Source organism: Prunus mume, linkage group LG3 (assembly GCF_029339155.1).
Source record: "Prunus mume cultivar Tortuosa linkage group LG3, ASM2933915v1, whole genome shotgun sequence".
Lineage (NCBI taxonomy): Eukaryota > Viridiplantae > Streptophyta > Magnoliopsida > Rosales > Rosaceae > Prunus > Prunus mume.
This window is the reverse complement of record NC_142700.1, coordinates 10298585-10414656: the sequence shown is the minus strand read 5'-3', so window position 1 is coordinate 10414656 and position 116072 is coordinate 10298585. Positions and strand designations below refer to the sequence as shown.

General features: G+C 37.7%; 7 protein-coding genes and 6 pseudogenes across 12 annotated transcripts; 9 read left to right on the top strand and 4 right to left on the bottom strand.

Annotated features, from left to right (window-relative positions):
• Nucleotides 1-4946: 4946 nt before the first annotated feature.
• Nucleotides 4947-6380, bottom strand: LOC107880754 (akuammiline synthase 1 pseudogene; annotated as a pseudogene).
• Nucleotides 6381-6841: 461 nt separating this feature from the next.
• On the top strand, nucleotides 6842-8391 carry LOC103325690 (deoxypodophyllotoxin synthase-like). Its single transcript, XM_008227870.3, has 3 exons — nucleotides 6842-7307; nucleotides 7416-7740; nucleotides 7998-8391. The coding sequence occupies exons 1-3, from the start codon at nucleotides 6928-6930 to the stop codon at nucleotides 8238-8240; spliced, it is 948 nt and encodes a 315-aa protein (XP_008226092.2). The 5' UTR covers nucleotides 6842-6927; the 3' UTR covers nucleotides 8241-8391.
• A 3537-nt stretch (nucleotides 8392-11928) lies between these two features.
• On the bottom strand, nucleotides 11929-13720 carry LOC107880755 (akuammiline synthase 1 pseudogene; annotated as a pseudogene). The gene has a single exon (XR_016125252.1). The product of XR_016125252.1 is annotated as an akuammiline synthase 1 pseudogene (transcript).
• A 4135-nt stretch (nucleotides 13721-17855) lies between these two features.
• LOC107880742 (akuammiline synthase 1 pseudogene) lies at nucleotides 17856-19962 on the bottom strand (annotated as a pseudogene). Its single transcript, XR_016125251.1, has 2 exons — nucleotides 18455-19962; nucleotides 17856-18375 (listed from the first exon to the last, which is right to left on the bottom strand). The product of XR_016125251.1 is annotated as an akuammiline synthase 1 pseudogene (transcript).
• A 6902-nt stretch (nucleotides 19963-26864) lies between these two features.
• On the top strand, nucleotides 26865-28210 carry LOC107880665 (cocaine synthase-like; annotated as a pseudogene). The gene has a single exon (XR_016125298.1). The product of XR_016125298.1 is annotated as a cocaine synthase-like (transcript).
• Nucleotides 28211-31799: 3589 nt separating this feature from the next.
• On the bottom strand, nucleotides 31800-33653 carry LOC148918693 (uncharacterized). Its single transcript, XM_089047654.1, has 2 exons — nucleotides 32035-33653; nucleotides 31800-31880 (listed from the first exon to the last, which is right to left on the bottom strand). Exons 1-2 carry the CDS (start codon nucleotides 33289-33291, stop codon nucleotides 31863-31865), a joined length of 1275 nt encoding a protein of 424 aa, XP_088903780.1. The 5' UTR covers nucleotides 33292-33653; the 3' UTR covers nucleotides 31800-31862.
• Nucleotides 33654-35071: 1418 nt separating this feature from the next.
• LOC107880775 (cocaine synthase-like) lies at nucleotides 35072-36894 on the top strand. The gene has a single exon (XM_016793028.2). The coding sequence runs from the start codon at nucleotides 35312-35314 to the stop codon at nucleotides 36662-36664; it is 1353 nt and encodes a 450-aa protein (XP_016648514.2). The 5' UTR covers nucleotides 35072-35311; the 3' UTR covers nucleotides 36665-36894.
• Nucleotides 36895-43552: 6658 nt separating this feature from the next.
• Nucleotides 43553-49729, top strand: LOC103325689 (TCP-1/cpn60 chaperonin family protein). The gene is made up of 13 exons (XM_008227869.2): nucleotides 43553-43707; nucleotides 43911-43972; nucleotides 44533-44605; nucleotides 44927-44994; nucleotides 45206-45275; nucleotides 45635-45703; nucleotides 45844-45915; nucleotides 46576-46649; nucleotides 47334-47996; nucleotides 48086-48211; nucleotides 48434-48538; nucleotides 48675-48749; nucleotides 49209-49729. Exons 1-13 carry the CDS (start codon nucleotides 43683-43685, stop codon nucleotides 49395-49397), a joined length of 1671 nt encoding a protein of 556 aa, XP_008226091.2. The 5' UTR covers nucleotides 43553-43682; the 3' UTR covers nucleotides 49398-49729.
• A 241-nt stretch (nucleotides 49730-49970) lies between these two features.
• On the top strand, nucleotides 49971-50530 carry LOC103325688 (SEED MATURATION PROTEIN 1). Its single transcript, XM_008227868.3, has one exon. The coding sequence runs from the start codon at nucleotides 50101-50103 to the stop codon at nucleotides 50401-50403; it is 303 nt and encodes a 100-aa protein (XP_008226090.1). The 5' UTR covers nucleotides 49971-50100; the 3' UTR covers nucleotides 50404-50530.
• Nucleotides 50531-51293: 763 nt separating this feature from the next.
• LOC103325687 (cocaine synthase-like) lies at nucleotides 51294-52947 on the top strand. Its single transcript, XM_008227866.2, has one exon. It carries the CDS (start codon nucleotides 51324-51326, stop codon nucleotides 52689-52691), a length of 1368 nt encoding a protein of 455 aa, XP_008226088.2. The 5' UTR covers nucleotides 51294-51323; the 3' UTR covers nucleotides 52692-52947.
• Nucleotides 52948-68251: 15304 nt separating this feature from the next.
• On the top strand, nucleotides 68252-76415 carry LOC148918692 (salutaridinol 7-O-acetyltransferase-like). Its single transcript, XM_089048682.1, has 3 exons — nucleotides 68252-68469; nucleotides 74954-75556; nucleotides 75943-76415. Exons 1-3 carry the CDS (start codon nucleotides 68252-68254, stop codon nucleotides 75962-75964), a joined length of 843 nt encoding a protein of 280 aa, XP_088904808.1. The 3' UTR covers nucleotides 75965-76415.
• A 1609-nt stretch (nucleotides 76416-78024) lies between these two features.
• LOC107880746 (cocaine synthase pseudogene) lies at nucleotides 78025-79656 on the top strand (annotated as a pseudogene). The gene has a single exon (XR_016125249.1). The product of XR_016125249.1 is annotated as a cocaine synthase pseudogene (transcript).
• An 11119-nt stretch (nucleotides 79657-90775) lies between these two features.
• On the top strand, nucleotides 90776-93452 carry LOC103325686 (BAHD acyltransferase At5g47980 pseudogene; annotated as a pseudogene). The gene has a single exon (XR_016125248.1). The product of XR_016125248.1 is annotated as a BAHD acyltransferase At5g47980 pseudogene (transcript).
• The last annotated feature ends 22620 nt before the right edge of the window (nucleotides 93453-116072 follow it).

Here is a 116072-nt window from a genome sequence, read left to right as displayed (position 1 = left end):
ATCATGATGATTATCTGCTTCACTTTCTTTTGTCTGTGCTCGTGATGGTTCTGTTGCAAAACCATGTGCCGGGGTTGCAGGTTAGGCATGAGAATGAGTGGCTGGATGTGAAGTCTGTGCCTGGTGGTTTGATCATTAACGTTGGAGATTTTCTTCAAGTAAATTCAACTCTAAATCTAATATTTTGATTAGATTTTAATTGATAGTCTAACAACATAACATCCATAACATTTCAAACTCTAATACACCGATGCGGCATGTGGATCTAGTGTGGGGTTATAATTTGGTTGGATTCAATAGATATGCATTGTCATTTCGTACGTACGGTATAGGATACACACCATTATTTTATTTTATTTTATTTTTTTCCTGTTTTTCCTTTTTTGAAAATAATTTGATATGCAAGTTAGGTGGAGGATCGATAGCCGACATTACAGAATAATAACAAGCGGTCTCTTTCTTATTGAAAGTAACAATAATAAACGTTCAAACTTTTGTTTTGTTCTGTTATTTCAATAAAACATAAAGGTAGGTGAAGGTGAAGGGAGTATCTTGAGACCAAATCTTACCTTGTTGTTAAAATAATAAGTAAAATTAGACTCTGTGTGTTTGTGGTGAGACTGCAGATAATCTCAAATGGGGAGTATAAAAGTGTGCAGTCTTCAGTCTCAGATGTTGGGAGCAGTTGGAACTAGTAAGAAACCAGCTCTTCATCGGACATTCAAATTGAGAAAATGGATTATAATACCACTTAATGACGACCACCAAAGAGAAAACATTTCCTTTTCAATTAGGTAGGTTATTGACATTGGAAATTTAACAATGCCATCACACAAAGCTAGCTGCATTCACATCACACAAAGCTCGACCGAAAGGAAAATTCAAGCAGCATCTGGAAACCAGATAACAAGGCAAATATAAACCAAGAGACCAAAATTATCCCAAAATTCATATATCTTAATATAAACTGCACTTGTTTAACTCCGTATCCCAGGATCCGTATGCCCAGCTATTGATGAATTGGGAGATTGTGGAAGCATCCCCTACCTTATGCGGAAAGTGGAATCCGATTGCCAATCCACCGCATTTAAAAAAACTTGCCTGAACTAGTAGAAGATAGCCTACATAATGAGTTGGACTTGGAAGCAATTGCCACAGCAACCCAAGATCTGGTTTGACCAAAATCTTCGATATGGGACAGTTTACTTGGGCTTCAAGATATGTAGCGCCCTCGTCATTGCAAGAGATTGAAATATTATTTTGGAACGTTCCCGCTAAGGGATAGAACTGAGTGAGGGCTTCAGATAAGGATGCTTTTTCAGAAGCTTGGATCTCTCAGAAATTAAAGAATGAAGATCAATCTTATTATTGAGCACATCATCAGTAATATTGTTGCTGGGATAGAAGAAAAGTTGCGGGACATAAGCATCTGGAATAATCTGATCAACAACAGAAAGCTTGGTAGTTTGAAGGTGGTGAGGAGTTGGAGAGGATGATATAAGTTTTTCTTCCCCAGTGACTTCAACTTTCAACTCCGAAGCCATGATTTTTGCTCCACGCTTGTCTTGTGTATCATAACAACACAACAAATCTTCCATAAAATACACAGATTCACCTACAACAACAGCTCATGTGCAATTCAAGTCAGTTTATTAGTCAACATTCTTATAAATGCATATACTAATTATCAAAACTCAGGGAAACACGTGGGTTAAGAATCAAATCTTGGCCAAGAATCAAATAGAAAATATGAGATCAAAATCCAAGCCAGAACACGAAATACTTATGTCGTTGGGTTTGTTGGGTTTAGAATAAGGGAGTTTCACTAAAACACCCAAAATGGGGGCTAAAATTATAAAAAAACCTAACACCCAAAACACTTTATAAACACACCCAAAACCCATCATTACACACACTCAAAACCCATTTATAAACACACCCAAAAAATATACAATTGTTGATTTTGGGGTTGATTTTGGGTGTGTTTCTATGTTTAAATAGTGTTTGAGTTTTTTTATAAATACATATCTAGAATTGAGTTTATTTATAAATTTGTATTAGAATAAATCAATTAGATCGCAGAATGTGGACCAATTATATCCAATGCACAATGTGAAGGATAGATTGATACTGAAAACCCAAAATTGAGTCATGCAAGGTGGTGGTTGAGAAAGACCCAATTGTCTAGGTGGACCCAAATACAATGTAATATTTGGGCCGCAATGTAAGTCCATGACAGGACCCGTCCCGAATTTCCCGGAACTCGAGATTTAACCCTGCGGAGACCCCGGCATCACACCCACGCCGGTTTACTCCTTAAATCTACGTCCTCAATTACCATAGAGGATTAAGGGCACGAGACTTTCTGCCGAAAATTCGCAGAGTCTCCCCTGTAAATTGAACATTTCCCCAAAATTTCCACCTGCACAAAACACATTTTATAACCCATCCGGCAGCACGCACAATATAATCTCATGCAATTTATACAAATGGCCTCCGGCCTTCAAACGATTCTAGCAGAACTACCTACAAAGTTTTTACAATAATTTAATGCATCAAACATGCATATAGCAATTTCAAAATCTACTCACGCGCACCTTCACTCACTTAGTCCTCAGGACAAGCCTCAATTCAACCAAGTTTTGGGACCAACAACAAGGTCCGAACCAATCTCAATAAGACCACCTAAGTGGGGTCTAATCTGTGGCTGCACCTAGTAACTTCAGGCTGCCTCCGTACCCTTACTGAGGGATCAAGCCACACGTAGCTCTTTCATATCTATCCTGGCTCCTAATATCAAATAAACCATTAACACCACACAAATACATACATTCTAATATTTATCCATCACAACCCATCAAACACAAACACAATATCACCCCTCATACGACGGGACGCCGGCCTCGTATGGGGCCTGTCAACACGCCGGCTAATCCAAAGACGCGTGCGACCTCACTGGGCCAGCTACATTCTCACCAGCCCGGCCTAGCTACATTCTCACCAGCCATCACACAATCACATCTCCTCATACGTCGGGACGCACCCGCCACGTATGGGGTCCAACACGGCTAATCCAAAGACGTGCGACCACACCGGGCACGCTACATTCTCACCACCCTCAACATGATCACAATATGGGGTATTTGGGGTAGTGCGTATAGCACTGTAAGCTAATATTCAATCGCTTTATTTACTTTTAAACAACCACACAATTAAATATCTAAAATATAAATTCTACTTCTATACGAGCCTCAACCCTGGCAAAGCATCTGATAATTCTGCAATTTAAATTATATAATAATATCCTAAAATCACGCATAAACCATTTAACTCGACGACGCTCAAGACCTGTCACTAAGGTCATTCTAACCCTCCTGGGATGATAGAACTACACAACGAAAGTCTAGAGGTCAACCCGGGGTCACACTACCCAACTTGGTCAAACAGGCCCGCGGGGCCCACGACCTCCAAATCATGATCCGACAGTTCCTATAGGTTCTACAAGGTCTAGGACACACGTCCTGCAAGTTTGGTCCAGATCGGACGGTCGGATCGCTCACGATCGCACGATCGGACGGTCGCTAAAACCCTAACCCTAGGGTTGGCATTTTCGGAGTATCCGGGACTCCATTTTACGATCCGTCGAATCCTACACGATCCTGGTAATACCTAGATCAACATATTATAATTTCAGGACCATCCAACGGTCCAAACCTAGCGAACCCAAAAAATACGCGATATGCGATATCCGTTCGGAACTCTAACGGTATCCAAAATGAGATCCGAGCACACCTACGCGCTCGTGACATCGAGAGGATCACCATGGGACAAAAATGCCCCTCAGCTACAGTGCCCACGCGCCGCCACACCCGGCGCGTGGGTGTCTAAAGCGATATCGCATCGCCGGAAAACCTCCAAATCGTGAGCCAAGACTCCTACCCTAGGTAATACACCTAATTTGGAGTCACTTTTGTTCTTGGACATACCCCAAAAACTGACCGGACGTGGCCGGAATCGCGATCGCAAAATCGGCCGAATCTCAATTCGCAGATCGAGCTACTTAGCCTCAAAATTTATGAAATCCTACCCAACCATCAGCTAGAGCTCGGAAAATAGGTGAGAATCCATACCTCACTTGCCGGAATTGGTGGCCGGACGACGGAGAACGGCGGCGGTTTCATCAAACCGGAGTTTTCTCCTCGTTTCCGCGAAATCACGGCGGTGGCGAGACCCTGGGGTAGGAAGAGGACGGCGCCCGGTCATTTTGGTACCACCGTCAACTTTGGTGGCGGACGAGCGAACGGCCGGCCAAAATGTGGCCGGCTGCGGTGGCGTCGCGAACCAGAGAGAGAGAGAGGGAGAGACGCGCGGGAGAGAGAGAGAGACAGACGGGGGCAATTCCGTCCTTTTAACCAAAAATCCAATTTTCAAATATTTACGATTATGCCACTGAGCTTCTTTTGATCATATCTCTCTCGTTACAACTCCGATTCGAGCCCACTACGTGTCTACGGACTCATCTCACCGTGCTCTACGCAACGGTACAACCGAAATTCCCAAATTCCTTCCGGGTAAGAAAATGACTAAAATACCCCTATCTCACGGGTAATTTCTCAATTCCACTTAAATTAATTAAACATGGGATAAATTTGGGGTCGGGGTGTTACAGTCCATGTGCATTTTGTAATAGAGAGGAATTGGAGGCCCAACTTCCAGGTCCTCATGATAAGGTTTTGATTTTCTATATTTTGGGCCGTATTTATTTGCATACATTTAAAAGTTTAAATTATTAGTGAAGCTGCATAATGAAATCCAATTCAATAATGAGAGGCAAAATGTAATAAATGAAAGCATAAGTTTTTCATTTTATATTTGGTTCAAACTTCAGTGTACAAGCATCAAAACAATGAGAGATCATCCGAAGTTAAGTAAACACGAGAGGAGGTTTCTAATTATTTTTTTTGGGGTACTAAATAACACTCGGATTCAAAGATGCATATTCAAGCACCTCCTTGTTGTTTTCAAATTTGGTCATGTCTTCTTCCTTCAGAGTCAAGGACGCTTCTAAGCCATCACCATCTTTTGTATCCATCAATACAATTAAATTCTTGGAATCTACATTAGGGGTGACAACCCATGATGGCTTTCCCCATCCGAAATTGGATGTGTAGAAGGGAAACCTGCACCAACTGGAGCAACTGTAGCTGTCTATATCATCCCTTATGATGAGGTTCACAACCTCCTTGAAAAGTTGACATAAACCCTCCCCACTAACTCCGTTTCTATAGTTGTCTTTAAAGTCCTCAATTCCCTTCCTTAATATAGTAACCAAGCTTTGAAGATCATGATCATCTACTTCAACAATTTCTTCTTCCCTCTGTCCTGCAACCAACCCGAAAACATTCCCCAGTAAGTCTTTACCTGCCAAGACGCTAGCAAGTACTTTCCTCATGTTCACCGTTTGACACCATGCGGAGGGCATTACCGACTCCAAGTTTGATCTTGATGCTTCAGCTGCACACTTCCAAATGAGTGCAGAGACAACTTCAACACGCGTAGGATTTGGCACAGTGGTAGTGGCAGCTTTGGACTTGAGAGCAGCAATCTTTGAGGCATCAAACACAAATCTCCTTGTTATGCACTTTTCTTTGATACCGGAGTTTGCGCTGCCACTACTAGGCGTTTGCGGTGCGTTTAGAAAATCTAGTGGTGGGAAAAGAGAAGCTGCAACACCAAATTCTGCAGGAGGCACCACATGGTCAGTAGTACTGGCTGAGCCAACTGCTATTGCAGCCCAGCTGTTGATGAATTTGCTCAGAGTAGAAGCATCTGCGACCTTATGTGAAATGTTGACTCCAATTGCTAATCCACCACACTCAAAGAAGTTGGCCTGGACTTGTAGAAGATAGCTTGTATGACCAGATGGAAGCAGTTTCCATAGCATCCCAAGATCTGGTCTGTCCAAAATCATTGAGATGGGGCAGTTGACTTGGGCCTCAAGAAATGCAGCCCCATGGTCATTGCAACTGATTGAAATATTATCTTGGAATTCCCCTGCAAAAGGATAGAAGTGAGTGAGGGCTTTGCGTAAGGATTTCTTTAGAAGCTTGGATCTTTCAACAACCAAAGAACGGTGATGATCAATATCGTTGACCTCATCACTGCTAGTGCTGGGATAGAAGAGAAGTAGTGGGATATAAATTGGAGGAATAAGCTGATCGAAAACAGAGAGGTTGACAGTTTTAAGATGGTGAGGAGTTGCAGAGGATGGTTTAATTGTTTCCTTGTGAGTTACTTCAACCTTTAGCTCTGAAGCCATAATCTTTCTCCACACTTAAAAGTTTCAAAGCAAAAATCACCCCCATATAAAGGCGCACACATTCACCACACAACAACAGCTCCTGTTGAATTAAAAAAAAAAAAAAAACTTTGTTCAGTTCTTTTATATCTGTATGTATTCAATCATTTCACATTATAATATCCTTCAATCATTCAAACCCCTTCCAGATCAAGCCGGCCGGGCCTCAATTTTTGGTGGCCAGGGCAATAACTCAAAATGGGGCCCTTTTTAGCAACAAAAAAAAAACAGAGGAAGGAAAAAACAAATTTGGCACATGTATTCGTTATGGCATAAAAATCAGTTTGGACTATTATGGCTGTAATAGACTAAATACTTCAATGCATCATGATTCATGTCTACCATCTTCATTTTAAAATCTCTACATAGTCCAAAACAAAATGGTCAGCTTCACTGGTATATTCATATAAAAATAAAGCACGCCTTATTTAAAATCTCTACCGATCAATTTGTTTCTGTCTTCCCTACGTACATCCATCACCTGATCGTTTGTCTTGTTGGCACAATTGCCTACTCGACAAGTAATATTAATCTCTCAACTGGTAAGTGAAAAACCAAAACGTAAAAACATGGGTTCTGATGGGCAGCCAAAGCTCCCTGTCTTAGATTTCTCTAAGGAAGCTGAAGCTCTGAAGCCTGGCACCAACTCATGGCTATCGGCATGCAAAGATGTTCGACGAGCACTTGAAGAGTTTGGCTGTTTTTTCGTATCGTATGACAAACTCCCTCCGGAGTTTCAAAATGGTTTTTTGGGTGCTCTACAAGAATTATTTGATCTCCCTACTCAGACCAAAATGACAAACAAATCTGAAAATCCCTCAAGTGGGTATTTTGGACAAATTCCCAGCCTTCCTCTCCATGAAGGCTTGGGCATTGAGAATGCAACAAATTTGGAGGAGACTCAAAAGTTCACAAAGCTCATGTGGCCTGGTGGAAATGATAATTTCTGGTAATATCTTCTAACTCCCTTGTAATTTTGAGTGACCATATGAAGTCCGTATACATTGCTAATTGTTTGCAAACTCTTTTTCTTTTTCGTTTTTTGGTGGTAATTAAGTGAAAGTACACATTCATTTGCAAAAGTGGCAGAGGAGTTGAACCAAATGGTGACTAGAATGATATTTGAGAGCTATGGTATGGAGAAGTATTATGACTCCTATGTTGGGTCCGTCTCCTATCTTCTTCGACTCTTGAAAAATAGAACACCCCAAGAAAATGAGCCTAGCCTTGGCTTCGTGGCTCATACTGACAAGAGCTTCACAACCCTACTTTATCAGAATAACCAAGCCCATGGTCTGGAGGTTGAAACTAAAAGCCACGAATGGATTAGGGCTGAGTTTCCACCTTCATCCTTTCTAGTCATGGCCGGTGATGCACTAATGGTAGGTCATCGACAATTAAATTTTTTATTTTGGATATACATGTATATGTATAATGATAGAATCTAGGAAAGTAAGTGATCCATGTGCTTAATCAAGATCACATCAACCATCTATACTTTTTCGGTATGTTATATTGTCAGATCGTAAATCTGAACATTCAACAATATTTGTGTTCAACTGTGTGGTTTTTTTTAATGTATAAAATATCGCATATTACAGACCATCTTATGGTTTTTAATGTTGGCTTGTTTGTTTAGGCATGGAGCAATGATAGAATATTATCTCCCAACCATCGAGTTATTATGAGTGGGAATGAAGCAAGATACTCACTGGCGCAATTTGCATTTAGTGACGGCGAGATACATGTGCCGGAAGAGCTTGCTGATGAACAACACCCCTTACGCTACAAGTCATTTGATCATCCTGGACTCCTAGTTTTCTTTCGCACTAATGAGAGCTATATTTCAAACAGTGCTATAAAAGCCTATTGTGGTGTTTGAAATAAACCTTGTAACTAATAAGAATGTTTCGCTACGCTTGAGTGTGCTGTGTGGTAATTTCAAGGCTTGGTTGTGGGTTTTTTAATTGTTCAATCTGTTTCTGCTGTGTTACCTTCATTTTACTGATCATGTGAAAATAAAAACTATGAATAGATTGTACAAGCTTCTCAAGCTTCTCATGTTGTATGTTAATTGTCCATTTACAGATCTAAAGTACTGAAAGTCTTACTGTCTTATCAAATCATGTTGCATGTTATGTGGTACCGTTCAATCCATTTTACACATTCAAATAGCGGCCGGCAAAACATTGGGTTTGGGCCGATCCGGCCAAACAAAACCAAACTAAATTGAGCAGTTTAGTTTTATTTTTATATTAAAACAATATAATTTCAGACTGAATCGAACCAAATCGCCATTATTTTGGTTTTGTTTGGTTTGGCATATTTGGAAATTGCCCAATCTTATCACTATTTCCTATATCATATATGATCTCACACATTGATATGATATCCATCATTTAATAACAAAAACTAAAATCTCTAACCCATTTGAAGTTGACGATATCTCTGTCTCAACATTTCTCAACGGTTAGAAGGTTTCTCAAATATTGGTTAATCTATGGTATGAATCCCTATTTATATATTGTTTAGGAAGGGAAATGGGTTTTATTTGTATTGTTATGGCTTGGTTTTTTAAACTTTATCTCTTTTTATTATTCTGAATTTGCAATCTTAGTTGGGATGTTTAGGCCAAAGTTTCTTCAATCTTGAGTGATCGTTAGTGAAGGTGCACTAGATTGTCTTAATTTTGATGTTAGACCACTCCGTTATTGTAATGACCCTTTGTGACTGGTGACTTTTTTAGCTGAATTATGAATGCAATTTTTATAAATAAATCAAAGAAGGGAAATGGAAAAATCATTTTTGTCACTGAATAGATTGGTTTGAGGCCAACCAGTGCAAACGGTGATAGTGCTTTGGTTCATTATGTGGTTTGAGACCTTAAACAAACCAAATCGTTGTGTGCCCGCACCTAAAAAACTACTAGTTTGATTGATAGTTTTATAATCAGTGGTCCTTAGAAGGGTGTAACATCTCAATCTATACAATAACCAAACGTCACCCTTTAAAATTATATCATTATTTTCTATTTCTTATATATAGATCATGGTTGTCTTCACATTCATTCATCATCCATCACATCATCTATCATTATTGAGATTTGTTGCATGTTAAGGTTGGTATTTATCCCATACAACCTCATACTGTTTATTGAAACAAGATCATACTCTTTTATTTTACTGATCATGTGAAAATAAAAACTATAAATGGATTGTACAAGCTTCTTAAGCTTCTCATGTTGTATATTAGTTGTCCATTTACAGATATAAAGTACTGATGACATGTTTACTAATCCGTAATTGGATTATGATGAATTGAATTGAAGATTAATTGAATTGAGGAAAATTAGATTCCGGATTCTTATTGAAGTTGTTTACTAAACCATATGGATTAAGGAGAATTGAATTCTGGATTCCTATTAAAGTTGTTTACTAAATCATATGGAATTTGGGTAATAGTGGTACTAATTTCTAAAATGACCCCTTTTGTTGGTTAAAATTTTAAAATTGTATAAGGATATAATAAGTAAAAAAGATGAATTCCTAATATATTAGTTCCTTAAGAATTAGAATACCGCCTCCCACCTAAGAATTGAATTCCCCCAAAATCAGGAATTTAATTCTAATTTTGTGTGGGCCCCACTTACTTTTTAATTTCTTGATATATGAAGTAAACACAGAAATTCTCCATATATGGAATTCAATTCATGATAAGAATTCTAATTCCTGATTACTAAACATACTATAAAAGTCTTATTGTATTATCAAATCATGTTATGTGGTAACATTCAATCAATTTTATACATTCAAATAGTGGCTGGCAAAACATTGGACCGAACCGGCCAAACAAAACCAAGCTAATTTGAGCAGTTTTGTTTTATTTTTATATTAAAACAATATAATTTCAGACTGAATCGAACCAAATAGCAATTAGTTTGGCTTTGTTTGGTTTCACGAATTTGAAAACTGCTCAGCCTTGTTGGCGAGTCTTTACTTAGTTAAGATTTTGGTTACTTACCAATTATTATTTAGTTCTATTGTAATAGAGATTTATTTCTATTTTATTTAGGGTTAACACATCTTTGTACTTGTATAAATATCTTCATATTAGAGAAGAATAATAATATGAGCATATATGAGCATAATATATGTCCTACTTTGTTTGACTAATCTTATCATCATTTCCTATATAAAACCAATCCAAATGGTTATATCATTATGTGGTTTGAGATTTGAAACAAACCAAATCGTTGTGTGCCCACACCTAAAAACTACGAGTTTTGATTGATAGTTTTATAATCAGTGGTCCTTAGAGAGAGTGTAACATCTCAATCTATCTTACAATAACCAAACGTCATCCTTTAAAATTATATCATTTTAATACTGGATGGTGACGCTAATTTGTCTCCTCTAATGGTCTGTTTTCTGCAGGTTGACCCCAAATGCAATATATTAACGGCACCCGTACAGTTTGTGACTATTTTATTTCCGTTAATTTTTAATGTATTAATACAAATAGCAGCCCAGAAATAATTGATCATGTACTAATTAAAAACTTAAAAGTCCCAATCAAGTATCAAAGGGTTTGCAGCTCAGTTTGCTAACAGTTTTTACTATGCATTCGAGATCCTATGTTTCGAATCACTCTATGTTCTTTGATTTAGGACAAACCACTCAAACTATAAGGGGTTTGCAGCTCAACATTGATTAAAGGGTATTTATTATGCATTCTATAGGTCCTGTGTCTGAAGCACTAAATTCTCGATGAAACCACCCATACTACATGCCCTTACATGAACAGATTGGGTTAGTATATACCGTCTAGTAGTATTAGCACAAACAGCACGAAGTGACACTATCCGAATGGAAAACAATGCGATTGCCATGGCACCAACAACATAAATTTTATGATAGTATGGTTTGTGGTTAGATAGCACCAAGTCTCATTGTGACATCAGTGCATCAATGCAACCTCTATAATATAGGTTGACCAAGGTGGTGGTTGAGAAAGACCCAATTCTCTAGGTTGACTCAAATACAATCTCATATTTGGGCCACAATGTAAGTCCATGTGCATTTTGTAATAGAGAGGAAGAATGGAAGTCCACCCCCCATGGAGGCCCGACGTCCGGTTCCATATGGACAATATACCTGAACTGGTTACAAAACCCAGATCTAGTTCATTATATGGGACTCAAAACACTTATGTTTTTACACTTAGCCTAGACATATATGTTTGTAAATAGAGAAACACTTCAGTTTTAATTGACCCTAAGAAATCCTAATTGTAGGGAAAGAATAGGTACATATGTACATTATAATTTAAATGATTAGTTGTGATGCATAATGAAATCCAATCCAATTCAATCATATAATTGGAAAACATATCAATTCGTCATCCGGATAGTGAACAAAACTAGATTGTATAAGGGGAAAATGACATTGATCAATGGTCTCAGGTTCAAACCTCCATGACATCTTGGTACATAGTATGTGTGAAAAACTCCCTCCCTTTTGTAGTTTAAACTATCACTTGTATTTTAAAAATATATATAAAGGAAAATGTAATAACTGAAAGCACAAGTTTTTCATTTTATTTGTGTTCAAACTTCAGTGTACAAGCATGAAAACAATGAGAGATCATCTCAAAGGTCTAGCACTACTCATCTAAGTAAACACAAGAGGAGGAGTGTGGTGGTTGGGTTGGGTATACTAAATTACACTTGGATTCAAAGATGCATATTCAAGCAACTCCTTATTGTTTTCAAATTTGGTCATGTCTTCTTCCTTCAAAGTTAAGGACGCTTCTAAGCCATCACCATCTTTCGTATCCATCAATATAATTATATTCTTGGAATCTACACTAGAGGTGAAAACCCATGATGGCTTTCCCCATCCAAAATTGGATCCGTAGAAGGGAAACCTGCACCAACTGGTGCAACTATAGCTGTCTATATCATTCCTTTTGATGAGGTTCACAATCTCCGTGAAAAGTTGGCATAAACTCTCCCCACTAACTCCATTTCTATAGTTTTCTTTAAATTCCTCAATTCCCTTCCTCAATATAGTAACCAAGCTCCGAAGATCATGATCATCTGCTTCACTAATGTCTGCTGTCTTTGCTGCAACCAACCCAACAACATTCCCTAGTAAGTCTTTACCTGCCAAGGGGCTCACAAGTACTTTTCTCATGTTCACCGTTTGACACCACGCGGAGGGCCTTACCAACCCAAAGTTTGATCTTGATGCTTCCGCTGCACACTTCCAAATGAGTGCCGAAACGACTTCAACGCGCGTAGGATTTGGCACGGTGGTAGTGGCAGCTTTGGACTTGAGAGCAGCAATCTTTGAGGCGTCAAACAAAAATCTCCTTGTTATACACTTTTCTTTGATACCAGAGTTTGCGCTGCCACTAGGCGTTGGCGGTCTGTTTAGGAAATCTACTGGTGGGAAAAGAGAAGCTGCAACACCATATTCTGCAGGAGGCACCACATAATCACTAGTACTGGCTGAGCCAAATGCTATTGCAGCCCAACTGTTAATGAATTTGCTCATAGTAGAAGCATCCGCGACCTTATGTGAAATGTTGACTCCGATTGCTAATCCACCACACTCAAAGAAGTTGGCCTGGACTTGTAGAAGATAGCTTGTATGACCAGATGGAAGCAGTTTCCATAGCATTCCAAGATCTGGTTTGTCCAGAATATTTGATATGGGACAGTTGACTTGGGCATCAAAAAATGCAGCCCCATGGTCACTGCAACTGATTGAAACATTATATTGGAATTCCCCTGCTAAAGGATAGAAGTGAGTGAGGGCTTCGCGTAACGATTTCTTTAGAAGCTTGGATCTTTCAGCAACCAAAGAATGGTGATGATCAATATTTTTGACCCCGCCACTGTTATTGCTGGGATAGAAGAGAAGTAAAGGGATATAAATTTGAGGAACAAGCTGATCAAACACGGAGAGGTTGATAGTTTGAAGGTGGTGAGGAGTTGCAGAGGATTGTTTAATTGTTTCCTTGTGAGTTACTTCAACCTTTACCTCTGGAGCCATGATCGTTGTCCGCAGTTAAAGCTTCATAATAAAATCACCCCTTATAAAGGCACAGATTCACCATTCAACAAAAGCTCCTGTTGAACAAAAGTCAAACTTTGTTCAGTTCATTTATATCTGTTCATGTATTCAACTGGGCTTATCTCTTTGATTTATGCTAATTAGCAAGACTTGGAAAAACATGATCATGTGCTGTCTTGTTGGAGCCAATTGCACTAACCCATCACACTTTCCTTTTCAATTGGAATGAGTCAATGACCAAGACTACTTTAGTTTTAAAGTTCTTCAAGTCCTTGAGTTGAATTCATGTTTATCATTTTTAATTATCATATCCTTCCATCATTCAAACCCCAATTAGAAAAGTAATGCCATTCAAAATTGAGATTTGACCTCTGTGCCGCCATGCCGGCTTCTAGAGACCCCTTCCAGATCATCATGCAGCAGAATAGCACACACCCAATATTAAAATGTTCTTGAAAATATTAAAACAGAGAGGTTGGAGAGGATGGTCTAATTTTTTCCTCCTGAATGATTTCAACCTTTACCTCTGAAGCCATGCTCTTAATGCAACATATTGAAACATTATATTGGAATTCTCCTGCAAAAGGGTAGAAGTGAGTTAGGGCTTCAGATAATGATATTTTAGAAGCTTTGACCTCATTGCTATTATTTGTTGGGTTAGAGCACTTCCACCCCATTGTGCCATGGCAAAGGGCAAGGACAAGTAAGGGCAAACACCATTCATGTGAATAGTAATTGCCCTAGTAATTTTTTGATGCATTCTCATCCATTGTCATAATAACTCAAGAACAACCACTATTTACATGATATATGAGGAGAGGAATTTGTATGGATTTTGGTGTGAGAAGTGAAAAACATGGCTAGGTATTTATAGAAAACAAAAAATCTGAATTTTTGATTTTTTTTTTTTAATAAAAAGTTCGGTATTTAAATTGGCCATTAACGTCACTTGCCCAGGCAAGTCTTGCCTTTGGGCTTGCCCAGTTTCGTGAGCCAAGTTCTTGCCATGGCAAATTTTCCTTTGTGTGGGTTGTTTTTGGAGCCTAGGCCTCTTTTTGTCATGACAAAAAGGAAGGGGTGGAAGTGCTCTTAGAAGAAAAGTAGGGTTGGAATATTCTCTTGCCAAATGATATAATACTGTGGAGTTAGATTCTCCAGCCTTTAGGCCATCCCCAATGGAGGCTTTAAAATGGGCTGCACCACCTTTGGGCTCTAATAAATAAGAACTCTTTGAAAAAACGCATCCCCAATGGTATAAATTTGGAGCTCTAAATGGTAGAGCTTAACCGGAGCTGAAGCTAAATCTATGTACCTGTTTGCAGCCTTTGAAACTCAATGGGGACCACATTTGGAAAAAGCTGCCAGCCCAACAATTTTTTGGCTCACTTGCCTTGCGACTCAACAGCGTCATACTCGCCCATTTTGATAGTTGCTGATAGGAGTGGCATTTTAAACCGAAAAACCGAAAAACCGCAAAACCAACCGACAATTTATCAGAATGAAACGCAATCGTGTAAATGAACCGCATTTGCGGTTGCAGTTCTGTGTATTTGATTTTCAAAACTTGCAGTTACCGCAAACCGCAAAGTATAGCCGCACGGATGATGAAGTTGAATTTTACAAGGAAATGGAACATATGACAACTTGTAAGTAATTAGTTTATTTATACTAATGTTATTTATACTTCTTCTTATAATAAAATGTACTAAACTATGTTGTTTTATTTGTAAATAACATTGGTGCTCAAACAACACAACGGGGTTCTTCAAATCCACTCACCACCAACATTTGAGTTTGTAACATTGGTGCATTGCATTTTCCTTTTAGTTTGTAACTTTAATTAACTTTGAATTGAATTTTTCTTTTTTGTTGTAACTTTAATTCATTTTGCTTTGCATTTTCCTTTTGGTTTATAACTTTAAAGGATTTGGAATGGATATGGCGGTGAAGTGTTTGGAGTGGTGTTTAGAAATTTAAAATATTGGAGGGAATCCAATTGATAAGGTAAGCGGCAGAGAGGAGGGCTGCTACCCTAAGTAACCAAGGCATATTGGCATCAAAGAGAGAGGCACGAACTACTTCCAATAGATGTCTGTTCTTTCTTTCAACCATTGTATTTTGTTGGGGAATGTATAGGCATGAACGTTGATGTATGATATCATGATCTTGTAAGAACTTGTTAAGATCATGGTTAAGAAATTCTCCACCATTGTTAGAGTGAAGAACCAAGAGTCTGGCATGGAAGTGAGTCTCCACCATTTGATGGAACTGTTGAAACTTGGAACTTACTTCTCCTTTAGTTTTGAGAAGGGAAACCCAGGTCATGAAGGTGCAATCATCTATAAACGTGATAAACCATCTAGCTCCCCCCTGAGTGGTAATTTTAGTAGGGCCACAAACATCAGAACAAATAAGAGAAAATAGAACCAAACTCTTATTTGAACTTAAGGGAAAAGGAACACGATTAGGCATCGGAACCGAAGAACCGATCAACTGAACCAAACCAAATCAGAAAAAATTGAAAAAAAATCGTGTTGACAAAAAAGTCAAACCCAATTCAAAAAACCGAACCGAACCAGTTTATTCCAATGCTATTTTTTTAATCTCATAACTAATATTTACCCAAGTTTAATTTCAAACCATCTCTATTTTCTAGACTTAATATTTCTTTTAGTTGAAATTTGTATAAAAATATAATTTGAAAAAATAATAATAATAATTCGATTCAAAACCGAACTAGACCGATCAACCCGAACCAGATGGTTTTATAAATTTTTTTGTTAAAACTGGACTGAATCGAACCGGATAAATAGTACTAAATTTGGTTCCAATTTGAGGCAAAATTTGGTCCAAACAGAACCATGCCCACCCCTAAACACGATAGCTCTTGGCCAATTCACAAATGTCACACTTAAAACTTGAAATATCTAAACTAGTAAATAAGGATGGAAATAACTTCTGTAAATATCCAAACAAAGCATGTCCAACACGCCTATGCCATAACTAGATGTTGTTAGTTCGTTTCTCAACACTAGCACCCTCAATCTTGAAAGATTAACCGACTTTGGCTTTACTATCAGACACCAAGTCCAGGTATTAGAGTTTACCCCTCCTAGTACCATAACCAATCGTCTTACTATTGAGAATGTCTTGAAAAACACAATGAGTAGGCCAAAAGGTTACAGTGCACTTCAAAGCCGTAGTAATTTGAGCAACATGCAAGAGATTATGGTGGAAGGACGGAACAATCAACAAATAATCCAAATTGAGAGAATTAGATAGAGATAGAGTGAACCCTCGCCAATCATGAAGGAGGGGGGGTACTATTAGCATTAGACACCACTGATTGAGGAGATGATGTATGAGAGGCAATTTATCCAGGATCAAATGTCATATGGTCAGTTGCTCCGGTGTCAATGATCCATGTGTTTTTCTTTGAGGAAGTATTTAAAACATAACCTTTGGTATATATTGTGGTTGTAACTTCCCACATCGACCAACGAAGAGATGTGCCTTATCTGTATATGCTCACCTCCATCTAGCACAAGGCCTTTTGGAAGCTCACTGACTTCAGAGTCATAGGAACTCTAAAGTTAAGTGAGTTGGGGTTAGAACAATTCTAAGATGAGTGACCCACTGAGAAGTTACTTGTGAGTTCCTAGAAACAAAACTGTGAAGGCAGAGAAGGGGGCTCAAAGCGGACAATATCGTGCTATGGTGGAGCCAATCTCGGGATGTGATAATTTGGTATTAGAGACACTCTGCTGTAGGGTGCAAGTGTGCCGACGATGACGTCAGGCCCCATAAGGGAGGTGGATTGTAACATCCCACATCTACCAACGGAGAGGCGGTGATGTGCCTTATATGTATATGCACACCTCCATCTAGCAAGAGGTCTTTTAGGAGCTCATTGGCTTGAGTCATGGGAACCCACAGGGAAGTTGCTCGTGAGTTCCCGAAATAAAGCTGTGAGGGCAGAGAAGGGGACCTAGCAGATAATATCGTGATACGACGGTGCCGATCCGGGATGTGGCGGTGTCTATAGAGCGAGGCTGAAGCTGATGTAGCTAAAGCAACATAACTTACAGGATCTGATTCAAAAGGTGTGTTGAGTGATTTGCTCATATTCTTGCGGTGAGCTTTTGAAGTGGTCCCACCAATCAAGGTATCCAGTCAGCTCGTAACAGCCAGCACTAGTAATTGAATAATCGTGCATCAATCGACGTGCATTCTTGTATATCAAAAGATCTAATGTGAATCCAATGGATATTATGAAATCGATAGTTATAGAATTATAAATTGGTAATTGAATAATGGCATAAACTGTCTACTTGACTTGTATATCCTATTGATGATTTCAAACATCAAGACTCAAGTGTGCAGGGCTTTGCAAAAAGAAAAAGATGAGAGAAGGAAAAGAAAAAAAAAAACAAGAACTATTATTAAATTAATACATTATATTGGCCCATATGAGAAACTTCTTAAATAATTTACCCATTAACCGTTGTCATGAAACCAGGCCTTAGCCCATTAAGTTGCTATTTGTTTTTAAGTACAATACAAAATGATACCAAATGTGTTTGACCAAAAAACTTAAAGACCAAACGAGCGTTTCACCTAAGCTTAGTGGGCTTTACCCACGTGACAATGACATCATTCTTCCTTCTTCTTTTTTATGGATCAGAACACGACGTCGTTCAGTGTGTTTTGAGAAGACCAAAAAAAGTCAGAAATCCTCATCTTCTTCCTCTCGCTAACACAGCGTCCCTGCAACGAGGTAGCCGCCGTCTGCAAATCAAGCAAGTAAGGCCTACCGTTTTAAAGAAAAAGAAGCAGCAATTGCAGGGGTCAAATTTCTTCTCCCCAAGCCATGGTTTCTGGTTTGCAGGGGTCAGTTATTTACTTTACCCCAATGTGGATCCGCCGCTTGGGTACAATCTAAAAAAAAACAATTCCATTATTCCAAGTTTCCAACAGTACAACTGTTGTTATTGAGCTAAAAAATAAACTAGCCGACCATTTTATTGATAACACAAATTGAAGGCCATGGCAGCGAACAGCACTAATGACTGCCTCCCTTATCAGTACTCAGTAGGTGACCCTAGGATTGAGAGAAGCGTATGCAAGCAGCTCCTCGTTGCTTTCAAATAAGGCCATGTTTTCTTGGCTCAGATTGACCCATGCTTCTATTCCATTGCCATCTCTTTTGTCCATCAAAACAGTTAGATTGTTAGCTTCAACAGGAACGTAGCTCACATGATGGCTTTCCCCATCCGAAATCGGCTTCATAAAATGGAAATCGACACCAACTTGAGCAGACATACATGTCTATGTCAGCATTTTTCACCACGTCCATGTACTCTATCATTTTTTCCCTTGCTTTGTTAGAATCGAATGCTACTTTTGAAGCACAACGCTCTTTTATTTCTTCAAGCGCTCCCTTGATTTTTGCAATCAAGTCTTTCAAATCTATCACACTAGTACTCTCCCCGGGGTGAGAGTAGTCTGCTACTGAAAAATCCACTAGATTCCCAACCAAGTTTTCTGGCAAGGGCGGCACTGCATATTTGCGCAGGTTCATGGGGTGACAGAAGACTGATGACCTTATTAGGCTAGTCCCCAGCATGTTTGATGATGATCTGGATGATGCTTCAATTTGGCATTTCCAAATGAGTGCTGAAACTGCTTCTACTCTTGTTGGTTTGGGCACAACTGAGCTGGCTACTTTAGACTGGAGAGCAGCAATCTTTGAGGCATCAAACACAAACCTCCTTGTCATGCATTTTTCTTTGGCGGCATCCTCTGGTTGGAATGGCGGTGGCTCTGAGTTGGACAAATTTAGTGGTGAAATCAGAGACGCTGCCCCAAATTTGGGAAACATTACCTTTTTTGACTCAACATGAGCAGTTGCAGTCCAACAGTTGATGAATGTGCTCAGTGTTGCGGTATCAGCAAACTTATGCGAAATGCTAAGCCCAATTGCCATTCCACCACACTCAAACAAGTTGATTTGAACACGAAGCAATGTGCCTGTGACCGATTCACTGGACTCATGTTCAATAGCAAGGAATCGTCGTAACATCTCGGGATCTGGGTGTTCCAAAATCTCCGATAGAGAGCACTTGACTCGGACTTTCTCAAATTCGGCTCCATCATCGTTGCACTCAATCACGGCGTCACTTTTGATTCTTCCTGCTAAAGGGTAGAAGTGAGTGAGAGTTTTACTTAAGGATTGCAGCAGATGCTGACATCTTTCATTGTTAGTAGTAGCATCAGCATTTGGATAGACGAGAAGGAGTGAGAGGTAGATTTGAAAAGCGTTCTGATCAAAAGGAGAGAGCTCATAATTTCTAAGGTGATGAGGAGTTGGGGAGGAGGGTTTAACTGTTTGCCTCTCAATAATTTCAACCTTGATTTGTGAGGCCATTTGTGATGCAAGTAGAAATGTGAGTTTGATCGATGGGGTTGGAGACCTGCACTCAATTGAATATATAACTAATACTATTTGTGGGCATGGGAAAGGGCGGAACCATGAGATTTTTAACGGGTTTGCTAGCTAAAATTATTAGTTAAAAATTTATGATCATTTTTTTTATGTACTTATAATTTCTATAATCTTTTTATAAATAAAAATATACATTAACTCATATAAATCACGCTAATTAAAGACGGAGTCACCACACAACTTCTTCTGTGAGTGATTAGTTTAGTTAGGGGGGATTTTATGAAGACGAGATTAGTAGTTTTGATTGGTGGCTCTAGCTCAGAGATTCTTCGGCCCAAAAAAAAAAGCTGACAGATTCTTTTGTCTAGGATTTAAAGGCTCTCATAGTAGAAGAGTTGCTAGATGGGATTGTTTATTGGTTTATTATTGTTTTTAGAACACATGTTCCAGTCATTATATGATTGATGTAAGATTTCAGATCTGAAAGAATACCACGCATTGATATTCTTTCATTATTGTATCAATACGGAGCAGATTAGTTTAAGAAACTTCAAAGTCTCTCCTAATGAATGGCCAAAATGAATACTTACTCCCCGAGTTAAAAATATACAAATTTATAAATAAACCCAATTCTAGACATGTATTTATAAAAAAACTCAAGCACTATTTAAACATAGAAACTCACCCAAAATCAACCACAAAGTCAACTTTTTGGGTGTGTTTATAAATGGGTTTTGAGTGTGTGTAATGATGGATTTTGGGTGTGTTTATAAAGTGTTTTGGGTGTTGGGTTTTTTTATAATTTCAACCTCCATTTTGGGTGTTTTAGTGAAACTCCCTTAAAAATAATGGTCAAGATCGAATCTTGCCTCTACAAGTTAGTGTACATTCGGCTTGCTTCACGTTTTATTCTTTTATTTGCAAGCTCTGTTTTCTCTTTAGGTGACAAATGTGTATATTATAAAATTTGATGCTTGGTCAGGACAAACTTGTTTTCTTTGAGAAAATTAATTTTTTGTCAATAACTTTCAATTGTTTAACGATATTCACAATGGTCGAAATAAGGCCCATACCATTTGTGCCAAGCCAAGATGGAAACCAAATATTGTGTTTGATAAATAAATGACATTGATATAACCATTATTTCATACCAAAAAATTTTCTCTCTTAGATTTTTGAATGAAGTTAGTTCATTTTCACTTAGTTTTGTGTTTTATTAGGTTTGAAGAGTAAAGATGAAAAAAATATGCAAAAGGAGCAGTTTTGGAATTGAAAGATGCTTCGCTAGAATGTCATGTGCATATCAGCCAATGTGATGGAATATACTGTACTTTCTCATAGAGAACCAGATGTTAAGCCTTATACCGTTGAAAATATAAAGATGTTAGCTTTATTTAGAATTTTGCATTTCGTGATTTAGACGTGTGTGGAGAGAGTTGTGGTCATTTTCTTACATTCGGAAAGAAAGTGTGTTTTGGGTTTTGCAAAGTGATTCTTTTAAAGTTCAATCCTTGGAGTCCAATTTGTGTCAATTGCATTTGAGAAGTGTCTAAAAGTAGGGTTCGTCATTGGGCCGAGCCGAGGTTTCATAGAACTTGGCTCGATCCATTTATTAAGTGGGCGAGCCACCCAGTCATAGACATGCTGGGATTTTTTATATATTTCTTTCTAAGTTATGTACATTTTTTTTTGTTGTATATTTTTATCACAAATTTTTAGACAACAATAAAAAATAATAATTTATTACTTGTGGGGAAGACAATTGCTTTTTTGTTGTCATGTTGACGCAACATGACAATTGATTGACTAAACCTTAGCCTAAAATATGTAACTTTGGAATCCACCAGGAAGATATGAGGAAACCTCAAGGTTTATTTGATAAACTGGAATAACAAAACATAACCCTAACCACGAGTAAAGTATGCTTAAATACTCCTAGAAACTCTAGGAATAACAAAGGAATTAAAATAGGAAAATAACAAAGTTTCCAAAAACTGTTAAAACTTTAAAACTGGATTTCGGGCTAGTAAATGATCTCAGATGTCCAAAAATGTAACACCCCGACCCCAAATTTATCCCATGTTTAATTAATTTAAGTGGAATTGAGAAATTACCCGTGGGATAAGGGTATTTTGGTCATTTTCTTACCCAGAAGGAATTTGGAAATTCCGGTTGTACCGTTGCGTAGACACGGTGAGATGAGTTAAATGAACACGTGAGTAGGTTGAATCGGAGTTATAACGAGAGATATGATCAGAAGAAGCTCGGTGGCACAATCGTAAATATTTGGAAAGTGGATTTTGGTTAAAGGGCCAGGTGCCCCGTCTCTCTCTCTCTCCCCGCGTCTCTCTCTCTCCCAGCAGACTCCTCTCTCTCTCTTGAAACTCCGGCCACCGTCCATGGCGGATGGGGCGGGTAGTCTAAAAGGGCCGCTCGCCAGCGTTGAGACTGGCCTTCCGCGTCGGCCGCCACTCCGGTAGGCGGAAAATGCGAGTTTTGGCGGTTTTGCGAAACCGCGGCTCGATCTCCCTCCTCCGGCCACCGTTTCGGGTGATTGAGGTATGGATTCCTACCTATTTTTCATAATCTAGCTGATGGTTGGGTAGGATTGTATCAATTTTGAGTGTAGATCATCCGATTTTCGATTTAGGTTTCGGCCGGTTTTGCGATCGCGATTCCGGCCACTTCCGGTCAGTTTTTGGGGTATGTCCAAGAACAAAAGTGACTCCAAATTAGGTGTATTACCTAGGGTAGGAGTCTTGGCTCACGATTTGGAAGTTTTCCGCGATGCGATATCGCTTTAGACACCACCTTGTGCCGGCGCGTGTGGCGCAGGCGTGAGCACGTAGCTGAGGAATTTTGTCCCATTGTGATCCCTCGATGTCACGAGCGCGTAGGTGTGCTCGGATCTCATTTTGGATACCGTTAGAGTTCCGAACGGATATCGCATATCGCGTATTTTCCGGGTTCACTAGGTTTGGACCGTCGGATGGTCCTGAAATTATAATATGTTGATCTGGGTATTTCCAGGATCATGCAGGATTTGACGTATCATAAAATGGAGTCCCGGATACTCCGGAAATGCCAACCCTAGGGTTAGAGTTTTAGCGACCGTCCGATCGTGCGATCGTGAGCGATCCGACCGTCCGATCTGGACCAAACTTGCAGGACGTGTGTCCTAGACATTGTAGAACCTATAGGAACTGTCAGATCGGAATTTGGAGGTTGTGGGCCCCGCAGGCCCGTTTGACCTTAGGTTGACCGTGAGACTTCCGAGATAGTCTTACCTTTCTTTGAGGGTTAGAATGACCTTAGTGACAGGTCTTGAGCGTTGTTGAGTTAAATGGATATTGTGGGTTTAGGATATAAATTGGTGAATATAAATGGGGGAGTTTATGGAATGCTTTATTTGTTGAGGTTTATATAAGTTTAGAAATTATATTTTATATATTTAATTGTGTGGATGTATAAAAGTAAATAAAGCGATTGAATGTTAGCTTACAGTGCTATACACACTACCCCACGTACCCCATATTGTGATTGTGTGAGGGCTGGTGAGAATGTAGCGAGCCCGTGGTGAGTCGCAGGCGTCTTTAGATTAGCAGGCGTGTTGGCGAGACCATCGTGGCGGGTGCGTCCGGCGTATGAGGAGATATGGTTGTGTGAGGTGGTGAGAATGTAGCCATGCCCAATGTGAGGTCGCACGCAGCGTCTTTGGATTAGCGGCGTGTTGGCGGACCCTATCGTGGCGGGTGCGTCCCGGCGTATGAGGAGATGTGATTGTGTGAGGGCTGGTGAGAATGTAGCCGAGGCCCGGGGTGAGTCGCCGCGCGTCTTTGGATTAGCCGGCGTGTTGAGCCCATACGAGGCGGGTCGTCCGTCGTATGAGGGGGATATTGTGACTGTGTTTGGTGGGTTGTGATGGATAAATTTTAGAATGTATGAAATTGTATGGTGGTAATGGTTTATTTGATATTAGGAGCCAGAATGGATAGATACGAAAGAGCTACGTGTGGCTTGATCCCTTAGTAGAATCACGAGGCGACTGAAGTTACTAGGTGCAGCCACAGATTAGACCCACTTAGGTGGTCTTATTGAGATTGGTTTGGACCCCGTTGTTGGTCCCGAAACTTGGTTGAATTGAGGCTTGTCCTGGGAACCAAGTGAGTGAAGGTGCGCGTGAGTAGATTTTGAAATTGTTATATGCATGTTTGATGCATTAAGTTATTTTAAAAACTCTCTAGGCAGTTTTACTAGAATCATTTGAAGGCCGGAGGCCATTTGTGTAAATTGCATGAGATTATATTGTGCATGCTGCCGGTTGGGTTATAAATGTGTTTTATGCAGGTGGAAATTTTGGGGAAATGTTCAATTAATAGGGGAGACTCTGCGAAATTTGGCAGAAAGTCTCGTGCCCTTGATCCTCTATGATAAATGAGGACGTAGATTTAAGGAGTGAACCCGGCATGGGTGTGATGCCGGGGTCTCCGAGGTTAAATCTCGGGTTCTGGAAATTGGGACGGGTCTGTCAAAAAAGCCCATACATTATACTAAGGCAATGTGTTTTATTCGTGGCGCCGTTCTCTCTGAATTGACGGGTCATTGGCCCAATTACAATTTACCCTTGCGTGCTTCACTCTAGCTCATCTTCAATTGCTTCTGCCATCTATTCTACATCAGATGTCACCGTTGAAGATCTGCAAAGAATACCATGTATTTCAATAATAAAAAAAATGAGAAAAGAATACGACGTATTGGTATTCTTTCATCATTGTATTAATACGGGGCAGATTGGTTTAAGATGAGGATGACTAGTATATAGTTGAACTTCAAACTCTCTCCTAATGAATGGCCAAGATGAATGCTTACTCCCCGATTAAAAATAACGGTCAAGATCAAATCTTGCCTCTACAAGTTAGTAAACATTGCCCTTGCTGCACGTTCTGTTCTTTTATTTGCAAGCTCTGGTGTATCTTTAGGTGCCACAATGGCTTATCATGAGGGTGACAAATGTGTATATTATAAAATTTGATGCTTGGTCATGAGAACTTTTGTTTTCTTTGATGAAATTACATTTTTGTCAACAACTTTCAATTGTTAATCATTCACAATGGTCGAAATAAGGCCCATACCATTTGTGCCAAGCCAACAAGGAAACTAAATACCGGGTTTGTTTAGAAATGTCACATGAAATTATACATCAGTTTCAATTTGTCACTTTAAAGAAAAATTTAAAAAATGCCACCTTAATTTTTCAAAATTCATGATTTTTCATCTGACTTTAACACCATTCAATTTTCCATCTTCTACGAAATGATATATTATTGCATGGTAGTCTGCTGGTGGTACCAAATGATATAATACCGTGGAGTCAGATGTGATCCACAAAGAGGAAGATTCTCTAGCCTCTGAAGATAATGTTGTGGCAGAAGATTAGAGAGTTGGGGAAACTTGGTCCTTGTTGATCTAATTGTAAAAGACAGCTGTGAAGTTGAGCCTTTAATTTATCAAAATTGACTTTTCATAGCCACACCATACAATAACTTATGTTACCACCAGCAGACTACCATGCAATAATATATGTTGCCATCAGTTATGCACATTATATTATTTTGGACGAACATGGTCATTCTACTCTTCCCAGTTTGCTTGTGTCCACCATTGGACAAATCAAACTTTAAGTAGGACTTTCTTTGAATCTGTTTTTCCATGTTTTTTCCCTTATAAAGCCGGCTTGGCTCTCATTCTACCCTTTAGCAGGACGGATTCTCAATCAGTTTTGATTCTCAATCAAACTGATCTTCAGTTACACAATCAGTTTTGATTCTCAATCAAACTGATCTTCAGTTAAACAATTAGTTTTGATTGAGAAGAGGAAATCTCTCTAACAAAAGGTAACGCCATGATCAAATGTAATGACGATGGAGCTGAATTTGTCAAAGCACAAGTCAATTATTCTTTATCAGAGATTTTGCAACAACCAGATGCTGAGATGTTAAAACGATTACTTCCAATTGAAATTGAGTCCAAAGAAACAGGCACAGGCAGATTGCTTCTTGTACAAGTCAACTTGTTTGAGAGTGCTGAAATGGCAATTGGGTTGTGCATATCACATAAGGTTGCTGATGCATCCGCAATACGCACATTCATCCATTGTTGGGCCACTAGATTTCTCTAACTCATCACAGCCACCAGCCAAGGAAGTCATCGAAGAAAAGTGCACGAATACGTGTTTGATGCCTCAAAGATTGGTGCTCTCCAATCTTAAGTAGCCAGTCCAATTGTACCCAATCCAACACGAGTAGAAGCAGTTTCAACACTCATTTGGAAATGTGCAATGGCAAGCATCAACAGAGTCTTTTACAATCATCTCTGTTCCGTCAAGCTGTGAACTTGCCCAAAAGGGTTTTGCCACCCTTGCCAGAAAACTTGGCTGGAAATGTTGTAGGATTTTCCATATCAAAAGCTGAAGAAAGCGCGATAGATCTAAAGGACTTGGTTGCTAAATTGAGGAAAGGGACTGAGGACATGAATGAACATTATGGCAAAATAGTACTATTTGATTCTAACAAGGCATAGCAAGAGATGGAAGAGTACAGAGACATGATAAATTATTGCAGAGACAGTTATGCCTGCACAAGTTGGTGCAGGTTTTCGTTCTATGAAGTCGATTTTGGATGGGGAAACCCATCATGGGTGAGCGTTGGCTAGTATTAAACTTAAGAATATGATTCTGCATTCTCAGAGATCTGACCCTTTTCTCTTATTTCTTATTTCCTTTAAAATCGTCAAAATATCTCATCTGCTTCTAAGAATTTTAATCCAATGGATATTATGGAATCGATAGTTATAGAATTATAAACTGGTAATTGAATAATGGCATAAACTCTCTAGTTGAGTTGTATATCCTATTGATGATTTCAAACCTCAAGACTCAAGTGAGCAGGGATTTTCTTAGAAGCTCTTCCCAATGTATCCTTAAGGTTGAAATCATTGAGAGGCAAACAGTTAAACCATCCTGTAGCTCACATCCCACTCCTTCTCTTCTATCCCAATATTACAACTGTTACTATTAGTAAGGTCACTACTAGCCATCATGAGTCATGACCAAGCCATGGCCATGAATGAAAGATGTCAGCATCTCATTCAGACATATCCAAAGCTCTCACTCACCCTACCCTTTAGCAGGGAGATTTACTGAAGGCAATGCCACGATTGAATGCAATGATGACGGAGCTGAATTCGTCAAAGCCAGAGTAACTGTTCCTTATCAGAGGTTTTGCAACCCCAGATATCCAGATGTTAAACCAATTCCTTCCAACTGAAACTGAATCCAAGTTAGCAGCTGCTGCAGGCTCAGGCCCATTGTTGCTTGTGCAAGTCAACGTGTTTGAGTGTGGTGGAATGGCAATTGGGTTCCGAATTTCACATAAGATTGCTGATGGCTCCACAGTATGCACATTCATCAAATGTTTGGCCACAACAGCCCTTCAGTCCCGCAACAGCGATCAGGTACTAGCGCTTGCAGAATTTGGTGCTGCATCTCTTTTCCACCACTAGATTTCTCTAACTCATCACAGCTGGCACCAAGCAAGAAATTCGTCAAAACACAAAAGTGCATAACAAGGAGGTATGTGTTTGATGCGTCAAAAATTTCTACTCTACAATCTAATGTAGCCAGTTCAGTTGTTCCCAAACCTACATGTGTGGAAGCGGTTTCAGCACTCATTTGGAAATGTGCAATGGAAGCATCGGGATCAAACTTGGGTATGTCTCTAAGGCCATCTGTGCTCCGTCACGCTGTAAACTTGCGTAAAAGGGTCACTCCGCTCTTGCCAGAAAACTTGGCTGGGAATGCTGTGGGTTACTTTACATCAAGGGCTGAAGAGAGTTTGATAGATCTAAAAGACTTGGCTGCTAAAATCAGGAAAGGGAGTGAACAAGTGAAAGAAAAATATGCTGCAAAAGTAGGATTTGATGCTAAGGAGACATGTCAAGAGTTAAAAGACTACTACAGAGACCTGATAGATAATGAAGACATAGACAACCATAACTGCACAAGCTGGTGTAGGTTTACTTTCTATGAAACTGATTTTGGATGGGGAAAGCTGGCATGGGTGAGCTTCGCTAGTTTTCCGATTAAGAATGTAATTATTTTGATGGACAAAAGATATAGCAATGGAATTGAAACATGGTTGACTATGAGCAAAGAATGCATGGCCTTGTTTGAGAGCAACTCGGAGCTGCTTGCATATGCTTCTGCAAATCCAAGTGTCACCTGGTGACATAGAGCCTCCTCTGCTGTTGTCTATGTGTATTTGAATAAAATGGTAGGGTTTTAGGTTTTGCCTTCTGATGAGAGCTTAATTGTTGTCTTGGTGCATAGGATGATCTTGTCTTTGTAATGTGGTTTAAAAATGTGATCCTTTATGATCGTTTTAGATGCTTTGGATCTTTCACATCCAAAGAATATTAGTGATCAACTGACCTCACTATAACCAGAACAGAAGCCAAAAAATTTAGAGAATATATTTGCACTATATCAATTGAGATTAATCGGTGGTTTGCAACATCACTACAAAACCCATGTGCCATTAGATGAGTTTTACTTTTAGGATTTGAGGAGTGGATAGATTAAATCACACTCATCCAACACTATCGTGATGCTCATGATCATGGAAAATAATGTTACGTAAATAATGTACAAAGGTTTCCACTTCGTCCTCCACAGTATGGCAATGTTAGGTAAATAATCACAGTTTGACTTGAAAATACCTGCAGGATGACTCAAAATGCCTAGAGGAGGGTGAATAGGCCAATTTAAGATTCTAATCAAATAAATAAAAATAAACTTCGGTAGCAGGATTGATATGGCTTATCAATCCTGTAACGTGCTGGGCATAAAATAAAAGAACACGCAGAGAATTATTTTACGTGGTAAAACCCCACCTCTGGGGAAAATCCACGGGACTCCTCAGTCCAATACAAATCCACTATAGAACGATGATTACAAGAAGTACTCACACTTATCCTAGACACATTCTAGATAATGTTTACCGACTTCTTCAGTAACTCAACTTCACACGGGATGATCTTCGACACTCCTTATGTTGAAGCATATCGCCACGATTGCTTCAAGCTCACCGGAGGAAAACCGCCACCACGGTCTTGGTGCCCTCAACCGTATGAGTCACCGACATGCATATGAATGCAATATGAATGATTAAAGTGTTTGATAAATCACCAAGTAAACATTGAACACTTGATGATTTATCTCAAATATACGCACAGCAGCTTTTCTTAGAATTCTATATGCTCAAAACAAATATCTCAAAAGCTCTAAAAATAAAAGAATGGCACATGATCTTTTATACAAGACTTGTTCTCTCTCATAGGATGGGAGAGAAACCCAATAGGCCACGAATATTAAACTTCCTATTGCACCACAACCTATCATCAATAAGAGATTTGATTCACCTTGGACTCAAAGTAATGACGCCTCTCTTTAAACCAAATTAACTAAGAGGTAAGCAACGTGCAGAGTCACAATAGGAAAAGATAATATTTTAACTTCAATTAAAATAGAGTTGAACTAGGAAAGTAATCTCAAGAGATAAAATCTAATCTTATTAGAAATAAGATTAACATAAAAATACTTGAGTGAAAATAACTCCAACTAGGAATCCTATAATGAATGCGTGATTATGTCATGATTTACCTGATGTCAAGATTCTCATATGGTCAGGGCATGCCTCGGAAGTGTGGGGTTGAAAGAGTAGTGATAAAGCGTTCAATAACAATTCCTCACAAACTAATTTTCACCCTATACTAAAGTCTAGGAAATGCCAATATGAATTTCGTACTAACAATCTCCCCCTTTGGCATTTCCTAGACAAAATACCTATTACAACTCAAAAGAAATTACATGGGATTTAACAAATGAATTCTTATTCTAAGCTTGAAGCCCTGAATCCCTGCACATTATGAAACAACAAAACCAGTGAAGCATGTGGGAGAAGAAATGTAATTCAAAGCAGAATTACAACACAACTCCCCCTTAATTCCATAACACAATCTCTCCCCCTTAATTCCATAACACAATCTCTCCCCCTTTTTGTCAGGAAATCCAAAGGGCAAAGAATGAACATAATGGAGCAAATATAAGAGGGAAAGGAAAAAAAAAAAAAAAAATCAGATTGCATTCCCAACATATAAAGACATAGAGAATAACCAATAAAGCATGTAAGAGGCTTTATCTTGAAAACAAACAGAAAATTCTCTCTTTTTTTTTTTTTTTTTTTTTTTTTTTGTTTGTTTTGGGATAAGCGACAGGAAAATAGAGAACTAAAAAGAATAATGAGAAGTTGTTAAGAACCAAAACATACAAAAACAAAAGCAATACACTCAAGACAGAAAGCTCAAAACAATCAAGACATAAAACATACTGTAGATGCAGACCCAAAGTTCTCTTGAAAATATAATTATTTTCCATTCATAAACATGCCAAGTTTGTGAGTAAAGAATGAAAGAAGCAACAAACCCTTTGTTGTCTTGAACGCATGTGAAGCAAAGCATGTCAGGGACAAACACACGACAGCACACTAGACTCACAAACTCACAGAGAACAGTAGAGGCATACCACAGTCATGGTGAAAGATAAAAAGGCATCAAATGAGTCTACCATCAAGGAGCAAATGTGTTAAATGAACTCTTTTTCAATTAAGCACAAAAAATATGTCCACACAAAACGAATCCCACCAAAGATTGCACAAACACTAAGTGCATAGTAAGTATAAGAAGATCAATTTATATATATATTTTTTAATACGAATTTTGTGGCTCACTTTATCTAGCTTTCGACATGATCCATGTAACGGATGGTCAATCAGTGTGCTTACGTCGGATGATCGAGGCAATCGTGATGAAGCACCGGGAAATACTGATCCGAATCATGAAGGCTCCAAAGATAAGCAAGGATAGCAAACCATCACAACCAGTTGACTCGAACCTCGACGTTGGTTAGACAAGAGGCCCTATCGAGCAATGAGTGGTTGACACCCTTTTTTTTTTTTTTTTTAAATTTTTAAATTTAATTTTATAAACAGATCAAGAACTTACGCACAGTAGTGTTAAGGCAATCCAAAGAGAGACAAGTGCATGATAAGAGATATTCAAAGGACTTCAAGGAAAATAGTGTGGTGTGCAAAATAAAAATAAATAGATGGATAGATCATTTAATGAAGTTTATAATGCACCAAGACAATGGAAACCTTTGTGTGAAGCTGAGAGTGTAAGTTCTTAATATAGTGCAATGTTAGAGCCCAATCTAAGATCAACAAATACGTTCAGACAGTTACAGGATTGATACACCTTAACAATCCTTGCACGAGCTGGACAGATTTATAAACACAGAAATTAATTGAAATATCATAAAACATGAAAGAGGCTTTGGCATGCAATAGACTCCAAATTAATCTAGAGCACATATACCTAAAGACTTTCTAAGAGTGTCAAATCGAAGATTATCCAAGGGTTTTGCAGCAATACATTTAAGATCCAAACTTTCTAAAGCAACGGGTTCATGCACAACATTAGTGGAGGAAGACATACAATTATGATTTTCCTTTTTCCTCCAAACTAACTTTGTCTTAGTTGACGGCAAACAATGAAAAGAAGATAGTTTGGATAAGCGGTTTACCTCTTTCATAAGATTTGAAATCTTATGTTGGATACTTACTTTTCCACCCATGCCATGAGAATTTGAACGAACAAATTCGTTTCGAAGCTTATTGCATCTCGGTCTTATGTGCCCACGAGTTCCACAAAAGTGACAAATTGGAATAAATTTCTTGACTTCATGAGAGGCAGAAGGTTCAATAGGTGAAGTGGATTTGACAAACTTTGTTTTAAACACAGGAAGACTTATTACTTGGTTCAAATCCCAAGCCTCGTTTGTCACCATCTCTTCGTCCCATGCTAATCATCTTGTCAATTTTTTCTGCACCAATGGTTAAAGAAACAATCCTTTCTTTTGAATTTTTAAGTTCAAGTTCAAGGGCTTTGTTGTCAGAAGTTAGAGAAGCAATTAATTTATTCTGATCAGTCAATTTTTTCTGCAAAAACATCAATTTTTCGTTCATACCTGCACTTACCTTTTCGGAATCTGCATCAGGGGATTGAAACTCGTTTGCAATCCTGCAATTTTCCAGCTTCAGCACAGCAACTTCTTTGACGAGCTCACTATTTTGTTTACTGAGCTTCTGAGATGCAGCCAACAAATCATCATATTTGTTCATGATAAACTCAATATTTATACCTTTACAATCATCATCCTCACGTGATTCATCCAAGCTAACTGTGGTTATAAGTGCAACCGTCTTTTCATCATTCTCGCATTCCGATTCACTATCACTCCAAGTAGTATGCATTGCCTTATTCTTGCCATCCTTTTGTTTCTTTAAGGTGTTGGCACATTCCGAAGATATGTGTCCATAGCCTTCACATTCGAAACATTTGACCTTTTCTCTTGGATTCTTTCGTTCATTTAACCTGCGAAATTTAGATCCACCATCAGTATAGTTAACAAACCTATTTTTAGAATTTATACCTTTTGAATCTCGACTCCTTGGATCCTGATTCTTGAGAAAGTTCATGAATCGCCTTTTGAGAATCGTTAATTCCTCATCACTGCAATCTTCATTTGAATGCCCATCATCTTCTTCATTCACAACCTTGAACGCAACATTTTTGCTCTTTTTAAGAGGTAGATGTTTCATCTCATAGGTTTGTATGGACCCTATGAGTTCTTGAACTTTCAAGGTGTTCAAGTCACGGATTTCTTCAATAGCCGTGATCTTTGGTTGAAATCGTTGAGGCAAGGATCTCAAAATCTTTTTCACAACTCTATCTTCTGGAATTTTTTCACCTAAACCTGAACAAGCATTCACAATTACACAAAGTTTAGCATAAAATTCAGAAAAAGTTTCATTCTCATCCATCATAAGTGTCTCAAACTGTAAAGTGTGCATTTGAAGCTTGGCTCCCTTGACAGTATCTGTTCCTTCATGAGTAACCTGCAAAATATCCCAAGCTTCCTTAGAAGTATCACAAGCACATATATATTCAAATTGATCGGAAGAGACAGCAGTAAATAAAGCATTTAACCCCTTTTGATTATTAGTGCTGTGTGTGACTTCTGCAGTGGTCCACTCCTCTCTAGTTTTGAGGACTGTGGTTTCTTCATCTCCTTTTCCGATCGTCTTTGTGGGTTTAGGAAATCCATGAACCACTGTGCTCCATACACGTTCATCTAAGGACCAAAGAAACGACTTCATTTTGGCCTTCCAAGCGCCATAGTTGTTGCCATCGAAATATGGTGGATGTGCAATTGAGCCCGAGGCACGATCCATCCTAAGGTATGTTAGATCTTGCTGAGTATGTCCAGCAACCTGCTCTGATGCCAATTGAAAATACCTGCAGGATGACTCAAAATGCCTAGAGGAGGGTGAATAGGCCAATTTAAGATTCTAATCAAATAAATAAAAATAAACTTCGGTAGCAGGATTGATATGGCTTATCAATCCTGTAACGTGCTGGGCATAAAATAAAAGAACACGCAGAGAATTATTTTACGTGGTAAAACCCCACCTCTGGGGAAAATCCACGGGACTCCTCAGTCCAACACAAATCCACTATAGAACGATGATTACAAGAAGTACTCACACACTTATCCTAGACACATTCTAGATAATGTTTACCGACTTCTTCGTAACTCAACACATCACGGGATGATCTTCGACACTCCTTATGTTGAACGCACATCGCCACGATTGCTTCAAGCTCACCGGAGGAAAACCGCCACCACGGTCTTGGTGCCCTCAACCGTATGAGTCACCGACATGCATATGAATGCAATATGAATGATTAAAGTGTTTGATAAATCACCAAGTAAACATTGAACACTTGATGATTTATCTCAAATATACGCACAGCAGCTTTTCTTAGAATTCTATATGCTCAAAACAAATATCTCAAAAGCTCTAAAAATAAAAGAATGGCACATGATCTTTTATACAAGACTTGTTCTCTCTCATAGGATGGGAGAGAAACCCAATAGGCCACGAATATTAAACTTCCTATTGCACCACAACCTATCATCAATAAGAGATTTGATTCACCTTGGACTCAAAGTAATGACGCCTCTCTTTAAACCAAATTAACTAAGAGGTAAGCAACGTGCAGAGTCACAATAGGAAAAGATAATATTTTAACTTCAATTAAAATAGAGTTGAACTAGGAAAGTAATCTCAAGAGATAAAATCTAATCTTATTAGAAATAAGATTAACATAAAAATACTTGAGTGAAAATAACTCCAACTAGGAATCCTATAATGAATGCGTGATTATGTCATGATTTACCTGATGTCAAGATTCTCATATGGTCAGGGCATGCCTCGGAAGTGTGGGGTTGAAAGAGTAGTGATAAAGCGTTCAATAACAATTCCTCACAAACTAATTTTCACCCTATACTAAAGTCTAGGAAATGCCAATATGAATTTCGTACTAACATGACTAATTCGTACTATAACGGAAAATACTTGCATCATGCCCATGTAAGCAGGAACTAGTACTCCGTCAATCACAGTTTGAAATGTGTACAATTTTGTTCGTGTGTGTGTGTTTTTAATAAATTATTTTACATGTGTCAAACGGTGATTAATTTACATGAATGAGGCAAGCAATGTCCTAGGGACTGCTACCTATATAGCACAGCCGCCTAATTGCTCCTGTAATGAACTCAACTGTCCAGTTGACTTAATTGTATCCCAGTACAATTGGATAATCAACTACAAAACTCCACAAAAGTGGGTAGTTCTTCAATGTAGAATGCTGGCCTTTTCCTATAGAGAATGCTGGCCTTTTCAAACGCAGTTCTTCAATGTTTAAGGCAGGCCATGCCGCGGTCTAATATTCATGACATTATTTTCCACACTTAACAGTATCTACTATCAAGATAGCCATAACAACCAAGCAACTGCTAGGGACTGCTACCTATATAGCACAGCCGCCTAATTGCTCCAGAAATTAACTCAACTGTCCAATTGACTTAATTGTATCCCAGTACAATTGGATAATCAACTACAAAATTCCACAAAAGTAGGTAGTTCTTCAATGTTTAAGGCAGGCCATGCCGCGGTCTAATATTCATGTCATTATTTTCCACAGTTAACAGAATCTACTATCAAGATATGGCCACAAAGCATCAAGGTTGAAATCTTTGAGAGGCAGCCAGTAGTGGGGCTTTTGCCTACAATGTAGCTCTAGTTATATTCAATTCAATGTAGAACCCGATCCATTATAAGGTAGACCAGCCCCATTGTTCCAATTCACAGTTTGCGCTTGCATCACTTGAAATCAAGGTTGAGCAAAATGGCCACAGAAATCAAGGTTGAAATCATCCAGAGGCAAACAGTTAAACCATCCTCCCCAACTCCTCATCACCTTAGAAATTATAAGCTCTCTATTTTGGATCAGATGGCCCTTCAGACCTACATCCCAATCCTTCTCTTCTATCCCAATGCTGCTGATGCTACTAGCAACAATGTCATGGCCACCAATGAAAGATGTCAGCATCTAATGCAATCCTTAGCTAAAACTCTCACTCACTTCTATCCTTCGGCAGGAAGAATCAAAGGTGACGCCGTGATTGAATGTAACGATGATGGAGCTGAGTTTGTGGAAGCCCGAGTCAAGTGTTCCTTATCAGAGATTTTCGAACACCCAGATGCTGAGATGTTAAGACGATTCCTACCAGTTGAACCCGAGTCTAGAGAAGCGGGCACCGGCACGTTGCTTCTTGTTCAAGTCAACTTGTTTGAGTGTGGTGGAATGGCAATTGGGTTTAGCATTTCTCATAAGTTTGGTGATGCCACAACATTAAGCACATTCATCAATTGTTGGACTGCAGCTGCCCATGATCAGTCAAATATGTTAAAGCTTCCCAAATTTGGTGCTGCATCTCTGTTTTCTCCACTAAATTTCTCTAACTCAGAGCCACTGCCATCCGTGGAAGTCGATAAGGAAAAGTTCATAACAAGGAGGTTTGTGTTTGATGCCTCAAAGATTGCTGCTCTCCAATCTAAGGTAACCAGCTCAGTTGTGCCCAAACCAACAAGAGTAGAAGCAGCTTCAGCACTCATTTGGAAATGCAAAATTGAAGCATCATCCCGATCATCATCAAACACGTTGGGGACTAGCCTAATAAGGCCATCAGTCTTCTCTCACACTGTGAACATGCGTAAAATGGCAGTGCCACCCTTGCCAGAAAACTTAGTTGGGAATCTAGTAGATTTTTCGACAACCAACTATTCTCACTCTGGAGAGAATTCCACACTGATAGATTTGAAAGGCTTGGTGGCAAAAATCAGGGGAGGACTTGAAGAAACAAAAGAACGTCATGCTGCAGTAGTAGTATTTGATTCTAACGAAGCATGGCAAAACATGAAATGGTACATAAACCTGATGAAAAATGATGACATAGACAAGTTTATCTGCTCAAGTTGGTGTAGGTTTCCATTTTATGAAGCCGATTTTGGATGGGGAAAGCCATCATGGGTGAGCTACGTTGCTGTTGCAATTAACAATGTAACTATTTTGATGGACAAAAGAGATGGCAATGGAATAGAAGCATGGGTGACTCTGAGCCAAGAGAACATGGCCTTATTTGAAAGCAACAAGGAGCTGCTTGAATATGCTTCTCTGAACCCTAGGGTCACCAACTGATAAGAGAGCTGGCCAATAGTACGTACCGTCCTCCTCTGACATGGTTGTGATATCAATAAAATGGTAGGCTAGCTTTTGATAGCTTGCTTGTTTTCTAGCTCAATAAAACAGTAGAATTGTTGGAAACTTGGAGTCAAGTGAATGTTCGATCTAAGAGTTGAACAAGTTTGAATGCTTGATTATGTATTAGCATTAATGGAATCAATTGTGAGATCTATGGTTGTACTCTACACTCGTAGCCAGTTCAGTTGTTCCCTACACGTGTGGAAGCGATTTTTATCAATTCAAAAGTCATTAAACCCTTTTTTAAGAAAATAAAATAAAATAATCGAGGGTTTACCCAACCCAACTCTAACCCCATTCATCTCTCACACCTAAACTAGTCATAGTTTCATGTCCTTTTGGTACGATTTGTGGTATGGGTTTCAGAGAAAACCAGAGTGTTGTTTCTTGAATCAAAAAATAATAAGGAATGAATTATACCAAAAGGATATGAAACTGTGAATCGTTTTCAGCAGTAGAACATTCAGCGGGAATATTTTCAGCCGTGGTGGTGTGGGATGGTGGTGCTCTTAAAAGGATATGGTGGTGTTATACGATGGTGGTGGTGTAAGATTAGTGGGATGTGACATTTGACACATCATTTTATATTCAAATTTGGTGGACAAATACTCAAAAGTAATTAGCGTTTAAACATTGGAAAACTCGAACTTCTTTCCTTTTAATTTTCCTTGTACAACCCTTAGGCCATATATCCATGCCTCATCTATCCATCCAATTCCCAAAGAAAGAAGGAAAAAATTTCTTCCCATCGAGTTACAAGACTTTGGTTTCTATTGTAAGAGTTTACTACATGCAAAATATTTCTAAACCAATTGAGGACTTAAACCACATCTTAACTCAGAAAGACAATTGAACAAAAAAATTATTAGAGATAAGACTTACTTGAATTAGCCATAATCAAATATACAATTGAATAAAAGAATGATTAGATAAGACTTACTTGAATTAGCCATAATCAAATATACAAGACGATCTTCTCCTCTTAGTATTCCAGAACGTCAAGGCTTACAATAGGACCAGCATACATAATATGAACGTATGGATATGAGTGCAGAGATCAAGCCTTTTATATAAGTTTCTTTACAACTGACTCTCCTATTAAGAGACAACTGCTAGCCAAAACGTGGAGATAATGGATGATATCCACCTCCTACAATAGTCCATTTAGTCATTATTTGAATAAAAGTCTCATAATATCTTAATTTAAATATAACTCTATTTATTATTTATATGACACCTCATAATTATGAAAAGACAAACTCACAAAATATATGGAAAAACTTACATCTATGTCGCTATGGTGTTTGACAAATGACACTCTTCCTATTTTGAAAATGAAAGATGGGTAATATTTGAATTAAAAGAAAGAAAAAAACACTGCCACCTAATATTTATTATTAATATAGTAAATTTGGCTTCTCCCTTCAAACTCATATTGCCTTACCTGCAACCCATTCCTTTATTTTTCTACATACTAGAGCATGTGCCAATTAGTTTTATTTTATTTTTAGAATTAAGAAAAGATAATATGGGTAGTTATGTTCCATAAAAGTAGGATTTATTATCTGATTTTATTTTAATTTTTAATTTTTTTTAATATGAAAAATTGTAAATTTACTATATTATCCTCATTTAATTAATAATTTCAATTCTTAATGTTTGAATTAACCAAGGACATTTTCTAGTATTTTGAATGTTTCACCATTTTCTGCCTTTTGCTTTATATATTTTTCTACAAATAAAACCCAATTTTTTTAAGTAAAACCCGATGACTAGAATTCAATTCAGCAAGTAACCTAATCAAGCTTGAATTTTAATTTATTGTAATTTTTAGATTCCAAAATTAGCCCTATTTACAATTCAACGTATTTTATGGGGCTTTTAAATTGTGCCCTTTATTGTGATTTTTTTCCTCCAGCATATTGTATGCGAGTCAACCACCATTTATTATACGTTTTGATCATGTGTTTTCCTCTAGCAAATTGTATGGGATAGTCATCATATTATTTCCCTATTATAATTTACCTTTTTTTTTAGTGGATAATAATTTACCTATTGTATCCCTAACATATTTAATGTACCTATTTTATTTTATTGATAATAGGTATATTATCCATAACATATTAATGTACCTATTTAATCTTATGAACAGAAAGTAATGGATAATACTCCGAGCTAGGGGTATTAGGTAAAATCCCAGCTAGGGATAAAATCCTAGTGAATGAATAAGAAAATCTACAATTATGCCCTATTTTTTAGTTAAAATTTAGTTGAAAACACACAAAATTATTTTAGTAGCTCTCTATAAAATTTGAACTCCAATCATATTTCCTAGTTTAGGGAGTCATAAACATTAATTAAAAGTTACATAAAACAAAGCATCATTAAATTATAGGGAGCCACTAGGAGTCATTTCTCTCTCCTCATATTTAGAAGCTTCTAGAGGTCTCCCTATTTTAGGAGGTGGACAAGGAGCATGGTTGGAGTTGTATTTTTCCAATTCCTCCATAAAATTTGACTAAGGATGTGGTTTTAGGAGCTCATTATGGATGCTCTAAGTACGGTATGAATAGGTACATAATGGATAATAATCACATCTGGGTATATTAGCCATAACATAACATATAGAGAAGTGTTGCATGGGATATATATATATATATATATATATAATTGAAGGATATTATGTAAAAAAATGGAGATTCATTATTATACCCAATATAAGGGCTCAAATTATAAATAAATAAATAAAACCCTACATGAAATGAACTTTAGAAACACACCCAAAGCTCATTTACAACATAACAAGATACTTTGAACTTCCTATAAATTACAAAACTGTCATCGATTTCTTAAAACAAACCCAATCCCAAAACCTCATAAATAAAAAACCCAAAACACTCAATATGCATCAAAGTAATTTAATAATCAAAATTAAATTCAATAGGACCAGTTGTCATTTTTTGGATTTCTTTATAGATTTTAGGGACATTTTGGAAAAAGCAAAAGGAGAGAGAAAAATTTTAAAAGAAGCAAAAATGGACAAAAATGCCATTATTTATTTTTAGATTTCCTAAGGAATCCAATACATTTGCATGTCTTTGATTTGAAAGTTGAGTGGTTTTTTTGTCTTTTTTGAAAAAGCTTTGGCTTTTTCCAAAAGTGAAAATTTTTTTATGTCTAAAACCTAAAAAACCTTAGATTTTAAATGGTGTAGGGTTTATCTATATCACTATTGCTAAGAATGGGTATATAACTAAATATCTAGGGTCATACTAAAATAGGTCCTTGCAACTCAAAAATCATATACGATAACTCAACAATAATATAACATTTAAGTAAAACCCAATTTTAAAATTGGATGACAATGTGTCCATGTAAGTTGATTTATTTACAAATCATGCCACTAGATCTGTGGGTAGGAGGTTCTAAGGGAGTGTTTAAATCTTTACTGAAAACCCAAATTTAAAATTGAAAATAGGTTTCCATGTGAGATAGATTTGTCCTAGTATTATTAACTAAATTACAAATCGTGCCACTGCAAAACATTTAGAGTTTTTCTACTATTTAAGTAAATTTAGGTTTTAGCCACAAAAAAACTTTCACTTTTGGAAAAAGCCAAAACTTTTCCAAAAAATACAGAAAAACCCCTTAACTTTCAAACCAAATACATGCAAATGTAAGGAATTCCTTAGGAAATCCAAAAATAAATAAGGGCATTTTTGTCCATTTTGGTTTCTTTTCAAAATATTTCTCTCTCCTTTGGCCTTTTCCAAAATGTCCCTCCACACTTTTCTTTGTTCACCCCAATACTTAAACCATTAAGCTCTTAAGTTTTGTTATTGTGTAAAAATACAAAAAATGTCATCCAACTTAATACTTAACCCTAGTACATCTACACACACACCCCACACACTCCACCACTCTTCATATTAAGATTTAGAAAAACACAAACTACTCTACACCCTATTCCCAGATTACTCTTCTCTTTCAATCCAAAAAACCTAATACACTCTCATCTTCTCTTCACAAACCCTAATCTCAGTTTTGAATTAATATTCATAATATAATAAAGCTGCAATATGGTTCACATGTACAAAAAAGAAAAAAAAAATTTGAGTAAAGGACAATGAGCAGGATTAACAACCTAAATAAAGAAGACATAAATATGCCAATGAAGTGTCCATTAGCAGAATCTAACCTTTTAAAACATTTATGTCATTGCAGTGTCCATTACCATTAAGCAATTACGGCCAAGTGAGGACAACAAACTTGAAAAGAAAAAAAAAGCATTCCATACTAAAATTACGACGTTTCATGTTGGGAAAAACAAAGTAATATCTAACCTGCAATTGAGTATACAGATATGGGAGCCCTCCTATGTAGAAATAACAAAATTACAAAATTCTTCAAGTTTTGTTGTTGTTGTATATTTAGGGGTAGTTTGGGCAGATAGTGGGGTTTTTTAAGAAATTGTGAAAATTTGAATTAGAAGTCTGGGTTTAAATAGAAAAACTCAAACATTTATCCAAGCTATAGGAGGTTAGGAGGGAGTATTTGAACTAATTTTATTGTAGTCTATTTATTATAGGAGTGCAAACATAGATGTGCATTGAGAGGTGGGTATTAGTTATTTGCAGAAAATTAGGGAATGTAAAAAAAGTCAGGCGCTAAATAAAGATCTAGTGGCATAATTTGCAAATAAATCAACTTACATGTACGCATTTTCATCACATTTTAAAATTGGGTTTACTTAAATGTTGTATTATTTTTGGCTTATCGTATATGATTTTTGAGTTACAAGGACCTATTTTAGTATGACCCTATTTAATACAAGTTCGGATCCTCTCTCGATATCTTAGGTACACCTGATCAAGGCAATTGCTTTTAACATTTGAACTATATGATCTTTGTTAAAAAAAAAAAAAAAACATGCTTAACTTAACCCTTAAAGCTCAACGACCTAATCATGTGTAATATATCAGTACTAAGTGCCTGTTTGACATTGCTTATTTGGGGCTATGAATGATTATTTTGAAATTTTTAAAAGCCCAACCTATTTGGTAAAAGATAATAAAATCACTTATTTTTAATAATTGATGTCAGAGAAAGCAATTAGGGAAAGTAGGTGATGAGCTGCTTTCATTATTTGATTATGAAGGAATCAGTTTTGAAGAGGCATTGGGTTTAATGAAACTTTCAAAATTCCAAAAATAACCCCGTGTTTTTTTTACCAACAGCACTTCTAACAAAAAGTTTATCAAACGCCAAGTGCTTTCTTTCATAGCTGATTTCTCTCACAGCAAATCTGATAGTGATTATTTTTACAGCACATCAACGCCAAACTAACCCTAAAATATGTAGAATGAGAGAGGAAAATACTTGAGTGTTCAATGCTGAAATGTTTTGTTTGTAACTTGGCGCAGATCCATTTTCACTCATGCGATCCATGGTACAAATGGTTGTTTGTGACAAGCATGGAGGTCTGTTTAATCAATCAATTCACACACATGCCTTGTACGCATTAAAAATCACATTTATTATTAGATACAATAAAAATATAGTTAAATCATAATCATATAATATATAAAATATAAAATAAATTATAATTTCTCTTGGTGATTATTATATACCGTAGAAGAAGCAATATGTCATCACAAATAAATAAATAAATAAATAAAATTTAAAATATAGAAGAAATGACTCACTAGTGTAGTAGTTTGGAGTATTTATTCCCTTAGATAAGGTTCTGGGTTTGAGTCATAGTATTCGTGTAGTGTGTGTAAATTTAATATGCTATCGTCCCTCTCAATAGGAAAGGTCCTCCAAAAAAATAAAACACATTGAAGAAATAAGCAAAATAAAAAGGGCATCCTTTTCACATTGAAAATAATTAGCTGTAAAGTAAAGCTGCTCCATGTTTGGTAAACAATATTTTTAAAGTGCTGTTAGTACAAAAAGTAGTGTCAAAACCGTTTGGTAAATTTTAATATAAAATTATTGTAACTGTGAATAATGACTAAAATAGACATGATGTTAAAAGTGTTATGTACTAATCATGTGGTTGTAGTGGTAGTGATGGAGTGGAGGTAGTGGTGGTGATGAAGGTGGAGTTAGTGGTTATGGTAGTGGTGGTGGTGGTGGTGGTGGGGATGGCGATTGTGGAAGTTGTGGTGGTGATAATAGTGGCAACATGGTGGTGGTTGTGGTGTTGGTTATGGAGGTGGTAGTGGATGTGGAGGTGGTGGAAGTGGTGGTGGTGGTGGAGGTGGAGGTGGAAGAGGTGGTGGTGGTGGTGGAGGAGGAGGTGGAGGTGGAGGAGGTGGTGGTGAAGGTGGTGGAGGAGGTGGTGGTTGTGGTGGTGGGGGCGAATGATGAGGAGGAGAAGGATATGGTGGTGGTGGTGGTAGAAGTAGTGAATGTGGTGGTGCAAGTGGTGGAGTTGGATGTGGAAATGGAGGTGATGTCATTTTTTAAAATGAATAATGGTATTTTGGGAATTAAAAAAATCATTAAAAGTTCATCTGCTTCTTTTGAAAGACTTTGAAAAATGCTCAGTCTGCTTTTAAAAATTGTCAAGGCCTTCTTTTAAAATAATCGAGATATTTTATTTATACAAAACATCTTAAAGCTTAAGCTTTAAAGTGAAGCAGATTTTTAAAAGAATTCCAAACGGACTGCGTTTGCTTATAATTCATAGATGCTCTCCTCCAAAATTCGAAGATCCACAATTTTTCTTCGTGGGCCAGCCTGACCCAGCCCAAAATTGAAGAGACTAGAGCCCATTTGAACTTGTTCGGAGCAGACAAGGGTCGCCCGACCCGTGCACAGCACTATCAGGGTTTCAATAAACCTTTTACCCCCTTTCGGCGTTTCCCTCACACAAAAACCTCTCTCGAGTGTTCTGAACTCCTCTTCCTCACACACTCAACAGTTTCAAACAGATCTCAGCATCACCATGCAAGCCCCAGTACTCGTCCTGAGTAAGCTTCCTTTCTTCTTCTTTCTTCCCTTTTCAAGTGGCAGTTACTTTAAAGTTTAGGTTTTGAATCTGTCTTTTATCTGGGTATGCGAAAAAGCTTAGGTTTTTGTGTTGTTTGCTGCTTTTGAGGATGAGATTTAAGTTACATTGAAAGCCGATTTGCTTCGTTTCACTGATCTTGCTTGTTTCAACTGATTTGAGCAGAAGATTCATTGAAGCGTGAGTCTGGGACTAAGGTGCACCATGGTAATATCCAGGCATCAAAGGTATGATCAAGGGCACTCCATTTTATGAGTCCAAACATTTGATTTTGTGTGAAAATGTAAATCCATAGTTTTCTTCGTTCGAGGGAAAATAATATTTTTGGTGATGAAGTCTTGGAGAGAAATTTATTGGAGAATCTAATAAATTTGTAAATGGGTTTTGTTTTTTTAATGTTAATGGAGTAGATAAATTTGAAAAACTCTTTAAATTGGAGTTATTTTACATGTGCCGTAGTGTCTGAGCCTTGTTTTGGTCTATGTAGCTTAGTACCGGGTGAAAGACTTACTGAAAAAGAGGCTGTTTTAATTGCATGTTTTATACCTAAAACTGAATTGATATGAAATTCATCTGAAATGTGTGTTTTAATATTTGTTTTCAATGTAATTTAATTGCTGGACGGGTTAACATGAGTGTTAGCCTTCTCACTATGAAAATGTTGAGCATTTAAGCGTCTCAGTTGTGGATGCTCTTTATGAGAAAATATTTTTGTGTTTCACTTGTGTTTACTTTTTCAGATTATTAGTATTTTGGGTCATGGCCATAAGCATTTTGATAATGACAGGCTGTTGCTGACATAATCCGTACAACCTTGGGTCCTCGATCCATGCTCAAGATGCTACTTGATGCTGCTGGAGGTAATCCTTTTGTCTGCAGTAGACAAATTTTATTGCTTTCCTCTGTGGTTTGGAAGAAATAAAATATACTGTTTTGTTTTCCCTCAGTTTTTAGGACCCAAATAAACCCTTGTTGTAGGTGGCAGTATGTTAGTTGCTGCAATTGCGTTACCTTGTATCCCATAAGTTATTTTACTGTTTTATAGGCTGGTTCTATTTTCATTTAAGTAAAATTAATGTTACTGGTTGCCTCATGTATCTATTTCATGGGTCTATGGCTTTTGTCTTGGTCTTGATGAGTTTGCAATACGCTAACAAAGTTGTTTCCCTCATTGATAACAGGAATTGTGGTGACAAATGATGGAAATGCCATTCTGCGTGAGTTAGATATTGCACACCCAGCAGCAAAGGCATGCCATTTGTCTCAAAATGCTCCTTTCTGGATCTAATTTTTTTTTTCTCAGTGCAAAAATTACTCTCTCCTTAATTTCTGCTTTCTTTCTCCCCTGTGTTTTACCATATTATTTTCTCCATGATCCCTTACTTTTGTATGTGGCCCCCCTCCTCATTTTAATTTTCTTGTTATTCTTACCTTTGCTCTTTTAAAATTTGCGATGATAGTCAATGATTGAACTAAGTCGCACACAAGATGAAGAAGTAGGTGATGGAACTACGTCTGTCATTGTCCTTGGTATGGTTTGAGCTTTATTTATTTATAAACAACTCACTGTTCATTTATGGGCTATAGTAACATGTTTATTACTTTTTGGTGTATATTCTTGTTCAATATCGTTTCTATTGAGATTTTTATTTTAGACTTGGTAAATAGTTGTTAGATATGTCTGGCGAAGAAAAAAATATTGCTTGTAAGTAAGTTGATGATATACAGAAATAGGTTTAGCTTGCAAAATAATTAATATGTATCACTGGATTTAGTATGATGGAAGAAGGTGATTATGCATCTTTCTATCTACTGGATATGTCAATGCATTATTATATGTATATAAAGTTGGTTCTGTGTCTTACCTTTGGAATGAAATTTTGGTGTAGCTGGTGAGATGCTCCATGTTGCAGAAGCATTTATTGACAAGCATTATCATCCTACTGTCATTTGCCGAGGTAAGTTGAAAGAAATTATGATAACATATTCCCTTCAATTTTCTTTCAGTTATAGTTTTGGATTTGATTTTGATGTGTGATTTATTCTTTTCTGTATTGTTTTTGTCTACTTTTCTTAATTTTCTGTTTTTTGGTTGTAGCATACAACAAAGCTCTGGAGGATGCTATTGCGGTTCTTGACAAAATAGCAATGAGCATTGATGTGAAGGATCGTAAGTTCCTTTAGTTTCTTGTCCACTCATAATCAAATTCTCTATCTGCATTGTATTTGTATTTGGTGCCCAGACTATAGGTCTCAAGCTCTCAGTTAATTTACTTATGTGAGAATGTAATGTCATGGATCAGTATATATAAATAAAATCAAGGGTACTATTCCTTGTGCTCAATTAGATCCATTTTCGGTTTGATGTTGCAGCCTTAGATTTTACTTAGTAGAAAATGGGGAATAGGCATAGCTTAACTTTAAAATTTAAAGCACCAGAAGGGAAAAAGCCAAGTTGGACACACATAGTTCTATGCCCATTTGCAATTGTAGCTGCAATTAAAGCACCAGAAGGGAAAAATCCAAGCGAACATTACAGAAATGTTAGCTTCATTCATATGTATTGAATTTGGAATGTGCATAGTTCTATGCCCATTTGCAATTGTAGCTTCATGCAGAATAATACTCTACCCATTTGCAATTGTAGCTTCATGCGGAATAATACTTTCAGTGCCGGTTGTTATTGATGATAACATCCATTGTTAATCATTGCAAACCTGTCAGTGATTTGAATATCCTACTCGTAATAATAATCTGCCTTAGGTAATGATTTTTTAAAATGTCCAGTTTGCTGTACTGGAATATAACTTACGTACGCTTTATGTGGCAGGTGCAACAATGTTAGGGCTGGTCAAAAGTTGTATCGGTACAAAGTTCACTAGTCAATTTGGGGATTTAATTGCTGTAAGTGCTTGTCTAAATAAAGTTTTGCATGTAGGTCTTTCTTCTTGTTTAAAGGTTTATGAGTATTATGATTCTTCATCTAGGTAGACTGTAAAGTGGTCTATGAAGGACATACTGACAAACTTTTTAAAGGAAAATGCTCATATTGCCCCAAAACATGAAACACTTGAACCAAAAATGAGCTTTAACCATGGATTTTCTAATTTGAATTCTTGCCCTTCAGCATTTCTATTTGTTTTTATTTTTTATTATACAAATAAGATAAACCATACTTTGTCTTTTATGTTTCCAAGATTTCTTAAGACATTCAAGTTAATGACACTCATGCATGCAAGTTTATTCTGTATGAGAATGACTTTGCATCCTCTTCTAGGTGGAAAGCTCCGGCTTTGATTTCATGTTTTCCAACATTTTTGTCTTTTATAGTATGTCTTGCACTTGCTTGAGCCGCCTTGGCACTGAGAATCAACTTGAAAAATTCAATTAAACTGGTCTTCAGAGTAAAAGTAAACCGGCTAACTCATCAATTAAATAAAAACTTCAAACTTGGATTCATGTCCCTGTATGTAGTGACAATTACTGTGAACCTAAAAATCAGGAAGTGTGAACACTTTGTCTCTCTTAGATCTGACCGTATATTGATATGCTATTGGTATGCTAAGTATGTGTTGGATTTTCTTTTAGGATTTAGCACTTGACGCTACCACAATAGTAGGGGTGGACCTTGGCCAGGGTCTGCGGGAAGTGGATATTAAAAAGTACATAAAGGTTGAGAAGGTTCCTGGTGGCCAGTTGGAAGATTCAGTGGTTCTCAAAGGAGTAATGATTAACAAAGATGTTATTGCACCTGGAAAAATGAGAAGAAAGATTGTCAACCCACGCATCATTCTTCTTGATTGTCCTCTTGAATATAAGAAAGGCGAGAACCAAACAAATGCTGAGTTGCTTAAAGAAGAAGATTGGGGAGTCCTGCTAAAATTGGAAGAAGAATACATTGAGAGCCTATGCGTGCAAATATTGAAGTTTAAACCAGATCTGGTTATCACAGAAAAGGGGCTTAGTGACTTGGCATGCCATTATTTTAGCAAGGCCGGCGTCAGTGCAATCAGGAGGTTGCGGAAAACAGATAATAACCGAATTGCCAAGGCTTGTGGGGCTGTAATTGTTAACAGACCAGATGAATTGCAAGAGTCTGATGTTGGTACAGGCGCTGGGATATTTGAGGTTAAGAAAATTGGTGACGAGTTTTTTGCATTCATTGTTGATTGCAAAGAGCCCAAAGCATGTACTGTACTCTTGAGAGGTCCTAGTAAGGATCTCTTAAATGAAGTGGAAAGGAATTTGCAGGTATAATGGTTTTACTTCTTTGTCCCCATTACGTAGAATAAATATAGTATGCTGAAATTTGTTATTTACTCCCTTATATCTGGTCATAGGATGCCATGTCTGTAGCAAGAAACATCCTCAAGAATCCGAAACTTGTTCCTGGTGGTGGTGCTACAGAGTTAACTGTATCTGCTACATTGAAGCAAAAGAGTTCATCTGTAGAAGGTATAGAAAAGGTAAAAGCTCCTTTCCTCATCCTAAAGTTTGGTATTTCTTGTGTAAAACTGGTCCAAGAATAACTCCTTGTGGAAGTAGAAATCTAAATTCTATTAATAAACTGGCTGTCACTTCACTTCACATGCTCTTTGACATACTTAAGATTAAGAATTAGTTGTGGCTTCACTTTACATGCTTTTTAATGGAGTTTTATGGCTACATGTGTTTTGATGGTAAAACAGTGGCCCTATGAAGCTGCTGCTATAGCTTTTGAGGCTATACCACGTACTTTGGCTCAGAATTGCGGGGTGAACGTGATTAGAACAATGACGGCACTGCAGGGAAAGGTTTGAATCTGTTTTGTATGGGTTTGTTCTGTTTTACCATGACTTGTCATTTCTATATACGTTCTGATGCATCATTATTTTTTTGGTCAGAATATGATGCATCATTTATATCCTAACCACAATTTTTTTTCCATAGCATGCAAATGGTGAAAATGCATGGATTGGCATTGATGGTAACACTGGTGCGATAACTGATGTGAAAGAGAAAAAGGTAGGTGGATATCTTTTTGACTTACTATTGTTGCCCTCTTTTATTTCCTTCACTATCTCAATATTCAAATTTGTTGGGTGATTGATATTTTGTGAAAGCTCTCAAATAGGACTTTTACTGTAGTATTGTTCTCAAATGTATCCATTATATGGAAATCATCTTGATATGGTGTCGATATTATTGATATATGTCCCATTATTTCAATAGAATATAGCCCACATAGTCTTGATATGGCATAAGCGTCAATATTCTGGTTGATATCTTCGATTTGCTTCAGTAGTAGTTCTAGTTTAGAGCTTCTCCCAGTATATTTAGACAGCACTCATGTGAGGGGAAGTGCTGTTGTCGTGGTTATTACTAAAGTGAACGCCATTGCTCATAATTGAGCATCCATGGAGTCTTGAATCTGAAATTTCTTATGTCGGTAAGGCTGTTAATTTCTAGCAATTATGATGTCAGATATGGGATGCCTACAACGTGAAGGCCCAGACTTTTAAAACTGCCATAGAAGCTGCTTGCCTACTTCTCAGAATCGATGACATTGTGAGTGGGATCAAGAAGAAGCAGCCTCCTGGTGCCAAAGCTCCTTCGAAGCCTCAAGTTGAGACAGAAGGTGATGCAGATAATGAGCAAATAATTCCCGAGTGATTATCTAGAGCACACGGTTTCCTCAGTTTGAATGAAGTTTTGGTTTAAAGAAAGAAAAAAAGGAGCATTATAAGTTTGATGAGGATATTTTGTAGGTTTATAATTTCTCCTTAACTTGGTAGTGTGTGTTTTGTCTCTCTTCTTTCTTTCTCAATCCGCGAGGGGTGGGAAAGAAGATTAGTCTTCTTATTGGAGAATGCTAATGTTAGTTTGCCATGTCATCTGTGTATCGAACACAATTTATTTGTTGAACTTCTGGGATTGGCACAATGGCCCTTATTTCAACCATTCTGAATGATAGTTAACAGTCGAAACTTGGTTATTGACAAAAATGTAATTTTCTCGAAGTAAGAAAACAAAAAGTTTTTCATGACCAAGCATCAATTTTAATAAGCCATTGTCGCACCTAAAGCACACAACATACCGCACTGTACACCAACTTGTGGAGGATAGAATTGATATTGACCATCAACTTTATCAACTTAGGTAGAGTAAGAATTGATCTTGGCCGTTCATCAAGAGAGGAGAGCATCACGGACGGTGGGCAGAACAACTTCATGCATACAGCAAACATAAGGCACGTGTCAAGTTTAACTATACACTTGTCACTCCCATTTTAAGCCAATCTGCCACGTATTGATTCAAACCAGAGTTTATAAATGAAACGAAAGCAGATCAAAAACCCTGGACAGCGGGCTAGCTGATGCAAGTGAAAATGGCAAACAGCAAAGATGACATAATGTATGGGACTTCACAAGCGAGGCTGAACGAGGATGAAGCTGTGAGGGTTGCATACAAGCATGGGACGCCTCTTGAAGGAGGCAAAATTGCTGATTCTGAGCCTGTGGATTTATTTTCTAGTGCTCATATTATTCCAAAGGCTCAAGCTCAGGCTCATCATGATGTTCATGATGAAGATTCTAATCAGAACCAGTCCCAGATAAAACAAGATGATCTTACTAGAAGAGAAGGTGGTCCAGAATCTGCTGCTAGTAGTACTAAATAGAAGGCTTTCCACTTTCTTTGTGCATTTTTCTTTTCTCTTTTATATATTCCGAAATTCCTTCTGCTGCTGCAGATTTTCTCTTTGTTATGTGCTCGTTGTTGTATGCTTTGAGTCGTAAGTTTTCTCCTTTCTTCTTTCCTTTCCTTGTGTGTATTTGAGAGAGAGAGAGAGAGAAAGAAAGAGGCGACAATTGGAAAGAAATATTGGACAAGAACTCAAAATGATTCTACTTCTATAGACACAAAAGAAAGAGGGAAAAAGAAAAAAAATAAAAATAGAAAAAGTCTTAGCGGTTGAGTCATGTGACCTCTTGACTTGAAATACAATGAGAAAATGACAAGAAAATATTACTTAACACCTATTATTTATAGTTTATAGTAAAAGGGGGAAAATGGAGATATGTTCAGGCAAGTTCATGCCAGAAAATTTACTTGGTAGTTCTATAATGTAACCTTTCTTATCAAGTTCATGACAGTCTTGAGATACAGATATTTAGCTGTGAGGAACATATGTGTTATAGAAACAATGGAACATGTGTTATAAGGAACATGTGTTGTAGAAATCTATCAGGTTATGTCCTGAGAGAATCTGTCCGCAAGCATTTAAATCCTACCGAACACATTAATAAACCAATAAACAATCCCATCTAGCAACTTTGTAATATGAGAGCCTTTAAATCCTAGACAAAAGAATCTGTCAGCTTTTTTTGGGTGGTCGGAAGAATCTCTGAGCTATAGCCACCATTCAAAACTACAAGTCTCGTCTTCGTAAAATCCCACCTAAACTAAACTAATCATTCACAGAAGAAGTTGTTTTCCATATGCAGTAGGCCACAGACTTGGAGTTGGTGTGTGTATATATATATATATATATATTAATTAAAAGTGGTGACTCTGCGTCTTTAAATAGAGGTCTTTGCAATGAAACTCTCAAGTGTGAAACAAAAGATGGCTTCAGAAATCAAAGTTGAAGTCATTTGCAAAGAAACAATTAAGCCATCTTCTCCAACTCCTCACCACCTTAGAACTTCCAGTCTCTCTGTTTTTGATCAGTTACAACCTGATATGTATATCTCGTTACTTCTCTTCTACCCCAACAATATTAGTGATGATGTGGTCAACAACATTGACCACAATTCCTTGTTTGCTGAAAGATCTAAGCTTCTCAAAACATCATTATCTGAAGCTCTCACCCAATTCTACCCCTTTGCGGGGGAGTTCGAATATAATGTTTCAATCAGCTGCAATGATCATGGGGCTGGATTTATTGAATCCCAAGTCAACTGTCCCATACGGAAGGTTTTGGAAAAACCCGATTTCGGGATCCTGGAACAGTTGATTCCAATTGCAATAAAATCCAAAAGCGTTGAAGCAGGGCATCTTCTACTAGTCCAGGTCAACTCGTTTGAATGCGGTGGATTGACAATTGGGGTCAACATTTCACATAAGGTCGCCGATGCCTCTACACTCAGCACATTCATCAAAAGCTGGGCTACAATTGCCCTTGGCTCAGCCAGTACTGCTAGTGATCAAGTTCTGCTCCCTGTTGAATTTGGTGTTGCAGCTACTCTATTCCCACCACAAGATGTCTTCAATTCACCCCAACCGACCATGGAGTTGATTAGAGACAGCTGTATAACCAAGAGGTTTGTGTTTGATGCCTCAAAAATTGCTGCTCTCAAGTCCAAAGCTGCCAGTGCCGCAGTGCCAAATCCTACGCGTGTTGAAGTAGTGTCTGCACTCATTTGGAAATGCGCGTTGCAAGCATCGAGAGCAAACTTGGGTTTTACAAAGCCATCTGCGTGGGTTCAAGTGGTGAACATGAGGAAAAGATCAGGGCTTGCCACGGCAGAAAACATATTGGGGAACTTTGTTTCGTTTTTTACAGCAATGACAATGGAAAGCGATGCTGTGGAACTTAAAAGCTTGGTTCATAAGTTGAGGAAGGGCATTGACGAATATAAAGAAAAGTATGCTAATGGAGTTAGTGGTGAGGATGCATTTCAAATCATCGAAGGGCTTAAGAATCTCATAATGAAGGATAGCATTGAGACCTATGGTTGCACCAGTTGGTGCAGGTTTTCGTTCAACCAAGCCGATTTTGGTTGGGGAAAGCCATCATGGATGAATTTCTGTCGCAATGAATCCAATAATACAACTTTATTGACGGACATGAGTGATGGCGTTGGCATAGAAGCGTTGTTGAGTTTGGAAGAAGAACACATGGCCATGTTTGAACGCAATGAGGACCTGCTTGAGTATGCTTCTCTGAATCCGAGTGTCGTTTAATTAGTACCTCTTATGCTTCTTAGAGGGACATGCTGTTGTGGATCTTGATGATGTCTCATATAATCGTTTAGATGTTTTTACCATATTTGTGCTTCATTGCATTTTCCCCTTATCGGTTTTGTTGTTTATCATATGTTGTTTTCAATTCAATAATCCTTATGTGGTTTTCCGCATTAGTTGGCCACCTTATGTGGCAGCTCACGTGGTCATGCCGAGTCAGTAAAGAATATTGCAATGTGAATTCTATTTTTATTTATTTATCTTTTTTCAATAATCCTCAAAACCCAAAAAAAAAAAAGAAAAACTAAAAAACTAAAAAATAAGCTTAGGGTCCTGGTTTGTAGCCTGGTGTTGGTTCTATTCTCTTCCTAACGTCTCCACCCTCCCTTCCTCCATCAAATCTACCCATCCCCCCTCCTAGGGACGGACCCAGGATTTTTAAATGAAGTGGGCTAGATTTACCTTATTGAACTGTTAGATTTTAGGCTTTTGAAATTGATCATATGTATATAAAATTTAAGAACATATCATTTTTATTTTATTTTTTGAAAAGGCCTATTTTACACCAACAATGCCAGCTAAGGTCTACCATGATGAACAAAAATGAATTAATAGAAAAGAAAATTCATAAGAAAATTCAAAAATGAGAATTTATCATCACAAAGATAGAGTCAGATAGACACACGACAACTAGAGGTAACACTACAATTATCCAATTAGTTCAAATTAATATTTCTGCTATAAATGGGATTAACATTAACACTAACTATAAGAAATAAATATAAAAAAACTCACCTGGGCTATAGCCCAAGTTGTACAAGTCATAGGACCGTCCCTGCCCCCTCCTCCATGTCATTGTTGAGACCTGGAGTTTCCTTAAGAAAATTGAAATTGGGTTGAACAATTCAGATGTTTACTTGTCTACTCTTCTCCAAAAGCAAATAAGTTGAAGATTGAGACCAGCTCTTAGTTTTGTTTCTTGAATTTACAATTCTTTGTAAAATTTGATTACCGTAATTAGTTGGATCCATCATTTGTCAACTCAATATGATTATTCTTTAATTAACTATATCGTCTTCAACTTAGTGCCCGTTTGGCATACCTTATTTGGGGTGGTAAAATTGATTTTTTAAAAATATTGGGAAACCCAGCTCGTTTGATAAATTATGATAAAATTATTTATTATTAAAAATTGCTGTAAGAGAAAGTTATAAGAGAAAGCAACTATTGAGGTACTTTCATTTTCTGATTATACGAGAATCGGTTTCGAAGAGGCGCTGGGATTAATGATTATGCGGGAATCAGTACCAACAACACTTTTAGCAAAACTTTACCAAACGCCAAACTTCTTTCTCTTACAGCTGATTTCTCTCACAGCAAACTTGATAGCGATTATGTTCACAACACAACAATTCCAAACTAGGCCATAGTCTGTTAGCTAGTTTATATATGCTTAGCTTTTTGACGAGTTCCTTGCATGTGTACAATGTCGCTTTTCCCTTCTACTCCATGTTCTAGTTATGGTGCTCTCTTGTTTTCTTTTCGTCTCCAACAATGGAGGATGGGGATGGATAGATTTGATGGAGGAAGAGAGGGCTGGAGACGTTAGGAAGAGTAGAGAACCAACGTGAGGCTACAGACCAGCGACGTTGTACTTTATATTTGTCTTTTTTTTTAAGTTTGAAGGATTATTGAAAAAGAGAAATAAATAAAAATAGACTTCACATGGGAATATTCATTAAATGAAATGGTATGACCATATCAATTGGGTCTGTCATCAATTGACCTTCAAATCATTCATAATTTTCTCATTGATAAATATTCTGACTGATTGCTTTAATTACTTTCTTAATTTTTAGGGAAAAAATAGGCGGCAACAAATTTTTAGAGGGTCTTTTTTTTTTTTTTATAATCAAATTTTTTTAGCAGGTCGAATACATAAAAAAAAAGTAAATAAATTTATAAGTAATTAAAAGAATTAAGAGTTAATGTCCAGGAAATATTCTCAACAAAGAAGGATATAATAAAAAAAACAAAATAAAAAACAAAAAGAAAGCCTATTGGTACCCATTTGAGCTTGTGACAAGAGATTAGTAGTAGAATATAATCTAGTTCTCAATTAAAGAACAAGTTTATTTTGTGGTACCCATAATAAAACAAATTTTAGTGGGTACTATATTTTATTCAATGAGAAGTGACTACTATATAATTACATTGTGTAATCAAATCCTCAATTGGATATTCCAATAAGTTAGGTGGTTGTTGTTGTTGTTGTTTTTATTTTATTATTATTATTATTATAGAAATTCTAAGATTGCATTTATAATTCAGCTAAAAAAGTCACTAGCCAAAGACCAATACAAACTAGCCACAAAAGGGCCATTACAATAACAAAGCGGTCTGTCATCAAAATTAAGAGAGTTTGGTTTGCCTCCACTAACGATCACACACTACTACAAAAAAGGAAAAAAAACGACGGGAATTCACCGTCGTGTATTCAGTTTTCAAATGGTCGTGGAATCCACCGACATATTTTCCGTAACAAAACCACGACGGTAAATACCCGTCGTTGCTAAAACAAAAACCGTCATCAACAAATAAAAACCGGCGTCTTTGTACTGCAAAAAGACATAAAAAAACAGTCGAGGATGAGAATAGACGACCAACTCTAACAAAAAAACGTCGTTAAAAAGGAAACATATGACATATATTAACAGAACATGGCCGCAAGATAAACATACAAAGGCGAGAACTAAAACTCAACGCCGTTAAATGAACCTTTAACGACAAATAGAAATATGACGTCTTTAAATACATAATAGGCGATGTTATTGACACCTACTACGTCATAACATTTCCAACAACCGTCGTAAAATAAATTTTCCACTTCGATTTTTCTATGAATGATGACGTGGAAATAGATGTCAGGGTCATTACTTACGACGCATGTATCTACAGAGACGACGTTGAAATAAATAAACAACGTCGGTTCCAAATAAATGAGAGCCGTATTACAAAATTTATACGTCATATTTTGAAATATAATCGTTGTGTAATGACTCTGAAACGGCATCGTTTCTCATTCCACCGCCGTGTAAAATAATTTTAACGACAGGATCTGAAAATAAATGACGTGCAAAAAATGATGGGGTCATTAATTACGACACATTAATTTATAAAGACGACGTTGTCGTTCATATACAACGTCGTTACCATGAAAAAGATCGCCGTGTTTCATAATTTATACGTCTTCATTAAAAAAATTAACGTCGTCTAATTCGTATATCTTAACGTCGACAAATTTACCAATGGACTTCAAATACTGTCGTGAATTCATCCTTTTCCACTTCGTTTATGAAAGAACATGTGACGTGGTAAATTCATGACGACGTCGTCTTTTGTAACGTTCAGGTTAAAGATCTCGTCTTTTAGACATCGGTATTATGGAATTGGAGTCGTGTTATTTTGAATTACATGGCGGTTCTTTATGCTTGTCCGACGTGTTATCCTGGATAACTGTTTCACAATAGCGTCGTGGTTCTTCATTGTTACGTTGCTTTAAGACGTCGGTAAATATATTGCGGTCGTTGAATGCTCCAAAATGTCGTTTTTTATAAGAACAGACGTTTGTTTTTCACATTTTTATCAAGATCGTCGTGTTTGTAATCTGGAACCAGTAATTTTTGTACTAATTGTTTTGTGGCCAAAACCTGTATAATGAAAGTGAAGAAATCACATTACAATATATTACAAAATTAATGTCATACACTGCCAATTACATAAAGCATCATTCAATCCATATATCTTCACACCCATCTCGAATATTTTGACTCCCTAACTCATCCACCACTTCATCAAATGTGTCAACATTTGGCATCCCTCTAGTAAATGGCTCACACTCAATTCTCACATCACCTAAGACATCATCACCAATAACATCATTATATTCTCTATTAGGCATTGATAACACTACCGACCAACCACGATGCATCGGGTCGTCAACAAAAAATACTTGTTTGACTTGAGAAGCCAAAATAAATTGGTCATTCCTATGTCCAATTTTACTCAAATATACAAGGGTAAATCCAAGTTCGTCCACTACAAGACGAAAAGTACTATCTATCCAATCACATTTAAAGACTGGGATTGTAAACTTTTGATAGTCAAGGTCCCAAATTTCTTGAATGACACCATAGAAACCCATATTTGAGAGAATTGGGTTTTTATCTTTGGCACTAGCAACTTGCATAGTATGTGCAAGTAAATAAACTCCACTATTTTGAGTTGTCCGCACATCATCTTGTGCCTTGATGCTGAATTTAATACCTTTAATAAGATAGCTCCTATATAATGGCACTCTCATGTTTGGACCAGCTGCTAGCCACCTTAAATTTTCTGATACGCCATGATTGTCTTCCTCATTAAGTTCACTTTGAACCTGCAAATTAATCATAACTTAATTCAATCTAACATAGAAAGAAGAAAATTAAAAGTCCAATATGTTATTCAATAACATATACCTTGAAGCGTAGGCATTGAATAAAAGTGCTATTGTGCTTATCCTGTAGCCACTTTGTTCTCTTTCTAAATTTTGGATAAGCGGTCTTGATGTGGATCATATGTTACCTACATGACACAAAAAATTCAAGCATTACGGTCCCAAACATATAAGATAAACATAAGAAATAATTTAAAATGGAAACTTAAAGAATAAAACTCATTCGTACTCGATATAAGGTAGGACTTCCTCCGTATTCTCCAAGACATATAGATGTGCTTGGTTCAATAGGTCCCGATCAACTACGCTCACTGTGCAACCTGATAATGGCTTTGAAACTCCCATCTTTTGGTTTGAAGGCACTCCAACTGTACTAACATCAGATAAATGCTCGGTACAAAACTCTACAGCTTCTTCAGTTATATACCGCTCAGCAATGCAACCTTCGGGACGAGTACGATTCTGAACATACCCCTTTAACACTTTCATATATCTTTCAAACGGATACATCCATCTAAAATATACTGGCCCACATAGACGAACTTCTCTGACAAGATGTACTACTAGATGAACCATGATATCAAAGAATGAAGAGGGAAAGTACTTCTCAAGCAAACACAAAGTAACTACTACATCTTCTTCCAACTTATCTAGCTTGGAAACATCAACAGTCTTTGCACATATAGCATTGAAGAAGAAGCACAAACGAGTTATTGCATACCTTACAGGCTTCTCCAAAACAGAACGAATTGCCACATGGAGTAATTGTTGTATTAATGTATGACAATCATGTGATTTAAGGCCAAGAAGTCTTGAATCTTGTAAAGATACAAGATTTTTTATATTTGAAGAATAACCTTCAGGGACCTTCATACCATAGAAAGAATTGCAAACCTCTCTCTTCTCTGCTCTTGACAAATTCCAAGGCCCGGGAGGCAAACGAGTACGTCTTTCTCCATACTCGGGTTGCAAATCAGCTTTGACCCCCATGTTCAATAAATCTAATTGAGCAGCAATCTCATCTTTATTTTTTCCAGGGATCTCCAGCAATGTACCAATGATACTATCGCAAACATTCTTCCCAATGTGCATAACATCTAAGACATGTCTCACAGGAAGGTATTTCCAATACTCGAGATCAAAGACTATTGATTTCTTCTTCCAACAAACTCTGTCACCATCTTCAACCATATGCAACACTTCTTCTCCGGTTAATGGCTCGGGAGGTGTGCCATATTCAGGTTTCCCATTAAAAACTGCACGGTGCCTCCTATATGGATAATTGATTGGTAACTATTTTCTATGCCCAATGTAACAAATTTTGTGGCCATTTTTCAACCTGTGACTAGGTGTATCATCGCCACATATTGGACAAGCTTTATATCCTTTAACAACACAACCAGATAAGTTTCCATAGGTGGGGAAATCATTAATTGTCCACATTAATGCAGCTCTGAGTGTAAAGTATTCTCCATTATATGCATCATACACTCCTCCAATCACATCCCACAAAGATTTTAAATCATCAATCAAAGGCTCCAAGTAGACGTCTATATCATTTCCGGGCTGTTTAGGACCGGAAATCAATAAGGTCAACATCATGAACTTTCGTTTCATGCACAACCATGAAGGGAGATTATATGTAACTAAGATAAATGGCCAACAACTATATCTGCTACTTAGAGAACTGTGGGGATTGAATCCATCAGATGAAAGAGCCAATCTCAAGTTTCTCGGCTCATTACCAAACTCGGGCCATTTATCATCAAGAAGTTTCCAAGACGGGGAATCCGCCGGATGAGACATCTGACTGTCAATTGATTTTCTAGCAGCTTGCCAAGTCAAACTCTTAGCTGTCTTATGTGATCGAAACATCCTTTTAAACCTTGGAATTGGAGGAAAATACCACACCACCTTCGCTGGCACACCCTCTTTCAAGATTGAATTTTTGCCTTCCTTCCACCTTGAAATACCACAAGTAGGACAATTAGTTGAATCCTCATACTCCTTCCTATACAAGATGCAATCATTGGGGCATTCGTGCATTTTCTCATAACTCAGCCCCAATGCACACAAAGTTTTTTTGTCTCATACATAGAGGCCGGTATTGTATTTCCTTCTGGAAGCAAATCGCCTTGAAGTATCAATAATTCTGTAAAACAGACATCACTCATCCCATGTTTTGCCTTCAAATTATACAACTTCACTAATGCCGATAACTTCGTGTACTTTCTACAACCAGGGTACAATGGTTGATCTCCATCCCTAATCACATTGGCAAACTTATAAGGATCAAATCCAAAATCACCAAAATCATTATCATCCATCTCTATTTCTTCGGACACAAAACTGTACCTACTATGGTCATCATCTTCTTCAACATTTCTACTAGCATTAGTAGTTGCTTCCCAAGGTTCTCTGTAAAATGTCCAATTTTTATAGCTTTGGTCAACTCCATTAAAATATAAGTGATCCCTTATAATTCCAACCCCAAACAATTTCAAATTAACACATTTAACACATGGACAACAGATATATGTTGTAGTTAGAAGATTTTCTACAGAAAAGTTCAAAAATGCTTCTACCCCTAACTCATATGCCTTCGATCTTCTATCCGAGTGCATCCATGACTTATCCATCTCCGACACTATACCCTATTATATATAATAAAGTGAAAAGACAAGCAATGACCATCACTATAGCAGATTATATAAAGTTCTAATAGCAAGTAATATACAACACAGACGATGGTTTTTAAACAAAAACAGACGTATTTGACATATATAGACGACGGATTTTCAACAAATGTCGTCTAATTATAACCACGACGGTAGTTAAAGAACACCGTCGTGTATAAGTAATACAAACGACAGTTTATGAAAAAACCGTCGTCGTATGCCTAAAAACGCATCGATATCCCAGTTTATTTTCAAGATCCCAAAACCCTATTAAGAACACAACATATACATGAAACCAAGCATGAAAACAACATATACTAAGCATGAAAACAATAAATCCATTCCCAATTCAACATAACAGAGAGTGATTAAAAGATCCGACAAAATTAAATCCATTTCCTATTCAACATAACAAAGAGTGATCAAGAAAACATTAAACAGAAAATCCATGAATCCATACCTCCAACAACATTATTAACAGATCGCAAAACATATATCTAAAACCCTTTTAACAAAACAACGTAATATCATTCAATGAATTTACAAGGGGAAGAGAGGGTTTGTACTTACAGGTTGGCAGAGCTCACAGATTAGAGATGAAGTGAGAGAGCCTGGAGAGCCCAACTTTGAATTAGAGATGAAGTAAGAGAGTGAAATGTTATGTTGCCCGAAATTTGAAAATTTTAGGGTTCAAGGTTAGAAGTATAAAACTAAGAGCCAAATCTGAAAATTTTAGGTCCCGCGAATATTTTTAGAAAGCGCGCTCTTTAAAACATCGACCGAAAAAACAACCGTCGTTAAAAGTTCACATTAAACATGACGCTTATTACATTAAAGCCGTCGTGGTAAAACTATGTACGACGCAAAATCAAACAGAAGTAGTCAAAACTATGAAAAACCATGGCGAAAGTTCTACCAAAACCGACGTAAATATTGTATTCCACGACTCAAACACTGAACATAACGCCGTTTATTTTGAAGAAACCACGTCGTCTATTGAACCAATAGGAGTTGACGTTGCATTTTTTGGATTTATTTTAAATTTATTTTGAATATTTTGAATTAAAAATAATAAAATATTCTTATATCAACAACAAACCACGTCGGGGTTAATTAATTAACGACGTTGTAAATAACAATAAATGACTTGTAAAAAGGATGTCGTTTAAAAGAGAAACCATGGCGGATGTTTCACAATCCGACGTAAACTCTATATTCCACGACTCAATCACCGTCGTTAAAAGTAATACCCTAAACTTTAAACCCTAAATTATATGTTTTTAAAATATAATTTTATAAAATTGTTTATGGTTTTACAGCCTAATATATAATAAACATAAACCCTAAACCCCAAAAATTATACTTTAACCCTAAACCCTAATAAATAACAACCCTAAACCCCAAACCCTAAACCATCAAACTATAAGTGATGTTATGACTCATCAAAACAATTTTATTTTGGGTGGTCATTTTAAACTTTTATTACCCAAACTGCATTTTTTTGAGGTTTAGGGGGAAGAAAATATATCAATGACTTCATAGGAGTTGACGTTGCATTTTTTTGATTTATTTTAAATTTATTTTGAATATTTTGAATTAAAAATAATAAAAAATATTCTTATATCAACAACAAACCACGTCGGGGTTAAGTAATTAACGACGTTGTAAATAACAATAAACGACTCACTTGTAAAAAGGACGTCGTTTAAAAGAGAAACCATGGCGGATGTTTCACCATCCGACGTAAACTCTATATTCCACGACTCAATCACCGTCGTTAAAAGTAATACCCTAAACTTTAAACCCTAAATTATATATTTTTAAAATATAATTTTATAAAATTGCTTATGGTTTTACAGCCTAATATATAACAAACATAAACCCTAAATCCCAAAAATTATACTTTAACCCTAAACCCTAATAAATAACAACCCTAAACCATCAAACTATAAGTGATGTTATGACTCATCAAAACAATTTTATTTTGGGTGGTTATTTTAAACTTTTATTACCCAAACTGCAATTTTTTTGAGTTTTAGGGGGAAGAAAATATATCAATGACTTCATAGGAGTTGACGTTGCATTTTTTTGATTTATTTTAAATTTATTTTGAATATTTTGAATTAAAAATAATAAAATATTCTTATATCAACAACAAACCACGTCGGGGTTAAGTAATTAACGGCGTTGTAAATAACAATAAACAACTCACTTGTAAAAAGGACGTCGTTTAAAAGAGAAACCATGGCGGATGTTTCACCATCCGACGTAAACTCTATATTCCACGACTCAATCACTGTCGTTAAAAAGTAATAACCTAAACCCTAAACTCTAAATTATATAATAAACGACTTACTTGTTCAAAGGACGTCGTTTAAAAGCGAAACCATGGCGAAATTTTCACTAAAACGACGTCCCATGGACGTACAAACGGTATATCACGACTTAAACAAAAAAGGTGTCACCGTGTAATTTAATTACCACGTCATATCTGTCGTCTAAAAATATCCTTTTACATCGGTTTTTGACATAATTATGTCGTTGGAAAGTTATTACACGTTGGTTACGCAATTTGTTTTTTCTTTTAAATTATGAAAACCTCAACAAATTTTCAGGGAAAAAAAGGATGTATATTATAGACAAAATTTGTACATATAAAAATATCATTTGTTCCAAAAATCCTCTACTCCATATGAAGGCAAACAAGATCTGCCCATTCATTTCGGACTTCATCAATGGCTGCTTGGGGGTATGGCGCTTGCTCTTTTCCCTTGGCAAACTGCAGCCCATAAACAATGATTATTAAGCTTTACAAAATAAAAAGAAATTCAGTCACAGACGGCGCTATTTTTCATAACCGACGTAATATATCGATTCAACGACGGTAATTTTAAAGGACCGTCGTTGATAATACAAAAAACCACATAAAATGTTTCTGAAAATTTTCTTCCTACCTTTTTCTCAAACTCGAAGGAAGGATCCATGATGATGTCCCTCATGAAGCGCATCACATAATACCCGCATTCGACACTGCTTGGTTGCTTTGGTGTGCCTGGCGAGTTTTCCAAATTGGTGCTTTACGGCCTAGTCTGCCTATGTGGGAATTATAAATTTTTAAAGCACTGTTCATGATGTTTTTGCCCTCCTCATCAACCACACGTACGATTTCTAGGCAGAGGATCCAGAAAATAGACGGTTTCCCTCTTTGCTCTTACAATCAGCAAGACCCAATGACGGCTGCACAAAATTAACATAAAAAACGACGGTTAATATAAAAAGTCAGCACAAGAAAACAAACGACGGTTATTTATAAAAACCGACGTATTATACTGAGTTTCACACGACGAAATAACGTAGCAATCGACGTCATTATAAATTTCTCACGACGGTAATTAACTACCGACGTGGTTAATTGTTTCAAACGACTTAATAAATAAAGAACCAACGTGGTTAGATGTTTCAAATGATACAAAATTAGTTAAACAGTTTTATACGCAGTCAGTCAGTGAAAATCATACAAACAAAATCCTTTTAAGGAGACTAACCCTGGATTGTAAGGCATCATGAAAATCTGTTCACCATCATCTTCAAGACGATGGCTACAATTCGTGATCGTGAGTTAGTGACCCAGCGTTGGCGAATTTGAGCAGGTCGATAAAGCCAACCATGCTGCACATATTTGCTTCTCTCAAACGATCATATAAGCACCTAAATATATAAAACAAAGATATATAAAAAAAGTCAGCACAAAAAACACACGATGGTTATTTATAAACAAACGACGTATTATACAATTTCACACGACGAACTGAAATAGAAACAGACGTTATAACTAATTTATAACGACGGTAAAAAAAAGAACGACGTGGTTAGTGGTTTCAAACGACGCAATAAATAAACCACCGACGTTTTATGATATAATGTTTTTTTTTTCTCAAACACAAATTTGAGTGTGAGTTAAATATTTGATAAGGACAAACCTCATATATACTGCAACCGCAGTAGCCTCAATTTCTTCCATGCCTGCAAACTGTGTAATATCTTCATGCAAGACGAAGGTACTGCGATCTGCACCAAACACCTCCTCAATGTTGAAGGTCATGATCTTCTCCTGAGGCTTTAGTGTCGTTTCCACATAACGACAAAGGGATTGTAAGGAAGATGGCACCTCCACATTTGAATAATCAACTACTTCATTACCCTGTTTAAAGAAATAAAGCAAAATAAAATGAAATGGTAATTCAATAAAAACGATTGTTTAAATAAAACAACGTCGTCTGATAATAATTTAAACGACAGTAATAAAAAACCGTCGTGTTGAATAATTTATTACGTCATAGGAAACGAATTCCGACGTCTAATTTGAAAACAAACGACGGTTTAAAGAAAAATATCGACGTCTGAAATTTGAAAAACAAATAAAAAAGGCAAAGTTATGAGAATATACCTCTTCGTCATGCTTTTCTTCATCTTGTTTTTCTTCTTTCTTCTCTTCATCATTTTTGTCTTCCTTTTTGTCTTCATCTTTTTTCTTTTTTTTCTTCCTTCTTCTCTTCATCTTTTTTTTCTCCCTTCTTCTCTTCATCTTTTTTTTCTTCTTTCTTCTCTTCATCTTGATTTTCTAAAGCCCCAGATTTCTGTTTGAAGTAATAAAGAAATATATATATATATATAAGACAGATTGTACAGAAAGTAAAAAAATTAAATCAAAACGTCGTGGTAAGGCATAACATAAGATGGTATGTAAGAATTATGGACGTCTTAAAATTATTAAACGATGGTAAATAATAAACGTCGTGGGATTTGTCTATTACATCGGTAAGGACTAAAACCGTCGTCTAAAAACCACAAAGTACGACGTCTAATGGCGTGTAAAACAAGTAAACTAAATACGACGTGGTATTGAAATACAAACGACGGTTTATTTATAAAATCGTCGTGGTATGATTTTAAAACGACGGTTTTCTTCATAATAACGACGTCTAATAGTTTTTAAAAAAACAGAGAATTCAAAGTTCAGATATGTTACCGTTTCTTCCTGCTGTTCCCCATTTTTGGCAGTATCATCCTCTAAATGTAGGGATCTCACATCAGCCCCAGAGCAGCTTGCTTTGTCATACATTGGATTTTTGGGACTTTGCTCTAGACCTTGGTTTTGATAGGGGCTAGTTTTCGGTTTAAGCATGCTTGGATCAAAATTGGGGATGAGTTGGGAAAGGTGACTCAGTAAATGTTCCCTCTTAGCCTCTACCAATTGCTTGGTTCTAGCCTCCATCCTTGAAGTCTCTTCCCTTGATCTAGCTTCCATCTTCTTAGTCTCTTCTTGAAGGACAATTCTTACACTTTCCTTCAATTGATCGGCAAACTTTACCCTCTGTTGTCTAGGTAAATTGAAGTATTGCCTAGGGGAAATCCCAGCACCTAACCCTCTTACTCCCCCTGGATGCTCGGGACCCAAAGCCAAAGTCAACACATCATTACTGCCAGATACACTAAGATTGCCTTCAGCCACTTGTTTTTGCAATTCATCCTAAAACAAAGACATATAAAAAAGTCAGCACAAAAAAACATACGACGGTTATTTATAAACAAACGACGTATTATATAATTTCAAACGACGCAATAACATAGAAATCGACGTTATAATATATTTATAACGACGTTACTTAAATAACGACGTGGTTAGTTGTTTCAAACGACGCAATAAATAAACCACCAACGTCTTATGCTATAATTACAGAAAACATAGCAGTGATTCCAATTTAGACCTTTAACGACATTTTTTAAAATATTTCGACATAGTAATATCATTCACACGACGCAAAAATTAACCACCGACGTCTTATGCTATACTTACAGAAAACAAAGTTGTGATTCCAGATTTAGATCTTTCACGACGTTTTTTAAAACATTTCGACGTAGTAATATCATTCACACGACGGAAAAATATAACATACGACGTAATAAGAATTATACACAGTTTAATAAAAATTTAAAACAGAGTGTGTAGGCTTACAATTAATTTTGCTTTCTCTGCCACCTTTGGATCCGGGATGTTACCATGTTTGTCCTGTCTAGCTTTCTTCCATAAGGTAGATCGATCAATTTCTACCCCAGCATGGTTTCCTCCAATTGATCCTCCAAACCAGCATATCCTTTTCGAGACAATCGATGATTGTACTCAAGTTTCTCCCTAATCTGTGAATGTTGAGAATGCACAGACTCAAATTCTTTGGATAACCTTGAAGCTACAAAGGCATCCCATTATGCTTTCTCTATGAATTTATATATTTCAGGGGGTTGGCTTAATTTCTTCCTCTCCTTGATGTATGGAATGATATAATGCATCGTTAGTGTAGACTTGAAATCCTTCCATTTCTTAGCAGCAGAAGATAACACCGAGGTCTTGCCCCCTTGACCTACTACAAAAGCCATGTCAACGGCTTCCCAAATCTGCTCCTTTATATCCTTGGGGATTTCAGCCCATTTCTTGTCTGCAAGTGGGACTCTGGAGCGTGCCAACACACCAATGTAGGACTGCATCTCAGTATGTGCAGGGCCACATCCTTTCCCCCTTTTATTGTACTCAACAACTGGCTTGAGTTTTTGCAATTTCCTCTTCACAACACAAGGCATTGTGCTCATACCTCGACCTGACTTTGAATCCTCAAAAATTGTTGTCGTGCTGGTTGGTTCTGTCTCAGCAGATGAAACAAACTTCATCTTCTTCAAGGGCTTGTCTTGAGGAGTTACCATTCCAAGCTCCTTACCTCCATTTTTTTTGGAGCCAGAGTCCTTACTTTGGTCTTGAGAAACCATGGTTATATAAAAGCAAACCTGCAAGTGAAAATATTTCAGGAAAAAATTAAGAACACAAACAACGGTTATTTATAAAACACGACGTATGATAAGATTTTACACGACGCAATAACATAACATCAGACGTAATAAATGTTTAAAACGAGAGTACTTAAACAACGACGAAACAATATTAAAGAAAACGTAATAAGAACTTATTACGGCGATATTTACACGACGTCGTGATATTTAAATTCACACGACGTGAATATTAATATAACGTCGTGGTATGGACATTCACACGATGTAAATAATAAGATACCGTCGTCTGTATAAGAATCCAAAAACCTTTTTCTTTCTCTGTGAATGTTTGATTGCAGGTTTAATTTCTCTTAAACATGGTTTTTGTTTTTCCTAATTTGATAAAATACAAAGAAAAAGAAAGAAAGGTTTGGCATCTTATATAGACGACGGTATCTTAGTACAAAGTCGTGGTATTAACATTCACACGGCGTCAATAATAAGATACCGTCGTCTATATAAGATACCAAACCCTACTTTCTTTGTCTTTGTATTTTATCAAATTAGGAAAAACGAAAACCATGGTTCAGAGAAATCAAACATGCAATTAAACAAGCAAATAAAAAATCGACTATCATTTTAAAAACAACTTAGATCAATTTTAAGACGACGCTAGGACGACTGACGAACCGTCGTGGTCTACATATTTAACCACGTAAATAAGAAGCTACCGTCGTCTTATTTAGTTGAAGTAGTTGTGTTCAAAGTTGGAAACTTTCCCTCTTTGTCTGTGTATTTTATCAAACTTGGAAAGAATAAAAATGATTTTGGCCAGAAAAAAGGTAAAAAGATTTTCAAAACAAAAACCGTATGAGCATGCAAAATAGCAACAAAAATAGTGAGAAATGAAAGCTTACCTTTTGCGTTCAATGAAAGTTTCTCTCGGAGTTTGGTGTTTAAGTTCAGAGACAACGACGAAGACGAGAGGAAGACAATGAGATACTCGACGATTGCTCGACAAGGAAAAAAGACGAAAAGTTTTCTCTGGGAGATTGAAATTTTTCCTCGGGTTTGGAAACAGTGCATGTGTAAGTCAGGTAGACGAAAAGTTGTATATATATACAAACCGTTTCATAATAATAAGACGGCGGTTTACATAGAACGACGACGTATAAATAAATAAACTACGACGATGATTTGAACTTAGGATGTCGTAAATAAATACGACAGTAATGTTGTAGGTACCGTCGTAGTAAACTCCTAAATAAAAGTCGATAAATCAATATCTCGCGTCATGGTAGAAGTATTTAACACGACGTTTTTTTGTAATTTACCGATGTTGATTTTTATAATATACGTCATTTTTTTTAATATACCGACGTGGAATTTATAAATAAACGGCGGTTTGTGTGTCAGGACCGCCGTGGGTTTTAAAAATTTATTATATAAATTTGTCGCTTTCTTTCAGTTTCAGTTTTCATTTAGGTTTCCAAGTTCTTCCTCTCTCACAGACACTCTCTCTCACATCTCAAACACAATAATTCGGATGTCTTTCTCAAAGAGAAATGGAGCTTACTCTCCAACAAATCTATGTCCACAAGAGGAAGCTTGTCAAGCCTGATAGGAGACTTAGTGCTTCTGAATACTCCTTGCTTTCCACCAAAAGAGATGTAAGCCTGGCCTCCACTGTCGAAGGAAAGTTCGCTTCTCGAAACTCAAGATTAGATGTGCTCCTCTGCTCGATTTTCTTGGCTAAGAAGATCCGTCAGATTTGTGATAGCCTGTTCCTTTATTCGTAGAGCTTCTGAAGAAGAAGATGGGTTTTCAAGAATGCAATAAAGAATAGAAATGGCTTCAGATGGCCTCTAAAGCCTAAGCAATCGAATCAGATGGCTTCAGCTGTCAATGCTTTGAACTATCCAAGTCCTGCAGAAAGAGAACGGTTAAAGAAATTGAAACAACGACGGTTTTCTGTTCTACCGTCGTCTTTTTTAAATTAAGACGACGCAATATTTTTTTCTCGACGTGAATTCGTTTTTAAAACGTCGTTATGTGTAATATAACCGACGTGGATTTTTTTATAATTATAAATAGAATTTTTTTCCCTTGTTCTTTCAGTTTATTTTTCAAAAACAGTGCCTTATAAATAGAGTTTTTTTTCCCGAGAAAATTAATGTTCTAGAATTTGTAAAGTTTCTTTTTTGGGTGACTGATTTAAATCAAATACGAATATAAAAACAACGACTGTTTTTTGTTATACCGTCGTCTTTTTTTAACTAAGACGACGCAATATTTTTTTCGCGACGTGGGTTCGTTTTTAAAACGTCGTTATGTGTAATATAACCGACGTGGATTTTATTTTTATAATTATAAATAGAATTTTTTTTCCCTTGTTCTTTCAGTTTATTTTTCAAAAACAGTGCGTTATAAATAGAGTTTTTTTTCCCGAGGAAATTAATGTACTAGAAGTTGTAAAGTTTTTTTTTTGGGTGATTGATTTGAATTAAATACGAATATAAAAACAAAGACTGTTTTTTGTTATACCGTCGTCTTTTTTTGTCGTCTTAAGTAAGACTAAGATGACGTAATGTATTTGTTCCCCGACGTGGATTTTTTTTGTTAAACGTCGGTAGGTGTAATATAACCGACGTGGATTTGGTTTTTTAATTATAAATACACGGGTTCTTTCAGTTTTAGTATTCAATTAGGGTTTCAACTTCTTCTTGCCCCTTTCTCTGTCTCACCTCATCTCTTAGGAGGCAATTGTATCTGATTCACAAACATACACACATCACCAATTTTCAAAAAATTGTCTCTCTGATTGCAAATATGTGGCTGCCGTGGTGAAGTTTTAAGAGGCAATTGTTTGGATGTTGATGTGTGTGTGCGTTTGTGTAGATACACAAACGCACACACATCATCAACTTCCAAAAAATTGTCTCTCTGATTGCAAATCTGTGGCTGCCGTCGTCAAATTTCGAAGCAATTTTTTGGATGTTAAGGTGTATGTGCGTTTGTGTATCTCAAAGACACAAATACACATACATCATTAACCTCTAAAATATTGTCTTTCTGGTAAGATTATGATGAGGAACAGAGTTCCATCTTGTAAGATTTCCTAACCCTTGTGATCTCAGAAAAATCAGATGATGTCGGCGGTTTTCTATATAAACCGTCGTGGTTATTTCAATTCTTGTCATTAAGTAGATCTACCGACGTAGGATAACAAAATCCAAGAAATAAATTGTTAAAAAAAATTCTTATTCAGACGACGGTTTAAATATAATGTATGACGTATAAAGCGAATAAATACGACGTTAAATTGTATAATACGTCGTTAAATGAAAACCCCAACGTGGTGAGATTTAAAGATATCGTCGTAGAAATACGAGAAAGACGTCGTTATATTTATCTTTGCCGTAGTTGTACATTAATTTAATACGGCGGTATTTTGTATGTTACCGCCGTGGATTTATTTGTAATTATACGGCGCCTTATACGAAAACTTGGTCGTGTTAATTTCTGGGTAAAAACGGCGGCTTTTTTGAAATCGTCGTTTTTACTTTCTACATCGGTCGGTTCATAACTTCCGCCGTTATTTGTTGGCTATGATTTTACTACTTCGAAATCCTATTTCAATAAGACGTCGGTTTTTTAATTAGGTACGTCGTGGTTTAGGAACAGCCAATTGGATCTCCATTTTTTAGTTGTCTAAGGTGTTATTACACGGCGGTTTTATAAAACCGTCGTCTTTTAAAAAACAACGACGGTTTTCACTTAGACCGTCGTTTTTTTCTGGTCGTCTTTTTCACTTTTTGTAGTAGTGACACAGGATCGAAAAAACTCTGATATAGGCATCCCAATTTAGATTGCAAACTTTGGTATAGGCTTAAGTAAACTCTACATCCTTGTAGATCTAAGTCAATGTCTTGTTTTTTTTACTTCAATTTATTTTTTTATTACTCCATTTACTTAAGTTTACAATGTAAATAAGGAAGCACTCCCAATTTGGATTCAATTAAAAATACTAGAAAAATCAAATTCCCAACAAATCAAAATATGAAAATCCAGTTTTAGTATAAGATACGGTTTATACCAATATTGAAACCTCAATAAGTCAATGTATATTTTATACTAAAATCTTATAAAACCGTGTTTAATTATTTAAGATGTAAGAAATATAAATCACCAAAAATAACATTGAATTTTTTTTTATATTTCTATATACTTAGTCAAATTTTGAGAGAACAATTTTTCATATATAACAAAAAGATTTAAAAGACTTTGAAGTTATATCAAGTTCAATCTCACTTAGAAGATTTAAAATACAAAAATATTTATTGATAATTTTTCTCACTTATTAAGTTTTATTATCACAAATTTCAATCTCACTATATTCTCATTCTTTGGTGTTGGTGCTCTCATTTATTGGTGGTGTGCTAGTGCTCTCATTCCTTGGTGGTGTTCTCATTCCCTCACAAGTAATAAGTTAATTTTTTTTCACTACTGTCTAAAAATTCGTGACAAAAAGATATAAAAAAACTCAACAAAAAAAGATATAAAAAACTTAGAAAAAAAATATAAAAAAATCTCAGCCTGGCTAGGCCCTTGGGTGACTCGAACTATCCCATTTGAAACCTTGGCCCGCCCTGGCTTGCCCCCAATGACAAACCCTACTTTTACACACTTCCCAAATGCAATTGTCACAAATTGGACTCCAAGGATTGAACTTTAAAAGAATCACTTTGCAAAACCCGCAAAACACACTTTCTGTCCAAACTGTCTGTAATAAAACGACCACAACTCTCTCCACACACGTCCGAATCACGAACTGCAAAATTTTACATAAAGCTAACATATTTATATTTCCAACAGTATAAGGTTTAGCATCTGGTTCACTCTGAGAAAGTACAGTATATTCCGTCATGTTGGTTGATCTGCACATGACATTCTTGTGAAACATCTTCAATCCTCAAACTGTTTCTTTTGCATATTGTTTCATCTTTACTCTTCAAACCTAATAAAAACAGAAAACTAAATGAAAATGAACTAACTTTACTCAAGAACATAGCAAGAATCTAAGAAAAAGATAGTAAAAATGTATGAAATAATGGTTATATCAATATCATCTATGAATCGAACACAATTTTTTGTTTCCTTATTTGGTTGGCACAAATGGGATGGGGGCTTATTTCGACCATTGTGAATATCATTAAAAATTGAAAGTTATTGACAAAAATGTAATTTTCTCAAAGAAAACAAATTTGTCATGACCAAGCACCAAATTTTATAATATACACATTTGTCACCTAAAGATACACTAGAGCTTGCAAATAAAAGAACATTCAGGATGCCCTTGCATTTGATGTTTCAAGTCGGGGTCAGGCTTCACGTCCCCCCGCGGTAACACCATTCTATCTTCATTTCAATCCTAAGCCTTCGAGGCTCTGTTACACCAATCTGTCTATAATGATTGTAACATGTGTTACAGAAACGATGGAACATGTGTTATAGAAACAATGGAACATGTACTGAGCGAATCCGTCCGCAAGCATTTCAAGCCCACCTAACACATTCATAAACCAGTAAATAACAATTCAATATCTAGCAACTCTTGTACTATACTATGAGGTATGAGCCACCAGTCAAAACTACAAGTCTCGTCTTCATAAAATCCCACCCAACTAAACTAATCACTCACAGAATAGGCCAAATTGTAGCAATGGTCTGGACTAAGACCCTTACTTTTCATTCCTCGCATTGTTTTGTTGTTACCGTGGTACTTTAATTAGATCTCATGTTGTATCATTGGTCTTTCCGTCAATTTAGTTAAATTTTCTGTCAAAATTAAGGGCAAATTGGGAAATTCATAATCTCTCTCTCTCTCTCTCTCTCTCTCTCTCTCTCTCTCTCCTCTGCGCTCTCCCACTTTCCCGATGATTTCTTCTTCCCCCAACCCCAGCACCCACAAACCCAGAACCCTGTACCCTAGCTCCGAACCCCAGCACCCATGAACCCAGAACCCCAGCCCCATCCTCCACCCCAGATCTGATCAGAGAAGCAGAGGCATCTTTTCTTTTGCTTCTGGATTTGTGAAGAGAAATTGGTTCAATCTTTGAAGGAGGCTGAAATCATGGTTCATAATGACATTCTTCCCAAATTAATAGTCTGCCATTGAACAAATTGCAAAAGCCTTATCATTGAACAAATAAAAGTCCCAAGAATGGAAAACCATCAAAAGAAATTTCTCTCTCCTGCAACCCCCCACTTTCTTGTTTACTTTGGATTTGCCAGCTTCTTGGTCAGGTGTATTGATATGCTAAGAGAAGTTGGTCACTTAATATAGCTATGTGTTTATGTATTGGCAGCACTGTAGCTATGGGTTTGTGTTGAGGTAGTTAATCATTTCTCTCTCTTTCTCTCTCTCGCTTCTAGGTTGGGGTTTTAATTCAGGGTTGAGTTCATTTCAAAGAAATTTGGGTAAGAAATCTGGGTGAGAAATCGCTGGGGAAGAAATTGGGGCTGAGAGAGAGAGAGAGAGAGAGATTTAATTTAATTTTATAATTTTTTGTGTGAAAAGACATTTTTGCCCATGCCAAGTATGACTTGTCATTGCCATGTCATTATTTTTAATGGAAAAGTTGACAGAAATGACGAAAAAGACACTTTCTGAAACTGGATGCTTAATTAAAGTACCATAATAACAACAAAATAATACAAGGGACAAAAAGTAAAGTTGGGGCTTAGTCCATGGACCGTTGCTACAATTTGGCCCATAGAATATATATATATTAATTAAATCCCTACTAATCTATGTTGTTTTCCAAATGCAGTAGGCCACAGACTTGGAGTTGGTATATAAATAGAGGTCTTTGCAATGAAACTCTCAAGTGTGAAACAAAAGATGGCTTCAGAAATCAAAGTTGAAGTCATTCGCAAAGAAACAATTAAGCCATCTTCTCCGACTCCTCACCACCTTAGAACTTCCAGTCTCTCTGTTTTTGATCAGTTACTGTTAGTACGAAAATTGTATTGTCATTTCCTAGACTTTAGCATAGGTTGGGAGTTAGTGTGTGAATATCGTTTACTAGACGTTTTGGCGCAACACATTCAATCCCAAGTTTCTGAAGCATGACTTGACCGGTATGAAAAACTGATTTCAGGTAAATCATGACATAATCATGCATTCATTATAAGATTTCTAATTGGAGTTATTTTCACTCAAAGTATTTTTATCTCAATCTTATTTTTAATAGGATTAGATTTTATCTCTTGAGATTACTTTCCTAGTTGGACTCTATTTTGATTTAAGTTTTATCTTTTCCCGTTATGACTTGCACGTTGCTCATCTCCTACTTGATTGGTCAAATTAGTTTGTTTTAGGAGATATTGTTTCTCGCACAAAGATTGGTTGTTTGGCATTATCATTTAGAGTCCACACTAGATCAAATATGATATTCATGATTGATACTATTTGTAGTCTCATGTTTGGCGTCCTTATAGGTAGTTGATATTGAATCAAAGTTATCATTCTTAATTGCATGGTAGTGTGTCTTGGTTTTGACGTGATTGACTTGAGTCCATATTGGATCAAGCTTGACAATCACATTGGAATAGAATTGTTGGACTATTGGGTTTCTCTCTTACTAGAGAGAACCTGCTTTGAATAAATTGGGGGTCTTTATTTTCACACACACAGCTTTTGAGATATTTGTTTTGAGCATATAGAATTCTAAGAAAAGCTGCTGTACGTATATTTAAGATAAATCATCAAGTGTTCAATGTTTACTTGGTGATTTATCAAACACTTTAATCATTCATATTGCATTCATATGCATGTCGGTGACTCATACGGTTGAGGGCACCAAGACCGTGGTGGCGGTTTTCCTCCGGTGAGCTTGAAGCAATCGTGGCCAGTATTGCGTTCAACATAAGGAGTATCGAAGATCATCCCGTGACAGAAGTTGAGTTACGAAGAAGTCGGTAAACATTATCTAGAATGTGTCTAGGATAAGTGTGTGAGTACTTCTTGTAATCATCGTTCTATAGTGGATTTGTATTGGACTGAGGAGTCCCGTGGATTTTCCCCAGAGGTGGGGTTTTACCACGTAAAATAATTCTCTGCGTGTTCTTTTATTTTATGCCCAGCACGTTACAGGATTGATAAGCCATATCAATCCTGCTACCGAAGTTTATTTTTATTTATTTGATTAGAATCTTAAATTGGCCTATTCACCCTCCTCGAGGCATTTTGAGTCATCCTGCAGGTATTTTCAGTTACAACCTGAAACGTATATCCCATTACTTCTCTTCTACCCCAACAATATTAGTGATGATGTGGTCAACAACATTGATCACAATTCCTTTTTTGCTGAAAGATCTAAGCTTCTCAAAACATCATTATCTGAAGCTCTCAACCAATTCTACCCCTTTGCGGGGGAGTTCGAATATAATGTTTCAATCAGCTGCAATGACCATGGGGCTAGATTTATTGAATCCCGAGTCAACTGTCCCATACTGAAGGTTTTGGACAAACCCGATTTCGGAATCCTGGAACAGTTGATTCCAATTGCAATAAAATCCGAACACGTTGAAGCAGGGCATCTTCTACTAGTCCAGGTCAACTTGTTTGAATGCGGTGGATTGACAATTGGGGTCAGCATTTCACATAAGGTCGCCGATGCCTCTATGCTCAGCACATTCATCAAAAGCTGGGCTATAATTGCCCTTGGCTCAGCCAATACTGCTAGTGATCAAGTTCTGCTTCCTGCTGAATTTGGTGTTGCAGCTACTCTATTCCCACCACAAGATGTCTTCAATTCACCCCAACCGACCATGGAGTTGATTAAAGACAACTGTATAACCAAGAGGTTTGTGATTGATATTTTGTGAAAGCTCTCAAATAGGACTTCTACTGTAGTATTGTTCTCAAATGTATCCATTATATGGAAATCATCTTGATATGGTGTCGATATTATTGATATATGTCCCATTATTTCAATAGAATATAGCCCACATAGTCTTGATATGGCATAAGCGTCAATATTCTGGTTGATATTTTCGATTTGCTTCAGTAGTAGTTCTAGTTTAGAGCTTCTCCCAATATATTTAGACAGCACTCATGTGAGGGGAAGTGCTGTTGTCGTGGTTATTACTAAAGTGAACGCCATTGCTCATAATTGAGCATCCATGGAGTCTTGAATCTGAAATTTCTTATGTCGGTAAGGCTGTTAATTTCTAGCAATTATGATGTCAGATATGGGATGCCTACAACGTGAAGGCCCAGACTTTTAAAACTGCCATAGAAGCTGCTTGCCTACTTCTCAGAATCGATGACATTGTGAGTGGGATCAAGAAGAAGCAGCCTCCTGGTGCCAAAGCTCCTTCGAAGCCTCAAGTTGAGACAGAAGGTGATGCAGATAATGAGCAAATAATTCCCGAGTGATTATCTAGAGCACACGGTTTCCTCAGTTTGAATGAAGTTTTGGTTTAAAGAAAGAAAAAAAGGAGCATTATAAGTTTGATGAGGATATTTTGTAGGTTTATAATGTCACCTTAACTTGGTAGTGTGTGTTTTGTCTCTCTTCTTTCTTTCTCAATCCGCGAGGGGTGGGAAAGAAGATAAGTCTTCTTATTGGAGAATGCTAATGTTAGTTTGCCATGTCATCGGTGTATCGAACACAATTTATTTGTTGAACTTCTGGGATTGGCACATGGCCCTTATTTCAACTATTCTAAATGATAGTTAACAGTCGAAACTTGGTTATTGACAAAAATGTAATTTTCTCGAAGTAAGAAAACAAAAAGTTTTTCATGACCAAGCATCAATTTTAATAAGCCATTGTCGCACCTAAAGCACACAACATACCGCACCGTACACAAACTTGTGGAGGATAGAATTGATATTGACCATCAACTTTATCAACTTAGGGAGAGTAAGAATTGATCTTGGCCGTTCATCAAGAGAGGAGAGCTTCACTGACGGTGGGCAGAACAACTTCATGCATACAGCAAACATAAGGCACGTGTCAAGTTTAACTATACACTTGTCACTCCCATTTTAAGCCAATCTGCCACGTATTGATTCAAACCAGAGTTTATAAATGAAACGAAAGCAGATCAAAAACCCTGGACACAGGGCTAGCTGATGCAAGTGAAAATGGCAAACAGCAAAGATGACATAATGTATGGGACTTCATAAGCGAGGCTGAACGAGGATGAAGCTGTGAGGGTTGCATACAAGCATGGGACGCCTCTTGAAGGAGGCAAAATTGCTGATTCTGAGCCTGTGGGTTTATTTTCTAGTGCTCATATTATTCCAGAGGCTCAAGCTCAGGCTCATCATGATGTTCATGATGAAGATTCTAATCAGAACCAGTCCCAGATAAAACAAGATGATCTTACTAGAAGAGAAGGTGGTCCAGAATCTGCTGCTAGTAGTACTAAATAGAAGGCTTTCCACTTTCTCTGTGCATTTTTCTTTTCTCTTTTATATATTCCGAAATTCCTTCTGCTGCTGCAGATTTTCTCTTTGTTATGTGCTCGTTGTTGTATGCTTTGAGTCGTAAGTTTTCTCCTTTCTTCTTTCCTTTCCTTGTGTGTATTTGAGAGAGAGAGAGAGAGAAAGAAAGAGGCGACAATTGGGAAGAAATATTGGACAAGAACTCAAAATGATTCTACTTCTATAGACACAAAAGAAAGAGGGAAAAAGAAAAAAAAATAAATAGAAAAAGTCTTAGCGGTTGAGTCATGCGACCTCTTGACTTGAAATACAATGAGAAAATGACAAGAAAATATTACTTAACACCTATTATTTATAGTTAATAGTAAAAGGGGGAAAATGGAGATATGTTCAGGCAAGTTCATGCCAGAAAATTTACTTGGTAGTTCTATAATGTAACCTTTCTTATCAAGTTCATGACAGTCTTGAGATACAGATATTTAGCTGTGAGGAACATATGTGTTATAGAAACAATGGAACATGTGTTATAAGGAACGTGTGTTGTAGAAATCTATCAGGTTATGTCCTGAGAGAATCTGTCCGCAAGCATTTAAATCCTACCGAACACATTAATAAACCAATAAACAATCCCATCTAGCAACTTTGTACTATGAGAGCCTTTAAATCCTAGACAAAAGAATCTGTCAGCTTTTTTTGGGTGGTCGGAAGAATCTCTGAGCTATAGCCACCAATCAAAACTACAAGTCTCGTCTTCGTAAAATCCCACCTAACTAAACTAATCATTCACAGAAGAAGTTGTTTTCCATATGCAGTAGGCCACAGACTTGGAGTTGGTGTGTGTCTATATATATATATATATATATATATATATATATTAATTAAAAGTGGTGACTCTGCGTCTTTAAATAGAGGTCTTTGCAATGAAACTCTCAAGTGTGAAACAAAAGATGGCTTCAGAAATCAAAGTTGAAGTCATTCGCAAAGAAACAATTAAGCCATCTTCTCCAACTCCTCACCACCTTAGAACTTCCAGTCTCTCTGTTTTTGATCAGTTACAACCTGAAGCGTATATCCCATTACTTCTCTTCTACCCCAACAATATTAGTGATGATGTGGTCAACAACATTGATCACAATTCCTTGTTTGCTGAAAGATCTAAGCTTCTCAAAACATCATTATCTGAAGCTCTCACCCAATTCTACCCCTTTGCGGGGGAGTACGAATATAATGTTTCAATCAGCTGCAATGACCATGGGGCTAGATTTATTGAATCCCGAGTCAACTGTCCCATACGGAAGGTTTTGGACAAACCCGATTTCGGGATCCTGGAACAGTTGATTCCAATTGCAATAAAATCCGAACACGTTGAAGCAGGGCATCTTCTACTAGTCCAGGTCAACTTGTTTGAATGCGGTGGATTGACAATTGGGGTCAGCATTTCACATAAGGTCGCCGATGCCTCTATGCTCAGCACATTCATCAAAAGCTGGGCTACAATTGCCCTTGGCTCAGCCAATACTGCTAGTGATCAAGTTCTGCTTCCTGCTGAATTTGGTGTTGCAGCTACTCTATTCCCACCACAAGATGTCTTCAATTCACCCCAACCGACCATGGAGTTGATTAAAGACAACTGTATAACCAAGAGGTTTGTGTTTGATGCCTCAAAAATTGCTGCTCTCAAGTCCAAAGCTGCCAGTGCCGCAGTGCCAAATCCTACGCGTGTTGAAGTAGTGTCTGCGCTCATTTGGAAATGCGCGTTGCAAGCATCAAGATCAAACTTGGGTTTTACAAAGCCATCCACGTGGAATCAAGCGGTGAACATGAGGAAAATATCAGGGCTTGCCATGGCAGAAAACATATTGGGGAACTTTGTTTCATTCTTTACAGCAATGTCTACGGAAAGTGAAGTGGAACTTGAAAGCTTGGTTCATAAGTTGAGGAAGGGCATTGAGGAATATAAACAAAAGTATGCTAATGGATTTAGTGGAGAGGATGCATTTCAAGCCATTGAAGGGCTTAAGAATCTTATAATGAACGATAACACTGAGACCTATCATTGCACTAGTTGGTGCAGGTTTTCTTTCTACGAAACCGATTTTGGTTGGGGAAAGCCATCATGGGTGACTTTCTCTAGGAGTGAATTCAAGAATACAACTTTGTTGATGGACACGAGTGATGGCGTTGGCATAGAAGCGTTGTTGAGTTTGGAAGAAGAACAGATGGCCATAATTGAACGCAGTGAGGACCTGCTTGCGTATGCTTCTCTGAATCCGAGTGTCGTTTAATTAATTAGTACCCCTCTTATGCTTCTTAGAGGGATATGCTGTTGTGGATCTTCGATGATATCTCTCATAATTGTTAGATGTTTGTACCGTATTTGTGCTTCATTGCATTTTCCTTTATTGGTTTTGTTGTTTATCATACGTTGTTTTCAATTCAATAATCCTTATGTTGTTTGTACCGAGTCAGTTAAAGAATATTGCAATGTGAATTTTATTTTTATTTTTTTATCTTTTTTCAATAATCCTTAAAACCCAAAAAAAAAAAAAAAAAAAGACCTACAAAACTAAAAAATAAGCTTAGGGTCCTGGTTTGTAGCCTGGCGTTGGTTATATTCTCTTCCTAACGTCTCCACCCTCCCTTCCTCCATCAAATCTACCCATCCCCCATCCTCCATGTCGTTGTTGAGACCTGGAGTTTCCTTAAGAAAATTGAAATTGGGTTGAACAATTAAGATGTTTACTTGTCTACTCTTCTCTTTTCTCCAAAAGCAAAGAAGTTGAAGATTGAGACCAGCTCTTAGTTTTGTTTCTTGAATTTACAATTCTTTGTAAAATTTGATTAGTAATTAGTTGGATCCATCATTTGTCAACTCAATATGATTATTCTTTAATTAACTATATCGTCTTCAACTTAGTACCCGTTTGGCATACCTTATTTGGGGTGGTAAAATTGATTTTTAAAAAATATTGGGAAGCCTTGCCCGTTTGGTAAACTATAAGAAAATCATTTATTATTAAAAATTGCTGTAAGAGAAAGTTAAAAGGGAAAACAGCTATTAAGGTACTTTCATTTTCTGATTATACGAGAATCAGTTTCGAAGAGGCGCTGGGATTAATGATTATGCGGGAATCATTTTCTGATTATGCGGGAATCAGTACCAACAACACTTTTAACAAAAAGTTTATCAAACGCCAAACTTCTTTCTCTCACAGCAAATCTGACAGCGATTATTTTCACAACACAACAATTCCAAACTGGCCCTTAGTCTGTTAGCCGGTTTATATATGCTTAGCTTTTTGATGAGTTGCTTGCATGTGTGCAATGTCGCTTTTCCCTTCTACTCCATGTTCTAGTTATGGTGCTCTCTTGTTTTCTTTTCGTCTACAACAATGGAGGATGGGGATGGATAGATTTGATGGAGGAAGAGAGGGTTGGAGACGTTAGGAAGAGTAGAGAACCAACGTGAGGCTACAGACCAACGACGCTCCTAGGGTTACTTTATATTTTTCATTTTTTCAGCTTTGAAGGATTATTGAAAAAGAGAAATAAATAAAAATAGACTTCACATGGCAATATTCATTAAATGACTTGGTATGACCATATCAATTGGGTCGGTCATCAATTGACCTTCAAATCATTCATAATTTTCTCATTGATAAATATCATTAATTCTGATTGATGGCTTTAAATACTTTCTTAATTTTTAGGAAAAAAATAACCATTAAATGATGTGGCATGTCCATATTATATGTCACATCAATTAAATCAATGAAGTGTAATTTAATTAAGACAATTAGAAAACCAAATACTGGAATAAATCATAAAAGAAAAGAAAATATTAAATAATTTTAATTGATATGGTTGTCCACCTTAGCTGCCACATGAAAAGGGGATTCAAACCCCCGCCATTTCACTCCTCCAATGTCTTAACCACCATGTTGCTTATGTTTTTGTGATAATATGCTAAAATATGTATACTTTTATTGTTTTGTTTTGATATGTTTTTGCAAAAATTAGATTTACACATGAGAATATGAGTCTTTGACCTTTCCTTTTTAGGATGAAATCGAGCGGCTCATGGAAAGAATCCAAGACCCAATCTTCAAATGATTTTGCTTATGAATAACGTCAACTAATCTCAGATCCATATGAGTGGCATGTTAACAATTACATGCAAAATTATTTTGGGGATTTATTATTTGATGACTACTCTTCACAATACACTTACTCTACACATAGATATGATGAAGATAGTGAAAAATTTGAATCTCATAGGAACTCTATGTGATACTAAATCATTTATGTATCTTACCATGCAATGTATAAAGTGTAAAATATTATAGTAAATCATTATATATAAATGATTATGGTGTGTTTAATCTTCTTTCATTAATTACATATTTTCTACACTCACAGTGTTTGTCAGCTCGTCGTATAATCAACTTAAATCAATTAAACCCATCATGCAATGCATTTGCTTCCAATTTTATGTGATAAACTAATAAATAATTGACTAAATAAACATCCTCCAAAGTTTCAATAAAAATTTCCAAGTTTTTCTTACAATTTCCATTGTTTTTATTCAATTTTTATCAATATCAATAATATCCCAATATTTCCATCTAAATTTGCGTGTTTTTGGACTGCCGATATTTCCAATATCATCGATATTTTAGATTTTGAGTGTGATACATGTACTAGTGCTCTAAAGTCAAATAATCTTAGATAAATATCTGATATTTATGTTGTTAATTAGCCTATGAATTAGAATTATTGTTGATTGTTTACCTTATGTTTACAAAACATGAGCCCAAATGTGTTTACAAAACATAAACATTCAGCAATATAAACATGACAAGAAAATATTAATTTAGACCTATTATTTATACTTTATAGGTAAAAGGTGGAAAATGGAGATATCTTCAGGCAAGTTCATGCCAGAAAATGAACTTGGTAGTGCTTTTCTTATCAAGTTCGTGACATTCGTGAGATACAGATATTTAGCTAGCTGTCAAAGTAATACCAAAAGTGAGGAACATATGTGTTATAGAAACAATGAACATGTGTTATAATAAGGAACATGTGAATCTGTCGGCAAGCATTTAAATCCCACCTAACACATTAATAAACCAATAAACAATCCCATCTAGCAACTCTTGTACTATGAGAGCCTTTAAATCCTAGACAAAAGAATCTGACAGCTTTTTTTTTTTTTTTTTGGTGTGGTCGGAAGAATCTCTGAGCTAGAGCCACCAATCAAAACTACAAGTCTCGTCTTCATAAAATCCCAGCTAACTAAAGAATCTGTTCCTGCTTGCATATGCTTCTCTGAATCCAAGTGTCGTTTAATTAGTACTCTCTTAGAGCATCTCCGACCGATGTGTCAAAAGTGCCACATAGACATTTAACGGCTAGAAATAATATCTCACATCACTCTAACCGATGTGTCAAAGTGATGTGAAATGAAGGCTGGAGGTTGAGATATTATTTTTGACATCCCAAAAGCAAGATGTCAAATGAATATTTTATTATTTTTGAAGATAGTTGGTTGTTACTTTCATTTATTATTTTCCTTTTTATATATTTTTTTTCTTTATCTTAAATGATTTGACTGTTACAATAATTATTTATTTGACATATCGGGTGGAGTGTAAAACTGTGTAAATGTCAAATTGCCACATCATATCAAATTTAAATTTGATGTTTGGTATTTGACATCTCCCTTGGAGATGCTCTTATGTTTCTTAGAGGGATATGCTGTTGTGGATTTTGATGATATCTCTCATAATCGTTTAGATGTTTTTACCATATTTGTGCTTCACTGCATTTTCCCCTCATTGGTTTTGTTGTTTATCATATGTTGTTTTCAATTCAATAATTCAATTTACACGCATAATAATGACTACATTAGCTGGCCACTTTCTGTGACAGTTGACGTGGTCATGCAGAGTCAATTAAAGAATATTGCCATGTGAATTCTATTTTTATTTATTTATCTTTTTTCAATAATTCTTAAAACCCAAAAATAAATAATAAATAATAAAAAACTAACAAATAAGCTTAGGGTCCTAGTTTGTATCCTGACGTTGGTTCTATTCTCTTCCTAACGTCTCCACCCTCCCTTCCTCCATCAAATCTACCCATCTCCCATCCTCCATGTCGTTGTTGAGACTTGGAGTTTCCTTAAGAAAACTGAAATTGGGTTGAACAATTCAGATGTTTACTTGTCTACTCTTCTCCAAAAGCAAAGAAGTTGAAGATTGAGACCGGCTCTTAGTTTTGTTTCTTGAATTTACAATTCTTTGTAAATTTGATAAGCGTAATTAGTGGGATCCATCATTTGTCAACTCAATATGATTATTCTTGAATTAACTATAGAAATTTTCTATTTAAATACCACATTTCTCTTAGTTCACCCCATGTTCTAAGTTCACCCCAACTTTTAATTTAAATTTTCACAATTTCTAAGAAAACCCCACTATCTTCCCAAACTACCCTTAAATGCACCCCAAACTGAAAAAATAAGAACTAAAAGAGATTTTCTATTTAAACTCCACAATTTTCTTTGTTCCCCGAAAAAAAAAACACAAACAAATGAAACCACAAATCCGAAATTTAATATTTTCTAGAGAAAGAGAACAGCTTTATCTCTCTCCAAAAACTGTAATTGAAATTCTAACACTTGGGTCTTTTTGAGTTGAGAACGTGAGAGAGAGAGAGAGAGTGAGTTTGTAAACAGGAAGTTGGAATGAGGTTTCTAAAACTTAATATGAAGAGTGGTGGGGTGTGTAGGGTGTGTATATAGATGTACTAGAGTTAGTTATTAAGTTGGATGACCTTTTTTGTCTTTGTAGACAATAATAAAACTTACATTTAATGATTTAAGTATTTGGGTGAACAAAGAGAAGTGCGGGGTTTAAATAGAAAAACACTTAACTATATCGTCTTCAACTTAGTGCCCGTTTGGCATGGCTTATTTGGGGTAATAAAAGTGATTTTTAAAAAATATTGGGAAGCCCAACCCGTTTGGTAAACTATGAGAAAATCACTTATTGTTAAAAATTACTGTGAGAGAAAGCTATAAGGAAAAGCAGCGATTAAGGTGCTTTCATTTTCTGATTATACGAGAATCAGTTTCGAAGAGGTGCTGAGTTTCTTTTCAGGATGGGGATGGATAGATTTGATGGAGGAAGAGAGGGCTGGAGACGTTAGAAAGAGTAGAGAACCAAGTGAGACTACAGACCAATGAGGCTGCTAGGGTTACTTTATATTTTTCATTTTTTTAGGTTTGAAGGATTATTGAAAAAAAAAGAAATAAATAAAAATAGACTTCACATGGCAATATTCATTAATTGACATGGTATGACCATATCAATTTGGTCGATCATCAATTGACCTTCAAATCAGTCATAACTTTCTCATTGATAAATATCATTAATTTTGATTGATTGCCTCAATTATTTTCTTAATTTTTAGGGAAATAATAGGCAGCAACAATTTTTTAGAGGGCCTTTTTTTTAGGGAGTTTCACTAAAACACCTAAAATGGAGGTTGAAATTATAAAAAAACCCAACACCCAAAACACTTTATAAACACACCCAAAACTCATCATTACACACACTCAAAATCCATTTATAAACACCCCCAAAAAGTTGACTTTGAGGTTGATTTTGGGTGTGTTTCTATGTTTAAATAGTGCTTGGGTTTTTTTATAAATACATGTATAGGATTGGGTTTATTTATAAATTTGTATTTTTTTTAATCAAATTTTTTAGAGGGTCAAATACATTAAAAAAAAAGTATATAAATTAATAAGTAATTAAAAAAACTTAAGAGTTAATGTCCAGCAAATATTCTCAACAAAGAAAGATATAATAAAAATACAAAATAAAAAACCAAAAGAAAGCCTATTGGTACCCATTTGAGCTTGTGACAAGAGATTAGTAGTAGAATATAATCTAGTTTTCAATTAAAGAACAAGTTTATGTTGTGGTTCCCATAATGAAACAAATCTTAGAGGGTACCATCTTTTATTCAATGAGAAGTGACTACTATATAATTACATTGAGTAATCAAATCCTCAATTGGATATTCCAATAAGTTAGGTGGTTGTTGTTGTTTTTATTTTATTATTATTATAGAAATTCTAGATGGCAATTATAATTCAACCAAAAAAGTCACTAGCCAAAGGGCCAATACAAACTAGCCACAAAAGGGCCATTACAATAACAAAGAGGTCTATCATCAAAATTAAGACAATCTGGTTCGCCTCCAACTAAGATTGCAAACTCAGAATAAAAAGAAGAAGATAAAGCTTGAAAAAATCGAGCCATGACAATACAAATAAAACTCTCACAAGGAGAGGTGAAAAGCTCTAACAAAAGGAGATGTGAAAAGTACATAGAGAACCCAAGGAGTATATGTGACTTATTTTGAACATAAAGAAACAGCAAAAAAGATAGTGGTGGAGATTCGATGCGAAAGCAGGTGGAGATTCAACGCTGAGACACATCCGCCTGTAATGATTGGAGGAAAATCATAACAAAACGAAGACAAATAGGGAAAAATTTTGTCTTTGAAAATGAGGGAAGAAGAGAGGGAGGAAGAGAATAGGAGAGAGGGGAAGAAAAATAGTGGCTTTCTTCCCCCCTCAAAGTGAAAACGGCTCTAGGAGGAGTAATAAGTTAGGTTGTTCAGAGGATGTCATATAAAATAAAATTTGATGTTCTCTTTGTCCACATATTAATTTATTTAAGGAATGTCATGATCCATATTCACAGTTTCACAACATAAAACACGTGTCTAAATTTATTTGTAAGACAAAAATAAATAAATATACTATTGATATATATACACACATATATATAGTGACTATAAATATTGTTAAACTAGCATGTACATGTATAACTAAAACAATGGCGGAAAAGTATAAATTGGGTACAAAATAGTCTTTTCGAATGACCACTAGATGCCCTCGCAAATAGACATCCTTTTGCGAGAGCTACTGATTGCCCTCGGCAATAAATAATCATTTCTGACGACCTCTAATTCCTGTCAAAACTCCTTCAGAAATGGTTGTGGTTTCCAACAATCCCTCGCAAATAGACATCCTTTTGCGAGAGCTATTGATTGCCCTCGGCAATAAATAATCATTTCCGACGACCTCTAATTCCTGTCAAAACTCCTTTGGAAATGGTTGTGGTTTCCAACAATGTGAGGGTTGCATATATATTTTGAAATTCTTTCTGATGCTGCTGGTTTTCTCTTTGTTATGTGCTTGTTGTTGTATGCTTTGAGTTGTGAGTTTTCTTCTTTCCTTTTTCCTCCTTGTGTGTATTTGAGAGATAGAGAAAGAAAGAGGTGACAATTGGTATGAAAAGAAAAAAAAAAAGTCTTAGCGGTTGAGTCATGTGACCACTTGACTTGAAACACAATGACAAATGATAAAATCTTAATAATTCTTGGAATTTTTTTTTTCTTCACAAAGCGGTATAAAATCCCAAAGAGAGAGAGGTTCTCTAACCTTAGAAGGTAATATAAGAACTTGTGTGTATATAATATAATGGATTGAGGGATGGGGCAAATTGGTCCTTGTTGATCTAGCTGTGAAGTTGAGCCTTTTTTTTTTTTTTCTGGACGAAGTGAAGTTGAGCCTTTAATTAACTTTTCATAAAACAGAAAAGCCACACCATACAATAACTTATGTTACCACCAAAACAGACCACCATGCAATAATTGAATAACATATGTTGCCAGAAGTTATGCACATTAGATTATTTTAGACGAACAATTACAAACTTCAAGTGGGATTTGTTAGAAAACTTTAATATGCGTGTTCAAGATCTTTCACGCAATTACAATTTGAAATACGTAAAAATATACATGGTGCCATTTTTCTTGAGTACATAACCTCTGAATTTATTCAACCACAACAGCAATATCCTAGCAAGAACAGGAACGACTCAAGACTTCTGCTCTCTCTCAGAATCTGTTTCAATTCTCTCTTTTGATGAGAATAGGGTTAGATAACGTGTTTGATGAGAGTAGGGCCTTAAGCTTATATAGGGTTAGGTCAAGTTGTCTCTACTCATCACCAAGGGCCGACTTAACTAATCTTCCAAGCCCACCAAACAACGGTTCACACAATAAGGAAATAAATAGGACCCCTTAATAGGCTTCAAAACCTTTCCTTATTCCACAAGGTTTTGGGCCTCAAGGTATAACTTAATTTAAACTCTTATCAAAACCTAATATAACTTGTTGTCACTTAAAAAAAAAATTACTTTTGTTGTGCTTTAAAAATAATTAGCTGTAAAGTAAAGCAACTCCATGTTTTGTACACAATATTTTTAAAGTGTTGTTAGTACAAAAAGTAAAGTCAAAACCATTTGGTAAATTTTAATATAAAATTGTTGTAATTGTGAATAATGACTAAAATAGACATGATGTTGAAAATGTTATTTACTAATCATGTGGTGGTAGTAGTGGTGGTTGAGGTGGAGATGGAGGTGGAGGTGGTGGTGGAGGAGGTGATGGTTGTGGTGGTGGTGGCGGAAGATGAGGAGGAGGAGGATGTGGTGGGGGTGGTGGTGGTGGTGGTGGTTGTGGAGGTGGTGAATGTGGTGGTGCAAGTGATGGAGTTGGATGTGGAAGTGGAGGTGGTGTCATTTTTTAAAATGAATGATGCTATTTTGGAATTAAAAAATTCATTAAAGGTATATATGTATTTATAATATAGTATATATAAGTATGACCACTACCAAGTTTGTACTTGGGAAACAATCCAACCGGGGGATTATTTGACTAGTCCACATGGAAGAATCCTCAATTGAGCATGTGGCTAGTGAACGAGCCGTCCAACCGGGGGACTTACTCTACCAGCACGCACAACAGAATCCTCAATACTCATACGCCTATAACAAGCCCTACACGCACAGACTACCCCACTAAGGGTCTATGAAACACCCTGTCAAGGATGCCCGGGTTCTGATCACATCCAAACATCACCACATTTCCAAATATCCAATTCCAATATTCCAAATCGAGGAGGTACATAGGGTAGTGCTTATAGCACTCATAACTGACATAAACCACATCTCAAACCACATTTCAACTCTTCCCAACAACCCCATGTATTCAACACATAACCACGTATAAATAGTCATTCTAAAAAATAATACATATCCATTCAAGATATTCAAAATCCGCAGATATACGAAAATAATTCCAACACTTATATAATAATATAATAATCATCACTTAATTAAATGATAACTTAATAATCAAGAAACCATTATGCATATTTTTCCCATTCTTGAAAATAATGATTATAGTTTGAAACAAAGTACACTCATAAGTAGTCCCATGCTACTTGACCCTGAGAGGGTCTGCCTGCTGCGTTCGAGTAGCTGGAGTACCTATTTCAAGATACGAGAGCGAGATTAACGTAAAGTACTTCAAACGCGAACTTCAAATAAAATTCTAGTTGCTCGGAATTCAAGTGTGTAAGTCAAATGAGACGTACCTAAGCTCCAACTACGTGTTTTGAATGGAGAAATAATCTCGAAAGACTCTCGGTCAACGGAGTGGTCAAACTTTCCAAATCTGGTCAACTGGGTCCACGGGGCCCACGACCTCCTATTTCGAATCTGAAAGTTCCAATGAGTTCAACAAGGTTCATTATGCAAGTACTGAAAGTTTGGTTCGAATCGAACGGTCGGATCGCTCGCGATCGCACTATTGAACGATTATCATTTAACACAAACTTTAAGTCATTGAATCGGAGCATCCGGGACATCGATTCACAATCCGCGAATTCCGACATGATCCCAAAGGTGCCTAGATCAACATATATGAAATTGGAGTCGATCCAACGGTCCGAACATATCAAAACAGTCAAACGATAACCAAATTTATATCCAAGCATACCGTCGCGTTCGGGACAACATGGGGATCATTTTAGGACCAAGAGGGACACCCAAGCGTTGCTTTGCCACATGCCACTGCAGCGCATGGGTGCCAAAGTAATTCCAACGATTGGAAAATCTCCAAACCGCCTGTCAAGACCTATACCTACATGATCAAGACAATGAGTGGAACAACTTTTGTTCTTGGACCATAGCGAAAAAGTGACAGGAAATTTCCGGAACCAGGAGCTGAAACCAGCCAAAACTTTAAGTGATAAATTGAAATCCAAAACGTAGAAATCGATCCTAAACAACCCAACCATGAGCTAGAACACATTGAGAGGATGAAAAAGCATGCTTAGATCGAAGAAATTGGTGGCCAGAATCGCCAAAACGAGTGTTAGAAGTTATGGGTAAAGCCGGTCGTTTTTCGTACTTTATGGCGACTATGGTGGCTACCAGCATCGAGGAGTGGGTGGGATGGAGAGAGGAGGTGGTGTCGGTTCATTTGGTACCGGCCTTGTGGCGGTGGTTGTCGATAAGCAGCTGCAGGAGGGCCAAAATCGATTAGCGCTGTTATGGGGATGGGCTATTTCGCGGGTGAGAGAGAGAGAGAGAGAGAGAGAGAGAGAGAGAAATCAGATATTTAAAACCCAACTTTGAATTATTTATGATTTTGCCACTATTCTTCTTTTGATCATAACTTCTTCATTACAACTCCAATTTGAGCCCACTACGTGTCTACGGACTCATCTCACACGATCTACGTCATAGTATCGTTCATTTCCCCAAATCCTTCTGGATTTAAAAGTGACCAAAATATCCCTACCCCCGAGGGTAAAATTGAAATTTCATAATTTATTAACTTAATTAAATTAAACAAATTCTTAAATTTGGGTCGGGATGTTACAAAATTACTAGTGATGAATTCATTGTCCTAGTGCTTTCATCAATTTCAACTTCTCATCTTTGTGTGCTTTTTTTTTTTCTACTTGTTTTGTCTTATTAGTTGTTTTAGTTTATTAAATCATTTATTCAAAAACCTCCTTTGTGTTTATGTGAGTACACTCCGTGTTTAATTTCTCGTTTATATTAATTAGAATAGTTAAAGTGTTTTGTGAAGTAAATTAGGTTTTAATTAATTGAAAGTTAAAACTCAACCCTCAAGGGAATGATCTTGTGCTTCCCATGCTAAATTACGATTGACCTTATGCACTGCAAGTATAATATGTGTTTAGATTAACCTTGTCGGATACTGTGGCATTTGCACGTTAGTTGGTTTAACTGTCTTGCTATACTCTCTGAATGCATGTTTGTGTCACCTATATTTTTCAGGAAGTTGCTGATTGTCTTGCTAATTTTGGTGTGGACCATTCTAGGACTTTTTATTGGGTCTTCTGTCCTCTTGCGACTTTTGCTTTTTTTCATAACCTTCGAACATGTGCTGAGAGAATGGAACATGTGTTATAGAAACAATGGAACATGTACTGAGAGAATCTGTCCGCAAGCATTTAAATCCCACCTAACACATTCATAAACCAGTAAATAACAATTCAATAGCTAGCAACTCCTGTACTATACTATGAGGTATGAGCCACCAGTCAAAATCCCACCTAACTAAACTAATCGCTCACAGAATATATATATATATATATATATATATATATATTAATTAAACCCCTACTAATTTATGTTGTTTTCCAAATGCAGTAGGCCACAGACTTGGAGTCGGTATATAAATAGAGGTCTTTGCAATGAAACTCTCAAGTGTGAAACAAAAGATGGCTTCAGAAATCAAAGTTGAAGTCATTCGCAAAGAAACAATTAAGCCATCCTCTCCAACTCCTCATCACCTTAGAAGTTCCAGTCTCTCTGTTTTTGATCAGTTACAACCTGAAATGTATATCCCATTACTTCTCTTCTACCCCAACAATATTAGTGATGATGTGGTCAACAACATTGATCACAATTCCTTGTTTGCTGAAAGATCCAAGCTTCTCAAAACATCATTATCTGAAGCCCTCAGTCAATTCTACCCCTTTGCGGGGGAGTTCGAATATAATGTTTCAATCAGCTGCAATGACCATGGGGCTGGATTTATTGAATCCCAGGTCAACTGTCCCATATCGAAGATTTTGGAAAACCCCGACTTCGAGATCCTAAAACAATTACTTCCAACTGCAATAAAATCCAAACAATCAGAGGCAGGCCATCTTCTACTAGTCCAGGTCAACTTGTTTGAATGTGGTGGATTGACAATTGGGGTCAACATTTCACATAAGGTCGCCGATGCCTTTACACTCAGCACATTCATCAAAAGCTGGGCTACAATTGCCCTTGGCTCAGCCAGTACTGCTAGTGATCATGTTCTGCTTCCTGCTGAATTTGGTGTTGCAGCAACTCTATTCCCACCACAAGATGTCTTCAATTCACCCCAACCGATCGTGGAGTCGATAAAAAACAACTGTATAACCAAGAGGTTTGTGTTTGATGCCTCAAAAATTGCTGCTCTCAAGTCCAAAGCTGCCAGTGCCTCAGTGCCAAATCCTACGCGTGTTGAAGTAGTGTCTGCGCTCATTTGGAAATGCGCGTTGCAAGCATCGAAATCAAACTTGGGTTTTAGAAAGCCATCCGCGTGGAATCAACTGGTGAACATGAGGAAAATATCAGGGCTTGCCATGACAGAAAACATATTGGGGAGCCTTGTTTCGTTGTTTACAGTAATGACTGTGGAAAGTGATGAAGTGAAACTTGAGAGCTTGGTTCATAAGTTGAGGAAGGGCATTGAGAAATATAAAGAAAAGTATGCTAAGGGATTTAGTGGTGAGGATTTAATTCAAACCATGGAAGGGCTTAAGAATCTCATAATGAAGGATAGCATTGAGACCTATGGTTGCACCAGTTGGTGCAGGTTTTCGTTCTACGAAGCCGATTTTGGTTGGGGAAAGCCATCGTGGATGAGTCTCTGTCACATTGAATCCATGAATACAACTTTATTGATGGACATGAGTGATGGCGTTGGCATAGAAGCGTTGTTGTGTTTGGAAGAAGAACACATGGCCATAATTGAACGCAATGAGGACCTGCTTGCATATGCTTCTCTGAATCCGAGTGTCGTTTAATTAGCACCCTCTTATGCTTCTTAGAGAGATATCCTGTTGTGGATCTTTGATATATCTCTCATAATTGTGCTTCATTGCATTTTCCCCTTATTGTTTCGTTGTTTATCATATGTTGTTTTCAATTCAATAATGCTATTTAGACTCCACCCCTTTTCCTGAACCCTAGTCCTCTCTTCTAGCGCCGCCAGGAGAAGTGGTCATCGACCCTTCTCCCCTCCCCCTCCCCCTTTTGCCTCCTCGCTCCTCCTTTCCTCCTATCTTCCCTTCCCCCCTTTTCTCCTCCATCTTTTTGGTTCTTTATTCTTGTTTTTTTTTTTTCGGTTTTTTTCTCCATCTTCTCCCCCTTCCTTTTTCCCTGGTTCCCTCTCTTCTTCGTCCCCCTTCCTCACCTCCCTTCTCTGTTCTCTTTTCCAAATTTCTACCTTCACTTTTCCTGTTTTTTTTACTTTTGCTTTCTGTTCTTTTCTCCCTTCTCCCATCTCCTTCCTTTTAATTTCTTTTTTGATTTTCTCCTTTACCCCTTTTTTTCTCCCCTACTTGCTCCTCCCTCTTCCATTCCCTCCCCCAAAAAAAAAAAAATTTCCTCCACAGGTGCTGCTCTGTTTTTGCAGAGCTAGTTCCTCTTTTTTTAAGTTTAATTTGTTTTGTCTTTTAGGCCGTGTAGGCTTCGGTTTTACTTTCTGTTGTTATTTACAGGTATCTGCAATGCATTTTCTCTCATCATTGTTGGAGGCTGCGTCACATCGGTTGGTCTTAACCACTATCATCGGCTCCTTGACTCCACGGATGTTTCTTCTGTTGTTTATCCTCGATGGAACTGTTGGAGTTTGGGATGTCCTTAAAGTGCAAATCGCACTAATTGCCTGGATTATGGTAGTGCTACTCCTACTTGGTGTAGCTTTGGTGGCTTGCCTACCACCATTTTCTGTTGATCACTGGTATTTCCTTGGTGGGTGTCGGCTAGCTACGGTGGCGCGGCTTGTTAATGTTGGATTGTGCGGCATTTGTCCGTTAATGGTGTTAGGGTTTCCTAATGTTGTGCCGAGCTTTGTGGGCTTTTGCATTTTGTGGGTTTTATACCTTTATGTGGGCCCTTCGCCTCTATGTGGGCTTTATGCCTTTATATATGCCTTATGCATTTTGTTAGTTTTATTTATAGTGGGCTATGTCTGTATGCATTGCATTTTGTGTGAACTCAATTATTTGAGTTCATTTTGATGTAATATGGCGTTTGACCTTCTATTAAATGAAACAAGATTTCGTCCAAAAAAAATAATAATAATGCTATTTAGACACATAAGATTGACCACATTTGTAACAACCCGGTCCTTAATTAATATTTAATTATTAATTTATTCCAATAAAAGACCAATATACTCCTAGAATATTTTAATGGTTTAAAAGTTGACTTTTTGACCAGAAAGGAATTTGGAATTTCAGTTATACCTTTGCGTAGAGCGCAGCGAGATGAGTCCGTAGACACGTAGTAGGCTCAAATCTGAGTTGTATTGAGGAGATACGATCAAAATATGTTCAGGGCAAAATGGTAATTTGTCATGTCGGATGTTTTAAAACGATCTCTCTCTCTCCCTGCGACCCCCTCGATTCTCTCCTCCAAGCCGTGGCTTCTTCAAGCCACTAGCACCGCCACACACCACGGCCGCCACGGGAGTCGAGCTAGACCGCCATCACCCTAGCCATCGGTTCCGCCGCATCGACCGGCGGCGGCTCGGCCGCGAAACGGCCAGAAACGGCCGGTTTTGACAGAACGAGCTCTCTTTCTCCGTCGTCCGGCCGCCAAATCGGACGAGTGAGGTATGGATTTCTAGCTATTTTTCATGCTCTAGCTGATGGTTGGGTAGGATTTGAGGAATTTCTAGCGTAGATAACTCGATCTTGGATCCAAAGTTTAGCAGATTTCGGGTTGCGATTCCAGCCACTTCCGGCCAGTTTTTGGGGTAGGTCCAATAACAAAAGTGGCTCCAAATAGGGTGTTACACCTAGGGTAGGAACCTTGAGCCGTGATTCTGAGTTTTTCCGGCGAAACGTTATCGCTTTAGGCAACACTGCCGTGCGTGTGGCGGCGCGTAGGAAGTAAGGTGGGGCCAGAGTTAGTCCTAGAATAATCTCCTAGTCCTCACGAGCGCATAGGTTTTCACAGATCTTAATTCGGACAACGTTTGAACCCGACGGATCTCGCCTAGTGTGTGATTTCGGGTTGTGAGTTTGAGCCTTTGGATCATAGTCATGTTCGGTATGTTGATCTAAGTAATTCCAGGATCGTATAGTATTTGTGGATCGGAAACGGAGTCGATTACTCAGAAATGCCAGCCCTAGAGCTAGGTTTATAATAAACAAACCGATTGCGGATCGAGGCAGGATGAAAGAACTACGTGTGGCAGTCCTCAGAGTGCGTAGGCGACCTACGATGTCAGTGCAGCCACGAGTTAGGGCCTTAGAGTTTGTGTTCTTGTTTTTGAGGCACGTTGGTCACTTATCACCCACCTACAGGTGTCGGTTTAACGAGGTTCGACTCGGATTTCAAAGTGGAATTTGGGTCGAGTCATTTCAACATTAGTGGCACACCTTACGTAGTAGGCGTGATCATGCCGTGTCAATTATAGTGTCAGCTCAATATGATTATTCTTGAATTAACTAGATCGTCTCCAACTTAGTCTGTTCGCTGGTTTATATGTGCTTTAGCTTTTTGACGAGTTCCTTGGATGCGTGCAATGTCGCCTTTCTCTTCTACTCCATGTTCTAGTTATGGTGCTTTGTTGTTTTCTTTTTGTCTCCAATAATGGATGATGGGGATGGATAGATTTGATGGAGGAAGAGAGAGCTGGAGACGTTAGTAAAAGCAGAGAACCAACGTGAGGCTACAGACCAACAACACTGCTAGGGTTACTTTTTATTTTTCATATTTTTGGGTTTGAAGGATTATTGAAAAAGAGAATAAATAAAAATTAGAATCTACATGGAAATATTCATTAATTGACATGACATGACCATGTCAATTTGGTTGGTTATCAATTGGCCTTTAAATTGATCAACATGCCAAGCAGCAAGTCACTAGTGCGATCTATTGCTGGTTCACATCGTGCGCACTGGAGCTCTCTGCACAAAACCGATCGATCTCCCATGACCTAGTGATTGAACGCTTTCTTGCTGAGAACACTCCTTCCTTTCTCCCTTCGCATCCTTAAGGTGAGCCAAACTTCAACACCATTATAGCCTGCATAGTCTCGATATGGCATAAATAAAGTATCAATATTTTGTTGATATATCTGTTGGCAAGCATTTAAATCCCACCTAACACATTAATAAACCAATAAACAATCCCATCTAGCAACTCTTTTACTATGAGAGCCTTAAAATCCTAGGCAAAAGAATATGTCAGCCTTTAAATTCTAATTTAGCCCTCACGCTTGCTTGCTGTAATCTTAGTTATTATATTAAAGTGAACGCCAATTGCAATACGCATAATTGAGCATTCATAGAGTCTTGAATGTGAAATTTCTTATGTCGGTAAGGCCGTTAATTTCTAACAATTATGATGTCAGATCTGGGATGCCTACAACGTGAAGGCTCAGACTTTTAAAACTGCCATAGAAGCTGCTTGCTTACTTCTCAGAATTGATGACATTGTAAGTGGGATCAAGAAGAAGCAGCCTCCTGGTGCCAAAGCTCCTTCCAAGCCTTAAGTTGAGACAGAAGGCGATGCGGACAATGAGCAAATAATTTTCGAGTGAGTATCGAGAGCACGTGGGTCTCTCGGTGTGAATGAGGTTTTGCTTTAAAGAAAGAAAAAAAAAAAGAGCATTATAAGTTTGATGAGGATGTTTATAATGTCACTTTAACTTGGTAGTGTGTGTTTTTGTCTCTCTTCTTTCTTTCTCAATCCAGCCAGGAGGGTTTGGGAAAGAAGAGATGTCTTCTTAATGGAGAATGCTATGTTAGTCATATTTGTCATTTATCTGGGAGCAAAATATTTTCGCCTCCAATCACAGTACGTCACGTGGAAATAAAATTATTCCTTAAATTAATTAATTGAACCAATTTATTTGTTTAATTAATTAATATGGATAATATCTTAATTATAAGATATTATCTTTATTTAATGAGATAATATCATTAATTCAGATATTATCCTAATAAGAAGATATAATCAAGACCGACTCAATCTCTACGAATTTAGGTAAAGAATAAACTCCTCCTACTAAGAGTTTATTCTCTACGAAACCATAACCCCGAGGCTCCTATAAATAGATGACTTCATTCATCATTCAAGGTGCTTCAAAAAACCTACATCTAAACCTACTTCTAAAACCCGAGAAAAATACTCGAAGCTCTCTCCCTCTCCACTCTCTATATTTTCTCCACATTGCTCCCGCCATCACACACGGCTACAACCACCCAGTTCACACCATACATACAACTTCGTACCCTTTTGTTAGCTATTGTTTTCCTACAAACACTCGAACTAACTTAGGCATCAGAGGGCCTTTGGCCAACACCCTCGGGGTGTGGTCTATTTACTCCGGTCTTTTTTACAGGAATCAAGGAAGAGAGAGAAGGAAGATCAAAGGTTGAAGAATCACAAAGCGAATATTCTCCCCAAGATTATTTGCACAAACAATCTATGTATTGAACACAATTTTTTGTTTCCTTATTTGGTTGGCACAAATTGTGAGTCCGCTCAATTCCTCGGAACCGGAAACAAATCCTGTGGAAATTCGACATCACCCGATGTTGGGCCGCGTCTGAAACTATAACCTCCTTTTCAAAAGGAATAAGGGCGCGAGACTTTCTGCAGAAATTTCATTGAGTCTCCCTATAATTTGAACATTTCCCAAAATTTCAACTTGCACAAAACACATTTGATATCCCAACCGGCGGTATACTGCTGTAGTTTCATGCAATTCATAATAATCGGCCTCCGGCCTTCAAACAATCCGAAACGAAACCAAACTACCAACAAAGCCCTTAAATCAAATAATGCTTTAAGCAAGGCAATTAATAAACTCAAATAATAATTATGAATACCAAACGCAGCTTACCTCAACTAACTTTCCCAATTCCAGCATGCGAGGTTTTAACCTCCTAACACAATCACAAGTAGTTTAAGGCCTCAGCCTAAATCATACAACAATCTAAAACGAGTTTTAAACTTAACTTGATCACATCCACAAATTTACAACATTCACTCAGTCCAATTGAATAATAAATCTTTAATCAATCAAGTCTCGTTCCATCCGAGTTTCAGGACCAACGACAAGGTCAGCACCTCACTAAAATAAAACAACATGAGCAAAGTTTAGCCCGCGGCTGCACCTAGGCACTACCCTAGGCTGCCTACATATCCTTACCAAGAGATCAAGCCACACGTAGTTCTTTCAACAACAATCCTGGTTCCAATAACATACAAACCATTATAGCCATACAAATTCATACATTCTAGAATTTATTCCATTCCCTTTTTAATTTAAATCACAACTCACCAAACACAATCTTTTTCAAACATCTTTCTAAATAATCACATAATCTCCCCATACGCCGGAACATCTAACTCCACGTATGGGAGTGCATCAACTAGGAAAATCCTCGCCATGTGTAACCAAGGATTAAAATATCGGCCATGCAAATAATATCGGGCCTCCAATTTACGGATATTTCGGGGGATATATCGTTATTGTTTTAGGTATCGGGAAAAAATCAACAAAAATGACAAATATAGGCATTGAAACACATAATTTTTGTGTAAAACTTTCATAGATGTTATGTACATTATCAATGAATGTATTGAACAAATAAAACTCAAAATTTACTAATAATAAGATATACATATGATGAAATATAAGTGGTATGTAATGCGCATTAATGAAAAGTTTGAAAATAAAATGTTAATTAGAATGAATAAACCATGCATAAATCCATAGTTTGTTTAAACATTGTATTACAATTTAGATAAGTGTCCATCTACATAAATGAAGAGCTCAATGAGGTTCAAACAATGAGGAACAACCATCTAGATTCATACAATAGTCATACCAAGTTATGTAACGCGAGCAGTTTGCAAGCCATATTTGAACATGGTGCACATAGGTCTCTCTTGAGCTCCTATTGTCCTCCCATATATGGGATAGTTAGGATTAACCAACTAGTAGGTCCATAATTTTTTTAATCATCTTGAGCTCCATAACTAGTTCCACTATAATTAGACATGACATAAACATAGACATCATAAGATTCATTTGAGTTAGTACTAGGTCTAGTTCCTATGTTCATAGATCCAAAACTGATCGCCATGTCCTCTTGGATGGATTGGAGGTATGTGGGCAGTGGACTGTGCATAGATTCTTCATATTAATAAATTATAGGGTTTTGGGCAAGGATTAACTATTTTTGGGTTTCAATTTGCTTCAATTGCCTTCAAAACTTCTGAATTTTTTTTGGTTATGTTATGGGTATCGGGAAATATCGGGGATATCGGCAAAATATATGGAATATCGCACTTATCGAGGGATATATCGTCAATACGAGGGGAAGATATGGCCTTACCCCCCAGTATGTCGATGTTGATAGTTGAAAATATCGATATATCGGCAGATATATCAATGTATCGGCCGATATTTCAATCCTTGTGTGTAACCTATCATCTCATATTACATACTCTCCATACGTTGGAACATCCAGCGCCACGTGTAGGATCATCCTGCGCCGGAAAATCCTCGCCACGTCGACCTAGCCATCATATCACATAATCCCCATGTGCCGGAAAATCCAGTGCCACGTATAGGGTCTGTCAACACGCCGGAAAATCCTCGCCACGTGTGACCTATTATCTCATATCACATACTCCCAATACGCGGAACATCCAATGCCACATATGGGGTCTGTCCACACGCCGAAAAATTCTCGCCACGTGGGACCTAGCTATCATATCACATAATCCCCTCATACGCCGAAAAATCCAACGTCACGTATAGGGTCTATCAACCTGCCAGAAAATCCTATACCACATGTGACCTATCATCTTATATCATATACTCCTCATACGCAGGAACATCCAAAGTCACGTATGGGGTCTGTTCACACGCTGAAAAATCCTACACCATGTGGGACCTAGCCATCATAGGATGGTACTTACCCAATGTAATCAAACATCTTTTTATCTTCATAATATATATATATATATAGATATCTATATAAGTTAATTCCCAAAATAGCATAAACCTCAACCACAATATAGCATCTGATGACCCCCCAGTAAAAACATAATAAATTAATATCTTAATCCCACATAAACAGCATAACTCAACTAACAATCAAGACCTGTCTCTACGGTCATTTTAATCAACCTGGGAAGGTGAAACTACCCTGGAAGACTCATGATCAACCAAGGGTCAAACTACCCAAACTTGGTCAAACAAGCCCACGGGGCCCACGACCTCCAAACTCCGATCCGAAAGTTCCTATGTGTTCTACAAAGCTTAGGACACACGTCCTGCAAGTTTGGTCCAGATTGGATTGTCGGATCGCTCACGATCGGATGATTCTGATAAACCTAGCCCTAGGGTTGGCATTTTGATGTCAGGGACTCCGTTTCGATCCGTCTAATCCTACATGATCCTAAGAATGTCGGTTACATATAACAAATTCAAGACCATCCAATGGTTCAAACCTATCGAACCCGGATAACGCACAATAGACGATATTCGTTCGAGACTCAAACGGTATCCAAATTGAAATTCAGTACACTGCGCACTTGTGAGGCTAGGAGATTACGTCGGGACACAATGTCCTTTTTCACAGTGCCCACCACGCCGCCACACGCCTTGGCGCGTGTGGGTGTCCAAAGCGATAACCCATCGTCGGAAAATCTCAAAGTCAAGGCTCAAGACTCTTACCCTAGGTATAACACCCTATTTGGAACCACATTTGTTCTTGGATCTACCCCAAAAACTGACCGGAAGTGGTCGGAATCGCGATCCCAAAATCGGCCGAAATCAAATTCGAAAATCAGACAATCTAGGCTCAAAATTTAGACAATCGTACCCAATCAACTCTCTTGTGATAGTTGAAATTGTTGAATTTTCTAAGTCAGGTAGTCACGTGGGTTCTGAGAATAGGCTTTCCAAAAAGATCTGCTAACCTTGCACTCTGGGTTTTGAGATTAGTGGTGAGCTAGAAGCTGGGCCCAATCCAATTTTTCTTTCAATTTTTATTAATCAGCTTGATGGTTGATTGCCACTTAATCTTGGCGTTTTACAACTCGCCATTTTGTAAAAGACATGGGCCTTGATGCAGTTTTGGGCTTTCCCTATTTTTTTAATGAAGCCTGGTCTTAGTCTTTACATTTTGTGGGCCTTTGTGAGAAGTGGGCTGGTGCTTGACCTCTTTTGGCCCAAACAATGCTTCCTTAGTGCGAATCTTTTTAAAGCGGTTTGAGACTTAATGATTTAATCAATGATGCCGCCATTTCTGCCGTTGCATTAGCGCACGTTCGCCTATTCAATTTAGGCTTCGTGGGGAAATGGGTTCTAACGACTAATTAAATATGAACAAAACTTCTTCCTTCCTACTCCCCCACGATCTTCCTGTTTAGTTTATAAAAATTTTGCCGAACTTCATTATTGTTCATCAAAACCTAGCTCTGTCCCAACTTATATTTCTTTCAAAACCTTCTGTTCTTTTGGTTCTGTTCCTTTCAATCCCCTTTTGTTCGTCCAATTATGAGAGAGAGAAAGAAAATGTCTTCTCCAAACACTCGTGCCAAGGGCTCCTCTTCTTCTCGATCTCCTACTTCTCTCACTGGAGATGGGTCTATGATCATGCAATCGAGGTTCGTAGTAAACCTTACTCATATGCGCAGAAGAATTTGGATGAAAACGTCCTTCATATGTTTGAAAACACCCTTGTTCTGGGTCCCACTGGTTTGGCTCGGTGTGGAAGAAATGGCCAATTTGTTTAAGGAAGATCGAGGCTCCTCTGTGCTTCCAAAGTTCTCGGCTCTGTCTTCTCATGCACAGGTCGATAGAACTTGAGTCGTTTTATCCCTCAGTGAGGTGAGAGCGACGGTTGGTGGTGCGATTAGATCGACAGACTTCTCTCGAGGCATGGAGCTTATTGGAAAAGGCTGAATTCACGCGCAATCCTTACAGCCGAAATTACATCAGCAAAAGCGAGAACTTCTTTGGCTCTTGCTCGTGTACAGGTTCGCCCGCAACACCTTCGATTTTCGTATGGGTCCCATGACTCCAACTCTCTGGATCTGGCTCAAATATTTGGGTTCAAGCCCCATGGGAGGCACTGCTTATCTTTGTTGGTGACTACCATAGAGGAAGAATTGAGAGATTGCAAAGCCTTTCACCATTCCTATGCGATTAATCAAATTTTCCTTCTCCAATTTTTTAAAGAAGTTTAGTACTGAAAAGGATAAGGATCAACAACACATGTTGTTTCTTCTATACTGGTTGAACAAGTTCATTTTTCCCAACCGCTCCTCGGCGGATTCTGTTGGAATACAAGCACTTGGCGAAGCCTTGCACAATCATACTAATGTGGGACTTGGCCTCACAATTAGCTCACACTGTATAAGAACCTTCACAGCGCCACTATGGAGAATCCATTGAATATCTTTGCACCTAGCGCGTTCGGATGATCGGATCTAGTTCAGAGTTTATTTCCCAGAATGAGGTTCCCGGACATTATTACGCTGAAGATCAGTCATGGTGGTCCCCTTGAAGTCGTGAGAGGTGCCTAAAGCTCTATTGAAGAATACCTCATGTTTTTAGGCCTTTGCACCAAAGGTTTGCTGCTTTCGGTGGCAAGTGGTATAGATGAACATACCCTTGGTTCGGCTGGGCACATGAATGACTTTTGAGAAGGAGCTAGAAGAAGAAGAAGCAAAATTGATTTGAACAAAGTTTACAGTGTGGCTTGCCAGGGATATGCCTTTTGGTGGGGTAAGCCTCCTTTGGAGCAGTCTATCATCCTAACCTGCGCCGGTGACTTGTTGTCCTCAACTCATTCCCCTCAAGTCTTATAGAAGTTGTAATTATTCTACCTCGTGGAGGGATTGGATGATCTAGATGTGCATAAGAATTGCAGGTGCTCGATGAACAAGATTAACAATAGCGTGGGCGCCCTCTATCCATCACAGAGCCTAACTCCTGCATTCTGTGAAACGCTGTTTACAACTTGGGATGTTGGGTGTTACGGCGAGAAAAAAGCTAAAAGTTCATAGTGCAATTTGGTCAAGGGCATAAATGCTCAAGTGATTGAAGGTAAAGCACTGCTAGTTCTGCTCCTTTGTTTTGGATTTACGTACTACGAGATGTGTCTTAACTTCATTTTGCGTTTGTCTCAGATCCTTCTATGACGAGCAATCTTGGGAAACAAGACGTCCAAGTGGGAAGTGGTTGGTAAGTTTTGAACTCTATTCTTAAGCTTGTTTTTCTTTGGGTATGCCTTTCCTTTCTTATGTAGTTACTTGTTATTCTTTGCTGGAGACCTAGATCTTCCTTTTGGTGGCGAGGAGGATGATTATGAGACTTTAGCGAGAAGCAAGTGTTGAGGCAACCCATACGCGAGAAAGAACAAAGAAAAAAGTCACTCGGGCTCATGTGATGCTATCTAGCCTTATCCTTTGTCTTATTTGATCTCCTAAATAAAATTTTGGTATTCAATTTTGTCAACCCCTTTTGATTAGTTTTGCACCTATTTGGACTTTCTTCTTTTGTGCGGTCAAATCTCCCTCCTCCTTACAGGCGAAAGACTAAGAAATAGGGTTGTTAATGAGTCGAAGGAAAGAAGAACACAGCTTGATTCCTCTGAGACCATAGAGACTAATGAAGAGTTGCGAAAGGCTTTTGAAGCCGTGGAACAGGAGAAGGAGGGTTTGAAAGGAGATAAAGAGAAAACAAAAGATGGAGAAGAAGAGGTGAGATTATAGCAAGAGATCCTTTCTTTTTGTGATCTTGGCTTTTGTGTTGCATTCCCTTTGACTTGAGCTCTGTCTTTTTGCGGGAAGAAAACAACAAGAGACCAGAAGCGAGCCCACTAGTTGAGTGGCTCTTTTGATCATGTAGATCTGAGCATTTTTGCTATTCGGCATCGGAGGTAGTTCAATTCTTTCTTCATTACATTTGGTTTTCATAGTCTGTCTACTTCCATTTTCCTAAGAGTTCCCTTCTTTCTAGGTGGAGGAGCGAACTGCTGCAGGACTTCATTTGTGGTGACAGTCCTCTCATCGATGTCTTCGCCTTTTCCTATTCAAATTTTAGCATGGAATTTCTGAGATCATTTCTTAGCAGATGCCTATCCACTCCATCCCTAGTTCACACTGCTCGACCTCATTTGCTGATCAGGCAGCGGTAGAATTTGAAGCCATGGATCTGGATGCTCGGCTAGACAAGCTAGAAACGGCTCGGCTCTACTCAGGCAAGGCCAAGCCTAAAGTAATGGATGATCGGTGGACGGGAATAAAAATATGGCGATCAATAAATTTGGACTTGGATGAGAATAAAGAAGGCATTAACTAGGTGATGAAGATCTGGACCTGTTGCATAGGGAGAACATGGCTCCCAGACCTATCCTTGAGCTTAGCCTAGGCCTAGCAAGAAATGTGCTCAATCTTCACATTTGATATGAAGACCTTAAGCCTTCCTTTAAAGCTTCTGAATTTTGCAAGGCTATTCATGAAGCCAATTTGATCGATTATCACTGAAACAAAAGAGCTGGACCGGATGGTTGTGGGTTATAAGGGCCAGGCTACTTGCTAACAAGCTTTGGAAAGACAAATTGAAGAACTCCGAAGCAACTTGCTGTCTTGAGGAGAGGCGAGAATAGACTTGGGGCTGGACTAGGCACCAAGACCAAGGCCTCTTTTCTTGTGCAGAACATGGTAGCTGCCTCTAGGCCAGAATTGGAGATTGCAGAGGCCTCTCTCCATCAAGGGATGCTTCTCCAGCAAGAAATCTCTACCAAGAAGACCGGATTGCAAGAAACTTTAAAGAAAGTAGGACTTTGCATTTAAATTATGAAAATGTAATAAACTGAGTCATGGAAAATGACTATATTTAATAAAAGTTATCTTTTGTGGAACTTTTTTTATTCACAATTTCTTTTGTCAAAGTAAAAGAAAGCAGAAAAAGTAAGAAAATTTTAACAAATTACAATACAAATAACTTTGAACAGAAATTTAGATAACAGTTTCGTTTTGTTCCCTCTCTATTCCAGGATTTGTTTGTACAGCCTGTGAATCTCACATAGTTGGATAGAATTTCTTCAACCATTTGCCATTGATTGGTGCAGCATGAACATCTCCATCTCAATCCTGTAATCTGTATGCCCCTATTCCAAGGATTTGCTTAATTATGAAAGGACCTTCCCATTTAGGTGACCACTTTCCATAACCAGCTATGTGTGTTCCAAGGGGCATAACTGCTTTCCAGACTATTTATCCCTCTTCAAAACTCTTGTTTTTAACACTTTTGTTGTAGGCCCTTGATACAACCTGTTTTCCCACTAAGAGTTTGTTAAGGGTGTCAATTCTACTAGTATCCAATCCTTCTAGTTCTAGCAGCATGGCTTGAGAGTAGTCTTCTCGGTCAGTTGTCTTTGGTGAGCAATTACGAGAGATTGGACTGCTATTTCCATAGGCAGAATTGCATCATGACCATAAGTTAGAGCATATGGGGTCATGCCAGTTGCCTTTCTCTTTGAAGTCCTATATGCCCATAGGGTTTCTAATAATTTCTCATGCCATTGCTTTGGATTTTTCTCGAGCATTTTTCTGATAATGTTGATGATCACCTTGTTATTGGATTCTGCATGTCCATTAGCTTGAGCATAGTAAGGGGTGGATTGAATTAGCATTTCTCTAGATATGAACGAAGATCCCCTGTCTGTTGTGATTGATTACGGAACGCCATGAAACCTTTGTATAATCTGTTCTTCTATGGAGGTGATGATCTATTTAGATGTAGTGGATTTAACAGGCTTGGCTTCCACCCATTTGATGAAATAATCTGTAGCTACAATGATAAAACAATGTTGCTTGCTGCCGGCTGGATAAATCTTGCCAATGAGATCCATTGCCCATCCTCTGAATGGCCATGGCTTGACTACTGGATTTATGGGAATTGAAGGAGACTTCTAGATTGGACCATGCATTTGACAAGCCTCACATCCCTTAGAATAGTCAATGCAATCCTTCATCATGGTTGGCTAGAAGTAGCCATACCTTCTAATTAACTAGCATATTTTTCTTCCTCCTTGATGAGCTCCACAGATTCCTTCGTGGGTTTCTCTCAGCAGGACCCGCCCAAAAATTCCCACAGATCAGGGCGAATCCGTCCTTTTAGCTGACATCACCCCAATGTTGGGCCCACTTGCTAAAAACCGAGACGTTCTACCAAAAATTTGGCAGAGTCTCCCCTGTAATTATGCACAAATCCAACAAAATTCAACCTGCAGAATAAACATAATATGAATCCTAACTGCCAGCATGCTTTCAACATACAACAACGAGAAGAAAGTAAATGGCCTCCGACCTCAAGTAAAAAACCTAACATGGCGATAGCGAGCATCTACAGATTTAGTTTACAACAGGTTGAGTAGAAGAAATTACATAGATCTAACTAGGGAAGTAAGCGGTTCCGTCTCTAACACAAGCTTGCAAGCTTCCTGCAGGCGACTCTTATGCAGAGGCATAAAGCAGAAAATATGTGAGTGGACAAAAACAAAGTTTGCATTTAAAACAACATAATAACCCCACTGTGTAAAAATAATGCTCAAGCATGCAATTTCATAGATCATAATCAAATACTCAAAACATTAAACACTGAAGTCCGTTAAAACCAAATACTCAATCCATAAACCTTATCCCCAAAATTATGTAGCTTACTAACCCACTACAAACATATATATACATATATAAATATAGATATATCATATATTTCTCTCCTTACTATTGTACTTGGAAACAATCCAGAGGATTGTTTGGCTATGCTTGAGTTTCTAAGTGCTATCCTGCGGCTAGGGATGGCGGTCCAACAGAGGACGAAACTTCATAGCTCACGCGGCACTACCAGCGACACGTGTAGCTCACATACTCATAACCAAGTCCTACGTACGCAGACTACATTATCACACACCGGAACTACCAACGACATGTGTGATGATTCCAAGCAACATACATACTCTTCCCATACGCCGGAACTACCAACGACGCGTATGGAAAGTGTCTCACATGCCGGCACTACCAAGCGACGAGTGTGAGACCCGTAATCACATGTTCTTCCCACCACGCCGGAACTACCAATGACACGTGTGGGAAGCTTAGTAACTAAGGGATGATACTAACATAGTGTAATCATACATTTTCTCTCAACACCCCCTCATACTCATATCTTTCCACAATTTCACATCAACAACTCACATATCCCGCACATAAACCATATATACAATATAAATAGTATTTCCCAAAATCCACACACATACTCTCAATACTCAAATATGTCAAACCCACAATATATTGCCAAAGTGCTATACAAACATCAAATTCAACAACCAAGCTACTCAACCCAGCGAGAGTCCTACCTGCTGAGTGCGATCGAACTAAGCATCTATTTCGAGATACGAACCCTTAATTAATATAAAATTGCTTCGAAACAGAAATCACAAATTAAATACTAAAAATCCCCAAATTTCATATGCGTGTATGTAAAAAGAGGTATCCTAAGGTCCGGTTACAGGTTTAGAAATCGCTCACAAAAGGACGGTTATCGCTAACCCACAAACTTTGAATTATTAAATCGGAACATCCGGGGCTCCGATTCATGATCCGCGAAAACCTATACTATTCTAAGAGTACCTAGATCAACATACTTCAATTTGAAAACGATCTAACGGTCAGAACCTATCGAACTTGGATAACACACAATATGTGAAATTCGTTCGATAGTCAAATGACATCCAAATTGAGATCCGCGAAATCCTACGAGCTCGTGACAACCTGAGGATCTCTTCGGGACGTGTGCAGCTTCACCACCATTGCCCAGAAAACTACTGTACTTCCGTTGCGCCAGCGGCGAGTGTGAGACCGTAATCACATGTTCTTCCCACCCGCCGGAACTACCAGCGACACGTGTGGGAAGCTTAGTAACCAGGGGATTGTACTAACATAGTGTAATCATACATTTTCTCTCAACACCTCCTCATACTCATATCTTTCCACAATCTCACATCAACAACTCACATATCCCGCACATAAACCTATATACAATATAAATAGTATTTCCCAAAATCCACACACATACTCTCAATACCCAAATATGTCAAACCCACAATATATTGCCAAAGCGCTATACAAGCATCAAATTCAACAACCAAGCTATATATTATATCACAATAACCATTTAAAACATATGCATAAATCTTTTATCAGTAAAACCATGCGTATGATTGAAAACAAAGTCCACTCACAAGTAATCCCAAGCTTGCTCGACCATGAGATCACGCATCTTGAGATCACGATCGAGGCGAGCACCGATTTGAGATCACGAACCCTTAATTAATATAAAATCGCCCGAAGCAGAAATCAAAAATTAAATACTAAAATCCTCAAATTCCCGATCATTATGCGTAAAAGAGAGTATCTAAGGTCCGGCTACAGGTTTAGAAATCGCTCACAAAAGAGCGGTTATCGCTAACCCACAAACTTTAAATTATTAAATCGGAACATCCGGGGCTCCGATTCATGATCCGCGAAAACCTATACGATTCTAAAATTACCTAGATCAACATACTTCAATTTGAAAACGATCTAATGGTCAAAACCTATCGAACTTGGATAACACACAATATGTGAAATCCGTTAGATAGTCAAACGACATCCAAATTGAGATCTGCGAAATCCTTCGCCCTCGTGACAACCTGAGGATCTCATCGGGGCGTATTGCGGCATCACCACCCACCTTGCGCGCCGCCACGCTTGGCGGAGCGTGGTGTGTAGATTAAGTCAGCGGCGGAAAAACTCCACGGCTCACCCTTTCAATCCTAGATACTACTCGAGGCAAGGATCACTTCCTTCAACTACGGGAGGTCAATTAAATCGTCAGCTGGCGAATTTCACTTTGAAATCGGCCAAAACCTGGGTCAAAAATCTAACTTCCAAACTTCAAAATTGTTCCAATCGTACCTCATAAACAGCTAGAGCGGATAAAGAGGAAGAAACCCACCTTATTCAAGGAATGGAAGGCGGAGAAAGCGGCGCAGCGTCGGTAAACTTCGGTTTGAACGATCGATGTCGTCGGCGATTCTCGAGTTTTCGGTCGGGATTTTGGGTGGTTTGGGTTCGTGGCTTCACGGCGAGTCGAGCGGGATGGGTGTCAAGGGATGAGGTGGTCGGATGTGGCAGCAGTCGCGGTGGTTTCAGTCTCGGTGAAGCGATAACGAGGGTTTCGCGGAGGAAGAGGGCTCGGGAGAGAGAAGAGAGAGCAGTAGAAAGTAGATTTTCAGATTTTCACTCTAACTTTCTTCGAAATAATTACGATTTCGCCACCGAACTTATTTTGATCACCAAATCTTCGTTACAACTCTAATTCAAGCCTACCACAAGTCTACGGATTCGTCTTAGTACCACCTACGCAACCAAACCACTCATTATCCCAAAGTCCCTCCAAATAAGAAAATGACCAAAAATACCCCTACCCTAAGGGTGAATTGTAAATTCACTTAAATAAATTAAAATATGAATTAAATTTGGAGTCCGGGTGTTACATCTCCCATAACCTTCATGCGTTCTTTCTTCCCCAGGCACCTCAGGAAGTACCTCATCTTTGCTTTTTCAGACCAAATCTCCATTCCACATAAGGTAGTTCAAAGCCATGATTCTGACTCTCTTCTCAGAAGGCAGGGTTGGATACTGCAAGTAATTTATGATGGGATTTCTCCAATCATCTTAAGTGATTATGGCAGAATTGACATATATCTTCATTCCTCTAGTTAGAACAGATGGTAGACTTTTCTTTCCTACCTTGATGATCCTTTGCACACAGTCCTCAGGCATTTGTATTCTTATTGCTACCTAAGCCAATTCATTGGTTGCAAAGTTTTCTTCTCTTGGGATATGTTCCCAAGTAGCTTCTCTGAATTATGTCAGAAGCTTTCTGGCTGCCACTAGATAGACTGCTAAAGAAGGACTTAGACACTTGTATTCTTCAGACAATCTGTTTTAACACAAGCATAGAATCTCTTAAGATTTCCATATACTGGATTCTTAATTCCACCAGCATTTCGAGGCCAATGATTAAAGCTTCATATTCAGCCCTATTGTTGGTGCACTAGAAATCTAACTGGAAGGAATAACAGTGTCTGATCCCAAGTGGTTCTTCTAAAACAATCCGGCTCTAGAGGCTATATCGAGTTTTTGATCCATCAAAGTACAGCTTCCAAGGTGTGAGGTGCTGAATATATGGGATTGTTGAGGCAAGTGTGAGCTCTAGTCAACAGATCTGCATTTGCTATATCCAAAGAATCCATGTTTTCAATTTCTTCCCCTGGATGATATGCTAGGAAATGCACTCTGACTTGTCCTTTGTGACTTTTTGAGAACATATCTGAAAGAAAGTCTGTCAAAGCAGTCCATTTGCCAATTACGCCTCTCAACGTTGCCCTTGTTAGCATGTATTTGATTAGGTCTGTCTTGGCAATGATATAGATGGTGAATGGTAGCATGTAGTGTCTGAGTTTCACAACAATGAAGTATAATATTTCCTTTCTATACATCAAAGTTACCTTTCGGATAATAGTGCATGTTCCTTCCCTTCCTTGTTATCTTGAACTAACATACTCCAATGGATACTTCTTATGCAAAAACATAGAGTTTGAGTGGTCTGCCTCTCTTTGGTGGGGACAAAACTGGCGGATTTTAAAGGCAGTTTTGATTTCCTCAAAAGCCTGTTTGGTCTGTTCCTCCCACTTGAATATACATTTCTGCTTTAACCTTAGCAAGGAGGAGAAGAGCTGGATTTTTCTTGTAGAATTCGATATGAATCTCCTTAGAAAATTAATTTTTCCTACGAGACTCTGCAATTCTTTGTTGTTCTGGGGTGGTAAAGCTTCTATGATGTATTTTGCTTTATTTCTGTCAATCTCTATGCCCTTTTGGGGATTTAATTTCCTGCTTGAGCCCAAGAAATTTCATGCTTGAACTCCAAAAACACATTTTTTGGGATTCATTTTCAACTTATGTTGTCTCATTCTTAAGAATGTCTTTCTCAGGTTTGATACATGATCTCCCTCTTCTGGAGATTTAATCACCACATCATCTATGTATACCTCTAAAGAATGGCCTATCATGTCATGGAAAACAGAATTCATTGCTCTTTGATAAGTAGCTCCTGCATTTCTTAAGCCAAAAGGCTTTATAGTGTATTCAAAAGCACTTATATGTCCTGGGCACATGAAGGCTGTTTTATGGATGTCTTCTTCTGCTATCATAATCTGATTATATCCTGCATTGTCATCCATAAAAGATAGCATTTGGTTATGAGCAGCTCCATCTACTAGCATATTTGCCATTGGCATAGGATATTCGTCCTTGGGAGATGCTTCATTCAAATTCCTGTAATCCACACAGATCCTACTTTGCCCATGTTTTTCTCTTGAGAACATGCACAATATTCTTCTTGATCAACATAAATGGCTAGTCGATGAATCCTGCCTTGAGCAATCTTTCTATTTCTTCCTTGACTTTCGATTCTGTTTCTATAGACATTCTTCTTACGCTTTGTTTGACTGGAAGGTAGCCTTCTTCGATTGGCAGCTAGTGTTCAACCAACTTTCTGTCTAATCCAGGCATCTCATGCAAAAGTAGTCTCTAAAATCATGCAAAAGTGCAATGATTTCACTCTTGAGTGGTTCCTTCAATAGTGCACTAATGAAAGTTGGTCTTGGATCCTCTTCTGTCCCTAAGTTTATCTCTTGTAATGGATCTTCCACTTCTGGCAAAGAGTCATCCGATCTTGCTGGTGCAAAATCTAGTACTTCCTCTTGTAAACTCTCTTCCTGTTCTTCAGTGCTCTCATGAGTGAACTCTGCCATATTAATGGCTGGATTCTGCATGAAGAGCTTCATTTCTTCCCAATATATCAACAATCTTTTTGTAATGGATAGGATTGTTGCAGCTCGATCGTTTTCTTGTTGATTGAGACTAAACATCAGAGTTCTGAAGGTCTAGAACAAAAGGTCTATTCCAGTCTTCTAGAAAACGGCTAAACCATCTTCAATGAGTCTTTGGGCGTGAAACCATGGGGCGGCCGTTGCAGTTGACTCAAGGAAGGTGAAAAGACCAAGGTCATCATGACAGAGGGTAGAGGACAGAAATGGTCGTGGATCGGCCTCTACTATCTCTATGAAACCTTATTCATTCCAAAGGGCTAATTGCTGATGCAGAGTGGAAGGAACACATAGGCTTTGATGGATCCAGTTCCCTGCCAAACAATGCATTGTAAGTGATAGAAGTGGTGTCTACCACAAAAATGCAATCTTTAGCTCCTTGGTTCCAACTATGACGTCCACATTTAGGATTCCATGAGTCTTAATGATGCCCCCAGCCAGAAAGTTGGTGACAGATTAGGCAGCGTTGGAATTAGGTCCTTCTCTGTTATGTCCATCTTGCTCAACAATCTATTAGGTAGAAGATTAATGGTTGCACCTTCATCTACCATCACCTTGGGAATAGGAATACCCCCAAAGTTTGCTGTTATGAACAGGGGCCTGAGGTGATTGGCTATCTCCTTGGTTGGTTTGGAGAAAGCAGGCATTCTATAGCTTGATTTCATGGCGATTCCGCTATCTTAGTAGTAGGTGTTTGCTGTTCTGGTACTTCCTCTACTTATGTCAATCTGCACTCAAAAATTTCTTGGGAGAATACATCTCCCTCTAGAGTGTTTTCTTGTCCTTCTACTGCCCTGAATTTTTCTGGTAAGATGAACACCATGTTAATGCCCAGATCACCCTACAATGGGCTTTCTAATTCGACACCAAAAGCCTCAGTTTCTTCATCTAGTTCTCCGTCATACTCCATATGTTCTTCCCCATACTATTCTGTCCAGTCCTCTTGTTCTCCTATTTCGAGGAGTGCAGTCTAGTCATCTGCAGATGGTTCATAGTCTACTGCTCCTCTTCATATTCTTCAGTCCAGTCTTCTTGTTCTTATACTGGAATAGGTTCAGAATTCACCTTGTATTTGTGAAGGTTCAAGCTAATTGATTGAGGATGAGGCGAGATTGATGGGAGAGTACATGCAGAATTTTGTCTTCATCGGCTCTTGTGGTGACGAGTTGTTTGTTACTGCCTAAGGAGCTTTTACGGACTTTTCCCTCTTCTATGCAGTGGTCCTAAGAAGTACATGTGTCATCCACTGTTCTTGAGGAAGGTGCGATGTGCCTTTAAATCCTCCTCTTACGAGTTACGGTCAATTCAAAGTTGGTGCCACTTTTCCGACGAATACCATCGCCTTCTATGATAGTTGCCAAAGGCTTGTCATTTCGGGCATCTTAATTGGTATTTCTTTCTTTGGCTACTATGTCATCCTTACTGCTTGTTGAGTAGGCCTTAGATAGTCTTTACAATGCAGCTCTGTCTTAGCCCAGGCTCTGTTGGTATGATGTTCCAATCTTGTCAAAACGCTAGGTGTGGGATGATTCTGCTGTTCAAAGTTACTTCGTCACTCACACTTGCACTTCTTGCACAACACTACACCAAGATAGTTGCCTTTGGCCTTTGATTAGCTTCTCTTGTGATTCTTTTGCCTCTGCTGGAGCTAGCTTCTGTTGTTAGTTTGCCTCTCTTCTGTTTTGGCCAATTTAAGTTGATCATGTTGACTTGAGGCTAGGGAAAAGGATCTGTTGTAACTGAGGGAGGTTTTTCCGCTAGTTTTAACCTTCCTACTGTTATTCCTTCCTATATGACATCTCTAAAAACAACACAACTGTTGGTTGAGTGGTTCCAAGAGTTGTGCCACGTACAATACTATTTGCCCTTGAGTTCTTCTTGCTTGGGTAACCTATCGGGTGCCTCTATTGCCTTCTGTAATAGCATCTCGTCAAACAAAGCATCAACCTTGGTTAGATCGAAGGAATAGACCTTGTTCTGGGTTAGTTTATTTGGAACAAACCTTCCTGTGAATTGTGGCGGACTTACTGGTCCTTTGGTGGCTTTGTAATAGCCTTGCAGCTGATGGATGTTTCAATTTTGTCGTTTATGACACTGTAATTTCTCTTTCCTCTGAGTCTTCAGTGTCTTCTTCTAATTCTACCTCAACCAGATAGACCGAAGAAGAAGGGGATTTGTAGTATGTGCCTTAGGAAGAGTTCCTCTTCTTTTGTTCTTCACTGAGCAGCTCCTCATATTTAGATGCCTTGTTTGCCAGTTCTGCAGGTCTCCAAACAGCATCCCGTTATACCTTTTTCTTAGAGAGATTTTAAGGGCGGTTTGAGCCATTTGGATGAAGTGCCTTTCTTCCATAGGGATCCGGCATTTCATTTTGAGCTTTACGAATCAGTTATGAAGTCCTAAGCGGCTCATCTTCATTCTATTTGAGGTGGCAAGATCAGCGATGGTAACCACATTTGGATCACGAAATAGTAGTCATGGAAAACATTTTCCATTTGCTCCCGAGTTTGAAACAGTGCATTTGGTAGGTGGTGTACAGTGAAGGCTTGTCGAGAGAAGAATTCCCTAAAGCCTTAGCTTTAGGAGGGTTATTTTCTATGGCTATGCCTTTGGACGGAGAACTGCCTATATGCTCAATTGATGAAGCATGGGATCTTCTCCATTGAATAAGGTGAAGTTTGGCACCTTGAAACCAGGGATAAGTTATCGATCAATGTAAGCCATATATGGCTTTACGTAGAATGGGCCTTTCCCCTCTTTTGGCTTCGAGCTCCATCATTTCACTGATCATTCTCTGGTACCCCACGTCATTCAAGGCATTGTGAGGTGCAATTTTGCCCATATTTGGATGTGGTCAATTGTGCTTCATTACAGATAAGTGCAGCCAAAACTTTTCCACTGTGTTCTTCCTCTTCTTCAAGATCTGGATGATTCCTCCTGTTTGCCCAGTCCATTCTGTTAGTGTTGGCAAAGAATTTGCCCATCTTCTTGGTGGAGGAATGGTGGGATCCATCCTAAGTGCAGGGCACACACGGCTAGTGCTTTGGCGAAGTGCTAAGGTTGATCACAAGAGGTAGCGGAGGTTGTGGAATAGGTGGAGGTTACGGTGATTATAGGGAACTGGCTGGTGCAAGGCCTCTGCCCAGGTGAACCTCATGCTCTGGACAGAGGAGGAGCTCCTCCCCTCTATCGGCTTGGATCTCCCCATGCCTTGGTATTCCAACTATCTATGCGATGAGAGGGTTCTCTGATATAGCCATGCCAATTTTGGTGGATGACCGTAAGGGAGGTCTAGTTCTTTGGACTACAACATCTAGGTTTGGAATCGTGGCCATAGCGACCTCTTGGTCATTCTGAGGCCTTTGTTGACTTACCATTGCATCATGGTGTCATGTTGTTTAGAATATCCTGCTTCTCTGTGTTGTGGCCTCTGTTGGAACCACGGCCTCTGTATTTGATTCAACCTCCTGGAGCAGTCTTAGAACATATACTCTAAATCGCCATGGGGTGTTGCTGGCATCACTTTCTTGACTCAGTCCTTCCCAAAAGCTTGGCCTCTTTCTATGGCGTAGCGTGGGTTACGGCTAGAACTTCAATAGTCATATACTTTAGAAAATTTCTTTGGGAGTATGTATACTTGAGAAGTCCACTGGGCGTGCCAAATTGTTCACCCATTTTGTATTTGCTCCTATGATGGAAGAGTAAAGTTCCTCATTGCCTTGAAAACCACTGACTGGTCAACAAGTCAACTATCTTTAGTGTGCGAGCATGTCATCTCTTTAACAATAAAAATCCTAGCAGACTTCTTAGAATAGATAACTTGCGCCCCAAGTTACTGATTTCTAAACAAGCGATTGTGAATTTGGGTGAGGAATATCTCCCAAGTAAGTTCTTTTCTTGCCTCGGTGGTGAGGACTTCACAATTTTCACAGATACAAAGCTAGTAGTTCGCGAGAATAAATGATAAGATAATAAAGCATTGTTTTTAGGCGAAGTGCCTTTACAAAGCTGAAAGGAAAAATCAACTCTAAAAAGACAAAAAGAATCTTTGGACTTCCATTTACTGCTGGGTAGAAAACTCGATCATTTGAATTTGGGTAAGCATGTCTTTGGTGAGCTATTAACAACAATTGCTAAACTGGTATGTCGATACCAACGTTGAGTTTGGCGAATTCTAATCTACTTCAAGCCACATAAGCTTTTGAACAAGCGAGTTGCAGCCACTTGATCTGAAATGGGCAAAAATGGTGGACTTGAGGATTATTGGTTTGGGCTGCACTATGATACCTATTAGCTTGATCGGGACTCTCCATAAATTTGTTGAGGTTTTCATATTTGTAAAAAAAAACATAGACTCTACTTGTTTTGGCTTTTCTTTGAACAAATTTATATGAGAGAAATTTCGTTTTGAATGACTTATTTCTCTTATGTACGAACTAGAAGTTCTAATAGCTAACTTACGTGGCTCGAATGAGCTTTTGGTTGCTTGATTTGTTTGAAGGTTCTAAGAGATCAAGTGATCATTTCGAGTTTTTGTCTTTGTTTGATTTGATTGTCTGGTGTTTTGTTCACCCTCTCTTATATTTATAAGAAATGTTTTGGCATAGGGTTTCTAATTCTTTTAATAATGGGTAGCAAAAATTCTCAAAAGATCTCTCATTTTTAAATGCAAAGGAAAAGGGGTTATATCAATTCTGGCAGATAA

Bases quoted from the DNA above. Each gene is read 5' to 3' on its own strand.
- LOC103325690 (XM_008227870.3), top strand. From the start codon at position 6,928: ATGGGTTCTGATGGGCAGCCAAAGCTCCCTGTCTTAGATTTCTCTAAG. The intron at 7,308-7,415 runs GTAATATCTTCT...GTGGTAATTAAG, and splicing joins GGTGGAAATGATAATTTCTG to TGAAAGTACACATTCATTTG. The intron at 7,741-7,997 runs GTAGGTCATCGA...TTGTTTGTTTAG, and splicing joins TGGCCGGTGATGCACTAATG to GCATGGAGCAATGATAGAAT.
- LOC148918693 (XM_089047654.1), bottom strand. From the start codon at position 33,291: ATGGATCGTGCCTCGGGCTCAATTGCACATCCACCATATTTCGATGGC.
- LOC107880775 (XM_016793028.2), top strand. From the start codon at position 35,312: ATGGCCACAGAAATCAAGGTTGAAATCATCCAGAGGCAAACAGTTAAA.
- LOC103325689 (XM_008227869.2), top strand. From the start codon at position 43,683: ATGCAAGCCCCAGTACTCGTCCTGA. The intron at 44,995-45,205 runs GCATGCCATTTG...TTGCGATGATAG, and splicing joins TTGCACACCCAGCAGCAAAG to TCAATGATTGAACTAAGTCG. The intron at 48,539-48,674 runs GTTTGAATCTGT...TTTTTTCCATAG, and splicing joins TGACGGCACTGCAGGGAAAG to CATGCAAATGGTGAAAATGC.
- LOC103325688 (XM_008227868.3), top strand. From the start codon at position 50,101: ATGCAAGTGAAAATGGCAAACAGCAAAGATGACATAATGTATGGGACT.
- LOC103325687 (XM_008227866.2), top strand. From the start codon at position 51,324: ATGAAACTCTCAAGTGTGAAACAAAAGATGGCTTCAGAAATCAAAGTT.
- LOC148918692 (XM_089048682.1), top strand. From the start codon at position 68,252: ATGGAGCTTACTCTCCAACAAATCTATGTCCACAAGAGGAAGCTTGTC. The intron at 68,470-74,953 runs GTTCCTTTATTC...GTCATCCTGCAG, and splicing joins CGTCAGATTTGTGATAGCCT to GTATTTTCAGTTACAACCTG. The intron at 75,557-75,942 runs GTTTGTGATTGA...TTATGATGTCAG, and splicing joins GACAACTGTATAACCAAGAG to ATATGGGATGCCTACAACGT.